This window comes from Hoplias malabaricus, chromosome 6 (assembly GCF_029633855.1).
Source record: "Hoplias malabaricus isolate fHopMal1 chromosome 6, fHopMal1.hap1, whole genome shotgun sequence".
In the NCBI taxonomy this organism is placed as follows: domain Eukaryota; kingdom Metazoa; phylum Chordata; class Actinopteri; order Characiformes; family Erythrinidae; genus Hoplias; species Hoplias malabaricus.
In genome coordinates this window covers 46,591,668-46,735,846 of record NC_089805.1, presented here as the reverse complement: position 1 = coordinate 46,735,846, position 144,179 = coordinate 46,591,668, and the positions used below count along the sequence as shown (strand labels likewise).

General features: G+C 42.1%; 5 protein-coding genes across 8 annotated transcripts in view; 2 read left to right on the top strand and 3 right to left on the bottom strand.

The window, feature by feature from the left end:
* LOC136700435 (L-asparaginase 1-like) overlaps positions 1–15,367 on the bottom strand; it is a 17,358-nt gene extending 1,991 nt beyond the window's left edge. For both annotated transcript variants that reach the window (XM_066675792.1, XM_066675791.1), the window contains exons 1-9: positions 15,056–15,367; positions 14,327–14,465; positions 13,742–13,880; positions 13,539–13,664; positions 9,619–9,714; positions 8,961–9,087; positions 8,638–8,768; positions 5,981–6,157; positions 5,676–5,786 (exon numbers count right to left, since the gene is read on the bottom strand). In XM_066675792.1, coding sequence (XP_066531889.1) covers positions 5,676–5,786; positions 5,981–6,157; positions 8,638–8,768; positions 8,961–9,087; positions 9,619–9,714; positions 13,539–13,664; positions 13,742–13,880; positions 14,327–14,465; positions 15,056–15,131 — 1,122 coding nt within the window. In that variant the 5' untranslated portion in view covers positions 15,132–15,367. The remainder of the gene's footprint in view (positions 1–5,675; positions 5,787–5,980; positions 6,158–8,637; positions 8,769–8,960; positions 9,088–9,618; positions 9,715–13,538; positions 13,665–13,741; positions 13,881–14,326; positions 14,466–15,055) is intronic.
* Positions 15,368–18,702: 3,335 nt separating this feature from the next.
* On the bottom strand, positions 18,703–24,421 carry LOC136699835 (L-asparaginase 1-like). The gene is made up of 12 exons (XM_066674850.1): positions 24,381–24,421; positions 23,969–24,067; positions 23,554–23,692; positions 22,961–23,099; positions 22,748–22,873; positions 22,146–22,241; positions 21,634–21,760; positions 21,044–21,174; positions 20,406–20,585; positions 20,136–20,246; positions 19,663–19,710; positions 18,703–19,419 (listed from the first exon to the last, which is right to left on the bottom strand). Exons 2-12 carry the CDS (start codon positions 24,042–24,044, stop codon positions 19,402–19,404), a joined length of 1,191 nt encoding a protein of 396 aa, XP_066530947.1. The 5' UTR covers positions 24,045–24,067; positions 24,381–24,421; the 3' UTR covers positions 18,703–19,401.
* Positions 24,422–66,546: 42,125 nt separating this feature from the next.
* Positions 66,547–81,940, top strand: wipf2b (WAS/WASL interacting protein family, member 2b). Of its 2 annotated transcripts, none has more exons than XM_066674572.1 (8): positions 66,547–66,581; positions 68,838–68,947; positions 69,340–69,472; positions 73,301–73,432; positions 74,376–74,978; positions 75,844–76,044; positions 76,203–76,304; positions 77,155–81,940. In XM_066674572.1, the coding sequence occupies exons 2-8, from the start codon at positions 68,903–68,905 to the stop codon at positions 77,193–77,195; spliced, it is 1,257 nt and encodes a 418-aa protein (XP_066530669.1). In that variant the 5' UTR covers positions 66,547–66,581; positions 68,838–68,902; the 3' UTR covers positions 77,196–81,940. The 2 variants fall into 2 exon arrangements, with proteins under 2 accessions (XP_066530669.1, XP_066530671.1); XM_066674574.1 differs by having other exon boundaries at positions 66,563–66,674.
* Positions 81,941–85,458: 3,518 nt separating this feature from the next.
* Positions 85,459–99,047, top strand: LOC136699728 (asparagine synthetase [glutamine-hydrolyzing]-like). 2 transcript variants are annotated; one of them, XM_066674667.1, is made up of 12 exons: positions 85,459–85,543; positions 88,821–89,073; positions 89,653–89,890; positions 90,441–90,626; positions 92,055–92,156; positions 92,316–92,443; positions 92,525–92,651; positions 94,592–94,698; positions 94,798–94,898; positions 95,249–95,330; positions 95,504–95,659; positions 98,412–99,047. In XM_066674667.1, the coding sequence occupies exons 2-12, from the start codon at positions 88,825–88,827 to the stop codon at positions 98,619–98,621; spliced, it is 1,686 nt and encodes a 561-aa protein (XP_066530764.1). In that variant the 5' UTR covers positions 85,459–85,543; positions 88,821–88,824; the 3' UTR covers positions 98,622–99,047. The 2 variants fall into 2 exon arrangements, with proteins under 2 accessions (XP_066530764.1, XP_066530765.1); XM_066674668.1 differs by lacking the exon at positions 85,459–85,543 and having other exon boundaries at positions 88,778–89,073.
* A 7,231-nt stretch (positions 99,048–106,278) lies between these two features.
* On the bottom strand, positions 106,279–119,235 carry LOC136699919 (asparagine synthetase [glutamine-hydrolyzing]-like). Its single transcript, XM_066674985.1, has 12 exons — positions 119,124–119,235; positions 114,675–114,927; positions 113,320–113,557; positions 112,843–113,028; positions 111,367–111,468; positions 111,101–111,228; positions 110,893–111,019; positions 110,272–110,378; positions 109,027–109,127; positions 108,592–108,673; positions 108,263–108,418; positions 106,279–107,800 (listed from the first exon to the last, which is right to left on the bottom strand). Exons 2-12 carry the CDS (start codon positions 114,921–114,923, stop codon positions 107,501–107,503), a joined length of 1,776 nt encoding a protein of 591 aa, XP_066531082.1. The 5' UTR covers positions 114,924–114,927; positions 119,124–119,235; the 3' UTR covers positions 106,279–107,500.
* Positions 119,236–144,179: the final 24,944 nt, after the last annotated feature.

Here is a 144,179-nt window from a genome sequence, read left to right as displayed (position 1 = left end):
CATACCATCAGTGATGCAGGGTTCTGAACGGAGCGTTGATAACAACTTGGGTTATCCTTGTCCTCTCTGGTCTGGATGACATGGCGTCCCAGTGTTCCATAAAGAACTTCAAATCGTGACTCATCTGACCACAGAACAGTCTTCCATTTTGCCACACTCCATTTTAAAAGACCCCTGGCCCAGTGCAATCGTCTGAGCTTGTGGAGCTTGCTTAGAAATGGCTTCCTCTTTGCACTGTAGAGCTTCAGCTGGCAACAGCGGATGGCACGGTGGATTGTGTTCACTGACAATGCTTTCTGGAAGTATTCCTGAGCCCATTCAGTTATTTCCTTGACAGTGGCATTCCTGTTTGAGGTGCAGTGACGTTTAAGGGCCTGGAGAACACGAGCATCCAGTTGAGTTTTACGGCCTTGACGCACAGCAATTGTTCCAGATTCTCTTCTTCTTCTTCTTTTGATGATGTTATGCACTGCTGATGATGATAACCTAAAAGTCTTTGCTATTTTATGCTGGGTAACACCATTCTGGTATTGCTGCACTCTCTTTCCTTTACCCATTTAGAAGAAGCTGTTTTGATCACTCTGGTTTTCCTGTTACTGGTTTCTACTGTTATTTCTGTACTTATTTCTGTTTTTATAACTTACTAACCATCCATAGTTCTATCTTAGAGATTGTCTCTACAGGAATATTTATTACAGAGGCACTAAAACTGCCACTGGACCCTGGAGTAACGTTTTTGGTGTAAGTTACTAAAATCAACTAAAAGCGGCAAGTACCTGCAATTCCATGGCTACTACTGGCTGTTTTGCCTGCTCAGAGTGAGCATGTTTAGTTTAACCCACTTTTCCACCTCTAGCAACAATGACAGTGGTTGTGTTTGTGCTAAGTGTTAGCTACTTAGCTCTCTGGTGGATAAAGTGGACCAGCTAGAAGTGCGCATCCGGAGCTTATTATTGTCAAGGGATAAACAGCGAGATACAGTGCTAGCAACTCCGGTTGCCTTAGGGAGAGTTAGCACCTCCTCGACTCCGGCATTAGAGCCCTCACAGCGGAGTGAATGGGTGACGTCTCGGCGTCATAGCCGGAAAGCTAAGGCTGATGCTAATGCTGAGGCCAAAGCTAGCCCAGCGGAACACCACGCTCCTCCGATTCGCGTGTCAAACAAGTTTGCCCTGCTCAGCGAAGCACCCGCTAAGGAACCTGTCAAGAGTGCTCTGGTTATAGGAGACTCTATTGTTCGACACGTGAAATTAGCTACTCCTTTAGGGGCGACGGCAGTAACAGTTAGCTGTTTATCGGGAGCCAGAGCGCCGGACATTAGTGGCAACCTTAGACTGTTAGCTAATAGGAGATATTCAAGGATAGTCATTCATGTAGGGGCCAATGATATTCCTCTGCGGCAGTCTGAGGTAACTAAGGGTAATATTAGAGAGGTGATTATACTGGCCCAGACGATGTCCGATGCAGTAATCTGCTCTGGTCCCATACCAATGCGGTGTGGCGCTGAAGCCTACAGCAGACTTTCGGCGTTAAACTGCTGGATGTTCAAGTGGTTTTCCGAAAATCAAGTGGGCTTTATAGACATTTGGTTACATTTCAAGGGCAAGCCTGGTCTTATAGGTAGGGATGGTGTCCACCCCAGGTGCTGCCTTACTTTCTTGCAGCATAGCAAATAGTCTTTTAGTTAGTCAGCAGAGTAGTGTAGACAGCTGCTGACAATCCAGAGCCGGGACCAGGCCGCAGACAGACAGGCTAAACCGACCCTCTGCGAACTGTCTTGAGGCGTCACCTAGGTTCAACTGTATTGAGACTGTGTCATTCCCCCGAACTAAATGTAAAAGTAGAAAAACAAAATCAGCCTGTTTCAGCAACCTAATCAATATTAAATCATACTCAACATAAGAACACTAAACTCAAAAGCAGTCATTGCAAATGATATCATAAGTGATCATAAATTCAATGTTTTCTGTCTCACGGAAACATGGGTTAGACCAAATGAATATTCAGCACTAAATGAAGCCACCCCCCTAGGCTATAATTATGTACATAGCCCAAGAGTATCAGGCAAAGGAGGTGGAGTATGTGTGATTTACCAAAATGATTGTGTTTGCAAACATAAAGTTATAATTTTAGGAGATTTCAATATCCATTTTGAGAAGGAAAGTGACCCACTAAAAAAGGCATTTACCTCAATCTTAGAGTCTATTGGTATTACTCAAAATGTAACTGGGCCTACACACTACTGCAGTCACACTTTAGACTTAGTTCTGACGCTAGGTCTTAACATTGACAAAATTAATATCTTACCGCAATCCTCAGCAATCTCTGACCATTACCTAATTTCATATGAGCTACGTCTTAGCCGTAATATATGTATTCTACAAAGCGTATAATAAAACCATCTACCACCCTACAATTTATAGGAAACCTCTCAGAAATATCAACACCAATTCCCACTCCATCAGACCCAAAGGACCTAGATGTACTAACTTACTACTTAGAAAATACCTGTCGATTTACTTTAGAAAAGGTAGCACCACTTAAACATAAAAGTATGAGACAGAAAAAGCTCGCACCATGGTATAATGATAAAACCCATACTTTAAAACAAACATCACGGAAACTAGAGCGGAAATGGTGATCAACCAAGCTGGAAGTGTTCCATTCTGCCTGGAAGGACAGCCTTATAGAGTATAGAAATGCCCTCACTAAAGCTCGCTCAGCATATCTGGCCTCGCTGATCTCCAATAATAAAAATAATCCTAGAGCACTGTTTAGTGTGTTTTCCAGAACTACAAAAAATCAAGCAGGTTCCGAACAACTAATTCCAGTAACTCTTACCAGTACAGATTTTATGGACTTTTTTAATAATAAAATTGAGAATATTAGACTACAAACTCAAGCCACAGGATTAAATCCAACCTGGCTGCCACCCGATGTGAATGATATAAAACATAATGTAATTGTAAAAGAAAGACTTGAAAAATTTTACCCACTCCCACAGTTAGAACTAGAGAAGATTATCACATCCGCAAACTGTACAGCTTGCACACTTGATGCAATTCCCACAAAATTGCTCAAAGAAGTACTACCAGCTGTTATCAATCCTCTTTTAACTATAGTAAACTCATCCCTTAGCCTGGGCCATGTACCCAAAGCTTTTAATCTAGCAGTTATTAAACCTATGATCAAGAAACCAAATCTTGATGCTAGTACACTGGCTAATTACAGGCCTATTTCAAATCTGCCATTTCTTTCCAAGATCTTAGAAAAAGCTGTGGCCCAACAATTTAGTTCATATCTACATAAGAATCATATATATGAAAAATTCCAATCTGGATTCAGGCCACATCATAGTACAGAGATAGCTCTAGTCAAGATAACAAACGATCTTCTTCTTGCCTCTGATCAAGGCCACATATCCCTGTTGGTGATTCTTGACCTAAGCGCAGCCTTCGATACAATAGACCACAATATTCACCTAGAAAGGTTAGAAAACATGGTTGGAATTACAGGGACAGCCCTATTGTTGTTCAAATCTAACTTAACAGAACGTTATCAATTCGTAAAAGTAAACAATCTAAATTCAAATTATTCTAAAGTAAGATTTGGAATTCCACAAGGCTCTATTTTAGGACCATTATTAATTACATTATACGTGTTATCGCTAGGCACAGTTATAAGAAACCATGACATTAACTTTCACTGTTATGCAGATGACACGCAATTGTATATTTCAGCCAAGCCCGATGACAAACATAGATTAATCAAAACAGAAGACTGTGTAAAAGATGTGAAAGGCTGGATGTTGCGTAACTTCCTCCTCCTAAACATCAACAAAACAGAGGTCCTGCTTTTGGGTCCAAAGGTGGCAAGAAATAAATTATCAGATTTAATTTTAAATCTCACTGACTTTCCAGTTAAACCTGGTTCAGCAGCAAAAAATCTTGGTGTCATAATTGACCCGGATTTATCATTTGATCAACACATAGGCAGTATCACTAGGACAGCTTTTTTACATCTTCGCAATATTGCTAAGATTAGAAATGCCTTATCCCTTCAGGATGCAGAAACATTAGAACATGCCTTTATTACTTCAAGGCTTGACTACTGTAAAGCACTACTGTCAGGATGCACCAGCAGCAATTTAAGAAAACTTCAACTAGTTCAAAATGCTGCAGCCAGGGTCCTCACTAAAACTAGAACATTTGAACATATTAGCCCAGTTCTATCATCACTTCATTGACTGCCTGTTAAATTCCGCATCGACTACAAAATTCTGTTATTAACATATAAAGCTCTACATGGGCTTGCTCCTGAATACCTTCAAGATACAATTTCCTATTATGAGGCTCCACGTTTACTCAGATCACAGAATACTGGATTTTTAATTGTTCCCAGAATTTAGAAGGCCTCAGCTGGGGGAAGAGCCTTTTCTTATAAAGCCCCCAAACTCTGGAATGATCTTCAAGAAAATGTTCGGGACTCAGACACAGTCGCAATCTTCAAATCTAGGCTAAAAACTCATTTGTTTAGTTTATCTTTTGGTAGTTAATGCTCCCCCATAGATAAAGGCGGCAGATCCGGGGGGGTCCATGGACACAGGGAATTATAGTAAACTGAGTCCCGCCGCTTCACGCGATCACTCAGGTTTGTTGATGGTGGAGCGGAGGGATGCCAGTGTTTCAGGATGCTCCCGTGTCTGTGTGTCCTTCTGGTTCTTTCCTTCTAGTTAAAGCTGTCATAGTCAGATATGCTGGAGTCATTAGCCACACTCTGGAAATGTTCACATTTTCTGCTTTACAAACACCAAACAGTTCCAAATTAATTCCATCCCTTTACATTTTTCCGAGTAAACAACTGCCCACCTGTCTGTCTGGACACTGATGGATGACTGTAGAGATCCTCCTCCATGCTTCAGACCAGCTGCCCATGCTCCAGCAACCACCAAGTGCCTTGAAGCTGCCCCTACACTGAAGTTCTCATGGACTACTAACTATTATTACCAGTAGATTGACCAGAGGACGATAGGTCACCCTTTGTGAGCCTTGGTTCCTCCCAAGGTTTCTTCCTCAGCTGAGGGAGTTTTTCCTTGCCACTGTCGGGTTTTTACATTTTTTTTTTACATTTCACGTCAAATCTTTGTCTTACTGGAATTCTGTGAAGCTGCTTTGTGACAACATCAGTTGTAAAAAGCGCTATACAAATAAATTTGATTTGATTTGATTTTCTGCGCAACAATGGTGGAATTGATGATCCTCTTACCATCTTGGCTTCAGAGAGACACTGACACTCTGAGAAGCTCTTTTTATACCCAATCATGTTGTCAATTGACCTAATTAGTGTTAATTGGCCTTCCAGCTGTTCGTTATATGCTCAATTTTCTTTTTCCAGCCACTTATTGCTACTTGTCCCAACTTTTTTGGGATTTGTTGACACTGTGAAATTTTGAATCAACATATTTTTCCTTTAAAATGTTACATTTACTCAGATTAAACATTTGATCTGTCATCTATGTTCTATTACGAATAAAATTTTGACATTTGCCATCTCCACATCATTGCATTCAGTTTTTATTCACAATTTGTTTAGTGTCCCAACTTTTTTGGAATCCGGTTTGTATAACGCTTAAAAAGGAGAAAAGTCTTTGTAATAAAAGCAGTGCTCAGACAAACCTTGCGAATTGTTTCAGTGTTATTATATGATTTCAGTGTCCAGATCATTTTAGTCAGGGCTGCTTCTGGAGTGATGTCATACCCAGAAATAACATTTGCCTTTGTCAAAATCTGGAACAAACATAAAGCAAGATTCCACAGAATTATCAAACTTTACTAAATACAAATACAGACATTTAGGAGACACTACAGAGATGTCACTGAGGAAGAAAACTTTTTTACAAGGATGTAAATAGACATTTGTGAGGACACACAATCAGTGGTTTATTTCAAGTTTTTGACTCTTCACATGCTGTGAATTGTACCTCTGATGCTTGGTAGATGGGTAAAACAGTGCCACGATAAACCTGGGTACAGTTCAACATCAGAACGTTCTTGTCTGCTTTAAGCAGAAGGGTCTTGAGCCACTCAAACTCTGGAACATTCCCATTTCCATAGGTCTCCAGAATCACACCAGCAGCTCCATTCAGAACTCCAGAGACCTGGAGAGCAAAAGAGAGCTGTTTCAGCACTGGGTTTAGTCTCAACTCTCTCTGAGTCCCAGGAAATAATATATATCTGACAGTGCATTAGAGCATATTAAAACAATTTTTGATGATTTTTCTCTGGAAGGACTTTCATAAGAATAACATTTGACCCCCTTTGGCATCTAAAGTGAATCATGATTTTGGAAAGACAGACATTCTTACAGGGTCAGTAATTAGAAAAAAATGTGGTGGTAGCTTTTGCTGTCACTGTGGTGGTACTTTCAAAGGAACACATTCTGTACATGTTTATAAGTGTACCATATTCTTATTGTAGATTTTTATGTTGTGTTGGTTCATATGATACATTTCATCTCCAGGTGTTATAGTTTATAACTTTAGTGAAAATAATGTACCTGTACAGTAGCGTTTATTGTGACAGTGGGATTGGATCTCTGCGCTGAGTGATAGGTGGAACCACTTCAAACCCCTACCCCACCACATCTTATTTGTGACGCCACTTCACCATCAGTTTTAATAATGCCCGCCACTTCCGCATTGTCATTGTCAACTCATCAAATATAGCCATTTGGTCTGGAGCCCCCTGTATCAAGAATCAACGCGGTTGGCCCATGTTATATTTGGACATGCAAGGTGGAGTGCTGACATTGGTAGGTCATACCTTATTTAAATAATCTGCCTCACATGAACATAATTGAGTCAAGTTGATTTCTTTGTACATCAAATACAGTAATTTGCAATGTTTATTTTTTATTTACAATGTCCACATCACAATTGGCATCAGCAAGGCTCACGTGATTTTATTCCAACTTTGGAAACTGGAAATTTGTCTGAGACAATGAAATCACTTTGAAAGTCATTTGGTGTAAGGCCAGTGTTAGTCACATGGCTGGAACAGGAAAAGATGTGAAAATGATTTTAACTGTGCAATGCTTTATTTTGTGTATTTGTTATATTTCTGCTGGAGGTTAAATGCTGACATTGCCATTCCTAAGATCTATTAATATGTAAGAGGTTGTGTTCCTGCAAATATATTATATCCATTTTCCTCAATGCTTATATTATTGTAAAATGAACATTGTAACCCACACAGGAATTGAATGTTTTTTTTTAATGCAAATTAATCATTTATCAAATTTTGCCACAATTTCCTCCCATAATTCATTCTTTTTACAGAGCCTAGTGACATATTAGTGATCCAATTTAGCAATGTAAGCACAGTGTCAATACTGTTTACATTTTAATTATATTTATTAAAATGTATATTAAAAAGCATTAATAACTCACTCTCTCCCTCCCTCCCTCTATCTATCTCTCTGGCTCTAAAGCACACAAACATGCACACACACACACAGACACACAAACACACACATACACATACATATAATACTTTATTTGGGTTTAACATATAAAATACAATATCATATAAAACCCAAATAATGGTTCAGAGTCATTGCACAGTTTATAATTAAATTCACAGTATGCATTTCTCATGGAGACAGATGAAAGCGTCTTCTCCATATAAACAGACTCCCTATAACTGCAGAAACAGAACAATACTTCACTATGTGCTTGGCCTTCTTCTTTCCCAGTCCTACAATCCGTAGGCCACGCACACACGGCCTGTGAACGTGCCCTAAACTTCCAAACACCAAGGCAACTACTTTACAGGAATAGCCACTCGCATTAAGAATCTCCATCAGTGGCTGATATTTTAAAACTTTAGTGGTGTAACACAACTCCATATATCCATCGTAAGAACATCCAACTTCCACAATCATCACAATCCTCCTCCCTTCATTAATCAGAACACACACAAACACACATACACATACACCCACACACACACACACACCCACACATACACAAACTGACAGAGCTCCTGTTTTGTCTCTTTTTTCAGCTGCATTTTGCTTTAATTTTCTATACTTAATCTTCTGTGCCGATGCTAAAATTCCCTGAAATTGAACTCAGCAGATTAAGAGACTCTGATTTAAACATCTTCAAAACTACACCAAAGTTTTTAACTAAAGTAAAAAAAAAGTGTATTTCCTCACACCTTTGTCATTAATATCACACTCCCAAAGTTACAAGGAAATGCTGGCATTAACGTTATTGTTATGATTATATTTGTATTTGAGGAACAGTGCTAATATAAATCAACTTTGTTGATCTTACATTGATTCTTTATTTTACATTTAAATATCCATGATTCAAAGCTTCAGTGTGGTTAATCAGAGTAAATTGTGTGATTAATTAGTTAATTTTTTAGTTGACAGACAGCCCTATTTAATTTATTTGTTTTATTCTGCACTTTTATTTATATCTATTTGTTGTGCTTTTACTGATATGAAGCGCCAAACCAGAGACTGAGAAACAGACAATTCCCTGAAGATATTTCTTTACACTCAACGCTGTGTCTGACCACTACCAGTGTCCTGTTCTGTTTGGACTTTAGAGATATCTGCAGAACTTACATATTCCTCTGTAATTCCAGGGAAAAACCTCAGGATCCTCACTTGTGGATTTTCTTTCTTTGTGAACATTCTCTTCACAGAGAGAGAGTCTTTAGGCTGTGCCTTCTTCAGAGAAATTTTGGCAGAAATCACTGAAAACAGAAAATAATGTTTTTCACTTGAGAAATTTGGTTAATTATTTTTTTGTACATATGATAAAATGTGCATTGCACAATTAGTGAATTTATTAACAGTTCTCATATCCATATTGAGTACTTGTAGAAACATTTCATTGTTAAATTTTAACTCAAACTGGGAAAAGCCTAAAACAACTGGATACTTGCGTTTGATTGTGGTTTCGAGACTGGCCAAAGGATACACATCAGGGCTATCAAACACACTGAAGGAATCACAGTCACACTTTACCACTCGGTTCCCCATGTACAACTTGTTCAAGTCATAAAGCATAACCTAGAAAAAGATGTTCTTCTTTATAATGATGTCTGCATTAGTTAAAATAGGAAAATTATCTTAACATCTGCAGGATTTTGTCATTTTTTCATTTTTGGACAATTTTTGGGCTTTTTATCTTCATGTGTTTAATACAGTGATAAGAAAACTAATGTGAAAGCACCTAACAACGAAAAAGAAATTGAGAAATTTATAACAATGATATAAACACAGTATTGAATTTATGACTTTGTGTAATCTGAGGAGAATTAATAATATAACAATAACAGGTAAGGACCTTAGACATCAGTAATTCTCTCTCTCTCTCTCTCTCTCTCTCTCTCTCTCTCTCTCTCTCTCTCTCTCTCTCTGTGTGTGTGTGTGTGTGTGTAAGAGAGAGTATAGGGTAACTTTGAAAAATAAGCAAAATAATTTTTTTTAAAAATCTCACAAATAGAACCTCACTGAATATTACCTCAAAAAGAAAGTAATCTAATATAATAAAAATAATATAAGGAAGAAATGGACCAATGGTACTGTTCTGTAGCGAACCTGTTGCATCTCCTCTCTGTTAGAGAAGTACCCAGCCATGAGCATAGATCCAACAAAGTTATCTATTCCATCAGTGCGTGGATGGAATATGGGCATCTGCAGAAAAACAACCCACAGAATGAAATTACAAAGTTATTATCTTACTATTAAAGTTATAATCTTACTTTACTGACATTTATGTGGGAAACAGCCACATTATGGACAATATCCCAACAAATAAAAATTGTTTTAGGACATTGGCAATTTACTGAGCTGCTCATAATAGTAACTATTATTATTATTATTATTATTATTATTATTATTATTACTATTATTATTATTATTATTATTATTTATTTGTTTTTTAATATGATGAAATAATACTTGTTTATTTAAAATACACACAATGAAGAATTATTTAAACTGTTTAGTTTTTATTTGGTGATCTAATCCAATATTATTTGTGGAACCTCCTACAAAAACTTTGAAACACTACAAATAAATAATAGGAGTAAACATAAGAACTCCATGTTTCTGCTGAATATATATATATATATATATATATATATATATATATATATATATATATATATATATATATTAGATGACGAGAAAGCTCTTTAAGATATAGAAGACCAAGAAGGCACCCTGCAATTTGCCTACACGTCAAACAGGTCAGTTGTTGATGCCGTCAACTTGGGACTCCCCTACAGCCGACATCACCTTTACTGCTAGGAACATACGCAAGGATGTTAAACACTGCCATCCCAGAAAACCTATCCTCCTTTCTCTCCCAGATCATTATTTTTTCCACAAACTGTCGCAGGGACCTGGAGAGTGTGGGTTCGATTCCCACTCCGGGTGACTGTCTGTGAGGAGTTGATGTGTTCTCTCTGTGTCCGCGTGGGTTTCCTCCAGGTGCTCCGGTTTCCTCCCACAGTCCAAAAACACACGTTGGTAGGTGGATTGGCGACTCAAAAAAAAGTGTCCGTAGGTGTGAGTGAATGTGTGTCTGTGTTGCCCTGTGAAGGACTGGCGCCCCCTCCAGTGTGTATTCCCGCCTTGCGCCCAATGATTCCAGGTAGGCTCTGGACCCACCGCAACCCTGAACTGGATAAGCGGTTACAGATAATGAATGAATGAATGTCTGTAAATTATATGTAAAATGTACATTACTCGAATACTTTAGTGGCCAACAAACTCTGATGCATTCTAAGTGCATATTTCTGGAGGCAGTGAGGTCCATGTTAGATTTTAAAAACTCACTGCTGATGCTAAGTGGAGTGTAAAATTGTCTATGGCAAAAAGTGCTGGGTCAAGGGGCTGGACTTTGTGAGCATATGAATCTGAACCATGCAGAGAAGCGAAAACAAAATGATGATGAGCATTAAAGAGCACTGTTTCCAATATTATGGCTGATGCTTACAGTAAGCCTACAATTAGCAGATGAACCAAGGCGATGCTCACAGTGAGCCCGGAATGAGCGAGAGGGCCCATGGAAAGGTTGCTCACAGTGAACTGGGTATTAGCACCAAGGCTAATAAGGCCATATATTTGGTGGATAATGCTAACATGGAACTGATGCCTACTTGCTAATTTTCAAGCAGTAAGTGAATTATGGCCACAGATTGGTGCTCAGAAAAATAAATTTGGGGAGTGTTTGCAGAATTATATGGGAATTTTTGCAGCCACTGGAAAATACTGTACTGGAACCGATTTTACATATCACAGACTAGATATAGGGAAATCCGTGCTGATACTATTTCATCCTATGGTAAAGCAACACTCCACAAAACAAAAAGTGAGGGAAATAATGGCCCCAGGGGTCTGTGTGGTTTCTAGTAGGCCCTGTGTGGCTCTGGTAGTCCTGACGAGAACGAAAGTCACTATCTGAAAGTTTGGTGTTGATTACCTTTGACTCAGGTCTATCACCAAGGAAAGTCGAGTTTAGAGACTATTACAGTAATCAATTATGCTAGAGATAAAAGCATGGATAAGTTTCTCCAGTTCTGATTTAGTCAAATCTTTCATCATATTGATGTTCTTGATGAAGGTGATAAAATGCTGATCTAGTACCTGCTTTAACATGGCTAATAAAACACATCTGAGACCATTGTATGTTAAGGTTTTCCCCTAGTTTTTTCAAATTTACAATTATAGCGAACATTTCATACACAAAGGTAGTTCAAAGTGCTTTACAGAATCAGAGGAAACAGGAAAAAGCAGCAGGGCTCTCAAATCCAAATACGCAGCTGTCTTCCTTCCTGGTTGCACTTGCCATAACAGCAGCCAATGTGTGTTTCTAACGGCTTTTGCCCAATAAATTAATCTCTGTTTTATCCTTATTCAGCTATAGAACCTTGACTAGAATTTGTCTAGGCAGCTGTTTAGGGAGAAAAGTGTAGTTATTTGTTTGAAACCTCAATACATCTCTCAGTTGATATCCATATAGGGGCTATTTGTGTGGGTGAGTTTGTAAGTTTGTCGACCCAAACTTTTTTTGTTGTTGTTGTTAATGCTATTGTTGATGATGTTGGAGAAATTGGATTGTCAGGTTTTGCACATTAATGTGTTCAAACAGCCTATCTTTGACATCTCATTGTAAATATGAGGTTTGGTTTAATGTCATCTGCATTCTGCTTTGTGACATTCTCTCTTTTGGATTTGAACACCAGGAGCCTTCACATTTTGCTCATGAAAACGGTAACTCTGCAGCCTTTATTATAGTTTCTCTTGAAACCAACACATCTGCCCTTGATGTCTAGTGAGGTCCACATATCAATGAACACACAGTAGTGATCTGACAAAGCCACATCCTTCACAGAGGCTGATATGTTGAGACTCTTTAAAATAACTACATCCAGAGTGTGACCAAGACAGCGTGTCCTCCCTGTAACATGCTGTTAAAGGCCAAAAGAGTCCAATAAAGTTTGTAGTTTCTTGACAAAACAGTCCTTGGTGTTGGCAACATGTTAAAATCACCAATAATAACAAAATGGTCAGAATCAGTAGAAATAAAAGACAACATCTCTGTAAATTCATCATTAAAATCAGAGTTGTACTTCAGAGGTCTGTAGACAGTTACTAGTTATATGTGTGGTGTCCCTTTCAGAACTGCACAGAGAAATTCGAATGATGTGAAGTTAACTAAAGGATAGCGGCCTACATTTTAAAGAACCATGGATCAGAGCAGCTAGACCTCCACCTATTTTGCTGCACAGGATACATTTAAAAAATTAACGTTTGCATTCATTTAGCCGGGTTTTAGTTAAAAGAATAAAATCAAGCCCACGTGCAGTAAAAAATCATTAATTAAATAAGACTTGTTTGTATTAAATCTAATAATTAGAGCTAACTTATTTGTGCACTTTGTAGTAGAATTTCTGTCTCACATTTTACATGTTGCAGATTGGCTACATTCACAGTATCTGATCTGTACTCCCTTTTATGTTTCTGGTAAGTACTGGAATGGGAGAGTTTAGAGCCACACTGGGTCCGAGCTTGTTTATTAAAAATGTTACTGCTGATATCACTCTAGGAGCTTGGCCCAGAAAAATATCAATACTCCTCTATACTTAGATGAATCAGTAGACAAATTTGGGTGGAACTTGCTGATGATGGGGTTGTGAGCAAAGCTGCCTCAGTGTCTATTTTACTGATAGAGATTTTGTTATACTGATACAGTTTAGAAAGGAGTGTTGGTTAAAAAGATTTTGTATGTGAAGAGATTTCAGTGCAAAAATTACTCTAGGCCAAACACTGAAAGGTTGGAATTAACAATGGCCTAATAAATAAATACATATGCCAGTACCTAATTACAATAATATACAATAATATTGCAAAATTAAGTATATGCTTAATTTTGTTCATCATGCTCATTGATTTTAATGTTTGATGTGATCAGACAGTTATTGGACCATTAAATGTGTAAGAAGTCTGACCTGAGATCCAGTAACAATCACAGTCTTTTTAATATCCCATAAAATGAAGGACAGAGCAGAGGAGGTGAAGGCCATTGTGTCCGTGCCGTGGATAATAACAAATCCATCAAAATCATGCTTGTTATCCTGTAAATGAAATGGAGATAGAGAGGGAGTAAGAATGAGATAGAACCTTGAATAATTTGTTATTCTTTAAGATTTACTTTAATTTTCTCAGCCATTTGTCTCCAGTGTTCAGGAGTAATGCTTGAGGAATCAATTGGAGGTTCCAGGGCTTCCATTTTGTACAAAATTTTATGAAGTTTTCCCTTGGTTTCAGGATCATCATCCGCCAGCTGGTGACTGAGGAAAAAACAAGAGATCACAAAGTGACTGTACACATCTCAGAAAGGTGTAATTTTAAATTTGGTAACCCTCTGCAGCTTTGTCTGGATCTTATACTGGAATCAGGTGCTATGATCAGATGCATAAAAAGTGGCAAAACAAAGCTGATCCCACTGTAAGTATGGAGTAGTATATGGGGAATTTTTAGGGGAACCTTGTTAGGACGTTGTGTCCATGAAGAGCCAGAAAGTTTTGTATAAAAAATTTGAAGTACCTCATTTTGTATCGTATTTTGAAGAAAGTACTAAAGCTGGGAGGTGCTCATCATTACTTAATCACTGAAAAACTCATGTTCAAACATTTTGGGCTTGATCTAGTATATTTTACAATGTTGTGTAATATCTTCTTAGATAAGGTTTATTTCTTTTCATTTTTAGCAGACGGTGCTGTAAGATGTAACTCACTACAGTGTGATGAAGCCATCCTTTGTTACGATGCGTTTCCTGACAAAGTCCTCAGATTCTCCTGGATTTCTAACATAGAGGATTGTGTGGTTGATAATGAAATCCTTGAGAGTTTCCAGATCCTGTGGAATGAGTCTTCCTGAAATGAAATTTATATAAATGATCACATGTATACACTGGTCTTATCAGTAAATCATTCATCATGTTCAAAGTACACAACTCCTGTACTTCAGTAAATAAACAGATGACTCTCAAACTTTAACAAAACAAATTATTTATAATTATGCTTGAGTTAAAGGGCATCACTTATCAAATGTAAATATACAAAGAAGTTCAAGCTGTTAAAGTACAATATACAATATTAGAGACAGAACAGAAATTATTTAAGTCTAAAAGAATAAGGAACAGAGTGGGATTTGAAAATGTGATTAATTTGGTACAAACTCTGAAAGTTGTGATTGAACAATTGATAATAGATTGTTCTTGTTTGTTTGTTTGTTTGTTTGGTTTTTGCAGAAAGGTGCTATTATTTACTTGTCTGAATTTGAATTTTAAATATTTTTCCAAGTAGGACATGGTTTTACAGGAGACATTGACATAAAATAGATTAAGTACAAGGATTTAATAACAAATGCTGTTTAGGCACATTCACTTCATGATTTCATGGACATAGAAACTAAGGTTTATTGCACAGTGGCAATTATGTAACTTTGAAAATGATTAACTTACCATCTTTATTTTTTTTCATTCCAAAAGTTCCTCCAGTGTAGAGCACATACACTTTTCTTATTATTGGATCAGCCATGGTTCAAAATCTTTACAAGCACTCTACAAAGGTTTATTAATGCAATTATCCCACAAACATATCTAATATATATATATATATATATATATTGAAACACAATCAGTGTTTTTACATCATTTGTTCTCTGTTTAAATAATGAGTTTAGGATAAAGAGTTTAGTTCTCTCATCAAAGTGACCTGGCTTTTAAATTTTAAAATAGCTTTCTTTATATATAGAGAAGAAACATGGAGACTGAAACATGAAGAAACAAGGAGAAAGAGACATTACTCAGTAAAACAGAAATATGAAATAAATGTCTGAATATAAAACTTCTCACCAAGTACCTGTGTCCTGGTTCTCACTGGAAATGAAACAGGTTTAAATAGTAGTGTGGCTCCACCTACTCATAAGAACAATGTTATAGGGCAATGAAAGTACACAAGGGGGGTGTCATCAGCAAGATTCAGAAGAGTCGAGATTACAGATATTACACATCCATCAGCAGTCTCTGAACAGCATCAGTGATTTTGCAGAAGAAGCCTTACCTATTTTTCTAGCCTTTGTCTCCTCAGAAATTCCTCCACTACATCATCACATGGTTCCTGGGCCAGCTCTGACACTGTGGAGACTCATTGGAGATTATGAATGGCTTTGAAGGTCATAAAGGAGTCATTTGTAGTGATTTCAAGTCTAATTGAAGACTCTGCTTGTTTTGTCCTCAGAAAGTCCTCCACAATTTCATCACAGTCCATTCATTTTCTGAAGTCGCTCTGTCTCTGTGTCCAGTTGGTGCAGAATGTTGGGTGTCCTCTGCTTTGTTTTAGTTCTGAGCTGGTGTTTAATCCGACTCCTTAGTGAAAGCACGTTCTCACAGTTGGAGTCAGTAAAGACAAAGAATGAGGGACACATTTGGAAATGTTTACTGCAGGCTGTTTTTCACCGAGATGTGCTGCCCTTTATTAAGTTTAACACAGACTTGTCTCATTAATAAATAATCTGAAATGAAGCAGTTCATTGGTTAAGCTTTGGTCCAGATCAGAGGGAAAGTCAGAGGAGGGAGAACTGAGTGTTGGTCAATTATTAACATCACTAGTGGAGTGTGAATCAGACAGAAATTAAACAGCAAAAAGGTCATTCAGCTGTTCAGACATTTTTTTCATTATTGTTCCAGACACTTTGCTACACATTAAATAGTAACACTAAAAGTCTCCATCTAAATTCTACACCTTCTGTAAAGTGAAGCATCCGTCCAACAGTGATCAGAGAATGTTTCTTATTCAGTTTATTGCTTCTGATGATGTGGTTAGAGCAGCTTTCTGTGAAACTCAAAGTGCTCAAGGTGTTGTCTCTGTCACACATAGATTATAAGAACTGAACTGCTTTTGAGTTACAGTAGGTATGCAACTGAACAGAACTGAGCCCAGACCACAACTGAAAGACAAGACAGCACACAGACTGGTAACAGAAAGACAAAAACCTGAAGTGAACTTATTAAAGATATTTCAGTCACTTCATTACCTTTCTCAGTTATTTCACGGTTACGACACAGTGAATAGACAGGCTTCCAAGGTAAAACAAACACTGTTTATGAACAGAGCTGATATTAGAAACTGAAAACAGCCAACAATCAGTCATCACTTCACTGTAAAACTGGGTTAAAGTCAACAGCAGCGGAGAAGACAGAGGGAATGAAACATTGCCTCCAGCTGAATGTGTTTTGTTTATTTTAATTCCAAAATTTTTGGCAGAATAAAGTGATGATCACTCTGATTAAATCATCACATCACGATATGAAAGAGGAACAACACAGATTCACAATCTGTCAAAGCAATCTTCTGTTTTCTCTTTCCATCATTTCTGTAAGTGCTTCATCTTGTTCAGGGTCGTGGTGTGTCCAGAGACTACCCAGAATTACTGAGAGCAAGGCAGGACCACGACTTGTACAGAGCAGTATTTTATCCCAGGGCACACTCATCCAGTCATGACATCCTTCATTCCGATGCTCATAGCACTCTAGAAAATTCAGCCCCATTATCCCTGTCATCAGTGTTTTCTTTTTAGCTCCATCCTATTGTCCTTTTCCAAAACTTGTGACTACATCACAAATAAATGTATTGTTAATTCCTATTACACTCACAGGAGAGTTTAATACTCTAAATAAAAGAAATAAAATAATAATATTGAATATTTCCACCTTTATTCAGCTGCGGTTTCATAAAAACAACAGGGGTGCAGCAGGACACATCATACATTGACTTATTACATTATCTCATAGGATGATGTTTTATCTTTACCAGTGGATTTGTGGATTTTTCTAACAAATATAAACATGGGTCTTAATGATTTTTCATGCATTATGTATTAAGCATAATACTGCTGATTCTTCATTATGAATGTAGAATGTATGTGCCCAATAAAATACTGTGATGAACCATTTTATTACTGATTAAATATTAAATATTGAGTTGTAAGAGTTAATCGTTACCAATAAAATGGACACTATATTTCCCTCACAGGGAAGGCAAGGTAGGGCAAGTATATGCATAAGTTTTTCACTTATGGTCAGTGATACTAACAGAAGAACACATCACAAGAAGTGCCAAGAAAAACAGAATATGTTTTTCTTATTCATTTCTAAAGAACTTAAAGTGCATGTAAACCTTCATCCAGCAATTTCTCAACATATGATGGGGAAAAATGCAATTTTAAATAAGTGAGATTAAGTTTTACAAATGTCTAGTGTAATGGCAATTGTCTAAGTGCCACCAGGAAAGAAGACGAGTTCCAAAGTTATTCTCAGGCCTGAGGAGAAATCAGAGGAATAATGACACAGAGTCAAGTATTCACTCCAATCTCTAGTTTATTTAGACATTCACAGCAGTATTTATAGGGCGTTTGTCATGTACACTATTCCTGTTACCATTGCATCATGTCTCGGTTTACCTCAATTCCCAGACATTATGGACTATTAGGCCACACATCTTTCTATTACCATCTAGACTCTCACTTCTCCATAGTCAGCATTATGTCTTACAGAGAGTCAGGTCAAGTCGCTCTGTCCCAAACAGGATGCACATTTACATTTCGGTTAGACTTCCCTAAATCTAACTAAAGAAATTTACTGCAAAGCACTTTTCCCTTCTCAGAACGCAAACAAGGGTCATGCTTCAAGCACAGCATGCTCTGTACTATAAAAATCACCACATATAGATACAGTGTATCATAATCATTTCAGATTAACCACATTGTTAGTTTACATTTACTCATTACATTGTTAGTTTGCATTTTTCCATCACATCCAGAAGTGTCAAATCTTCCTCTCTCTTCAGTGTTACACTTGCAGTGTGGCTATTTTTTTCACAAATTGTCCTACACTCTTCAGCAAAAATTTTTACTAGGCCTTTTCATTTGAACGTTGCCTAAAGGACTGAGTAAACTACATGGTTAGCTTTGGCTAATTCCTAGTTGTACAATTGCTAGATTGTACATGTATACATACAAACTTTTAAGAGGTAGAGAATGACTAAGGAAATAGTTTCATTTGAAGTGTTTGTAAAATTAAGTATTTTGAGGATCAGCAAAAAATGGATCAGCAACAAATCTGTGTTTTGCCAGGTTTATTCAGAGAAAGTTCCAGTCAAAACATATGTGATATTAGATGAGAAAATTTAAATGGTAAAATAAAGAAAAACTGAATTAAAAAATAAAACAGATATAAGTAAAAAAAGTAACCAGCATAGTAGATCCTTGAACATTGACCATTAAATATCAAACTGGTCACATCCCAGTTACACAGTTGTTTATTCGACATGTCACTCTCCTGAAGACACAGACTATAATCATATCTCTCAGAGCTGGGCTGAGGATGGCGCCACCTGTGTGTGCCCTTACAGTGGCAAAACAATCAGTGGCTGAGATACACACACAAAGAACACAGTTACTAGAGGAAAGAAATCATTCTTTACTATGGATTCTACTGATTAGAGCTCTTAATATATGTGTGTGTATGTGTAATTTCACGCTAAGATTAACCATTTCTCAATTCAACAGGAAAGTACTTGGAGATGAAAGAAGAAATTTCAAAGATACAAAGGAAAGAGAGAAAACAGTAAGTTTCTTCTGAAATAAGAGTAAAATAAAAAGAACTGGTGACATTCTTTCATGCTGCACTGAAAGAATCAGAATGGAATTTTTTTTTAATTTCCCACCATTAATTTCATGTTTTTTTAATAACCAATAATTTGAATATGTTGATTTGATGCAGTCGTCTGTCTTCGTTGTGCCTTTGGATCAATACTCCATGATCAGCTGTAAATCATTTGAAAGAGTGTGTTATTAGAATCATTTGCAGATAAACACATGATGCCCTGAACTCACCGCCATAGACCGTCAGACACTCCACACACACACACACACACACACACACACACACACACACACACACACACACACAGACACACATACACACACACACACACACACGCACACACATACACGCAGTTCACACAGTTCACACGGTTTCAGAAAAGACAGAAGATGCCCTGAACTTACCGACATCGCTGGAGCACATGACTCTCCATGCACACTGTGCTCCAGTATCTGAAACAACACACACACACACACACACAACACATGTATCAAAATTGTTAAAAATATATTCTGATTTGATGGGACATTTTGACAAGTAGGTCTGAGATTTATTATTTTTTTTATTAAATTTAGTAAAATATTATGTACCTCAATTTTACAGTAAATTAAGTGTAAACATGGACCGGAAAATACTGCTATTCACTGTTTAATTTTACTGATGTAATCTGCCGGACATTCTAGCTGCTAGACATTTCACTGTTACGTGTGTGTGTGTGTGTGTGTGCATGTGGTGATTTTAAGAAGTCATTCACCTAAGTAAGTATGTAGGTACTAATTACCTCAACTGCTGTTTATAAGAAACATTAAACCTGAATAATCATATAATGCTTAAAAAGGAGAAAAGTCTTTGTAATAAAAGCAGTGCTCAGACAAACCTTGCGAATTTTTTCAAGGTTATTATATGATTTCAGTGTCCAGATCATTTTGGTCAGGGCTGCTTCTGGAGTGATGTCATACCCAGAAATAACATTTGCTCTTGTCAAAATCTGGAACAAACATAAAGCAAGATTCCACAGAATTATCAAACTTTACTAAATACAAATACAGACATTTAGGAGACACTACAGAGATATCACTGAGGAATAAAACTTATTTATAAGGATCTACAGAGATGTAAATAGACTGTGAATTGCTGTGAATTGTACCTCTGACGCTTGGTAGATGGGTAAAACAGTGCCACGATAAACCTGGGTACAGTTCAACATCAGAACGTTCTCCTTGTCTGCTTTGAGCAGAAGGGTCTTGAGCCACTCAAACTCTGGAACATTCCCATTTCCATAGGTCTCCAGAATCACACCGTCAGCTCCATTCAGAACTCCAGACACCTGAAGAGCAGAAGAGAGCTGTTTCAGCACTGGGTTCAGTCTCAACTCTCTCTGAGTCCCAGGAAATTATACATAAGTTAAATTTAGATAAAAACAATTATATCTCATACATTTAGATAAACACAAACTTTGATGATCCCTCTCAGGCAAAAGTCTGGAAAATGTACAAACGTAAATATGAATATAACTGTGCTTGGGTTTACATTGTGTTTCTTGTATATTTTATGGATTATACACCACTCTGTTGGAGGTTACATGATGACATTGCTGTCCCTAAGATGCAGGTTGTGTTTCTGAAGATGTTTTATTTTCCTCTTTTCTTATTTTATTTGCTTTAACCTCTAGACTTTATTTAACACTGGTGAATTTGCTGTGTATTACTTCACTGAAGTGTTCAACACTGTCTGACCACTACCAGTGTCCTGTTGTGTGTTTAGAGATATCTGCAGTGAACTTACATATTCTTCTGTAATTCCAGGGAAAAACCTCAGGATCCTCACTTGTGGATTTTCTTTCTTTGTGAACATTCTCTTCACAGAGAGAGAGTCTTTAGGTTGTGCCTTCTTCAGAGAAATTTTGGAAGAAATCACTGAAAACAGAAAATAATGTTTTCCACTTGAGAAATAACAATCTTTTTGTACATTGCCCATTCATACATTTCCATCATGAACATATATCATCACTGTATGAACTATACCTAAAACTTTTTAAACAAGATATTTTAACAAGATATCAGGACAGTTATTACTTAACAAATATGTAGGCCATGTCTCTTAAAGACCAATGCTTATTAAATTTTCACACAATGTAATGCATATGGTTTCTTATGATATTTATTTGTTCGTTGTCTAAAAAAATTCCATATGCCATTTCTCTGCCATGAGCAGACACTAGTCCTAGTAAACACATTAAACACATTAAACCGACTGGAGAGCAGCAAACAGTGAGGAAACATTTTACAGTTTTACAGTTTTTTGATTGAAATCATGTACATAGCCTTTAAATTGTAATGCAGTTCAGGCAAATCCTAAAATCACTGAATACTTGCGTTTGATTGTGGTTTCAAGACTGGCCAGAGGATACACATCAGGGCTGTCAAACACACTGAAGGAATCACAGTCACGCTTCACCACTCGGTTCCCCATGTACAACTTGTTCATGAAATAAAGCATCACCTGAAAACAGATTTTCTTCGTTATGATGATGTCTTCGTTAATTAAAAATGTTTAAACTGAAGCTATGCTCAAATGGGGACATTTAGATCAGCCTCAGGAAAATCTTGTATCTGCAAAATTTTCAGGAGAAGGGAAAAATCTCAACATATGCAGAATAATATTTTTTTCATATCTTGAACGTTTTGTGGTCTTTTTATCGCAAAACAATTAACACAGTTTAAAGCAAAAAAAAAAAAAAAAGAGCAAAAGTAGCTAAAAATGAGAAAGAATCACAGCAATGGGTTTATATGTATTCTGAGGATAACTGCATCACTAAATTAAACAACAGGTAAGAACCAAGAACCTTAGCCATGAGTGTGTGTGTGTGTGTGTGTGTGTAGCCAACCTGCTGCATCTCCTCTCTGTCAGAGAAGTACCCGGCCATGAGCATAGATCCAATAAAGTTATCTATTCCATCAGTCCGTGGATGGAATATGGGCATCTGCAGAAAAACAACCCACAGAATGAAATGACACTATTACACAGTTATTACTGATTCTTACTGATTATTGTGCTGGAAATAGAGAAACTAAACCAGCGAATACTAGGCCTTGGAAATACAGACAGCTTACAGGGCAAAACTTTACTAAACCATTGTACTGACTTGAATATTAAAACCATAAAAATATAGAAACCATTAAGTTTAATGGCTGCATGGTGTGTGTGTGTGTGTGTGTGTGTGTTTCCAAAAGAAATGGGATGTTGTGCAAAATGTATAAAAAACAGACTACAGTATTTGCAAATCATTAAACCATATATTTAAGTAAAAATAGTATAAATTTGTTATTATTATCATAATCATTTTTAATTATTGTTATTTTTAAAGATGTCCCCATTTTGAACTTGATACCAGCAACATGGTACAGAAAAAACCACTGTGTTGCTGTTCAACAATTAATGTCTGTTATAGTGTTATAACAGAGTCCCTAAAAATATAGGGAATCTGACCTGAGATCCAGTAACGATCACAGTCTTTTTAATATCCCCCAAAATGAAGGACAAAGCAGAGGAGGTGAAGGCCATTGTGTCCGTGCCGTGGATAATAACAAATCCATCAAAAGCATCCTTATTATCCTGTAAATGAAACGGAGAGGGACAGAGTGTAAGAGTGATTACATTTAAATCAGATCCATGAATAATTCATTATTTCCTGTGTTTTACTTTAATTTTCTCAGCCATTCTTCTCCAGTCCTCAGGAGTCATGCTTGAGGAATCAATTGGAGGTTCAACAGCTTCCATTTTGTATAAAATGGTATAATGTTTTCCCTTGGTTCTGGGATCATCATCCGCCAGCTGGGGACTAAGGAGATGAAAAAGAGCACAAAGTGATTGTACATATCTCAGAGGTAACAACCTGCAGCTTTGTCTGGATCTTAAACTGGAATCAGTGTTATGACCAGATGACAAATATGGTATGTATATAGGTATGTATTTAGCACAAAAAACCCTATCCCCACTGTTAAGAATAGTGGAGTATATGGGTTTTTCAGGGAACCTTGTTGGGACACATGACACATGGAGCCCATGAAGATCTATATGCTTTTAAATAAAGTGCAGGTTTTGAAGAAGTAGCTAAAGCTGGAACATGTTCATTATTCATTAATCATCAAAAATCTTATGTTTGAATGTTTTGGGCTTGGTCCAGTTTTTTTTGACAACGGTGTGTAATTGATTTTTTGTTTGTTTGTTTTGTCTTTAGACAAGATTTATTTGTTATAAATTTTGAGGAGAGAGTGCTGTAAGAAGTAACTCACTACAGTGTGATGAAGTCATCTTTTGTGTTGATGCGTTTCCTGACACTGTCCTTTGATTCTCCAGGACTCCTGTCATATAGGATGGTGTGGTTGATGAGAAAATCCTTGATCGTTTCCAGAGCCTGTGGAACGAGTCTCCCTGAAATTAAATAATCAATATGATAAGTAATTCTTAACATAAATTCATCCATCATGGACAAAATACACAACTCCTGTACTTGCAATGTAAATGTAAAGTTATGCTCAATATTACAAACTGTATATATATATACATATATATATACATTTCAGGTACAAGAAATGCTAGGCATATGTAAATAAAGAAGGACTTTATAACTGTTCACCACTGCAGTATAAACAAGTTTATTGCAGTGACACACCTGCAATTGTGTGAGTTTAAAAATAAATAACTTACCCTCTTTATTTTTTTTCATTCCAAATGTTCCTCCAGTGTAGAGCACATACACTTTTCTTGTTGTTACTTCAGCCATGGTTCAAGACCTTTAAAAGAGCTCTACAAAGAATTAATAATGCAAGAATCCACAAACACCACTCAAGAAATGTATTTTATTATAAAATTATAGCAGATCAATCAATAAGCATATTCACTTTATTCATTCTCTGTTTAAAAAAGGAGCTTATGATACACATGTTTAAACCTGTCACTCATCAAACTGATCTGGCTTTTAACTTTAAAAACAAATTATATTAAAGAATACATTTCCGTGTCCTTGCTCATTAAAAAGTGATGAAGAAGAAAGAGACATCAGTGCACAGCCAGTAAAACAGGAATATGAAATAAATCTAAAAAAAAAAAAAGAACAAACCTTTTCGCTAAGTCCCTGTGTCCTGGGTCCCACTTGAAAAGAAGCAGGGTTTAAATAGGAGATTTTTGCTCCACCTACTCACTAAAATAAAATCAAAAACTGTACACAAGCGGGCAATATCAACAACACTAGCAGTATTCAGAACCATGCAACAGAACAGTGCAAATTACCCAAAACAAAACACAGAGTATAGGTTACAGATATTACACATCCATCATCAGAATCTGAAAAGCATCAGTGAGTGAGACTTATCTTTTTTCTAGTATGTTTTTCTTCAGTGAATCCTCCACAATGTTGTAGCAGTCAAGTTCCTGAAGAAGCTCTGACCGTGTGTCCAGTCGTTGGAGACTGTTGAGCATCCTTTGCTTAGTTTTAGACCTGAGGTCATTTTAAATCTAACTTCTTAGTGAAAGAGCATGTTCTCACATGTCGAATAATACAAAGATGGAGAATAAAGGCCAATTTATGCTTCTGTGTCAAATCAATGCTGGCCCAGTCTATGCCCTGTCCTGTGTGACTAACCTACATCACTGTGAGCGCTTATACTTGTGCTTTGCATCACACTGAAGTTTTTTTCTGAAGTGGTCTTTTATATCCCTACAGTTTTCATACAGTCCCTGATGTCCAGTTTCATGTTTGAGGAAATTTCTTGCCTCGAATTTGCTGCTATTTGCAAGTTTTTGTAATTTGGCAAATAGGAGTAATACAAATGTTCATACAGTTGGACATTCTCAACTTGATCCAGGTTTGTCCAAGTGCAGAGCAATCACAGTGGTTGGGGTCTGTGTCAAAACAAGGTGTAGTTACATTTCTGGGGAGGTGCACACCAGGCTACAGCATAGGGTGTGTTTAGGGCACACAGCTATGTATGGCATAGATTGGAAACAGCAGCATAAATTGGCTGGGAATGCTGACTTACAAACAATGAATGAATGAATGAATGAATGAAGTTTTTTTATGAATGAATAAACCCTTTTTTTAACTGAAAAAGTACATAAGGAAATAAGGAATAAGTCCAGTCTTTAAACTGAACAAATACATTTTATTTAAAAATAAAAATGTAGTATTTGATTTTGGGATGTGGAGAAAAAGAGGCAGGCATATATGAGGAATAATGTCTTATATAAGTTCTAGGTGAAAGTCAAATAGCAAAGACAAACTTAACTGAAGGGCAAGTCTATGAGAAAAGTCAAAAACATGCACAAAGATCCAGAAGACTGAAAAAACACTACAGGACATAAATTGTTTAATAGGACATGTGGAGAACACAAGGAAATACTTTACAATGAGCTGTTGAAAGGATGCCATAGTAATAGTCCTATATGGCTGACATCAATTAGATGGAAAATGGGAGTGTGCAAGCCCTTTTCTGACTGACCCATGTGCTCATGTCTGAGTTCTTATGCAAAACCAGAGAATTCTGGGAGTTTGGAGTTCATGTGCAGTGTGGGAACAGAAAGGAATGCATTACATTACCCCACCACAAAAGAGTCAGAGAGAACTAAGACTGAGAGGCACCACTATGACTACCCTTTTCCCCTGCAGTCCTATCTGGACCATGAGGCTGTACAGGACAGATAATTCCAGTAGCCTGTGCAGACTCCAGCAAACCGCAGGATGCTCCAAAGACGAGGAGCTGGCTTGTCAGGATATCATGCATGTAAGTCATCTCTCAGCCCTGAAACCAAGATATCTTTCGCAGGGACCCAACTCCTCTCCCCAGGGCCATACACCTTCGAGACGACAAGATAATGGATGTCACTAGAATTTCTCTGGAAATCCCTGACAGCATACATTAGATCTTCCTGGTACTCGGTCAGAGGTGGTGGCAGTTCGTCAACTGATGTCTCACTTGAAGGGCCTGGACCAACAGGTTTGGAGTGTGATACATGAAATGACTTGGAAATATAATACTGTGGAGGTAGATTAAGATGGTAATTAACATCATTAATTTGCTTTAAGATACCAAGGTCTTAGGACCAGGTTCTTAATGCTTTATGTCCCCCCTCAAATCTAAAGTCCCAGGTTGATGCCATACTCAATCCACTGGACCATGGGTGGCACCCCTGCAACCCTCTGCAAAGTCCATGTTGTGCTAAAGTTTCCTCTCAATGTGTTGATGGGTCAATTCCCACAACTCCTCATACCGCCTCATCCAGTCATGGCAAGGATCTGAGTGGATGCCGCTGTCCTTGGTTCTAGAGGAGCATATACTTAAATATAAACATATACTGAAAAGGAGTTATGCCTTTCTTAGAAATGAAATAATTTTGAGCTATTTTCCCCAAATGAAATATCTATATAAATTGTTAGGGTTATGGTGATAGTAAACACAAAATGTTCCCCCAACTCCTGGTTTACTCATTCACATTGGCCATTACATCATAGCCCCTAGTGCACTTGTAAGTGTGTTCACTGCCAAAGATGGGTTAAATGCAGAAGACAAAGACAAATAATTGCACATTAGCACATTATCGATTACCTGATGTGAAACTGACATGGATCCCAAAATGCTTGCAATAAGCTGACTATACATGAGATGTGAACTGCAAATCCCTTTTTCAAGAGTATATCCTCTGGAACTCCACAGAAAACTGGATTAGTGCCTTTTAAAAACTAGACAGTGACAAACCAAAATGTATACATCTAACCCCTCGTGGAAACCTTTTGGTGACATTTAATATGGTGGTGTAGCCCTGAGACTGTGTTGGTTCTGAAAACCCTGTGTCCATTCAGCTGCACCCTGCTGTTCTGGATGTTGTTGTTCAGCCATGTCTATTTAAGGGTCATATTATTACAGTCCAAAATCCACATCTGTTATGTTATCCATTTTGTTCACCAAGGACAAAATGTTGGTGAGAAATATGCTGAGTAGTGGTAGTTAACGTGCTTTCAGCCTTAGCTTAGCACAAAGTCCACCCCAATCCTCTGCCTTTTTTAAGAGTCTCAGCACCAGCACCAGGTCTGCACAGCAGGGTGAGCCATGTCTGTAGTCCTGAGTGTCCTGGAGATCTCTTGAGACAGTTATGTGTGACTGAGTAAACTGTTTTTCCTGCGAATTGCTGTGCTCTCCTGGCAGTTTTGAGTGAATAAGCTGATTAACCAAATAATAACTACTATATTGTGCCAATGGATGCTTAGTCCAGTGTTATAACAGACCAACCAGTGCCTCTACTCCTCAAGTGCTAGTTTAATAGCTAAAATTCTGTTTCACTAAAACCATAGTTTTGTTCGGCATGACTAAGCATATGCAAGTGTAATATATACCTTAGCGTGTCCTTTATTAATGTCATAAAAACAGAGGGAGTGCTAAAGAGCACAAATGCCATTATCAGATTCTCATAGATTAGATTAGATTTTAGAATTACAGCTGCCCAGTCCAGTGGTATTAAAAAAAATAATATATATATATATATATATATATATATATATATATATATATATATATATATATATATATATATATATGCACCTCATACAACCACATAACAAAGACATACATCATCACACAGAACAAGTGAGACTTAGGAAATCATTGATTAATCATTAGGAAATCAAAGTATTAAGTATTTCACTATGGTTGTTGACCAATAAAGGTAGAGGGAGTCTTGTTTGTTTGTTGAGAGACTTTAGGGAAAAACTGTATAACAATAGTGGCCTCTAGTGGTGATGAATACAGTTTTCTATTCTCCTCCCTCCCTCACCTGTACCAAGTTATTAGTGCTATGCAAGTCTGATTTGGTGAATAATTGAGCATCCCAAAATATACATGAGGAATCTTTGCCTCCAAATCCCCATCTGGGCTTTCTATAGTAGCTCATAATCCGACCTGTGCCAACTTTAAACACTTCTGGTAACAATATTGGAGCTATCACAATGCCACCTGGTTGAACCATGAAATTACGAGGTTATGTACCTCTAACTAGCGAAGGCCCAAAACAGCAGCAAACTTGGAGGAGTTTAACAAAATAAAAAAGAAATAAATTCACTGTGCAATTAATTAGTGTCCATTGGATGAGTCATTTTATTTATGATTCTGAGTCGTAAAGGATCACAATCAGCTGTAGAAATGTGAAGTTGTGCAGGAAGGGTGGTTTCAGGAATATTAACAGAATTCACAAAGATTTGGACAACATTTTTTTTCACGGTATTCACTGAATTTGAGCGAAGACTTTCCCTGTCCAGCAGCGTTAAAACCCCTAGGTCACCTCTGGCAGTCTCTCAACAGGTTCAAGTATTCAAGTGTTCCACTGACATTTTATTGTCATTTAAACAACATACAGAGTGCACAGTACACAGTGAAATAAAAAATGTTTCTCTAGGACTAAGGTGCTACATAAAACAATTCACAAAGGAATAAAGTGCAGGAGTGCAACAACAATATCCGACATGTGCATCAATGCAAGAAAGGAACAATGAAACAAGACAATAACAATAGACCTCCCTTTTTTACAATTAGTATTTGAAGCCGTAACCTGTAGACAGGCTCCCTCTGTCAACATTAACAGCATTTCGAAGCAGTGTTAGCAGTCACTATCTTGAGACAGGCTCCAAGTTACAACTTCATCATCAGCCAGCAGTAGTGATACCAGGCTGCTAGCCACTGACAGATACAAAAGGCTTGATCCAGAAGCTTATGGAAGGGCAAGAGACTGAGCACGGGTTTATTCTGATGATTGGCAGAGCTTTGATTAAAAGCAATGGAGTCATCATTTTCACATGGCATTGGGTGCACCTCAGGATCATTGTTTTGCAATGATTCTTTTTACTGTAGCCCTTACATTCCAGTAGATGATGTTAAAGAGGTCTTCAGAGAGCTGATTTCACAAGCTCTGGAAATTCTCCCAGTTATTTCATGGGTATTGAAGATATATTGCACAGGTTTCCAAGGTAAAAACAATATGTTTATACTGTTTAACTGTATTTATACGGGAAAATGAAACATCATCAATATAATTAAAGGTAAACATTTTGCAGGACATGTGGGTTAAAGTCAGAAGCAGAGAGGACAGAGGAAAAAAAATACTGCATGCAGCTGAATCTGTGTTTTATAGTATTTATTACTTTTTAAATGTGTTAGAGAATAAAGTGATAATCTCACTTAGATTACAGCATCACATCACGTTTTAAAACATGCAGGCTTCCCCTCACTACAATAGCGTATTGGTGCTGTTTTCTGGTTTGGCTGTATTCTGTTATCACTGCTGATTTCCTATTCCATAGTTTGTGTTGCTGTGTTTTTGTTTGTGTTTTAGTGTTTTTTGTTCTCTGTACTCTCTGTATTGTAAAACGACCTTTGTTTTTTTTAGAAGGCGCCATAAAAATTATGCATATTATAGTTTTACTTTCAGCACTGCTTTCAAACTAACTGGTAACAATAATTTAACCAAATCCATTATCACTCCAGATTTTATTAGCAAGGATTTTATGACTGGTTAGTAATAAAACTGAAAGCATTCAATTGAAAAATCAGCCGAAAACCACATCTGCTCTTATAGATAAGTTCCTCACTAGTCCTCAAGTTCACATGGAGTATTTTATCCAAGTAAATAAAAATGACTTGCATATTTATTTCATCAAAGTCATCTTCATTATACAGGATCATGAAACAACATAGTTATTTAAACCAGTTTTGCCTAAAGTCATTGAATCATTGCTTGCAATAGTAAAATCACCCCATAGCATTGGATACATTCCTAATCATTGAAATAAACAGTCATTAAACAATTCACGAAAAAAATTCAAATTTGACCAATATCAACTCTCAAGTTACAGGCCAATATCTAATCTCCATTTTGTCACCAAGATCTTAGAAAAGTTAGTGTCAGAGCAGCTGTGCTACTACCTCCAAAGCAACAGCATTCATGAAGTTTTTCAGTCTGGATTTTGGCCCAATCACAACACCAAAACAGATTTAACAAAGGTAACCAACAACCTACAACGATCTGCTCTCTTTTGGTTTCGATCAAATTAGACTGACTCTTCTATCATGCTTTGGACAAATCTGGTGTTCCACAAGGGTCAGTGCTTGGTCAATTAACATCACAGTTCATATGCTTCTGTTGGGTAGTGTTACCCATGAGCATAGTACTGATTTCCACTTCTACACTGACAACACCCAGGTTTACATCTCAGCAAAACCAAATCAAGATGCCTGGCTAAATAAATGAACTGTGTCTAATAGAAATTACTATAGAAAAATAACTTTCTTTTGCTCAGTACAGAGAACTGATGTCTTTCTACTAGGTCCCTGATTCTTATTGGGACACTCTCTGTCTTCAAATCTAGATTGAAAACCTACTTCTTTTTTCTTTAACCATACAGCCTACTGTTACCCAGTATCATTGTTTGTATTGTTTGAGACAAATCTACATTCACTACAGTTTTGTATTACTCCATTCTAGTCTGTTTCAACTACTTGCTTGAATGCATCCACCAGATTCTCTTTAACCATACACTTTTTACCCTCTCTTCTTTTTTTCTCTTCTTTCTCTCTCTCATGTCCTGAGCTAATCAGTGCTATTGCCCTGATCCTGCTTGTTGCTGCTGTTCTCCTCAAGTGCTGGTCTGACCCAAATGTCCCCCTTGCAGTGTATGGAACTATTTTGCCTAAATGGACCGTACACTAGTTTAATCCTCTCCTGCAGTGACACTGCGCATATTTCCTGCACTTAACAACTCATATAATGCCTTCACATTACACATTAAAATGTGTAAATTATATAAATATTTAAATATCCAGGGTGTGTCATCAAATATTATAGACATCATAATATCTGACAGCAGTACAACAGGCAGGTTATTCTTCTTGAAGTGTCCATTCTGGAGCAGAACTCCAGAACTGCCTGTGTTTTGGCCTGTGATTCCATCCCCTGCTCAATCCCAAGTACAATTTCTATACCCCAGGTTGCCACGTATGAATCACAATGACAGACACAACCACAGGGTTCTGCTGGCATGGAAGGGAGCATCTCAAACAGAGATAACATTAGATTCTACTGGATCTAAAAGGCCTCAGAGACCTTCGAAAAATCTCCTGAGATAGAGTCAAATGAGACTAAATACTTGTGATTTATTGGAAATATGGGAATAGCTCAGAGCCAAGCAATGTAGACATGTATATGTGTGAAAAAAGGCTCTCTTTCAGAGTTTTCTCCTGCATGACAAATTGCCTTCTCTCTATCTCGCCATTCCTGCAGTACTGACCCTTTTTGGGCTTCTTATTTGGCCTTATCTGTCATCCCTCTAGATCACCCTTCCATTCTCAATTCCCTCTATGCCATTGGAAAGACACCACTAGGGCACACCTGCCACCGAAGGATATCTCACTTTATTAATGCTGCCCCTCTGTAGTACTTTACTTCAAGGCTGCTACCAATCCACTTTCCACCTGTTGTTGCCAGCCTCAGACCCCTCACCATTACCCAACCACCATCAATTACACTGGACTTAGCAACACTCTGTCCAATGCATCCAGTCTGATGCACTATCATACTGGCCCCAGATTAATGTCATTATTATTGTTACACTGTAGCTTAATGACATTTAGCTGGTGTTACTTTAAAACTCTATTTGAAGCTGATCAATCTGATTTCTGCCGATGCGATGATCTTGGCCATTTTAAGACCAACTCTGACTCTACCGCATTTTGCAATCATTTCCCCTTTACCACTGCAGCATTTGAATACTCAAATTACCAGTCACGCTAGAATTTCTGTCATCATAATCAATAAAGGACATTAAACTTACTCAACCTAATGCTATTTCTCTACTGTCTCACATGACACTCAGTCATGCACCAGTTTATTAAAAGTAGTTCATTCATAGACTCACTAACCCCCTTTCATTGACCTACACACAATCCAGGACACCAATCAAACCCTTGACCAGAGTACCTGAACCTGTCCATCCTGTAGCACTTAATGACCAGCATTCCTGTAAATTTTTGGGGGTCTGGCTTCATACGCATTCATAAGCCACCCTGAACTCTCCCCTAAAGACTTCTGAATTCACCTCCTCATTTCAGCCTCTATGGGCGTGGTCCGTACTAGCAAAATGTTATATATCTAAAGCCTACTAAAATGACATTAGGGTGGAAGGAAAAAGTCATTAAGGATAATCATTTCAGCTTATAAGACATATAAGGTGGAAACGGAAAGTCAAATATGAGGCTCTTAAATGCAGAAAAAAATTGAGGTGGCTCATTCACTTTTTGCCTTTCATTAATGTAGGTAAATATTTTAGTGAAATGAGGTCCACTTTTCTATGTAAATAGTGTGATCATGTCACACGAGTGTCCAAAGATCTTGAACATGTCTTGCACTTGTTTAGGAAGATCACTTTTCCTCAACCTGGCAATGTGTGTGTGTTTTGTGTCTGGCGAAGAGTGGGAATGGGACAGAACCAATGTTTTGAATTTGGACTGAGCTCTCAAGTCTCGACCAGATGAGGATGGATTCCACTTCTGAGTCCTGGTTCCTCTCAAGATTATTCCCTGTGTGCTGAGAGAGGTTCTTCTTGCCAGGGTCATCCTTGGCAAACGAGGACCCAGAGCTCTATAAAGTGGCTTTGTGACCATATTCATTGTAAAAAGGCATCTATAACACAATTGAATAATTCTCTTACATCCTCTAAAGACATTTCCTTCACCAACTTTTGACTGAGCTCTTTGTGAACAGTTCAGTCTGACTACTCATCAGATTCATCCACATAAGACCACAAGAAACTGCATATTTTAAAAGTACTCTTCCACATCCTCAGTGCAACTACAGATCTCACCAGAGACATCTCTAAATGCCTAGACTCCCAAAACATAAGGATTGTGGCTTTACTGGATCAGTGTCAATTTATTGACATGTTTGTCTGGAAGATTACTGAGAGGCCTAAATTGGCCATCCCATGAAGCACGGGGAATGAATATGAAGCAGGCAATTGCTGTAAACACAAAAGAGTACTAGATACTTCCCTAAGTTAATGATTTTTATAATTTATAAAACTAGTAATTTGTGAAATTCAGATGTCAGCTATAGTGTGCTGTACCGTTTTTTAATACCTGGTAGAATCTGCACAAACAAGCATTGTTTTCCAAAGATTCATTTCACTTTAGCACACTTCTCAGTACATACTATTTATGTGAGCTTTAGCGATCTGATTTCACAAGCTCTGGAATTTCTCCCAGTTATTTCATGGATATTAAAGTTACATTGCAAAGGTTCCCAAGGTAAAATCAAATATGTTTAAAAACAAAGTTGATGTGGGAAACTGAATCAATATCATATCACACTCATCAATATAATTAATGGTAAACACTTCATAAGACAGGTGGGTTCAAGTCAGCAACAGTGCAGAAGACAGAGGAAATAAAACACTGCAAGCAGCTGAATATTTTTTAATTTATATTTAATGATTTTTTATATTTAATGCCATTGGAAAATAATCAGAGGATCACACTTAGAATATAGCATCACATCACAATATCCAAGAGGCTGCCCTTAAATTGCTCCATGCTCCCTATGTAGTGCAGAAGGCCATGAAAACCCCTCAAACAGTGCAGGAAAATTTCTGACAGATAGGCCATCAGTGCAGGAAACAGTGAGTGCAGTTCTGGGTTGAGAAAAGGTACGTTCACAATCTGTCAAAATATTCTTCTGTATGTTCTTTCTATCATCTTCTGTGAATGCTTAATCGTGTTCAATGTGGTCAGTCTCACACACACACACACACACACACACTATTGGTTTACACACTCACACAGTCACTCACACCTCACACCTGTGGACAGTCTCACACACTTCCCCAGTCACTCACACCTGTGGACAGCCTCAACCCCAGAACCCTGCAGCTGTGTGACAGTGACACTGCATGTTGCACCAACAGGTCACACCCTGTGCCAAATTATGATGATTGTAAAATAAGTTGCCAGGTGTAATTTTCCACAGTGCACAGGAGAAACATGCACTGTGACAGGTACAAGGTCCACTAATGCTTTGTTAGAAACTGCTTCCAAAAGACGCCTACTCTGAGATATGGACTCTCACTGCTCAGTAGTGTACAGTTCCAGGGAACAGATAAAGATAAAAACACTAAGTACAAAGTTTGAACTGGACCTAAAGGTTTTTCAAGACCTGTTTACTTAATTTACTTAATACTAATTTATTTAAATTACTAACCAGTTTGTGATAGTTTTTCTCTTTAGTTAACTGTTTACACACATCTTTATCTTGATGCTAGGCAGTCATATATACAAATCCTGGGCACCATGCATAGCATTCATTCATTAATTGTCTGTAACCCTTATGTACTTCGGGGTCATGGTGGGTCTGGAGATGTTGAGTGAAAACACTATTAGTCTATGATCTGAAAAACTAAATGAGTCTAAAATCTGATTAACATGTACACATGCATATTGAAACCTCCCAATAATAGAATTCTATCCAACATTGCAACAAACAACCCAAGAAGCTCAGCAAATTCATTAAGAAAATCTTTGTTTGATGTAGGAGGTCTGTACACTACCACACAAATTAACGGACAGATAGAAATTATGGGATCTCCCTCAGCACACTGGCAATAGCTGAGAGTTAAGCAAAAGACATCATCCACTCCTGGAGAAGCAAGGTATGTTAGCATGCTCCCTAAAACTACAGTGATATTACTGAAAATATCACCTAAATACCCTCTGATCATCACATTAACAGATCTGGAGTCTGGATCCTACCCGACAACCTCTAATTCTCCCTCCCACATCCACTATTGCCACAAGCAGAAAGAGACAGCTTCAGACAGGAATCTGCTCAGCTCTGCTGAGTCTATCAGTATGACCTTCAGCCCTATGGCACTCCTCCAGTTTGTGAGAAGTGAGAGAGCCCTCACTCCCACCTTCCAACAAAAGTTCCAATTCACCTCAGTCACTGCTCATCTATTTCTCTCCACCCAACCATTTTCACCCACATCAGTTCTAATGGCCTTCTCAAGTTCAAGTTTATTTTAATGTCATACCAACCATGTTGTTCACAATAAAACGAAACAAAATTCCTCCAGGACCAAGGTGTTTAGTAAAGCACATAAAGTGCATGAAGGCAATTGTGTTCAAACAGTATCAATGAACAATATATTAGGGCAGGGAGACAGTGCACCTTTGACCAATCACAGTTCACACTGCACATATTGTAAGCGATATAAAATGCTGTCTACTATAATGATATAATGATGTTGGAGGGAACAAAATTGTAAACACTGTCCATTAATCATGCTTTTCTATTTCAAGTGCCTGTGACTGAACTGTATAATTCTCACTCCTTTTATTGCACTCTTCCATGTAATTTTTTTTAATTGGGTTTTGTTTTCTTTTTCTTTTTCTTGTTTTTGCCTTAACTGCTTTTTAATCTGAATTTAATTATTTATGTTTTTTGTAACTTCTGTAATTTCATTTTTGTATGTGGCTTTTAAAATTTTTTATTAATTTATAACTGCTTTATTACATTTATCCCCTCAGGACTTTTAGACAAGTAGTGGGGTAAGACTGTGTGGGGTAAGTGGGGTTACTGTAAGACCAGTAATTTATAACTTCTGTTTATAACTTACTGTTATCTCCACAAAAGATGGAAGCTTGATTATTTTTTTTTGTTGTTGTTTTACCGCTTTATTATTGCCGTATCTTCCATGTATAGTTTCTGTGAAGCACCTTGAATTGCCATTGTGTATAAAAGGTGCTCTATATATAAACTTTCCTTACCTTGCATTCTGTTCCTATCCAGTTGATTGTGCCCACTTCTCTCCCTGTCCTGGCAGTTCAATCTATTGCTGTTTCTGTCACAGTTATCTGGTCTGTTTGTACCTATGCTGCCCAGGACATGGCAGCAGCAGCCATTGAAAAACCTTAAGAGAAAAAACTTCTCTCTCTCTCTCTCTCTCTCTCTCTCTCTCTCTCTCTCTCTCTCTTTCTCTCTCTCTCGCTTGCTCTCTCTCTTTCTTTCTCTTTCTGGGTACCTGCCTGACCTGGAACTGAACTAGTGTGGACCAGCAGCACATGTAGTGTAGGTTTCACACATCTCACAAAGGGCTCACTCATTCAGCATTCTGTTTCTGTGAGAAAAGCTCTCATTAAATCAGTTTCTGTTTCATAAAGATCAGGTTTTCTCAAGACAGAGAGATAAATAGAGGAAAAGAAACTCAAAAGCCAATAAATTACATCTTCAATTACATTTTATTTTCCATAACGGGATATGTATCAAAGTTTGTTGAAACCAGTTTAAGCTTGATGCACTGTATGGTGTAGTGGAAATAGCATGCACACATTGCTGTGGCATGAGCACTACATAGCGTAGTCAATTATAATTAATTATTATTTTATTAATAATTAATTATTTAATTCATTTTGATAAGCTCCATGTTTGGGAGTTATTAAATAATATGTAGTGTCTTTACCTGTCCAATTTTAGCTTGGAAAATAGGCCATCTTCACACATTATACAGCAGAATTAGCTTGAATTTATTATTATTTATGAATTATGCTCATTGACCCACTGTGGGTTCTTGACTCTGATATTGAATCTGAACTAGAAGCAATAATTCCGTACAAGAAATGTGCACACTCAAATAACCAAGGATGGGTTTTATCACACAACTGGTTTATTAATAATAATATCAAATAATGAATATTGATTATACATTCATATAATGAAATGGATTACAGCGATACATGAGGGAACAGGGAGATTAATATATGAGAGAACTTCTCTATGATAATTACCCTAAATTCTAGAAAGGCTATTGTTTATCCTAGCAAGCATTCAGCACCAACCCTGAGCAATGAAAGAAATGAGACCATGTGACCTTGTCAGGATCACGGAGCGGACTGACTGAGGGCGGACGCACTCGCTAAAACACAGTAAATGTTTATTAACTGAAAATAACAAAACAGAGACTTTAAACATAAGGAAAACAGACTAAACTAGACACTAAGAAATAAACAGGGTAAACGGGGACAGACGGACAACAAAGCGAAACGACGACAGAGGAAACTTCGGAGACAGACAGAAAACATGACCGACAGGACTGAAAACAACGGAGAAATGAGAAAGGTGAAAGGTGAAAATGTACGACAAACAGGATGTGAAACAAGAGGGCTTAAATACAGACACAAACGAGACACCTGGACAGATAACGAGGACGGGTTAACACATGACACGGACGAGGAGGCGGGACGAGGGCGGAGACAAGGATATAAACAAAACATAGCCATGTGCTAAAATCACATGGCCGGAAACAACAGACATGACGAGACGAAGGCGTGACAGATGCCCCCCCCCAAGAACGCGCAACTCCCGGGCGCGTACTCCTAAAACCCCCAGGAGCTGGCAGAGGAGAGGGCAAGGAAAACAAGACAGGACAACAAACCAACGGGTGACAGGACTCAGGACGATACAGGAACAGACACTGGAGCTGGGGACACAACAGAACCGAATATACGAGACGGGACATGGGACATGACAGGTGACTGACAAAGGGAGGTAACAAAAGACTGGAACGGACTGGACATGAAGGGAGTGGACACATGAGACTTGACAGGGTTTTTGACATTGGACATGACACTGGATGGGAACAGGGACTGGACAGAAGACGGGACAGGTGACAGGACTTGGTGCTGGGACTGGACGGGAGCAGAGACTGGTGACAAGACACTGGACAGGATAGGAACGTTAGACTGGACAGGGGTACGTGAATGGACAGAAGACAGGACAGGTGACTGGACATTGGACGGATACGGGAACTGGACGTGAGACAAGACAGAGGGTTGAACGGGAGACTGGACTGGAGACAAGACAGGGGACTGAACGCTGGACGGATACGGGGACTGGACATGAGACGGGACTTGAGACAAAACAGAAGGTTGAAACGGGGACTGGACAGGACTAACAGGGGACTGGACATGAGACAGGACAGAGGGTTGAAACGGGGACTGGACAGGAGACAAGACGGGTGACTGGACATTGGACGGATACGGAGACTGGACATGACTAACAGGGGACTGAACATGAGACAAGACAGGGGGTTGAAACAGGGACTGAACAGGGGTTTGAAACGGAGACTGGACAGGGCTGACAGGGGACTGGACAGGACTTGACAGGGGAACAGGGACCAAGACATTCACAGGGACTGACACAAACACAGTGACCGGGACAGGGACAGAGACAAAGGCTGACACGGGCACAGGGACAAGGACAGAGACAGGAACCAAGACAGGGATAGACAGGGGAACCAATATAACAGGGGGGTGCCCAGGACTGGCCAATGTTTGTGGGGCAGTCTGAGGAACCAGCCTGGGCACAGTTCTGGGGATCGGCCCTGAAGTTCTTCGGGCCGACCTACGGACATGGACAGGAGCGGCCGTAGCCACAGTCACGGGGACAGGAGCGGCCGTAGCCACAGTCACCGGGACAGGAGCGGCCGTAGCCACAGTCAAGGGGACAGGAGCGGCGGGTGACGCCATCACGGAGACTGGAGCGGCGGGTGCCGCCATCACGGAGACTGGAGCGGCGGGTGCCGCCATCACGGAGACAGAAGCGGCGGGTGCCGCCATCACGGAGACAGGAGGCCCTGCAGCGACGTCCACGGAGGCAGGGGAACCTGCGACGACGTCCACGGAGGCAGGGGAACCTGCGACGTCGTTCACGGAGGCAGGGGACCCTACGACGTTGTCCACGGAGGCAGGGGAACCTGCGACGTCGTCCTCGGAGGCAGGGGAACCTGCGACGTCGTCCACGGAGGCAGGGGAACCTGCGACGTCGTCCACGGAGGCAGGGGAACCTGCGACGTCGTCCACGGAGGCAGGGGAACCTGCGACGTCGTCCACAGAGACTGGAGAAAGTGCGACGACGTCCACGGAGGCAGAGGAATCTGCGACGTCGTCCACAGAGACAGGAGAAACTGTGACGACGTCCACGGAGGCAGAGGAATCTGCGACGTCGTCCACGGAGACAGGAGAAACTGTGACGACGTCCACAGAGGCAGAGGAATCTGCGACGACGTCCAAGGAGACAGGGGGACCTGCGACGTCATCCACGGAGGCAGGGGGACCTGCGACATCGTCCACGGAGACAGGGGGACCTGCGACGACGTCCAAGGAGACAGGGGAACCTGCGACGACGTCCAAGGAGACAGGGGGGCCTGCAGTGACGTCCACGGAGACAGGGGAGCTTGCAGTGACGTCCACTGAGGCAGGGAGAACTGCGACGACGTCCACGGAGGCAGATGAATCTGCGACGTCGTCCACGGAGACTGGAGAACGTGCGACGACGTCCACGGAGGCAGAGGAATCTGCGACGTCGTCCACGAAGACATGAGAAACTGCGACGACGTCCACGGAGGCAGAGGAATCTGCGACGTCGTCCACGGAGACTGGAGAAAGCGCGACGACGTCCACGGAAGCAGAGGAATCTGCGACGTCGTCCACGGAGACATGAGAGGCGGGCGTCGCGCTCACAAAGACAGGAGAGGCGCGCGCCGCGCTCACGAAGACAGGCGCGGCAGGAGGCGCCGCGTTCACAAGGACAGAAGCGGCTGGAGGCGCCGCGTTCACGAGGACAGGAGCGGCTGTTGGCGCCGCGTTCACGAAGATAGGCGCGGCTGGAGGCGCCACGCTCTCGAGGACAGGCGCGGCTGGAGACGCCGCGTTCACGAAGACAGGCGCGGCTGGAGGTCCCTACGTTGTCCACGACGTTGAATCTGCAACGTCGTCCACGGAGACTGGAGAATGTGCGACGACGTCCACGGAGGCAGATGAATCTGCGACGTCGTCCACGGAGACTGGAGAACGTGCGACGACGTCCACGGAGGCAGAGGAATCTGCGACGTCGTCCACGAAGACATGAGAAACTGCGACGACGTCCACGGAGGCAGAGGAATCTGCGACGTCGTCCACGGAGACTGGAGAAAGCGCGACGACGTCCACGGAGGCAGAGGAATCTGCGACGTCGTCCACGGAGACATGAGAGGCGGGCGTCGCGCTCACAAAGACAGGAGAGGCGCGCGCCGCGCTCACGAAGACAGGCGCGGCAGGAGGCGCCGCGTTCACAAGGACAGAAGCGGCTGGAGGCGCCGCGTTCACGAGGACAGGAGCGGCTGTTGGCGCCGCGTTCACGAAGATAGGCGCGGCTGGAGGCGCCACGCTCTCGAGGACAGGCGCTGCTGGAGACGCCGCGTTCACGAAGACAGGCGCGGCTGGAGGTGCCGCGCTCTCGAGGACAGGAGCTTGTGCTGCTCGCCGGGCTCGCGCTGGAGCTGTAAAGGGTTTAGGGGGTTTCACAGGCGCACCCATTAGATCCCCTTGAGGTGCGCCCCTGTTAGCCTCACCTCCGTAGCTCTGAGGTTGGAGGCTAACAGCCCCTACCCTTAACGCCCCCCCAAAAATTTCCCCGGAACTGAGGGGGTAATCCCCCACCGAGGGGGGGACTCCAGCACGCTTTTTCCGCCGACTCCTACGACTCGCGCTGGCGTAATCACTCGATTCACGAGCTGCCTCCTCCTGTAGGCGTTGATTAACGCTGGCGTGTATCTGCCGGAGCCGGCTACTCCATATCGCAGCCCTGTGGAACATACTTTCTGTGCTAGCTGCGTCCATAGTTTGGTCGTACATTCTGTCAGGTTCACGGAGCGGACTGACTGAGGGCGGACGCACTCGCTAAAACACAGTAAATGTTTATTAACTGAAAATAACAAAACAGAGACTTTAAACATAAGGAAAACAGACTAAACTAGACACTAAGAAATAAACAGGGTAAACGGGGACAGACGGACAACAAAGCGAAACAACGACAGAGGAAACTTCGGAGACAGACAGAAAACATGACCGACAGGACTGAAAACAACGGAGAAATGTTCAGTCCCCTGTTAGTCATGTCCAGTCTCCGTATCCGTCTAGTGTCATGTCACCTGTCGTACATTCTCAACATGTTGTTGAGCTAATAGAGTGAACAGAGGAAGACTGGTCCAGAATTAATTTTAGTGATGAGGGCAATTTAACATAGTCTGGTGGCAAACAGTGTAAAGACTGGTCCCCAATATGTGTGAATCAGTGGAGAAAGCAGCATGGTTTTGGGGGTATTTTCTTCAGCTGAAGTGGGGGTTCCTTTATGGCTACATGGCAAGGCGATCTTAAATGTTTTTCGGGAATTCCTTCGGCAAAATCCAGGTACCTCCTTGTGGCCATCTCCCAATCAGCCAACAATCTTTATGCAAGACAATGTCTATAGTCACACTGCAAATAGGTAAGCACATCTATGAACCTGAGAAACCTTAGATAATCAAATGGCCAGCCCAGAGTCCTGATATGAATACAAATGAGGATCTTGGGAAAATCATTGGTGACAAAGTTGTGGCTAAGAAACCCACACCAGTGAGCAAACTATGGAGGATACTTGAAGAAGCATAGAACAGAATCAGTTCAGAACAGAATGAGAAATTGGTGTTGTGCTGCAGGGCAGGTGTGCTGATGTCTCTGAGAGTGAGGAACTGTCTCTTTCCTTCTCAGTCTGTAGTTGTCTACAAATTTCTACTTGTATAAATTATGTTATCCTGTAGAATTTGGCCCAAAGGAAGCTTTAAAGAGAACTGAAGTGGACTGAGAATGGACCCCAGGAGGATGCCACATATAATGGCCATACTTTCAGATTCATACCTGATCCACAAAATGTGACAAAGTAATTTTGACTTTCTAGATAGAATCTAAACTAGAGTCCCTTTTTCAAATGTATGTTAACCTAGAATTTTCCTGGATTGTACCCAGATGAGCTGTATGTGTGAAGGCAAACACCCATAACATTTGTCCTGGACTCTACCAGGACTTTAACCCACTAGTGTCCTAGTACAGACTCCAGGTAAAATCAGAGTGAGCATGTTTGTGAATAAAGCCAATAATGATTGTGTGAATCATACTGTATCTCCAGCTTATTCTGCACAGGTGCTGCCCCATGCCTAAAGCATGCAGAAATTTTCCGTCTGACACAGAAAATCTCCCACAGTGCACTGCATGTGTGAAAGGACCACTCTGGAAAATGTTGGGGTCTGCTGGCTAAAGAGCTGATGGTAAGTAAAGCTCATTTGTAGAGATAGTAGGAGCTACCGGGGCAGTCTGAGGTTGCCATGCCACAGATAACAGATTAGACTCTCTCTATTCAGTTCAATCTCTATTATGGCAGGGATTAAACACATCTGCTGTGCCTTTTCCCTGTCCCCTGCTTTATTCAGTTCACATCATGTGTTTGTCTCTCTTACAGTCATGTGTGCTGTGATTCTGTGTATACATGTGCTTGTGTTCTTTAGCCACACCTCCAGAGCTATGAGCTTCTCTTGTCATGTGACTGAAGCTCACAGGCATACCTTGTTAGCTGGTTGGTTTCTAAGCCATCTTCTCTAGTCTAGTTTTGTTGGTCATTACATGACTGACTGAATACATTGTGACTGTGTATGTGTGCTCTCGTGCCTTACCATGTTTTCTTAGCATTCTCTAGTGGTGTAGTTTCCTGTTCTATGGTTCTTTAGAGTCCTTTATTTCTAATTACATTCTTGGGTTAATAAAACCATCTCTCCAGGTGCATCCACACTCCCTGTGACTTTACAACATTATAAAATGTTATCGGTGTTTTGCACTCTACTGTTGCTATCAGTCTGTAATTGTGGCAGCTGTTGAAGAATCCTGACAAATCTGGGGATCACCAATTTATTTTTTATGAGACCAGGGAGCTGATAGTTATGTGTAGGAGAGTCTAATTTCAATGCACACTATGTACACCATCTTTTCTGATGGAGGTGAGTGAAAGTGGTGGAAGGAAGGATAAGTGAGCAGTGGCTTTGGTGAATCACATCTTTTATCTGAGTTGTGTCTGGCTGCTCACAGTCTGGAGGTGTGTCATGGGGCTGAAGGTTGATTTAAAATAATAAAGTATTTATTGACCTCAGTAAAACTAGGTGTCAGGAACGAGAGGCGGACTGACGGAGCGGACGCATTCGCTAAAGCACAGTATATTTAATAAAGAAGAATAATAACAAAACAAAGAGACTTTAACATAACGAAAACAAACAGGGAGCCAAACAGGTTAAACGGGACACGAGGAGCAAATCAGGGCAAACGGGACAGACAGACTAAAGAACGAGACGACAGGAAATGAAACGACAACGTGGAAACTTACAGAGACAGACCGGATAACACGACTGACATGACAAAGAACGAGAGAACATGAGAACAATAGAACAATGACCAACAAACAGGAAGTGTAGGAAGGGGACTTAAATACAAGACACTGACGAGACGCACCTGAGACAGATAACGAGAAGGACGGGTTAACAGATGACAGACGAGGAGGCGGGACAAAGGCGGAGACTAGAACATAAACAAAACAGAGCCATGTGCAAATAAAGCACATGGCGGGGACAACAGACTGACAGGACGAAGGCGTGACAGATGCCCCCCCCAAGAACGCGCAACTCCCGGGCGCGTACTCCTAAACCCCCCAGGAGCTGGCACAGGAGAGGGCACGGAAAACAAGACAGACTAAGACAAGACAAGGAACCAAGTGAGACAGGACTCAGGACAGGACGGGAACAGACACAGGAGCTGGGGACACGACAGGACCGAATATACGAGACGGGACATGGGACATGACAGGAGACTGACAAAGGGGGGCAACAAGAGACGAGAACGGACTGGACAGGACAGGAGTGGACACATGGGAATTGACGGGAGATTGGACTGGAGACAAGACAGGGGACTGAACGTGGGACGGATACGGAGACTGGACACGTTTGGGGACAGAAGACTGGACATGGACAGGTGAGCGAACAGGGGACTGGAATGGAGACGGGACTGATGACAGGACTGGGTGCTGGGAATGGACGGGAGCAGAGACTGGTGACGAGACAGGGGACAAGACACTGGACAGGATAGGAACATTAGACTGGACAGGGGTATGTGACTGGACAGAAGACAGGACAGGTGACATGACACTAGACGGATACGGAGACTGGACATGACTAACAGGGGACTGAACATGAAACCGGACAGAGGGTTGGAACGGGGACTGGACAGGAGACGGGATTTGAGACAGTACAGAGGGTTGAAAGGGAGACTGGACAGGACTAACAGGGGACTGGACATGAGACAGGACAGAGGGTTGAAACGGTGACTGGACAGAAGACAGGACAGGTGACATGACTTGGTGCTGGGACTGGACAGGAGCAGAGACTGGTGACAAGACACTGGACAGGATAGGAACGTTAGACTGGACAGGGGTACGTGACTGGACAGAAGACAGGACAGGTGACATGACACTAGACTGGAACGGAGACGGGACTGCAGACTGGACAGGGGATTGGAAGGGAAACTGGACCGGAGACAAGACAGGTGACTGGACATTGGACGGATACAGGAACTGGACGTGAGACAAGACAGAGGGTTGAAACGGGGACTGGACAGGACTAACAGGGGACTGGACAGGAGACAAGACAGAGGGTTGAAAAGGGGACTGGACAGGACTAACAGGGGACTGGACAGGAGACAAGACAGAGGGTTGAAAAGGGGACTGGACAGGACTAACAGGGGACTGGACAGGAGACAAGACAGAGGGTTGAAACAGAGACTGGACCGGAGACGGGACTTGAGACTGGACAGGGATTTGAAACGGAGATTGGATTGGAGAGAAGACAGGGGACTGAACGCTGGACGGATATGGAGACTGGACGTGACTAACAGGGGACTGAACATGAGACAAGATAGGGGGTTGAAACATAGACTGGACAGGGCTGACAGGGGACTGGACAGGACTCACAGGAGACTGGACTGGACTTGGTAGGGGAACAGGGACCAAGACGTTTACGGGGACAGACATGAATACAGTAACAGGTACAGGGACAGAGACAAAGGCTGACACGGGTACTGGGACAAGGACAGAGACGGGAACCATGACAGGGACAGACAAGGGAACCAAAATAGCAGGGGGGTGCCCAGGACTGGCTAATGTCTGTGGGGCAGTCTGAGGAACCAGCCTGGGCACAGTTCTGGGGATCGGCCCTGAAGTCCTTCGGGCCGACCTACGGACATGGACAGGGGAGGCCGTAGCCACAGTCACGGGGACAGGAGAGGCCGTAGCCACAGTCACGGGGACAGGAGCGGCGGGTGCCGCCGTAGTCACGGGGACAGGAGCGGCGGGTGCCGCCGTAGTCACGGGGACAGGAGCGGCGGGTGCCGCCGTAGTCACGGGGACAGGAGCGGCGGGTGCCGCCGTAGTCACGGGGACAGGAGCGGCGGGCGCCGCCGTAGTCACGGGGACAGGAGCGGCGGGCGCCGCCATCACGGGGACTGGAGCGGCGGGTGCCGCCATCACGGGGACTGGAGCGGCGGGTGCCGCCATCACGGGGACTGGAGCGGCGGGTGCCGCCATCACCGACACAGGAAGCCCCGCAGCAACGTCCACGGGGGCAGGGGAACCTGCGACGTCGTCCACGGGGGCAGGGGAACCTGCGACGACGTCCAAGGAGGCAGGAGACAGTGCGACGACGTCCACGGAGGCAGAGGAATCTGCGACTTCGTCCCTGAAGACAGGAGAGGCGCGCGTCGCGCTCACGAAGACAGGAGAGGCGCGCGCCGCGCTCTCGAGGACAGGGGTTTGTGCTGCTCGCCGGGCTCGCGCTGGAGCTGTAAAGGGTTTAGGGGGTTTCAAAGGCGCACCCATTAAATCCCTCAGAGGTGCGCCTCTGTTAGCCCCAACTCCGTCGTCACGACGTTGGAGGCTAACAGCCCCTATCCTTAACGCCCCCCCAAAAATTTCCCCGGACCTAAGGGGGTAATCCACCGTCGAGGGGGGAACTCCAGCAGGCTTCTTCCGCCGGCTCCTTCGACTCCCGCTGGCGCAACTACTCGATTCACGAGTCGACTCCTCAGGTTTAGGAATCGGAATAGCGCCAGGCAGGAGCTGGAGCCGGCAACTCCCGCTGTAGCAGTCCTTCTGTCCATAATTCGGCTCCTCTGAAGTCCTAGAGGCTACCATTGCACGAATTATGGACGCTTGGACTTCTCCTAGTCTCCGAAAGTAACTGTCTGTGCTAGCTGCGTCCTGGCGGTTGGTCATTCTGTCAGGAACGAGAGGCGGACTGACGGAGCGGACGCATTCGCTAAAGCACAGTATATTTAATAAAGAAGAATAATAACAAAACAAAGAGACTTTAACATAACGAAAACAAACAGGGAGCCAAACAGGTTAAACGGGACACGAGGAGCAAATCAGGGCAAACGGGACAGACAGACTAAAGAACGAGACGACAGGAAATGAAACGACAACGTGGAAACTTACAGAGACAGACCGGATAACACGACTGACATGACAAAGAACGAGAGAACATGAGAACAATAGAACAATGACCAACAAACAGGAAGTGTAGGAAGGGGACTTAAATACAAGACACTGACGAGACGCACCTGAGACAGATAACGAGAAGGACGGGTTAACAGATGACAGACGAGGAGGCGGGACAAAGGCGGAGACTAGAACATAAACAAAACAGAGCCATGTGCAAATAAAGCACATGGCGGGGACAACAGACTGACAGGACGAAGGCGTGACACTAGGTATTGGATGATAACCCCATATAATACTGGACTGCCATGAGGACAGATGTGGAAAAGGTTAAACCAACACATTCACAGTGTATCACTACTTACTGTATTAAAGTTATTACTTTTTACTCTAGTTTCTTTTTCCATGTGTGAAAAACACCAACAAAGTCCTTCTTTAAAAGATTTGATTGTCCTTTTTGTATTTAATTTGATCAACCTGCACTATAAGTTCAGTTACATAATTTTTCTAACAATCATATTGTACTTGTGTGATATTTTCAGTAATATTTGATGTTTTCAGCCAGCGGTTTGTGTAGCAGTGCACTGCTCTTTGCTCCAAGATGTATGTGCCTGAATTTGCTGTCTTGATCTATTGTATGCCCTGCAACTTGGAGCTGCTGGATGCTGTGCTGGGATATGTCATCGATAGTTGCTGTGAGCAGTGCTTCTTCATTAAGGAACGATAGAAATATATAGCAATAGAAAAATAAAAATGTATGCAAATACACTAACAGAGAAGAAGCATAAATGACATGACACTATAACAGAATAAATTTACAAATTGAGACAACAAGACCAAGTACAAACTACAACCAGCAGTAAAAATAGAAAGGGATACCACAGCTGATATTGGCTAAAGGATCACCTGTGAGCTTCAGTCACACAACACATGAACACATGTTTAGACAAAAAAAATAAACATGACAACTATACACAGACATGATGACCAATAGTAGGAACAGAACAAGACAGAAAAAGTCAGGGACAGAAAGCACAGGACAGAGACAAAATGACAATACCCCAACTAAGGTGTGAAAACAAAACATTAAATAAAATTGGAGAGGGGAGGCCAGTAATGGACACTAGAATAACAAGACAAGAAAACAAAGAGCACAGCACCACAGGTAACTAACTCTAATAACAGGAACATGAACAAGTGGCGGCACAGGACAGGAGACCAGATAAAAACAGAACACAAGATGAAAACTAGATGCAAAAGACAGAAGTCAAATAAAACTAGAAGATACAAATTTTACAAAAAGCTAAACAGAACTACAAACATTCAAAAAGGAACAGGAATACGAAGGTATGTTAGAGTCAAAATAAAAAAATTAAAATGTAAAATGCTAAATAGCAATGCAATCCTAAGTTCGAATTTATATTACTGTCCTTCACATCAATAAAGGACCATTTTGGACCAATAAAAATGCTCCAGAAATGCGGGGCAGATGCACTTGCTATAACACAGTGATTTTATTTACTTATTTTATTTACTTATTTTATTATTTATTAAACAAAAGATAACAAAACAGAGACTAGCATAACAGACAGAATACTTAAAGAAAGACTGACACAGAGAGACTTGGACAGGATGACCTGGACAGAGGGGCTTAGACAGATAGAGAGGGAACTTGGCAGACAAACCTAGACAGAGAGAACTGAACAGAGATCTAAACAGAGAGAGCTTAAACAGACTGAAACTAGACATAGAAAGACAAACCTAGACAGAGAGAACTGAACAGAGATCTAAACAGAGAAAGTTAAACAGACTGAAACTAGACAGAGAAAGACATACCTAGACAGACAGAACTGAACAGAGATCTAAACAGAGAAAGTTAAACAGACTGAAACTAGACAGAGAAAGACATACCTAGACAGAGAGAACTGAACAGAGATCTAAACAGAGAAAGCTCAACAGACTGAAACTAGACACAGAACCAAACATGGAAGAGCTAAAGCTGACTAAACTTGAACACAGAAATAAACAGAGTAAACGGACAGACGGATGGACGGATGGACGGAACCTAGAACTTTCCTCCCATGATCCAAAAACACACATTGGTAGGTGGATTGGCAACTCAAGAGTGTCCATAAGTGTTAAGGTGTGAGTGTGTGTCACCCTGTGAAGGACTGGCACCCACTCCAGGGTGTGTTCCTGCCATGCGCCCAGTGATTCCAGGTAGACTCCGGACCCACTGCCGCCCTGAACTGGATAAGGGTTACAGACAAAGAAGGAATAAATAAATAAACATGCATTGTCTTCGGAACCCCTGGTATACAAGGGTATACAATGTCATAAAGTCATGGTTCATGATGTAACTAAACATGTATTAATCATTGAATTAAGGGAAGCTGTCAGTAATTCCAAGAAGGCTTTATGTTTGTTATGCTGTAACCTTTGGAAAGCCCCCAATATACTACTGAATTAACATACACTTTTATATATTTGTTTTGACGCATTTTTAACTTTCAGTGGAATCAATGTAAAAAGATTTGATTCCAAGATTTGTCCATTTTGGAGCTGTCACGCCCTTGTCCTGTCTGTTTTCCCCGCCATGTGCTCACTTAGCACATGGCTCTGTTTGTTGTTGTTCGTGTCTCCGCCCTAGTCCCGCCTTTGTTCCTCCTCCTCGTTGTCTCATATGTAATCCTGCCTCCTTGTTGTCTGTTACAGGTGTCCCTTGTCTGTGTTGTGTATTTAAGTTCCATGCAATAAAATTGCAATAAAACGCAATAAAAACTAAGAAAATAAACTGTCATGTTTTAAATCATCCATCCATCCATCCATTATCTGTAACCGAACTTTTATTTACAAAAATAAATAAAAGTACAAAGGAAACATTTTCAGTGACAAAACTGAATTTTTCAAATATTAAACACCATAGAACGTAACACCTTCAACACACTCCAAATAAGTTGGGACAGAGACAATAGAAGAGTGGAAGGCATTACAAATGAAATCTAATTTAAGCTTCTGCATTTACTCAATGCAGAGCCTACACAAGTGCCCTACGCTGTTGTGAGCATTTATCTCTGATATATTCCTCTGCATTATGTAGTACACAATGTAGTGGTGTAATAGTATTAGTTTTGTAATCTGTGAAGTGCACTATGTAGGGAGTAGGGTGCTAAATAGAACAGAGTCTGGCTTACATACAGATCCCAAGAAAGAATCTTATAGAAAGCTGGCACATTTTTCATAGGTGTCCATATTTTTCCCTTGTTTCAACGAGAGTGTGCTGCTTTTTGCAGTCTCTGTAATGTGGAGAACTGCTGTCTCCGATTGGAAATGTATATTGAGCGGCTCAAGCTTTATATACAGCAAGAAAAGGTGAAAATTCCACTTATTAGTTACAGTTGTGTTCATTCCAATTGGTTTAATTCTACAATTAGTATCTTCAGTTCCCAAACAATTAAAAAGTATAATTATAAGAAAATGGAATGGGAGTGTGTTAATGCATTCATTTCTAAATGTGTTAATATTTAACAAATAGAATTCATTTTGTCAGTGAAAAAACTGAAAACCATTCCTTTTCATTTCATCTGTTAAATTAAGTTTCAAATAAATTAAAAGTCAATTTGTTTCATTCAACTTTATTTAAGCTTGGGGTACACTGAGGGTGCAGATTTCAGTTTTTATTGCATATATAGAAAATGTGCCCCAGCTAATGTCTGGCTAAAGTCTAGTGATGCTTAAAGTCTGTGTATAAGGACACTGGTGATTTATATCATGATGCATTATAACATGGTCCTGGTATACCAAGCTTATTGGAATAGCTGATATAACATGATATAAAAGCTGACTGTATGATATGCTTTTGTTTCATAAATGTTTATTGTTGTAATTAAACATCACGTTTGTCCCGGGTGATAAAAAGCATTGTGTTTGCAATATAAATTTTATGATCACAGAGTTTGTGGGAAATGCTCCTAGTTCAGTGCCTTTGGCAGATTATCCATATTTTCTAGATGTAGGGAGAGTTAAGAATCTTGCTGTAGGGACTTAATAGTTCATTGTGGTATTCCTGCCTGTACTGGGAAACACACCCTTCTCAGGGCGACACACATTCACATATTCACTCACACACTCACACCTATGGACACTTTTGAGTCGCCAATCCACCTACCAACGTGTTTTTTGGAGCGTGGAAGGAAACTGGAGCACCCAGAGGAAACCCACGCAGACACAGGGAGAACACACCAAACTCCTCACAGACAGTCACCCGGAGGAAACCCAAACAGACACAGGGAGAACACACCACACTCCTCACAGACAGTCACCCGGAGGAAACCCAGGCAGACACAGGGAGAACACACCACACTCCTCACAGACAGTCACCCGGAAGAAACCCACACAGACACATGGAGAACACACCAAACTCCTCACAGACAGTCACCCGGAGGAAACCCACGCAGACACATGGAGAACACACCAAAAACCTCACAGACAGTCACCCAGAGGAAACCCACGCAGACACAGGGAGAACACACCTAACTCCTCACAGACAGTCACCCGGAGGAAACCCACGCAGACACAGGGAGAACACACCACACTCCTCACAGACAGTCACCCGGAAGAAACCCACGCAGACACATGGAGAACACACCACACTCCTCACAGACAGTCACCCGGAGGAAACCCACGCAGACACAGGGAGAACACACCACACTCCTCACAGACAGTCACCCGGAAGAAACCCACGCAGACACATGGAGAACACACCAAACTCCTCACAGACAGTCACCCGGAGGAAACCCACGCAGACACAGGGAGAACACACCACACTCCTCACAGACAGTCACCCGGAGGAAACTCACACAGACACAGGGAGAACACACCAAACTCCACACAGACAGTCACCCGGAGGAAACCATGCAGACACAGGGAGAATACACCAAACTCCACACATACAGTCAACCGGAGCGAGATTCAAACTCTGGAGTGAGAAACTCTGTGTCAGAGCAACACTACATGTTGCTTCCACTGTGCCGCCCTTCAAATCGGTCAATCAAGTTTTATTGATATGTTGCTTTTCACAACAAAGAAAATCATCATAAAGCATCTTTACAGAGATCCAGGTCCAAGCCTTCTATGAGCAAGCCACAGGTAACAGTCACAGGCAAAGAAAACAAGGAAGAAACCTAGAGAGGAACAAAGACTTGTAAGGGGAATTAATCCTCCTCTGGTTGACACCGGTGAGCACAACATAAAACAACGCAGCATTAAAAATGATCTGATAGAAATAGTGCTGTTATAGGTAATGTGAAAGTAAAATATAAGTTATGAAGACGTATGTGTAAGCCAGACAGATGGTCAGATCTAAAGCCCAGTTGGGCTAGAACAGTCTTTTACATGGCCTTGCAGGATGTTGTAGGAGGGACAAGGCGAATATCTCAAGTAGGATGCATAGTGACAGGGGATGGATCAGGGACAAGAGAATTGGGGTTATATGTTCAAATTTTCTAGCTCTAGTGAGCACTCTGGCTGCTTGCATTAACTAACTGAAGCTTGTGTAACGCTTTGCAGCTCTCTGCCAGGAGTGCATTGCAGTAATCTAGCCTTGAAGTTACAAATGTTTGCACTAGCTTCTCCACATGCTAGCACTTAGCAATCTTATGTGTTTTGTGTTTTGAATAGCTGGGTGTCCTAGTAACATTTTGTTATTGTTTATATTTGCTATTTGAAATGTTTGCTTAAATGATGTGTAACGCAATTTTCTGTGGATAGTCCAGAAAACCTATGTAGACATAATCTTCACAACAGGATTAGCAGAACAAGCTACACCTGGGCTGCTGGCTAGTATTCACAGAGAGTGGTATGACCATAAGGTGGAAGACTGAAGTAAGGGCGGCCCAGGGGAATCCAAAGGAGACTATGGCAGCAGAGATTTCAGTCAGTGCTAATAGATATTATCTCATCTATCTTACATTCTTTTACTAATAAAATGGATGAGATAAAAGCCCAAACAAGGCATTTATTTCAGTTTCATGAAATGTTTTTTATGTTTACTGTAACATGTCTGAATGCCACAGCCCTAGACTCACTCTATGATATAAATGGATTTTCACTTGTAAAGGCACATAGGGATGATAACTCATGGAAAACCTGAAATCCGTATTTACATAAATGAGCATTGGTGTGGCCAAAACAAAGTCAGGGATATCATTTGTAACAGTGACTTCTGCTAATGGGGTTAAAACAATCCTATTATCTCCCCTGAGAATTTGGCTGCTTTCTGTTATTTGTGCTTTATGTTCCAGCTTGTGGCATGTTACACCATGCAGCAGTTCCATAAACCAAAACAGCTTTGCCCTGATGCCCCTGCCATTGTTCTGGGAGAACTGAACAACTGTAAACTCAAGAAAGCTTTGCCAAAATTTCAACAGGTTGTAACATGAGGAATAAGAAAGTATAGTGCCGGATTCCTTAACCCCTCCAACTCGAACTCCGCAGTCTGGGGGGTAAAAACACAACTTATATAATCAGCTTTGTAAGTCTTGAAAGCGCAGATCCTACCGTTTCTAAAAATAACGCTCTCATCGCGGTGCTGTGAAGCCTCTGGGAGTAATTCAGTGTGAAAAACCACCTAAAAATCAAGGCGCTCCTTCAAAATCTGTGTGTTATGTTCTTGTCATGAAAGATTCAAATGATATTCACTATAATCATAAATGAAGACGCTGCAAAGGGACAAGAAAGACGGTGTTTACTTTCGGTTTCGTTTTGACTCACATAACGTCAACCCACGCTGTCTCTGGGCGGAAAAATATGAGTCATCAGCAAAAACATATTCCTATTATTGATTTATATTTTTTCAAGGTTTTTGTAGGTTTCACATCAAATAATATTGCATTAGATCAACAAATATAAACTAAAAACTTAAATAGTTCTTTATTGTGTGTATTTTAAATAAACAAGTATAATTTCATCATATTTTTAAAAGATTATAATAATTATAATAATTGTAATTTTTATCAGCAGCTGAGAAAACTGCAAAAGTACCAAAATATTTTTTATTTGTTGAGATATTGTCCATATTTGCCCTGAACTAAATTCCTGAAAGTCTGGGCCTGCTGTGACTGTCAGAACTTTATCAATCATACATCCCAGAGCTTAGAATATCAAGAAAAATAAGTCCGTCTGATGCTACAAAGTTATTTTGTCACAGAAATATGTCATGTAATAAATTAGCATCAAAAAATGCTTATGTTTTCAACTAAAAGACACCTCACACTAACAATCTGTGTCAAGATATCTGATGTGGGAGAATGATTTCAAGTCTATACATTGAGAAATATGAAAAAAAAAAAAAAAAAGCAGGCGCTTGGTAAAATTTTGGTCAAAACATGACAAATTTATGGTCAGCATGAAAACCTCAGTCTGTGTAGCCCTGTGAAGGACTGGCGCCCCCTCCAGGGTGTATTCCCGCCTTGCGCCCAATAATTCCAGGTAGGCTCTGGACCCCCGCGACCCTGAACTGGATAAGGGTTACAGATAATGAATGAATGAATGAATGAAAACCTCAAGTGATTGTATATTTGAGTAGCCAAGGGTCTTCAGAAAATAAAACAACACATTGAATATGGCTGTGTCACATAATTACTGTTTAAATGCAACTGAAAGAGGCACTGAAAAAAAAGCGGAATGACAAAATAGCTATATACATAGGGTCCATAGGGTGTTTCTCCTGGATTTAACAGCACTTTAACAAGAATATCATCTATTGGTATTTCTGGCCTTGTCCTTCAGTGGTTTCATTCATACCTCGCTGAGAGATATCAGTATGTATCGGTTCACAAAGATCTTATTTGGCCCAGATAAATTGTCGTGTTCCTCAGGGATCAGTCCTTGGACCTTTGCTTATTTCTCCTCTTGGTCAGATCATCCACAATCATGGTTTAAAATTCCACTGCTATGCTGACGATATTCAAATCTACATCAGCGTTTCTTCCCTCGCTGCCTCTGCCCAGGCTTTGAGTACATGCATTACGGAGTTAAACATCTGGTTACAGAACAACTTCCTCAAACTGAATGGAGACAACACTGATGTTTTATTAGTTGAAACGAAGACATCACTTTCTCGTGTATCAGATTTCTCTGTTCATATTGATGGTGTTGGTATTAAACCAGCCCATTGCATTAAGAACCTTGGCTGCCTCCTAGATTTGAGTCTCACCCTTGACTCTCAAGTTAATCTAGTCACTAAAACTGCATTTTATCATCTGCTGAATATTGTATGCTTATGTCCCATGCTTAGTGACAGTGATGCTAAAATGTTGGTGAATGCTTTGATTTTTTTCAGATATTGATTATACAGGGGAGGCATGGTGGCGCAGCTGGTAGTGTCGCAGTCACACAGCTCCAGGGACCTGGAGGTTGTGGGTTTGATTCCCGCTCCGGGTGACTGTCTGTGAAGAGTGTGTGTGACCCACTGTGATAAGCAGTTACAGATAATGGATGGATGGATTGTTCTACAGACTTCAAGGTAAACTTATAAACTGTCTTCAATACACCCAGAATTCAACATCTATGGTTCTTACTTCCACCAAGCGTACAGCACATATTACACCTGTTCTCTAGCAGCTGCACTGACTTCCTGTTGAGCTCAGGATTAAATACAAAATTCTTTTTCTCATCTTCAAGGCTCTACATGGTCTGGCTCCTTGATATCATTCTTTGCATTATCCTTTCCGCTGTCTCTGCTCCTCCAACTCTGGTCTCTTTACTGTCCTCTCAACTAAATTTTTTACCCTCTGTGACAGATCCTTCAGGGCTGCTGCCCATAAACTTTGGAACTCTCTTCCTCCTCTTCTTTGCAGCTGCTCAAATTTATCTTCTTTCAAATCACTGCTAAAAACATACTTTCTCATTTTACTCCCAGTAACTTAATCCTCAATTTTATTTTTTTATTTTTTCTATATGTAAATCATTCTTGTGTTTGAGAAAAGCACTATTTAAGTTAAACTTATTATTATTTTTATTATTATTACAAAGTCTAGGCAGCACGTTGGCACAGCAGGTAGTGTCTCTGTCACAGCTCCAGGGTCCTGGAGGTTGTGGGTTCGAGTCCCGCTCCGGGTGACTGTCTGTGAGGAGTGTGGTGTGTTCCCTTCGTGTGTGTGGGTTTCCTCCCATGGTCCAAAAACACACGTTGGTAGGTGGAATGGAGACTCAAAAGTGTCCATAGGTGTGAGTGTGTGAGTGAAGGATTTCCCTGTGAAGCACTGGCGCCCCCTCCAGTGTGTATTCCTGCCTTGCGCCCAATGATTCCAGGTAGGCTCTGGATCCACCGCGAACCTGAACTGGATAAGGGTTACAGACAATGAATGAATGAATGAATGAATTACAATATCTCTTATATAGAGCAACTTACAAAACTGCTTTGTGTTCATTCAAGTTTGTATTCCAATTGAGTACAAAGGGGTTTAGAGTCCTAAATACCCTTGAGCTCAGACAGAGCAAGGCCAGTGCTGACACCAAGAAAGAAAAATTAGAGAATTAACCCAGCATGGTGGAATAACAAATAATCCCTGTGTTCTCACTTAGAAAAAGGCTGAAATGTAACACTCCTGGAGGAGTCATGTATGGTGACAACAGATTATTTTAGGTTTTGTGCGAAGACTCTCATTCATATCAAAACAGTTAAAATGTATCCCAGTATTAAAATCTATATAACCAGGACATTAAGCAATGAAACTGGCATTTTAATACAAGGAAAAAGTTGAGCAGCCCAGAAGGGACAAGGATTTGTGTGGGAAGTAACACGGGCAAAGGAAATACATCAGAAAGACCTGGAAGAGGTATTCAAGGCTGGCAACCCCCAAAAATGTGAGAGACTGAAGTATATTAAAAGTAAAATTAGTATTGGAAAAAAGTAGAAAATTTAAATCTCCATATGTTGGCTTTTATTGGGAGAAAAAAGAGATCATGGGTCTAAGTTCCTTCCACTCATTGAGACCTCGAGATCTAATGCTTGCATGTGGTGACCCTGCATGACAATTGCATAAGGCCTAGGTTTCACTCTTAAACGAAAATAAATAAATAAATAAATAAATAAATAAATAAATAAATAAATAAAAGAAAAAAAGAGAGAGATGGCAGGACTTTAATTTGTGACGTATTGATAAAAGCCACATTAATTTGATTTACATAAGGAGTATAAGACAATGAGTTAAATATTGGGGCAGATTAAAAAAATGTGCATAGAGGTACTCCTAGGTGTGGTATTTAAGAACATAAGAGAACATTCACCTGAGCTTGTTTGGGTCTAAGCTGAAAATTGAAAAAGACACAAAAAGGGATATAAGTAAAAATATATAATGTGCAGTGCTGTGCAAAAGTTTGGGCACTAAGAAGATTGAAAGGTTGCCTCTCCGTGGGTACGGAGCTTGTGTAGAATTGTATGTGAGCTCAGTAGAGATTAAAGTATAATAATCTAAGGGAAAATCTGGGTACAGAGAGTGCGTTTTTGGAATGGTGTTGTTTGGTTGAATTTACTGTAGATTTTCTTGGGTGTGTATTTGGGTCTAGCAGATTAACACTTATTGCTCAGATAAAAGAGTTAAATCTTGTAGTCTCTGGTGTCTGGATCTTTTTGCAGTACTGTTCATTTATAATTATTAGCCAACTAACGAGTAAAAAAATACTATTAATATTTGAATATTGAAAATTAAATTCTGAAAGTTTGACAGTAGAAATTTCTAAGATTTAAAACATACCACTCGAATGGTTGTTCATAAATTAAAGTATAAATTGCAGGTACTAGAATAATACTAATATATTAAGATTTTTATGAACCTAAGGGATGCAGTTATGTGACAATGTCACTCAAGATGTGTCAAGAAGTGTGGAGTCAGCTGATCATATAGTTGGTTTCTAGGTGTTTCAGTGGATAGTAATTTGAGACTAAAATATAACCAGATGGAAAGGGCTGATTTGTTGAGGATGCTTTCCTTCTGTTTTCTTTGCTATCAGTCACTCTCTGGTCCCTTACTCATCTCATTTAGTCCTTCCTGTTTAGAAAAAGAGGGTTATCCTGGTCCTGAGTCAACAAAGATACTTGCCGAAGCTTGTTTTATATGGAAAAAATAATTTTACAATAGGGAATTGAAAGACAAAATGTTATGAATGGACTAAAGTGTTGAATGTTTAATTACCAATAGGTAAGCTCAATGTGTTAAATTCCTATCTGCCTGTTTCCCTTATGTTGTGGGATGTATGAGAGAGAAAAAGGTGGGTGAAGACAGCAGCAACTGACCACAACCCAGCTGCAGAAGCGGGTACTGAAGTCACTGCAAGCAGCTGGATCCTGTCTGAGCAAGGCCTGTATATGTTTATCCACAGATTCTTTCACAAATACCTGCATTTAATAATATATGTAAATATACTCATATAGTCATTATTGCTGATACTCATTTAGACTGAGTTTACTTATAGACTACCGTAAGAAATTTTTCAATTTAGGCTTAATTTTCATTTGTGTGTGGGCATATAGGAGACTAGATGACATTTATGAAAAGAAAAGCTTGGCAACAGGTTGACTCATGCAGTTCATTTATTAAGACAATATACTTCTTAGGTTTATAATTCCATTAAGGGTTGTAAAAGGTGTTTAGTATTTGACCAAAGGTTTGTTCTGATTAAGCAAGTTAATTGAAAGTTTAGTATAGTGATTTTTGCTCTTTTCAGGTGATCGGATGCTTTAATTTATATATTTTAATTTATTTATTATAAATTAATAAAGGGTATGCAGTAGTGTGAATTTGCATTGCATATTAGGGTTTGATTTCTCTGAAGTTGGCAAATTATAATCAGGGGTAATTTCTGCTGATACGGTGGCCTATAAATATATGAAAGGAAGGGAGAAAAAATGTATTAAGTGTAAGCTGGTTAAAAATTAATAATTAGTATTACTTTATAATCAGGGGATATATTAAGCCAGTATTATGCCAAAAATGGGCACTAATGTTTCAAAAGGGGTTACTCCTGTTGAGAAAGTCAAGAAAAATAATCCTTTAATAAAAGGCATTGCAGAAATATCTGGTAACCCAACCCAGATATAATTAAAACTATGGAGGTACTTGTGGCCACATACAAATCAGGGCACAAAAAAGGGAAACAGGGAGAAAAGCGTAGGGAAAAAAGACAAATAGAGCTTGGCATTCTCCAGTTGTTTGAACAAGAGAGTCAGAAACTGATAAAGGCTGCAAAAGAAAAGAGGGAGAAAGGTGCAGAAGCAATAGGTCAGCATACTAAGGTAATAGAAAAACAAATGGCAGAAGTAAATGTACCTTTTTCACATGTGAGCTCAGTTAAGACACCCCCACCTTATAAGAAGGAAGCAAAAACTGAGGAAATCTATCCTCAGCTGCCAGGAATCAGTCAAGGAGGAAACTATCACATCCGTGATGAGGATGACTAGGTAATAGAAGCAGGACAAGCAGAGACAACCATAAAACTGTATCCGAGTTCCAAAAGCAAAAAGAGAACTCTATGTCTGCAGACTAAAAGAGACCTGAGAATGAGAAGGAGGACCGCTGGAGATAATGATGATCTGAGTGACCAGGAGGAGATCATGGGTGGATACAACCCAGCAATTAGACAAATACTGGCTAAAGCAGAAAAAAGAGGAGATGCAAGTAGAAGGAAAGTGGACTCAGAAGATGAAAGTTCTGAAACAGAAAATGAAGACAGAGATGATGGTTGGAAAAGTAAGGGACCTTTCTCTTCAAGAGGATTCCGTCCTGCAGCATCCAGTAAAAAAATAGAAGAAGACAAACAGAGAACTTTAAGAGAAATAGAAAGAGAAATAAATCAACGCCTATCATACTTAGATAATGCTCTTAGCTTAGAAAGTCAAAAAGCACTGGAGACACAACTGAAAGAATTGCTGGTATATAAGGAAGAATTGAGAAATGAAGACATTAAACAATCTGAAAGACCATATACATTAAGCCCAAGAAAAGGGAAGACATTTGAAAAGCTGTGTCCAGTGATCGTCCATGGACAGAATTTGGAATATAAGCCTTGGCAGAATATTGATATGTCAGATATCATGGAAAAGTTGCCTACTCTGCAAGATGGAGCACATCTGTGGATTTCAAAATTGGAAGAGCTTCTGGTGGGAACGTAGCTTGCAATAGAAGACATAAAGGGACTTTTAGCAAATCTCCTGGGGGTTCCAGCCATGGAAGAAATTCTACAGAAAGCGGGTCTAAATCAATATATAGGAACTGCTGTTAATGATCCAGAGCAGTTTTCTGCAAATAGAAGTCGAACATGGAAAGCATTGAAAGATACATTTCCAACAAATGTTCATCCTGATAATATCCTGAGCCTATGTGTCAAGAGCCCATCAGGTATGGAGAAATGTGACAGGAAATGACCCAGATTTAAATCAAATGGAGCAGTCAATTTTGCAAGCAAAATTACAGAAGGGACTGCCCTTACCAGTGAGAAGTAAACTGGCAGAAGTAGTGGGTCTTAGAAAAATCGGATGATGTTATTTATGTCTGACATTTTTACAAAAGATACTAGTTGTTGTTTCTTTCTTCCAGAATGAAAGGGGGGGAGAACACTGTAAGGGTGAATGGTTGTTCGAGGTTCCGATGTACTACTGGGATCCAAAAATTCAAAAGAGGACAATAAAACTAAAGGACTTTGAAACAGAACTGTGGAAACTTGATCAGATTCAACGTCTTCAACATTAAGACATCATCTTAATCCCACCAGCATGTCTTCCACAGAGGAAGAAGAGTTTGGGGATCCCAGGGAGGGCTCTTCTATCACTGGGGCTGAGGTGGCTGAGGTAATAGGAAAACTTCCAGTAGGGCCCCGGGAGTGGATGAGGTCTGCCCCAGGTTCCTCACGGCACTGGATGTTGTGGGGCTGTCCTGGCTGACACGTCTTTGCAACATCACGTGGACATCGGGGGCAGTGCCTCTGGACTGGCCAACTGGGGTGGTGGTTCCCCTTTTTAAGAAGGGGGATCTGAGGATGTGTTCCAACTATAGGGGGATCACACTCCTCAGCCTCCCCGGAAAGATCTATGTGGGGGTACTGGAGAAGAGAGTCAGACTGATTTGAACCTTAGATCCAAGAGGAACAATGTGGATTCCGCCCTGGTCGTGGAACACAGGACCAGCTCTATACCCTCACTAGGATCCTGGAGGGTGCATGGGAGTTTGCACAACCAGTCTACATGTGTTTTGTGGATCTGGAGAAGGCATTTGACCATGTCCCTCAGGATATTCTGTGGTAGATGCTCTGGGATTATGGGGTACTGGGCTTTTTGTTATGAGCTATCTAGTCCCTATATAAACTGAGCAAGAGTCTGGTTCATATGGCTGGCAGTAAGTGCGACTGGTTTCCAGTCAGAGTTGGACTCCATCAGGGCTGCCCATTGTCAATGGTTCTGTTCATAACCTTTATGGATTAGGTCTCAGGATTCCATGTCTGCTTTTTGAGGATGATGTGGTCTTGTTGGCTTCATCGAGCCGGGACCTCCAGCTCTTGCTGGACCAGTTTGCAGCCGACTATGAATCAGTAGGGATGAGGATAAGCACCTCCAAATCTGAGTCTATGGTACTCAGTCGGAAAAGGATGGAGTGCTCTCTCCAGGTTGGAAGTGAGATCCTGCCTCAAGTGGAGGAGTTTAAATACTTCAGGGTCTTGTTCACGAGTGAAGGAAAGATGGAGCAGGAGACTGACAGGCAGATCGGTGCAGCGTCAGCAGTAATGCGGGCTCTGTACTGGTCCATTGTGGTGAAGAGAGAGTTGAGCAGAAAAACAAAGCTCTCGAATTACCGTTCAATCTACGTCCCAACCCTCACCTATGGTCACGAGCTTTGGGTAATGACCGAAAGAATGAGATTGCGAGTACAAGCGGCTGAAATGAGTTTTCTCCGCAGGGTGTCTGGACTCTCCCTTAGTGGCAGGGCTTGGAGAGACTCGGAGTGGAGCCGCTGCTCCTCCATTTTGAGAGGAGCCAGTTAAGGCAACACAGATCACAGGTGTAGGTGAGATGTTGATGCTTGATGCTCCGCCTGAGGGGAGCAGGAAAAAAGTTTATGTGCTTCGTGAGTGCAGTCCTTCATGATCCAGATGGCCCTCTTCCTGCATCTGGAGGTGTAGATGGCCGTGGTGGTGGGGAGGTTGACTCAATCCTCGGTGCAGCCTTCACCACCCTGTGCAGACCTTTCTCTCTGGTTGCGGAGCATCAAGTGTAAAACGACTTGACTAAGAAACAGAAGCTTTCCAGAAGCTGTAAGACTCTTAAACTCTTAGACACACATCACTGCAATGTCAATTCATTGACACATGACACTTTATCTGTGCTTGGTCACTTTATCCATGTTGCTGCTACCCATAACCACTATACACCTTGTGCTAAATAGTGCTGCTGTTACTATTTTAATCTATTTTTATCTATTATCTTTTATTTATAGATCTCAGTGGGTCATTTGACAAGGGTCTTTGGGCAACTCAAAATGCATAAATCCACTGGCCCTGACAAGATCAGCGCATTTATTTTAAACAGAAACTGAGATTAGGTAGCCCCTATGTGGCAGAATTTGCAGAATTCACTGGATACACATAGTCCTTCCAGCCTGAAAAATATCACAAATCATTATAGTTCTCAAAAAAATTGTGCTCTAAGTGGTACAGTGATTTACTAACAGTGGCTCTTATCTTGGTTTTTATGAACTCTTTGGACACAATAAGTTCTAATATGCACAGAAGACACTATCACTCTTCCGATGTACCTGGTTTTAAAGCATCTGGACTCACACACACACAAAAAGAAAAAAACAGTAAGGGTACTGTTCATAGATTTCTCTTAAGCATTCAGTACATTACAGCCTGATATTCTGCTCTCCAAAATGCAAAAGTTACACATTTATATATAATTTAGCCTCTGGTATTATAATTTCTTACTAAAAAGAAACAGTTGTTAAAGGTTAATGGCACTTACCCTCTCCAGTTCACTAGCTGTGGCACCCCATATGCTTCTATTAGTTCTCCAAATCTATTTTGCCTGTACACCACTGATTGTGATGTGAATAACTACAAACCGGATTCAAAAAAAGTTGGGACACTAAACAAATTGTGAATAAAAACTGAATGCAATGATGTGGAGATGGAAAATGTCAATATTTTATTCAGAATAGAACACAAATCACAGATCAAAAGTTTAAACTGAGAGAATGTATCATTTTAAGGGAAAAATATGTTGTTTCAAAATTTCATGGCGTCAACAAATCCCAAAAAAGTTGGGACAAGGCCATTTTTTACCACTGTGTGGCATCCCCCCCTTCTTCTTACAACACTCAACACACGTCTGGGGACAGAGGACACCAGCTTCTCAAGTTTAGAAATAGGAATGCTCTCCCATTCATGTCTAATACAGGCCTCTAACTGTTCAATCATCTTGGGCCTTTTTTGTCACACCTTCCTCTTTATGATGTGCCAAATGTTCTCTACAGGTGAAAGATCTGGACTGCAGGCTGCCATTTCAGTACCCGGACCCTTCTCCTACGTAGCCATGATGTTGTGATTGCTGCAGAATGTGGTCTGGCATTATCTTGTTGAAAAACGCAGGGTCTTCCCTGAAAGAGATGATGTCTAGATGGGAGCATATGATGTTCTAGCACCTGAACATAGTTCTCTGAATTAATGGTGCCTTTCCAGACATGCAAGCTGCCCATGCCACAAGCACTCATGCAACCCCATACCATCAGTGACGCAGGCTTCTGAACGGAGCGTTGATAACAACTTGGGTTATCCTTGTCCTCTCTGGTCCAGATGACATGGCGTCCCAGTGTTCCATAAAGAACTTCAAATCGTGACTCATCCGACACCAGAACAGTCTTCCGTTTTGCCACACTCCATTTTAAAAGACCCCTGGCCCAGAGTTTGTGGAGCTTGCTTAGAAATGGCTTCCTCTTTGCACTGTAGAGTTTCAGCTGGCAACGGCGGATGGCACGGTGGATTGTGTTCACTGACAATGCTTTCTGGAAGTATTCCTGAGCCCGTTCTGTTATTTCCTTGACAGTGGCATTCCTGTTTGAGGTGCAGTGACGTTTAAGGGCCCGGAGATCACAAGCATCCAGTAGAGTTTTACAGCCTTGACCCTTACACACAGCAATTGTTCCAGATTCTCTGAATCTTTTGATGATGTTATGCACGGTTGATGATGATAACTTAAAAGTCTTTGCTATTTTACACTGGGTGACACCATTCTGGTATTGCTGCACTATCTTTCTTCGCAACAATGGTGGAATTGGTGATCCTCTTACCATCTTGGCTTCAAAGAGACACTGACGCTCTGAGAAGCTCTTTTTATACCCAATCATGTTGTCAATTGACCTAATTAGTGTTAATTAGTCTTCCAGCTGTTCGTTATATGTTCAATTTCCTTTTTCCAGCCACTTATTGCTACTTGTCCCAACTTTTTTGGGATTTGTTGACACTGTGAAATTTTGAATCAACATATTTTTCCTTTAAAATGTTACATTTACTCAGATTAAACATTTGATCTGCCATCTATGTTCTGTTACAAATAAAATATTGACATTTGCCATCTCCACATCATTGCATTCAGTTTTTATTCACAATTTGTTTAGTGTCCCAACTTTTTTGGAATCCGGTTTGTACATCATCAAATTCTGGATTACACTGTACTAGTGGCATTGCTTAGGGAGGAGCAGGAGAATGACACATACCTGAACAGTGTCACCACGTTTGTTTACTAGTGTGAATCGAATGGTCTCATGCTTAATACCATAACAGCAACGCTCATCTTTGGCACTTATCGTCCCATCATATCTCTCTTATTTCTGTACATAATCAAATTATAAAACAAAGTCTCACCCCTGGGGAAAAAACAGTGTACTTATGTTATATTGGTTCTATTAAATGATACATTATATATACAGTGAGTGTTGTAGTCATACTTTATTTTCACCACTTTTCTAATATGATTTACACATATTTATATGCTTAGTTTAGCGTGTCCTATACTTCTAATGTACAAGTATTGTAATTTGTAATACTTTATATTGTCATATTTTGTGTTAATGCTTCATTTAATTTTTCGACATGGTCTATTTGTTCATTTGTATTAGTGATTTATTTTTATTTTTATACTTTATTAAAAATGTAAGCACAGTTTTACTGTGTTTTTAGAATTCAGCTAGGTGCTCAGAGAAATATACGACGGCTGCATTAAAAGAGTGGTGATATGTGATATATGTGAATAACACATGACTATAATCTATGACACATAACTATACTTAGTATATTTTAAGTGTAACTTACATAAATTAGTGGTTCCACAGTAATATAATTTAAGTACATTTCTTTCTTGGACTTGTCATGTGGACTACATTTGTAATACGGGATGCTTATTTCTTAAGGAGACTTGACCTTTGGAGGTGGGTTCATAGCTTACCCAGAATCACTGGGTGCAAGGCGGGAACACACCCTGGGCGACACACACTCACTCACACCTATGGACACATTTGAGTTGCCAATCCACCTACCAACGTGTGTTTTTGGGCCGTGGGAGAAAACAGGGGCACTCGGAGGAAACCCATACACAGTCACACAGACACAGGGAGAACACACCTAACTCCTCACAGACAGTCACCCGGAGGAAACCCACACAGACACAGGGAGAACACACCAAACTCCACACAGACAGTCACCCGGAGGAAACCCAGGCAGACACAGGGAGAACACACCACACTCCTCACAGACAGTCACACGGAGGAAACCCAAACAGACATGGGGAGAACACACCAAATTCCTCACCGACAGTCAACCAGAGGAAACCCACGCAGACACGGGGAGAACACACCACACTCCTCACAGACAGTCACCCGGAGCAGGTCTGAATCCCACAACCTCCAGGTCACTGGAGCTGTGACAGAGACACTACCTGCTGCACCACCGAGCCACCCTGAACGGAGTACCAAACTGCAGAGTTCTATCACTCCACATTCTATATTCTATAATAATTAATTGTGTGTTCTTCCTCTAAAGTACTTTTTTGTTTGTAAAATTGCGAGACTGTAAAATTAAGACATGTTGTGAGGGTGTTGTCATCCCTCTCTTGTGTATACTTTTTGGTCTGTTATATATTGCATTTAGGTCTGGACTCAGACTAGAGATTTTAGATCGCTCATTTGTTCACTTTCTTCCACCATGAGTGGCAGCATACACAGGTTATAGGGAGTGTTTTCACACTCTGTTGTTCAAACAACAGTCTTCCCCCAAGCATCAAGGTTATAGACCTGTAATAAAATGACAGAAAAGAGAAAAACAGCTCTGAAATACCCTAAAACAAAGCAACAATAATAAGAGAATAAGTATAAAATGTTATGAAATTAACGGCTTTTCAACAATTTAAAAGTACAGACAAATTTCCAAAGGACTGTTTGTAGTATAAAACACATTATTATTTATCCCATATAAACTTTTGTAAAATAAATTTCTGACATAAGAAAAACGTTGTCTTGTACGGTTTTAATTTTTTTTTAAATAATGATTATTAGAAATAAAATAAATGAAACCAAAGAAAGGTTTAAGCTTCTATTTAGCTACTTTATTAATGTTTAAAATGTTATGAAAATGGTTTTGAATACATGTAATTATTTAGGCCATTTAACGGTCTTTATTTGTTATTGTTTTATAATCTATAGTTGTGGTGAATGTCTGTGGGCATTTATGTATGGCACTTTAAGGTGGGCCGGGTTTTCTCTGTGTAATTGCAGTGATTTCTCACGGGAGGCAGAGACGGGGATAACGCTGAACTGTGAGGCTATTTTTCACATTTCATTATTTACTGTTTATTAAACCTACAGAGTGTTTACAGATCGCTGTGAATGTTTAGTGATTACAAAAGACGGTAATATAATTATTGTTATTCAGACCATCCATATATTGAAGATATGTAGTCATTTTCTTACGTTTTCTTTCACAAATTCTACGTTCCACCTTAAATTCTGCAGCAATTGCGTGCTTGCGACGTAATGTAGCTAGCTAACTGCTGCAGCATTTAAGGTGGAACGTATAATTTCAAAACCACTTAAGACAATATGTTAAATTAAAGTGTTTTTGCACTTAAACTCGGTACTGACAAACTCGTTTAAACTTTAATATGCGTTAATACGCTTCAAAATGTTTAATAATACTGAATCCATGCCATGGGCCTGCTAAATTATCTTAGCCACTATGCTAACTTAACGGTAAAATGTCCTAAATTATATGTTATAGAAACACTATAAACACCGTAAAATGCTTCATTTAAAATGAATTATTTTGTACAACATTATCAGGCACCAGAATCGGTTTGTGAAGTTAAATCAACCCTTAACCTAGTGAGGTAGATAACTCTGTTAGGCCGAGATTGTGTGGATACATTTTTCCTTTTATATAATTCATAGAAAGAAATTTCGATAATGTATGACTTAGTGTTTTTTACTGAAGGTTTTTAAAAATATTACTGTTAGTAAATGTAATGTATTAGTGTATATATTATTAATTTCAAATACTAGACATACAAACTACATTATGAATGGTTTTCAAATTTTATGGTGCGATTTGTATTTTAAATATATTTAATAACATTTGCTCTTTAACACCTATTAATTGCTGATATATTTAGATTTGATTGATTTGTCAGAATCAGAAGTATGGCAAGTGACATTGTAAATGCAGTAGGATATATGTGTATATGCGCTAAAATATATATAAAGAGTAACATACAGAGGACTGTGGTCTGTAATTGTAGAAAAAAAGTGGAGCTTATTATAAAATTGACACAGATTGTAAAAACAAGGTGGCGTCTTTAATGATATGGCTGACTATGCTGATACAGTTAACATCCCTTTTAGCTCAAGCTTTGCATGATTATTTTTGTCTCATGTTCACCTGCATTCTACACTTTTCTGAATGGGAATGTGGTGGTGTGAAGTGGTTGATTACAGAGATACTGGTCTCTCCATTTAATTCACAAGTGATGAATGGAACCAGGTGTATTAATATGCAACATTAAATTACCTCTCCACCTCATCTGAATAGTGTTAGGATGATGATGATGATGTTCGACAAATATTTATTTATCACATAGCGTCCTGTGCGTCCCTCTTCACCAAGAATGGGCTTTAAAAATACAGCCTTCTCCAAACTATAGTCAGACTAGGGCTGGGCAATTTAATCTAAAATTAATCGAAATTGAAATTCAGAATTTCTAATCATGTAATCTATGGCCAGACAATTAATCAAAAATTTGCTGTCGACATTCACTATTTCTAATCAATGTAATATTACCTGTATTGATTATTTCTGTTTTTATTTTAATTATCTTCATCCTTTTTTATTAATTATGATAGCATGCCTTACCATGTGTTGCCACATGATTCTGCCACATGGAAGCAACATGGAGGAGAACATAAATACCAAGTGACTCGAGCAGCTCATACAAAAGAAAAATGCTACAGCTGTCATTTGGACACATTTTGACTTTAATAAGATGACACTGAACATAAAGAAGTCAAATGTAAACAATGACAAAGAAAAAAACTAAAGCAACTAAAGTTAATCCCCCAGTCCGTTTAACACGATATGAATATGAACAGTGCATGGCTCAGAGAAAGAGACATACCAGCAACATTAAGAAAACAAAATATCCCAGCTTTAATCCTGGGTTATATTTACAGTACAAGCCTCATCAGTAAACTGTGAGGGAAACAACACTGAAAACACAAAATAATTGTTCATTAATCATATTCCAGGTAAAACTCAGATAATCGTGTAATTGATTTGTAATTATATCATCTAGCACTTGGTCAGACATTAGCCATGTTTCAACTTCCATTTACTGTCATCACTCTTTTGAGTAGCTTTTAGAAGAGGAGAATGTGTGGTTCCGTTTATTTCCACTTGACTATTTTGACTCTGGAGTTTTCTCTAGAACCAGAAGACGCTCCATCACTGTGTTGATTTCTCAAATTTTTTTTTCCCAGTGATGAAGATCGTACCCTGATGTACGTTTTTGTCTGTGTTACAGGTGTTTATCTCCATGAATTGGTGACTGTTTCAGTGCTCTTCTCCACACACTGAAGGCAGTTCAGGATGCCCATCCCTCCCCCTCCCCCTCCACCCCCAACCTTCAGCCAGGTGAGTAATACGCCAGTACATCACGTCACGTCACAGGAGCATTACAGAGCACGAAAGGAAATGTGAATAGAGCATTACCTCGAGCATTATCACTGTCAGGTTCAAAGGGTTCGAGAGATTCTATGGGTTTTATACATTCTCAGGTCACACAACTTTATTATATAATTACTTTAATTACACTCTTGGTGCCCAGCTTTGTGTTCGATCAGCAGCAACGATCCACACTCTTTCTTGCTTCATTCATCTAGACAGTACAGTTTGATATTGTATTAGTACAGAAACTTGAATGCATCTAAGCCACACTGTGTTTCAAATCATTAAGAAGTACAAGTGCAGAAAAAGATGAACTTGCGTTTTTTTAATGTATATTAACTGTATTTATTTGTTTGTAGGCGAACACCACTCCTCCGAAACTGTCTCGAGATGAAGCCAAGGGCAGAGGTGCCTTACTCACTGATATCTGTAAAGGAACAAAGCTGAAGAAGGTCACTGAGGTTAATGACAGGAGTGCTCCCATAATCGAGAGTAAGAGTCAAAACTCGCTGCATTTCACACAGCTCTTTATTTACACCAGCTCTCAGTTTTCATATTTCATACACGCTCCACAAACAGAGGCCTGGGAGCAAAATAACGGAGAGTGTTAATCAGGAGTGTATTACTCTGTGCTTCAGTGACAGACTCTGCTCTCCTGAGAAGACACTACATACTGGAATACTGCTGTATGGATTTAATGGCTTTCAGTGTTGTTGGGTGATTAGTTCTGATGAGTTCTAGTTCTTCAAGTTGACCCAAATGTTTTGGATGAAGCTTCATCTCTCCAAAGAATGCAGTCCTTCTGCTCCACAGCCCAGTAAAGGAAGGTGTTCTGGAGCTTGTTTATGGCAAGGAGTTAAGAAGAACTGCTACCGTTACAGTATATTGCCAAAAGTATTCGCTCGTCTCCCATCTCTCTCACAAACACACACACACACACACACACACACATGAACTTGAGTGATGCCCTATTCTTAATTCATAGGGTTTAATGTGATGTCTGCCCACCCTTTGCAGCTATAATAGTTTCACCTCTGCTGGGAAGGCCTTCTAAAAGGTTTAGGAGTGTGTTTAAGGCAATTTTTGAACATTCTTCCATTAGTGCATTAGTGAAGACAGACACGGATGTTGGACGAGGTCTGCCTCACAATCTCTACTCTAATTCATCCCAAAGGTTTTCTATCGGGTCAGGACTCAAGTTCTTCCACACCAGACTCACTCATCAATGTATTTACAGATCTTGCTTTGTGCACTGGTGCACACTCATGTTGGAGCAGGACAGGGCCATCCCCAAACAGTTCCCACAAATTTGGGAGCATGAAATTGTTCAAAATCTCTTGGCATGCTGAAGCATTAAGTGTTCCTTTCACTGGAAATAAGGGGCAGAGCCCAACTCCTGAAAAACAAACCCCATACCATAATCCACCTACCTCCAAATTTTACATTTGGCACAATGCAGTCAGGCAAGTACCGTTCTCCTGGCAACTGCCAAACCCAGACTTATCCATCGGCTTGCCAGAGGAGAAGTGTGGTTTGCCACTCCAGAGAACATGTCTTGAGTGCTCTAGAGTCCTATGGAATATTTAGTAGTGAGGAAATTTTCACGACTGGATTTGTTGCACAGGTGTCATCCTATCACAGTACCACGCTGGAATTCACTGAGTGCCTGAGAGTGACCCACTTTTGCAAATGTTTGTAGAAGCATTCTCAATGCCTAGGTGCTTTGTTTTGTACACCTGTGGCCATGGAAGTGACTGGAACATCTGAATTCAATTGTTTTGGACCAGTGAGTCAATATTTTTGGCAATAGAGTGCACAGTTATCTTATGCCGCATATTGCTAGCTTGGGTTAAGTTGCTTTGACTTACCAGCTCATTAGGGAACTCGATATCAGTAATGCCACAAGCTAGAAGCTAACACTACTCGGAATTACTGGCCTATTAAAGAGCTCCATATCAGTAATGCTACATTCTACATAATAAAGCTCAATTTCTGCTTCTTCGTCAGACCTACGCTGTAAGCAGTGCATAGGTACCATGTGTCTACATATATTACTCTGTTGCCCGAAGTTTATTTCCCAGAAATGTGAGTGCGCGGCATGTCGACGCAGACCACAGCGACTGTAATTAGTTCGCCGTTGGACGATAATAGATCAAGTTCAGGAGAAATAATGAGGAAAAAATTAACTCCTCAATAATACAGAGCAAGATATTTTTCTAATATCAGTTTAGGCGTCATGGAATGAAGAGGTGGAAGAACTTAAGGGATAAAACATTCCCTCCACAAAAACACTGGCTACCAGGAGTGAGGACCCCAGTGGAAAACATATGCAAGAGTTGTTTTTTCATTATTTTCTGGCAAAGCATGTTCAATATGTCCCATATAGATGTACTCTCTACATAATGCACTTCACAGGTTATAAAACTAATAATACTACAACCAGACAATGCATTAAATGTTAGACAGGGAGAGCTGAAGCATAAGCACATTTTCTTTCATTCATTCATTCATTATCTGTAACCGCTTATCCAGTTCAGGGTCGCGGTGGGTCCAGAGCCTACCTGGAATCATGGGGCACAAGGCAGGAATACACCCTGGAGGGGGCGCCAGTCCTTCACAGGGCAACACGCACTCACACATTCACTCACACACTCACACCTACGGACACTTTTGAGTTGACAATCCACCTACCAACGTGTGCTTTTGGACTGTGGGAGGAAACCGGAGCACCTGGAGGAAACCCACGCAGACACAGAGAGAACACACCACACTCCTCACAGACAGTGACCTGGAGGAAACCCACGTGGACACAGGGAGAACACACCACACTCCTCACAGTCACACGGAGCAGGAATCAAACCCACAACCTCCAGGTCCCTATAGCTGTGTGACGGCGACACCTACCTGCTGTGCCACCGTGTTGCCATAAGCACATTTTTAAATGTTTAAATGATGTGAAACACAATGCATATCTGAGTGCAGAAACTGTTATCTTGTACCTGCATTGTGCACAAGATTTGGAGGAGTAATTATGCATTGTTGTTAATGGCATTTGAGATTCAGCCATAGTGTTTTTTGCAGCGTAATTGCAACAGGGATGTCATAAAAATCTTCACTCAGATGTGTATTGTGTATCAGATAATTTAAATATTTATACTGGGCTTATGCTTCAGTATTAGTCAGTAGTCAGGAGAGGATGTGCTTCACCTATTCTGAATTAAAATAAATGTAAAGAGATATGACCTTTTTTTTACAACAAATCTCTGATCTGTTATAAATTTAATTTCTCTTTGATTCTGATCATTTTTTTAATGGTCAGAATCTGATTTGTGGAGTTGGGCTGTACACAAGTTCGGATTGTGGAGTTAGTTCCAGGCAAAATGGAGTGAAGTGTGGCGGTCTGCCTCACCTTGGACTGGACAATTCCATTAAAACTGAACTGAACAAAGAAAATAAGTGTGTGCCTGTGACTATTTGTGTGATTATCACCAATATGCTGTTTGTAGACCGCAAATAGACAACAACTTCCCTAGTGTAGGTAGTTTATGTAAAAGATATGTAGGTGTGATGCTGTTCATAAAACTGCAGTGAAAAAAGTAAAAAAAAAAAAAGTAGGCAGCCATTACCTCTTCCTCAGTAACAAAGAGAGAGCCCAAGCACTGACATTGCTCCCCGTTTACAACAAAGTAACACACAACTTTCTCCAGAATGAGAGATGTATGAATTTCATTAAATTAAAAGGTAAGATCATGTGATGTATATTTTCATTTGTGGTATAGGGAATATCTTATTGGCAGCAATTAAGAGGCATCGTTGGCACAGATGTGAGTCGCTCAAATAGGCTACTATTAAAAATGTGTGTTAAAAATGTAATATTAATCAAGAAAAATACCACTGAATAATCAAACCCAATTAGTGAGAATTAAATAATTTAAACTCTTTGGGGTTGATAAATGTGTAAACCAGGTACTGTCTGTCCAGGGCCTCAGCTGTCCTTGACACGACCTTGTCACTGAATTTCAGAGCAACACAAAATTTTTAAACGCTCACAATGACATAGACACAGCGTGGAATCCATGTGGAGTCTTTGCTGTAACCTGTGTCTTTTGGAACCATATTGTTTCCCCCAGGGCACGATGGCAGAGCTTTTCCACAACATTTCTGTCACAGAGAAATCCAGCCACACCCACAACTCCTTATATGGGTATCACAAATGGAACTCCTTATATGGACAAGATACCCACTACAGAATGTCCACACTGCCCACAGCTCCTTCTAATAATGGATATAACCAGTGAATGTTCTTATGTTTTGCCATAGAACCCAAAGGAGGAAATGGGGCTGGAGCCAATAACGTGGGCAGTGTCAATACTGGAGGTGGAGCAAACACTGGAGCTCAGCCAATGGGAGGTTTGTTCCAAGGGGGCGTGCCTAAACTGAGGCCTGTAGGAGGTACATATGCTAAAGAATGATTATTACAGTTACTGTCGTCATATTAATAACAATTAAAATCTGCATTTACGTATTACTTGTGGATATTACATTATTACTGATGGAGTTGTGTCAGTACAGTGCGCTTGTAGAGTTTCGCCCAGCAGCGAGGGTAGCCCAGCCCTTCCCAACCACTACTAATCAACATATATTTGCATATTGTTCAGCCGTTTTTCGTTTTCCATTTTCTATTTGTCAGTGAAAACTTTTTTCAAACTTTGTCCTATCTGTTGTATACTGCAGTTGAAAATGAAAAGCTAAATACATATATTCGTTTTCATTTGGACACTTATTATGCAGTTCATGAAGAAAAAGCAATGCCAAAGTGTGTTTGAATTTTCTTTTTCTCATTAGCCTTTTTATTTTAGACCTGACCATGAAATACCAGCATAGTTTTGAAAGTGAAATCACAAAAAGTAATAATTTAAATTTTGTCAGTGCTGACCCATGTTTGAGTGACAAAAGAAATTGCAAATTAAGCAATTTCATTTCATTTCATTTTATAATTCTGTCAATATATTTGCAGCCTTTTACATTTCATTTTCATTTACCTCCATACTCCATGAGAGTGAAAACACATTCACACTCTAGTGCGTTAATGTACAAGGTGTGGTAACCAAATACACACACACTGACGATGGGAAGCCATCCCAGCATCTTTGGAGCCCTCAGTAATGGCTCTTGAGGGAGGGAAAAGTGCCGTTCTTTCACTTCAGCCATCCTCCTTTGTCCTGCCAGTTTACACTGGTGACTTTTGGTGACTGAAGCCCATTTCTCTAACCTTTTGGCCACAGCTGCTACGGCTCACTCATTAGGGTTTTCTCTTAGCTAAAAATGCTGGTAAAGTTGTGTGTTGTACACAATATATTATTGTGTCAGTGTGTGTTTGTGTGTATTATTCCAGACAGTTCAGCAGCCCGATCAGTGGTGCCTCCCTCCTCCAGCCGCTCTGTAGCCCCTCGTGGCCCAGGTCGTGTTGCTGATGAAGCTGAAGCCCAGCAGGTGTCGCCAGAGAGCACTCGTTCTCAGCGTCCATCTCTGCCGGACCTGTCCCGCAGTCCCAACAGCCCTTCACCGAACATGAAGCACAGCACCTCGGCCCCACCTCCTCCTCCGGCCCCACCACCTGCGGGTCGCCGTGGGAACGCTCCTCCTGCCCCTCCCCGTGAGAAGCCCCTTCCTCCGACCCCAGTTCAGAGGGGGTCATCCCCTGCCCCAGCCCCGCCTGCTCCCCCTCCCGTCAAACCTCCTCCATCACCTGTGGGCGGGCGATCTTCGTCCAGCTCCGCTCCCTCCTCATCCTTAGCCCCGCCCCCTCCTCCGCCCTATCGCCAGCAGCTGTCTGTCACCAATGGCCCCTCCAGCCCCGTCAGTGAGGCTGCTCCCGAACTGCCGCAGAGACACAACTCTCTCAGCAAAAGACACGCCCCCAGAGCCCAGGCTCCACTCCCTCCTCCTTCCCCCACCCCCCACTCTGGCAGGCCGCCGCCCCCCACCCGTGCTGCAGGTCAGTACTTGTTAATGGTGTTAAGATTGCCATTAGTCATTAAAAACAAACAGTCTTTGTGAGTTGGATATTTATTTACATTTAAATTATATTATAATTTTAATAGTGAAATTCAATGTGTAATTATTCATTTTTGCTGCCAAAAAATATTTTTCAAATTTTTTAATTGTTTTGGACTTTTTCTATTTAGTGTGATGCATATGAGATGAAAAATTAAACAGCTTTGAAGCATTTAAATTAACCAGTTAATGCTCACTAACAGGTCACTCAAATTATTCACATGGGTTTACTACAAAATCTATTTAATCTTCTAATATCACTGCGTAATAAGAGAAATCATAATAAAAAAAATAAGATCAGCATTTGCAGGTAAAGTGGATCCATGTAAAACAGCAGCAGGAAGTTTGGCACATCTTCTGTGATATTATTGACTGTTACAAAGCAGAAATCAGATTATTGGAGGACTCCTGTAAACTCAGTTTTCCCATTATCTGACTTCCCATGTGCATGTAAACATGATTACTCACAAAATCTGATTTTGTGGAGTTATTGGGTTATAAAGTGCATGTAACTCATTGCTGCCACCCATGTGAGTGACCTGTCATAAACATGGCTGCTTCAATGTGAGCAACCCACTCTATGGAGCATTAACTGGTTTATTCAGGTACTTCAAGTCTTTTTTTTTATTGCATTGTATTTGATAGAAAAATTTGAAAATATATAAAGTTTCTTAATTTTTGGCTGAAAAAAATCACTGAATGCACCTTTAATTTCACTATTAACTGAATCATAGTATACTTCAGTTTGGCTTTGTCTGAGTGTTAAACAGAGATTTGGTTTTAGTATTGTTTTGTTCTTCTTGTAGCTCCTCCGGTGCCTGGACAGACATCCCGTAACTATCGAGATGCCCCGCCGCCGCCGCCGCCGTACCGGACACACGCTTCCTCAGATCCACCCAGTAGAGGCAAGCCCCCTCCACCCCCTCCCTCCCGCACCCCGGCTGGACCTCCTCCCCCTCCCCCACACCTGCGCAATGGACATGCCTCCAGCCCCCGCAGCTGCGCAGGTGAGTCCTCCACACACACACCTGTACCTGTCCTCTCCTCTCCTTTATCTGTCCTCTGTATGTCCAGATCTGTCTTATACATTTTCACCTGTTCCATTTCTTTGGTCCTTATACTGTCAGTTTCAACCTCTCATTCTCTTCTGTTTTCTTTAATCCAGAGGACTTTGAATCCAAGTATTCTTTCCATCCGCTGGATGACTTTCCCCCTCCAGACGAGTACAGACACTTCACTAAAATATACCCCAGTAAAGCCAACAGAGGTAAGACTCACAAGTGTTCAGTTACACACTCCAATACATACTCACTGTATAGACACACACACACACACACACACACACACACACACACACACACAAACACAGATATTGGGCAGAATTGGATCTTCATACAAAACAGTGAACTGAAACATGGAGCCAAATTTGTCAAGAAATTGTTAACAGAAAATATAAAAATGTTGGAGATGCCCTGCCAGAGTCCAGACCAATGTGAAGGCAAGAAAGCCTTCCAACCCTATAACGTAGCCACATACAGACACTTACTTAAAGTAACACATAAAAAGTACATAAAGTAACTAGTCCCTAATGACTCCTGACTCGATTCATCAGTGAAAAATAAGCTTCTTTCCATCATCATCCAGGCGTGTGATCTCTCTCTGTCTCTCTGTCTCAGTGGGAGTGAGGTTAAAATCCTGGTGTATAACAGAAGAATGTGCAACAAATGTGGGAAACAAATTAAATATATTGACCACATCAAACTTTCTAAGGTGTCAGAAAACACACCTGGGTATATCTGTTTAATTCACACAAGGCGCTTAACTTAACTTTTTTTAATCGATTATAGAATAGAGCTTTTCCATCCCCTTACTCTCAGCTTACTCTTGCTTGACACCGTTACTAAACACTTGACTTATAACTTACATATAACTATACAGACCAAAGTGATATTGCTTCTAGCTTGATCTTTTTTATAGTTTTTAGAGTTTTACACATTTTATTTTTATCAGCTGGAAAAATAACACCACCACAAAAAATGTTCCCTAATGTGAATATTGATATTGATGTATATCCGGTTGTTTTTATTTGGTTTTGTTTGTGTCTGTTTTACCTACAGTGGTGAGAGGGGCTCCTCCTTTGCCGCCGGTGGGAAGGTGAACACTGTGACGCTCATGAGGCAAGATTTACCCAATGTACACACTCACACAAAGACAATCTGACACTAAACTACACACGCCTGCACCTTATTAACACACACCACACACACACACACACACACACAGTCTCCTACTCACTGGAAAACATTACATTAAACCTGGACAAACTCCATCATCTTGAGGAAACACTCCTCAAAGACAAGAGAATGACAGCAGCAGGACGTCCACCTTCAGTGTTTCATTCCTCTATCGGATGGATCAGCCATCGCTTTTTCTCTAATTACTCAACTCCGTTATATACACAGAGCTGTGCAAAAGACAGAAGCCACCCTTTATTTACTTTTGTTAAGCCGTATCAGCCATTAAAGACAAGGCCATCCACCTTTGAGGTCTTTAGAACAATCAAGGGAGGTTTATTTTTACAACACATTTCAGACACCAAGGCTTCTCAATGTGTGCAGCGTTAATAAAAGTAAGAACAACATTTAAGGTGTTGAAGTAAATACAAATAAAGCAACGTTATACTCTGAAATCATCAGCAAAAATATTAATGAATCGGTGGGTTAACGGTGTTGGGATTTAACCTCTAGGAGAGTAATTTAGTCCTAGGTCATTAAAAAAAAGCAGAAATCAAAAACAAAACAACGTGATTTATTTTCACAGTTATATTTGTCATCTACATTTAACATTTAATCTGTGACAGTGAAAACACACACATTAGTGATTAGTGGTAATGAACACACACACACTTGGGGCAGCAGCAGTCACGTCTCTGCCAAAAGAGCAACTTGGCCCCATTTTTCCTTCTGGTCCAGGGGATCAAACACATTTCAGTCTCAGGTCCACTTCTCTTACCCTTAGGCAACAGCTGCTCCCTAATTTACACGTGTCTTTCAAATCGCAATGTTACAGAAGAATATATGTTTAAATTATGTATCTTATTAGTATATAATTATAAATGAATATAATTCATCAGGTTTTGGAAAGCCTTGTCTCCCCTATCATCATTATTCATTACCTGACATAGAAAGACTATCTGCAGAAAAACCAACACCTCGTGCTTAATGTTGGTTGTGACTTAAAATGAAGTAAATAAAAGGTGGTTACTGAGCACAGAACGGGCCGTTTGGCCTCTGTCTGATCTTAAGACTGAACATGGGTCCACACACTTCCTGAAGTAACAAGAAATGCTGTTATTAATGTTAGTATCCTTTATGTTTAACACTAGTTCCCTGAACCCTGTTGGAGCTTGATGCACTGTGAAAAAGACAATGACTGAACGTGGAGGAGTTCTCATTCCTTTCTTTAGATGTTTTATGTGTTTTATTTTGGTTTTGGACATTCCCAGCTTCTCTCAGGATTCAGGCACTTTCCCTCGCAAAGAAAGAGCTGCTTTTAGGACAAAGTTCTGTCCAGAAAGTGTCAAGAGGAACAGGTGAAAGGCAAATGGTTCTGTGTCTGTGAGGATGATACTGTTTGATCAGAAATGGAGGAAAAATTCCCATGTTGCTGTGTATTCTAGTGCTGTGTTTGTACCGTTTTTTGATTTCTGGAGTTTAAGACTGAAAATGTGTTTTAACAAATGGCATCACTCAGCATTACATACGTGTCCCAGTCACTTCAAAGGGTTCTCAATCCTTCGATTAATTCTTTTTACTATTTCAATAATGATCTGTCATTTTCTCTGTATTTTCTTCACTTTATGAAACAGCGGTTATACTGACACCTATTGGCCTGAATGTGTCAGAGATTCTGTGCTAAATTTGTTTTAAACATGGCCATCCCCATTCACCTCAGAGGGATACTCAGATGGGAGTGGTACAGTTCTAAAATGATGGAAACTGAGCATAACCAGTGTGGCTTGTCGGCCCGCTTCATATGAACCTGACACATGGGACGTTAGTGGGTGACTTCGTTATGATTCAGCGTTAACTAACACCATGTTCAAGCACAACATTGCTCACAAATGTGTTTGGTACCACAGCAACTCGGGCTGGAAAAAATGCCAAACAGATGACATAGAAATGGATAATGTGGGGGAGAGGACTCTGTCCAGACTGAGATCCCCCAACTCTCACCTCCTGAGAGAATTATTTTTAGTTTTGGGGAAGGGATATGTCCCCTGAGATATCCTTGGGGAGGTGGATCTGCAATGAAGAAGCTACATATAAACAGCATCCAGACATGCAGCCTGAGCTCATTTAACTGCTTTTAATAAAAAAAAAAATATATATATATATATATATTTTTTTTTTTTTTCTTGTAAGTATTTTTCCTCACCATGTGCAGAACTCAAATCGGTTTTGCGCTGGAAATTGGTCTGAAGAGTTTACGAAACCCTAGTGTCTGTAAATGGCTAATATAACCAAGTGGCTCGGTCTGGTATGCTAGGCTTTCTCTCCCTCTCATTTTCAAGGTTTATAGACAACAAAGAGACCTCCAACCTTTGGTTACAACCTTTGGTTACAAAGTGTGAACCAAGATGTGGATATTGCTCTATTCTGCTCCGTAAGTGGGTAATATTGCTTTATTTTTGCTGTAGATGGAACTGATACTAAATTCAGGAGAGCACTAACTGCTTGAAAGTAAACACACAAAACTGAACAGCTGGATTTCTGTGGAAGTTCAAACAGTGAATAAAAACGTACAGACAAGTTAAACTTGAGCCGCTTACAAACAACAGTTGTTTTTTGTCCTCGAACACACTGTTCCACCTTGATGCTGGGCTTCTGAACATATGCCACATTGTTTCCCCACAATTGTAGATGTTGCCTTTAAAATCATGGATGCTGCGAAGTCAGGGCTGAACAGTAGAGGGACCATTCGACTTGATAGACGTGCTCAGCTCAAAAGCCAGATTCTGTGATGGTGTGAGGGGCATTGGTGCACATGGCGTGGGGGACTTGCACATCTGTGAGCTTATATTCAACAAATAATATATAAATGGTGTCATTAATATATTATTAAGTGATGTCATCTGTTGAAAATGGAAAACACAGCACTAAGGAAATACATCAATAGTCTTATTAATAATGTTTTTTATTCCATTCCTGATGTATGTAGACCACTACACAAGGAGCTTGTCTCAGACCCGTCTTGGGTTTCAGTTAATATTTTTACTTTGCCGAATTGTTTTGAAGAATGCTTTTACTGTGCTTCTCTCCAGTGGAAGAATTCTGAACATCTTCCACATGGTGTGTCACCACAGTGTGGCAAATCTGTTGTTTACTGTTTGTGCTGTTTTATTTTATTATAGAAATGACTCCACACTAAAGATCAGAGAATCAAGGCCTTTACACACTGAACATAGCAGGAGAAAGCTACACAAAAACAGAATATCTGGAAGCATCAAATATAAACACGTTGAGTGGGATGTGTCTCTTGATATATTTGTGTAAATTCACTTGAGGGGGACTTGGATATTGGAGATCTCCATTAAAAATGAGCAACAATAGAAATGATGCAGAGCCTGTGGGTGTGGACAACTTGTGTTAACCAGTTATATTACTATTTAGAGGTGCTTGTCTTTACCCCATCCACTTACAGCACAGTGGATAAAATAATTTCCTGCACGCATTACTCCTGCCCAGATGTTCTGTTAATTATGGCCTGTTAAGGAAGTCATCTCCTTTGTTTCATGTTGATTTTAAGGGAAACAAACACACAACGAGGAAAGAAGTAGATTGCCCTGATTAATGTTGATCTGAATCTGTAATCTCCGTAGAGACCCTGGAACATGAATTATATTTAACTTTGACATTGCTGTTGGAGTAGCCTGCTGACGTTTAACCAGGTCACACACAGCTGGTGAACTTTCTGTTCAGACCAACCCTTTATTGTCTAACGGTTTAGAACAGTCAATTACAGCCATGATTAACGGGTGTCTTTATTCTGTTATTTCTCTGTGTCAAGGCCTTTCCTCTTCTGCAGACACCTTCATTAATGTTACATTGATTTAAAGCTGGAGAGAACAGCCTCAACCTTGGCTCCTGTTAAACGCAGAGAAACAAGCTTAAAAACTGGAGCCAGACCCTGTTTTAGAGTTTGTGTTTTTGTTTGTTAGTCTTTGGGTTGGAGGGTTGGGGGAAGGACAGAAAAACCACACGTGATGTTGAAGAATGCTAATCTTTTCGTCATGTTCTTAACAACATCTCAAACCTGCTTTCGGACCCCTACTACATGAATTATGTGATTAAGGGGGAAGACGACATGTGTCAGGGCCTTCGTTTATAATAATATCATTTCATGGTGCAGAGTTACTGATGCATTCCATCCAACCATTAATAAACAGTTCATAACAGCACATTACTACTGCTACTATTTATCCTCTGTATGCATGTTATAACCCTCCCATTCTCTGCCTTATGCCTCATTGGTACTACATTTTGTATAAAAAATAAATAAATAAAAATTTAACTGCGTAGAGAAAAGACATTAAACTGCATAGAGAAATGTAACAGAAGTCATATAGTGATAGATCTGAGTCTATTTTGTAAAAAGCTTGTAAAATAGAGAAAGCTCTGGAGCAAATGTGAATAAAACTAACTGCTGTGCATCCAAATACTAACGGTGGCTGAGGGAGGGGTCATTTTTCTCTGTGTTTTCCCCTCTTGGCCACCAGGGGGCAGTGTGGCGTTTACAGGAGCTGCACTTCACTCACATTGAGAGAGGCTCCTCCTGCAGTCCACTGCTTTCTGTTCTCTGTGGATCAGACAGTGAATACTCTAATAAAATAATAAAGAGAAAACCTGAGACATGTCTGTCTTTTTTTTTTTGGTCTGGGTAAGGGTAAAATTCAGTTAAACATCTTGTTTTTGTGGTCAACGCGTCATTTACAAATGAGAAATAAATACAAAAATATGAGCTGTTTTGTTTTAGAGGAAAATGTTTTATTGTTCTAGGCTTAATAAACCCTTCCCTGTGTCAGATAAAGGGCAATACAATGTCTTCTGAATTGCTCTTTTTCCCTTCAGTGTAAAATTAGTCAGTGTTTTTACATAAAAATTCCAAATTCAAACTCATTGTGGTGCTCTGCTGAGCTGTGAATAGATGATGGAGCCTCTGTCTGAGCTCAGTGTTGCAGACACTGCACCTTCTCTCTCTCACTCTTCACTCCTCTCTCCCTGTCACTCTCTCTCTCACTCCTCACTCTTCTCCTTGTCACTCTCACCCTTTTTTTTTTCTCCTCACTCCTCTCTCTCCTTGTCTCTCCTCACCCTTTTACTCCGCTCCTTTCTCTCCTTGTCACTCCTCACTCCTCTCTCTCCCTGTCACTCCTCACCCTTCTTTTAGACCTCACTGCTCTCTCTCCTTGTCACTCCTCACTCCTCCCTGTCCTTGTCACTCCTCACTCCTCTCTCCTTGTCACTCCATTCACTTCTATTTACTCCGCATTCTTCACTCTCCTCACTTCCTGTCACTCCTCACACTTCTTTCCCTCCTCACACATCTCTCTTCCTCCCTCTCTTCACTCTTACCTCATTCTCCTTCCCTCTAACTCCTCACTCTTCTCTTACTCCTCTCTCTTGTTTTTCTCTCTCATGCTTCTCTCTCCCTTCTCACTCTCTGAGCAGTTTGGTGTGTTCTCCCTGTGTCTGCATGGGTTTCCTTCAGGTGCTACGGTTTCCTCTCACTGTCCAGGTTGGTAGGTGGATTGGTGACTAGAAAGTGTCCGTATGTGTGAGTGAGTTTGGCCCTGTGAAGGACTGGCGCCCAGTGATTCTGGGTAGGCTCCTGACCCACCTCAACCCTGAACTGGATAAGGGTTACAGACGGTTACAGTAAGTTCGGACAGTGCCTCAGCTATGCCAGCCATGTTAGAATCTCTGATACTCTGTCAACTCTTTTTTTGATGTTTGTCTTGCATCGACAAATAAAAATATCATAGTGTTTCCGTTGTTAAGGGTTTTCAAACGAAACAAACCTGGAACCTTCAACCTAAACTGCCATCTTGTCAAGTGATTTTCAAACCCATTATTTAAAAAGATAATATAGAAGACTTCAGCAGCTCAACAGTCTGTGGTCACATTGGCTTGATTCTGCTGTTCAAACCGTATTCCAAAAAAGTTGGGACACTAAACAAATTGTGAATAAAAACTGAATGCAATGATGTGGAGATGGCAAATGTCAATATTTTATTCGTAATAGAACATGGATGACAGATCAAAAGTTTAATCTGAGTAAATGTAACATTTTAAAGGAAAAATATGTTGATTCAAAATTTCACAGTGTCAACAAATCCCAAAAAAGTTGGGACAAGTAGCAATAAGTGACTGGAAAAAGGAAATTGAGCATATAATGAACAGCTGGAAGACCAATTAACATTAATTAGGTCAATTGACAACATGATTGAGTATAAAAAGAGCTTCTCAGAGTGTCAGTGTCTCTCTGAAGCCAAGATGGTAAGAGGATCACCAATTCTACCATTGTTGAGCAGAAAGATAGTGCAGCGAAACCAGAATGGTGTTACCCAGCGTAAAATAGCAAAGACTTTTAAGTTATCATCATCAACTGTGCATAACATCATCAAAAGATTCAGAGAATCTGGAACAATTGCTGTGCGTAAGGGTCAAGGCCGTAAAACTCTACTGGATGCTTGTGATCTCCAGGCCCTAAAACGTCACTGCACCTCAAACAGGAATGCCACTGTCAAGGAAATAACAGAATGGGCTCAGGAATACTTCCAGAAAGCATTGTCAGTGAACACAATCCACCGTGCCATCCGCCGTTGCCAGCTGAAACTCTACAGTGCAAAGAGGAAGCCATTTCTAAGCAAGCTCCACAAGCTCAGACGTTTGCACTGGGCCAGGGGTCTTTTAAAATGGAGTGTGGCAAAATGGAAGACTGTTCTGTGGTCAGATGAGTCACGATTTGAAGTTCTTTATGGAACACTGGGACGCCATGTCATCCGGACCAGAGAGGACAAGGATAACCCAAGTTGTTATCAACGCTCCGTTCAGAAACCTGCATCACTGACGGTGTGGGGTTGCATGAGTGCTTGTGGCATGGGCAGCTTGCATGTCTGGAAAGGCACCATTAATGCAGAGAACTATGTTCAGGTTCTAGAACAACATATGCTCCCATCTAGACGTCATCTCCTTCAGGGAAGACCCTCCATTTTTCAACAAGATAATGCCAGACCATATTCTGCAGCAATCACGACATCATGGCTACGTAGGAGAAGGATCCGGGGACTGAAATGGCAGCCTGCCGTCCAGATCTTTCACCTATAGAGAACATTTGGCGCATCATAAAGAGGAAGGTGCGACAAAGAAGACCCAAGACGATTGAACAGTTAGAGGCCTGTATTAGACATGAATGGGAGAGCATTCCTATTTCTAAACTTGAGAAACTGGTCTCCTCTTTCCCCAGACGTCTGTTGAGTATTGTAAGAAGAAGGGAGGATGCCACACAGTGGTAAAAAATGGCCTTGTCCCAACTTTTTGGGGATTTGTTGACGCCATGAAATTTTGAAACAACATATTTTTCCCTTAAAATGATACATTCTCTCAGTTTAAACTTTTGATCTGTGATTTGTGTTCTATTCTGAATAAAATATTAGATGTTGGCACCTCCACATCATTGCATCCAGTTTTTATTCACAGTTTGTTTAGTGTCCCAACTTTTTTGGAACCCGGTTTTTACATCAAAGGAGACAGATCTGGATGGCAGGCATGTCAGTCAAACGCATGCGCTCTGAGTCTATATTGTTGTAGTACATACAGAATGAGGACTAGCATTCACTGTCTTGCTGAAATAACCATGGACTTTCTATGATAAAATAACATGTTAATGGCAGCAAATGCCTCTGTACAAACTGGAACCTTTTCACGTGCAGGTCACTCATGCCACAGTCACTCATTCACTCCCCGTATGATGAGAGATACTGGCTTTTGCAACTACCGCTGATAACACTCAAAGTGGTTCTTTTGGTCATTAGCATGGAAAACCTGCCTCTGACCCCTGCTGATGTTTCTCCTGTCTTTGATTTTCTTCTTTCATAATAGTTTCTCAGGTTGCGTATACATAACTTATACAGTAAACAAAATGGTTGTTAGGCAACAATGCCAGGTCAGAATTTTTTTTTTTTTTTTTTTGGTTTTAAATTTATATATAAGTTTATATAAGTGTGTGTGTGTTATTTATATATATATATATATATATATATATATATATATAATGTTACATTTTTAAATCTAAATCTGTATATATCAGACTTTTATTTTGGTGTGCAGACTATTTCATAAGCTTTCATTCAACTTGTAGAGGCCAGATTGAATTTCTACACCTCACTGTGATCTCCACTCAGCAGTGATTCCACTCCAAATCTGTTTTCCTCCGCAACTGAAGGTAAAAGTTTTGACTTTTAAAAGTTTTAGTCTTTCCTTTTCTATTGTGGTGTGTCACTGCCTCACTCCTGTAGGTCTCTGTATATTTATATCACACATAATTCTCTGTTCTTTAGCGTGATGTGTTCTTGCTGGTACTGAGACACATGGTTCTATATTTAGAGCTTAATTCTTTTCTGCTTTTATTTCTCATTTAATTTACCTCTCATAACCTCAAAGTACAAATCCTTTTGCCTTGGATAATGACACAGATCTGCCTTTTAAAATTTATTTTTAGCTTCAGGGAAGATTTATTCCTAAACTAAATTTGTGACTTCATTCTTCATCAGTCCAGATGGTGGTTTGGCCACATGTACCTCACTGAACCAGATGTCACATATGTCTTTGAGTACTCATTTTATGAAATACTTACTGCAATATTTAGTTTTTCAAAAAAAAAAGGGTTTTGTATTAAACTACAGGAAAGTAATACATTCCAGTGATTTATTGTTGGTATTTAAGAGTCTATGCTTAGTGCCTCTTTTTAGTGTTTGTTACATGTTTATAAATGTGTTTGCTGTCCACTGTGTACCAGATGTGTGTATGTTTTGTTCTTTCCTTGTATCATTAACAGCAGGAGTGGGAAAAGGCTCTTTACTACAAATCATCGACAGACTCAAACAGAAAACGACCTCGTGGTTGCAATTAACTCTTGGCCCAGCATGCACACTACAGGGTATATATGGTAGTGACAGCTGGTTAATATTAGTGCAGTGCAAAATATATTGTAGCATGTGCAGAGATAGATATAGAGACATCGTAACACTGCCTTTTAAATTCTCAGCATATGAGCATCTCTCATCCTATTTTTTTCCATCATGGCAGCCTCTGTGTATGCAAAATTTCACACTATTCTAAAATTACTGTATATATATATAATAGTGTGGTCAGAATTATTATGCAGCTGTCAAGCTGTGATAAACAGAAAAGTTACTGTCAGTCAAAAGAACCCTTTTATGTTTTTTTTTAAATGATGCCTTATTCTCTTATGTTCATTGACAAAACTCAGGGTCAACAGAAAAATCACTGTTATCATGTCAAATATATGTAGAAATTTAACCTGATTTGCACTTATATATGCCAATTACATAGAAATAAGGCCTTACAAACAACATGAAATTAAATCCAATATATGTAATATATATTATAGAATATATAGAACATTTATATAGGAAATTATAGAAAAAAATATATAGATATATAGAATATAAATTTCAGCCTATTTGCTGGGATCATTTCCTTTCAATAACAGTCATTGGAGTATTTTATTGAGTCTTTGCTGATGCTGTTTACAACATTGGTGATTGCAAACCGGACTGGTACTGGCATCCACCTGAATAAACTTTCTGCTTCAGAATTGCCCAGAAGTGTGGGGTTTAATAAGGTTTTTGTCATGTGAGTAAGCAGGCCACTGCATAATCTGGTCATTAGCACACCTCTTTTACTTTAGCTATTCACGGATATAGTGGGAAGCTGGAGATGGAGCATTATGAATGAACATGATTGTTTTCCTTATTTTTGCACCACGACCTTTCCACCAGGGCAAGAACTGCTGATCCAAGTAGGTGCAGTATACCTGTGAGTTCATATTTACTCCATCTTGCACACAAAATGGGTCAGTAAGTTCACCATCAATGATTCTGGCCCAGAACATGATACCACTACCACCTTGTTGACGCCGGAGTCGCATTGGTGCAGAATGGCCTTTCACAATCCAGCCACTTGCCCATCCATCTGGTCCATCTAATGTTGCACAGCAGACATAAGTGAAGATAACTTTAGAGAAGTTGGTCTTTGTACGTCATGTATTTTTTAGCCCATTGTAGTTTCATTTCTTTGATTTTTGTGCATTGTTTTCATTTTGGACTTTTTTTGCTAAAAACTTTACAGCGAGTCATTTTTTTTTTATTTGTCCCAATTCACAGGCTTCTAATAATTTCCTGCTGGGTGACGTAGGTGTTTTTGCAGATTGCCTTTTGATTTTTCTGAGATCCCGAGCTTTAAGATTATGAAACTTGCATTCTACGCGTTTCTTTCTACCACCTTGACTATTCTGCAGAAGCCTCTTTACTGTGCGATGATCACGCTGAATTAACCTGAATATTTTCAGTGTTGAGGTATTTTCTGATACAGCTTTCACTATCTTTTTGCACTTGATTTTTTGATTATGTTTTTGCCCATTTCTTAGCTGTGCTTAATAATTATGAACCACACAACCTTCAACAAACAAAAAAGACTTTTTTACTGACTAAAACAGCAAAGTGAAGTTAGGGAACATAACCTAATTAGGGTCCAATTAGGGATTGATTTAGAGCTGTGCTAATTAAAAAAATGATCTATTGACATGTAGCCAAAAATACATAGTTGCATACTAATTCTGAACACACTACGTGTGTGTATATTATAATATAGTACTCTGCATAGATGTGACAGCCAAACACACACACACCATGATTTTTCGGTGAAATGCCGACCTTTCTGGGATTAGCCTTGTATTAGAGACACATTGTAAAATGTTTTCTTACATAGCCGATCTGTTACAATGCCTCACAGAGAAGTGGACTGAGGAGGCCTGTTTTGGTCTATCCCAAGACGGACTAAAGTGTGTAAATGTCCAGTCGAGTGTCTGGCATAGCAAGTGCTTTTTGTCAGAAGGGACAGCCTCCATCTCCATGATGGACTTTTACATTGCATATATGAAAAAAAACAAAACAAAACAAAACAGTGCTCTGGCAAGGTATTTGGCAGTTTCTGCTACCTGGATAGGGGCTTGATTTTCATTATAAATCTGTGGCAATGGGAGCGAAAGAAACACTTGAATGCAATGATTAGGAGTTGTGTCCCAAGGAAAGTTTCAGCCCAAACAAGTGTGTCTGGCAAGAGTGCTCTTTGAATTAAGCACAGTAGCAGCCAATCAGGACAGGGATAATCTGAAAATGTCATTTTTAAACTAAATCAGGCTGTTTAAAACAAGGCTAGAAAATGACCTTGTAAACATGAATTTTGTATATAATTCATTCTTTGTGTGGAAAGGGCCTGGATAAGAATTCCAGCCAGACTGTCCCTCAGGACACATACTACGCCTTTGTCTGAGACTGCTGTTTTTACACTGGTGTTGCTGAGCATAATGAACTTACTACACTTTCACCTATGTTACAAATGTCTGTATCTGGTTAGCAACACTGTATATCACTAATCTACAGTTTTAGAGACTAACCCCTGTCTTCTCTCTCCTGTAGCACAATGTGTGGTATCTGGGCTTTATTTGGGAGCGACGAGTGCCTGTCTATACAGTGCACTAGTGCAATGAAGATCGCTCATCGGGGTCCGGACGCTTTCCGCTTTGAGAACGTTAATGGTTTCACCAACTGCTGCTTCGGGTTCCACCGCCTGGCCATCGTGGACCAGCTGTACGGCATGCAGCCGCTGAGAGTCAAGAAGTTCCCCTACCTTTGGCTCTGCTACAACGGAGAGATCTACAACCACAAACGCGTACGAGCTAATGTTCTCACCACATTCAGTCCACAGTCACTGATTTCTAGGAGATTGGTTCTCTGTACTATTTATATACACCCACTCAAAAATTACTTCTGAAATGGCAGGTAATCAACAGTGATTTGTTCTTTCTTTGCTGCAGTACAAGCCTCTGACATTCTGAGGCAGCCTCAGAAGATCAGTGGAGGCTATGTAGTGTCTGTTCAACATGCTGTGAGGGCCTGTAAGGAGGGAACGTTTAATTAAGAGTCAGATTTCCTGTTCAACATTAAATTAAATCTGATGAAGCGCATTGAATTAAGGCATAATTCAATTCGGTTTCACTGTGTAACTGTTGTACTGGGTCAGGGGCTTTAAATAGAGGCTTTATACCCCTGTAGCTTACAGCTGGCAGTTCTCATGGTGAAGTCAGGCTCATGTGCAACTGCTCCAGAGCATCTCGTTCTGTTCTATGGAGATTATACAAGCTGTGTGTCACAGTAGCAGAAATCACTAATTACAAAAATTGTCTACAAACATTTGGTCTTGGGGCTGATGGCTGTGTTTAATTCTAATAAAATCTCTTTCTCCCTAAAGCTGAAAGATCACTTTGAGTTTGACTACCAGACAAAAATGGACGGAGAGATCCTCCTGCATCTGTACGACCGTTTCGGCATAGAGAAGATGGCCTCTCTGCTGGACGGTGTGTTTGCCTTTATCCTGCTGGACACGGCCAACAGGAAAGTTTTCTTGGGGAGGGATACCTACGGAGTGAGACCCATGTTCAGGCTGCTGACGGACGACGGCTTCCTCGCTGTCAGCTCTGAAGCCAAAGGTAAGGCTTCAGAATCTGGGATCTCTTTGAAGGGGGATTGACCTACAACAGTGAAGCCCCTGTTAGGGTTCACTACATGGTTAATGTTTATAGACACAGTGTCTAAGAGACTCTTCTATTCCGGGAAGTCTTTACACTAGTTATTGGACCATTGTTGAGAGGATTTGATGGCCTTAGTGAGGTCAGGTACTGATGAAGGGTGATTAATTCTGGATCACAAACACCACTCCAACTCATCTCAAAGCTTTTGGATGGAGCTCCATCTCTCCAGAAAACACCGGAATAGAACAGAATATTGTTACTGACACTGCACAAGAAGACTGAGTTTGTAGCTTCCTAAAAATAATGAATGAGAAATGCAAAAAGAAGTTCAGTGAATATACCCATAATATATTGACCACCTCCTTATTTGTTCTCCATTTGTAGTTGTTATAGACTTGTAAAGAAACACTGTACTGAATAACCCCTGAGAAATGTGACAGATTGCCTTATAATTCTGTTCTATTTTATACTGTCTGGGAAACTGCCCAACCTTTCTCTGTGTCCTCAGGTCTAACACAGATTACACACTCCATGACTGACCCAGTGAAAATCACACCTTTCCTGCCTGGTCACTTTGAGGTATTTGACCTGAAGATGAATGGAAAAGTTGAGTCTTTCCTGCTGGACCGTTTTCACTGCTGCACAGAGGAACCCAAACACGCCATTTACGACACCGCGGAGGGTGTTGGCCAAGGTAGAAATTCACAGATAATGTATGCAATAAAGATTACTTAATAGCTAATGAAGCAGGTAGTTTGGTAGCAGGTAGCAGGTGTTCTCCCTGTGTCTGTGTGGGTTTTCTCTGGGTGTTCCAAAGTCCAGCACATTGGTAAGTGGATTGGCTACTCAGAATTGTCCATAGCTGTGAGTGAATGAAGGAGTGTGTGATGCCCTGTGAAGTACTGGTATCCAATACAGAGTGTGAATAATAGGTAACTAAGGTGTTTTTTTTTTATTATTATTTTTAAACATGGCCCTTGTTTCTATGAGCATTAAATTCAAATAGTCATTATTCAAGGTGCCATAAAGTATTCTTTGAATGATGCTGTTGAAGAAACTCTTTAATTCCCCTCCCATAAACCTGTTAAAATATCTTCATACTCACATCTCACTTACAACATGGCTTACTGATAAATCATCAATAGAAATGGTCTTTAGGGAAACAAAAGTCATTCTTCAATGGCATTTTTTAGAGTAACTTCTCAGGCAGGTTTTTATTTTTACTAATATCTGTAATTGTGAAACTAAATAAAGCTGTTAGTTAACAAAGATACCTGGGTTCTTGATGAAATGTCTGTGACCTACTTCAGACAAAAAGCCTGTTCTTTTAAATGATAATGAGCCGCTCACTGTTCATCCCAATCCCGAGCGCACAGCAGCGAGGAGTGAGGAGCAGAAGCTCGGGTTTTTAGCTGTTTTCACTCGGTTCGGATTTACTCAGGTTTTTCTCAATGCTTTTTTTCTCTTCGTGTGTGTTTTGTAGCATTTAACCTTGTCTTTGCGCTCTCTCATAAACATGGGTCCAGTGCTGTGATTGGAAAGATTCAGACGAGGGGGTGGGGCAATTTTAAAGTCTGTGCATTTGATGTCAGAAGTCGAAAAACGATCAGAATGGCTAATTTTTTCCCATGTATTCTGACTTAGGCAGCGCACAGAAAATGGACTGGGTGGGTATTGTTTCACAGTGTGCGGGTGGGTGGGCTCCAGGATCCACACATTAATGTGAAAATGTAGCTACAGAATAATTGATTATTTTTATAATGTGTCCCCATTAAATCAGTCTGAGATATTGGTCAGAACCCAAACAAAGTCTGAAAAAAATTCTGCTTGAAATCAAACGACCCCACAGTCGGCATCATATGGCATGGTTGTGTTTCAGACCTCAAAGTGAGTGCCTCAAACCTGACAGACCATAAACATTTAAGATTATTAAAGTGTAGAGAAAGCAGAAGGGAAGAAAAAAATTATTTTAAAAGAAATGTAAAGGCAGTGAGACACCTGAATATCAAACAAACCTCAACGCAGTCTGACACCAGAAAAATGTCTGAGCTGAACAACGACCAGTTTTACTATTAATCACAATCCCGACCTCTAAACTGTGCTTGTGCACCTGCTTGTGTAGGATTTGCTCCTGAGACAGTGAGAACCAACATCAGGATCCTGTTTGAAAATGCTGTGAAGAAACGGCTGATGGCCCACAGGAGAATCGGGTGCCTTCTCTCAGGTACTGCCCTCCGTTTAGATTCAGATGTGATTGTATTGACATGTTCACATTAATAAACTCATATTCAGATTAATATTGCTTTTCTAATGCATGTCAGTAGTTGTTTTACTGAAGCACTCAATACAAATCAAACAAATTAACCCCTCTCCTCCTCTGCAGGAGGGCTGGACTCTAGTCTGGTGGCTGCCACCCTTGTCAAACTGGCCAAAGAGAAGCAGCTGCCGTACCCCATCCAGACATTTGCCATCGGGGCAGAAGATAGTCCAGATGTTGCAGCTGCACGCAAGGTCAGTGGACTTTAATCAGCTAAAGGATTATTATCTTTTCTGTTTTGAGTTGCTGATCTGAATGTTGTTGTTGTGCTGCAGGTAGCGGATCACATTGGCAGCGATCACCATGTCGTGAGTTTCACCCCTGAGGAGGGTATTAAGGCTGTGGAGGAGGTCATTATCCACCTGGAGAGTTATGACATCACCACAGTGCGAGCATCTGTTGGTGAGAACAGGACTCTGTTACTTAGGATTTTTTTCAGTGAATAAGGGAATAAGAATAATTTCATAACTATTCAGTTACAAACTGGAGTTAAAAGCTTCTCTTGAATAGCTTTTGGCCCAAAGCTGGTTTGACAACAAAACGGAAAGGGATCAGATGTGGATGTTTGGTCTCATTCATTAAGGCAGTACTGGAACTTATACAGTCAGTAATATTTACTTTCTGGTCAAATATTCTCTCAGAATTCAGCTACTGTCTCTTGATCATGTTCTTGTCAGATTTCTTCAGTTTTTACTTCAGAATATCTTTTTATGGGCGGCACGGTGGCGCAGCAGGTAGTGTCGCAGTCACACAGCTCCAGGGACCTGGAGGTTGTGGGTTAGATTCCCGCTCCGGGTGTCTGTGAGGAGTTGGTGTGTTCTCCCCATGTCCGCATGGGTTTCCTCCGGGTGACTGTCTGTGAGGAGTGTGGTGTGTTCTCCCTGTGTCCGAGTGGGTTTCCTCCGGGTGCTCCGGTTTCCTCCCACAGTCCAAAAACACACGTTTGCAGGTGGATTGGCGACTCAAAAGTGTCCGTAGGTGTGAGTGTGTGAGTGAATGTGTGTGTGTGTCTGTGTTGCCCTGTGAAGGACTGGCGCCCCCTCCAGGGTGTATTCCCACCTTGCGCCCAATGATTGCAGGTAGGCTCTGGACCCACCGCGACCCTGAATTGGATAAGGGTTACAGATAATGGATGGATGGATGCAATATCTTTTTATAGTTCTTCATGTTTCCCTAAATTAACACAATTTTAACAACACTACAGTAAGATGAAAGCTGGAGATATTAAAGTAAAAATAGCCTCAATCGCTGTCCCCCTGTTTTCTCCAAGGTAAACATCATAAAAGTGTTTTTTTTTTTGTGTCGTTGCAAACAGTATACAGAAATTGCACTGCCATTCCATTTGTGGCAGTGAACACACACACACACAAACACACACACACACACACACACAGACATGATACATATGGAAATGATGCAGAGTTCTGAGCCATCCTGCTGAGTTTGTAAACAGTGGACAAAAGTAGACAACGCTCCTCAAGACACACTGACCATAGACCCAGAAAACACACATATGTATTTTCCTGATTTGTTTTTATTAATATTTCTTTATATAACACTCTGTAAATGACACATCCAGCTTCACTGTGCCATAACTATTTATTTAAGACTCTGAGCTCTTTCTGAAACTTCTTTATCTCGAATCAGCCTTGGACACCACCACAGTTCACACTAAAGAACTAATTATTATTTGGTTCCAGTGGGGAAAAATTTTTCTGGAACCAAATTATGTTGGTGGAAACAAATTAGTGTTCCAAATTAGTTTTGCAACTGGGATCCAAACTGGTTGCATGCACGTTAGTGGAAGAGAGCTGAGTGTGGACTGAGTTTACTCAGTGCTAACAAAGTGTGAAACCATAGCAATGGATACTAATGTATGTTTTTGTCCCTTGTGTGTCAACGTCACCATTTTCTCATCTGCACTGATCGTATCCACACTAGTCTGACAACGCCCCACTCCCCTCCCAATCAGCAAAGCTAGAATGGCCTACATTGTGTGGAAGAATGCAATTGTCTTTCAGGTTGTTTTGTACTGTCAGCAGCAAGAGCAGTTAGAGCTGGAGTCACCAGTATTATGTCTATATGTCCCATGTGGCTGCTGGATTTAATTCCAACTGAGTAGGAACACACCCTGTACAACTAACACGTTGTTTAAAGACTGAGGCTAGAGGCTGCTTAAGAAAATAAAATCAGGTGTGTATCTGCTGCATTGGAATGAAAACCTGCAGCCACACCGGCCCTTTGTGGATAAGATTGGTGACTGCTGAGTTAAAGACTTTAAAACATGCACACACAGCTAAATAAACTCTACTGCTAACTTCATGTTTTGCATGTGTTTCCAGGCATGTATCTATTATCGAAGTACATTTCTGAGAAGACGGACAGTGTGGTGATTTTCTCCGGTGAGGGATCTGATGAACTCACTCAGGGCTACATCTACTTCCACGAGGTGTGAGAGTGTGAGGATCAATGTGAATACCATGATTAGGAAGACTGAATAATACACTGAATGACCATGTATTATTGTAATGGTCCACCCCTCCTCCAGGCTCCATCTGCGAAGGCTGGTGCAGAGGAAAGTGTGCGTTTGCTGAAGGAACTGTATCTGTTTGACGTGCTGAGAGCAGACAGAACTACAGCTGCACACGGGTGAGGAACTAAACTCTGCTGCTCTGTGTAAAGGGGGTCCCATCCAGTGTAAATCAGCATGTAATGGGTTAATTCCACTGTCAAGTTCCTGATTATTTTGTGTTTAGTGTAGTCTGTATAGTCTCCTGAATTCCCAGGGATGTCTAGAAAATAGGGTCCTGTGGTCATGACCTGAGTAATAATGAATGGGGACTGATACATTAAGTGCTGGAGCCTGTAATCGTACCTCTGTAGTGACAAGTATAGAACGTCCTGTACAGTAGATCATTTACAAAGTGGACAGGGAGTGCAAGTATAAGGTGTTTAAAAATGGTTGAGTAGCTCCTTTTTCCCCCACTTCTTCTAATCAGACTGGAGCTGCGAGTGCCTTTCCTGGACCACAGGTTCACCGCCTACTACCTCTCTCTGCCTGAGGAGATGAGAGCGCCCAAGGTGGGAATGGTTTTCTCTTTCTGAATATGTTCAACTCAGATGAGAAATTGTTTAACCCAGAGTATTAATGTTTTATGAGAGTTAGAGAATTAACTAAGGGTTAATATGGGTCAGTGATGTGGTCATTGTAGAGCTCCGTATCTAACTTGGTCCCCTGTGATTAATGTAAACAGGACGGAGTGGAGAAGTATCTTCTGAGGGACTCGTTTAGTGGAGAGAATTTGATTCCTGACGAGATCCTGTGGAGACGCAAAGAGGCTTTCAGCGATGGAATGACATCCATGAAGAAATCCTGGTACACCTTTCTGCAGGAGCACATCGAGTCTGAGGTACTCACAAAAATGAAGCAGAAAATATGATGCAAATGTTACATTACAGTTTTACATTTGATCAGTTTTTGGAGCTTCTCCACAAGGGGGCGCTCTTCATTTCTTCCCATCAAAGACATTTGAGCTGTTCACTTAACTTTGCACAGTTCCACTGACCCCACGGAAGTGCTTAGCACCTACGTCACACGTAGCCACTCACAGTTCGAGGGGAAGAGGTTGGCAAGGAGAAGCTGGTTTTACTATCGGAGCACACTCGCTTCAGTAACAAACACAAACGTGTCCAGTTGAACTGAATTTCTATTGCAATTTGCACATAACGTTTGCTACATACTCTATACAAATACATATCTACAAAAGGGTGAAGATTTCTGTGAGTGCTCACAAGAGCTGAACAGTGAGTGTGTATTTTTTCAACATTTATAATGTAAACATAGTATAAAATATATACTTCGTAACTTTGTACTATCGTACATCTTTCTGTCTCTCGATTCTTCTTCACCCTCTGATTCTCCTGTGAACAACAGTAGCCCAATTTCCGCTGGCACCCTGTCAGTAAACAATCCCAGTGGTGGACATTGTTAACCCAGTCCCTGGCCAATCCGATATGAAACTCTTGTTTGTGATCCGCATTATTGATTTGGCATAGTTTTTACACCTAGGTTAGGCTAGGTTTCAGGCTTGGTTGATACATACAATTATGTTTTATTTGCGTTGCAGTGAATGTTCATGTCATGTCTACCTAACGGTAATAATAAATAATAATGGTCCTGAAATAGAGCCTTGCAGAATTCCAAATCTTACATTTTAGTAACTGGAAGATAAGTCATTTACATGTACAAAATTATACTGTTCTGTTAAATAAGATTTGAACCTTGATAGGGCTGTCCACGTGATTCCAACCATGTTTTCAAACGTTTCTACGAGAATATTGTGGTCTGTTGTATTGAAAGCTACGCTGAGGTCAAGTAGTACCAACAGAGATACGTGGCCTTGATCAGAGGCAAGAAGAAGATTGTTTGTAATCTTGACTAGAGCTGTCTCAGTGCTATGATGTGGCCTGAATCCAGATTGGAATTTTTCATATATATGATTCTTATGTAGATATGAACTAAGTTGTTGGTCCACAGCTTTTTCTAAGATCTTGGATAGAAATGATAGATTAGAAATAGGCCAGTAATTAGACAGTGTACTAGCATCAAGATTTGGTTTCTTGATCATAGGTTTAATAACTGCTAGTTTAAAAGCTTTGGGTACATGGCCCAGGCTAAGGAATGAGTTTACTATAGTTAAAAGAGGATTGATAATAGCTGGTTCTACTTCTTTAAGTAATTTTGTGGGAATTGCATCAAGTGTGCAGGTTGTACAATTTGTGGAAATGATAATCTTCTCTAGTTCTAACTGTTAAAACTGGATAAAAAGTTTCCAGTCTTTCTTCTACAATTACGTTATGTTTTATATCAGTCACATCAGGTGACAGAGAGGATTTAACACTGTGGGTTGAGTTTGTTGTCTAATATATTTTATTTTATTATTAAAAAAGTCTATAAAAACTTAACTGGTGAGAGTTGCCAGAATTAGTGGTTCAGTACCTGCCTGATTTTTGTAATTCTGGAAAACACACTAAACAGTACTCTAGGATAATTTTTATTATTGGAGATCAGCAAGGCCAGGTATGCTCTAGGAATGCTCTCACTAACTCTCGCTCAGGCAGAGTGGAACACTTCCAGCTTGGTTGATCGCCATTTTCACTCTATTTTCCGTGCTGTTCCTTTTAAGGTACAGGTTTTATCATTGTACCATGGGGCAAGCTTTTTCTGTCTTTCATTCATTTGTTCATTATCTGTAACCGCTTATCCAGTTCAGGGTCGCGGTGTGTCCAGAGCCTACCTGGAATCATTGGGTGCAAGGTGGGAATACACCCTGGAGGAGGTGGTTTTTCTATCTTATAATTTTTAATTCGAGTGGCACCACATTATCTAAGGTAGATCGAAAGGTATTTTGTAAATAGTCGGTTAGTATACATCTAGCTCCATTGGGACTGATGGAGTGGAAACTGGGGTTGATAAATCAGGGAGGGTTTTCAGTAAATTGTTAAAAAGTTAAAAATTTAAATGCAGGGTTGATTTTCCTGTTATTTTTGTTACTTTTTTCAAATATATGAAACTGCAATATGTTAGAAAGTGTATTCTAGATCGCAAATAAATGCCATATGTAAGCTTGTTCAGTGTTAGTTAACTGAACAGACGTACAAGGAGAATATCATCGCTGTCCAGTGAAAAACATCTTCATTTTTGTTGATTTTTATTTTACTACAACATTTGAACACAGCATCTGTCCTTCACACTGTGTGAAAATTTCATGATGAATGGATCAATAGAAATGCTCCAAAATCTCACCAGTGTGTGTGGATTGAGTGTTGAGTGTTGATTGTAAAAGTTTCCAAAAATGCACTATTTAAGTGTAACAATAAATTTCGATGTTGTAGGGCTTCAGGTAGAGTAGCTGACACAGCTCCAGGGTCCTGGGTTTTATCCTCCCCTTGGGTCTTAGTTGTCCCTGTGTCTGCATGGGTTTGTACTGCTTCACTTTCCTCCTACAGTCAAAAGCATATGTTGGTAGGAGGCTATTTATAATGAGTTTGTGAGTGAATGGGTGAGTGTGTGAAACTGTCAACAGTTGTGAGTAAGTGACTGGATGAGTATGATGCGCTGCTCTCTGTTTAGTGTGTGAATCCCATTTCTTATTTTCCCAGATTAATGACACTCAGCTGGAGAAAGCTGCGAAGCTGTACCCGTATAACACCCCCACCACCAAAGAAGGGCTCTACTTCCGGCAGACTTTTGAGAAATATTATCCTGGCCGCTCTGAGTGGACCCCTCATTACTGGATGCCCCGCTGGATCAAAGCAACTGACCCCTCTGCTCGCACCCTCTCCATCTACAAACCAGATAAAGACCAGTGACCTGCAGAAATGGTCAACTGAGCTGGACGACAGATTAGGGTTTGGATGTTCATTACCATATAATTTTTATGATTTGTGGAGGGAAAAAATGATAAATGATAACATCTAAAAGCATGGATAGAGTTTTTATCCTGTTTACTACAGCCACTGTGCAGCTGAGATGGAATAGAAAGAATGGCAAAGCACTCTCTGCTGTGAGGTACCCATTCTGTTGGTTTTACACAAGAGCCATTGGACCATTAACTGACTGACCAAGCAAACCAATCCTACTACCCCCCCATACTACCCCCACACCCCTTAACATATAGACACAGTGGAAATACATAAATAAATAAATGTAGAAATGTGGAAATACAGAAATCAGTTTCAGACATTAAATTAGTTATGTACTTTTCAGACCAAAAATGTACATATACTTTTATTTATATATGCTATTTATTTGTGTATTTATTTATTTATGCATTAATTTATTCATTTTTCTGTCCTCCATAACTGTTATGTCCCCCTTGTTCAGTTTTAACATGTCCAGAATTGCTCAGAATAAATCACTGCGTTCCATTAAAAGTGAATAATTATTTTTTTTTCTGCTCTTGCCATTTTAGATCCAAGGTTTGGATCTGATAGCAACATTGCATTCTCTTATTGTCCACAGCAGAACTCAAACCATTTTCAGTAATATTTGCTTCTACACTAATTCTCCTGAGTCATTAGAAATCTGAAGTCCAATGTTTAACTTTGCTGGTGGTCTTTGCATTTGGAGTGTGCAGATTAGCACCAGCAAAGCTAATCGGTTTTGATAATTTTAATGGAACACTGTTTATTCATTCATTCATTCATCTCCTGTAATCACTGTTCAACCTCCAGGCTTGTGCTGGGTCTAGAGCCTACCCACAGCCACTAGGTGCAAGGCAGGAGCCCCAGTCCATCACATTTAAATTACATGTTAAATTTAGGGCATTTAGCTGCTGTTTTTTAAGTGACTTACAAAAGTGCTTCGTCATCTTTTCCAGGGAATATATCCTCACCAGCACCAATAGGATTACAATCCAAATAATACTAAGACCTCAGGAGATACAGGAGTCAATGCTGAACACTAAAGAATAAAAAAATAAATGAATTGATGGATAGATGCATGAAAGAACAAATTAATACCATTACATCCTAAGGCTTATTGTTCCATAATTACATTGGAAAGATACTAAGTTTCAAATAGTTTTGATGATGATTTGAAAGGTATATTGGCTGGTTTGAAGGGATAAGCAGAGAAAAAATTTAATAGTTTAGGTAAAGTTATTTATGAATACGGAATGGCAAGGTTTGGTAGGTTGCAGAAAAAGCAAATGGCACAAGATATAGTGAAGTCAAGACTGCAAGTAGAAATAGATGAACTAATACAGGGGTTAAGGTCTCTTAGAAAGCAGTGGAGGTGAGTTGCTTACATAAAGCAAAGCAGTGTGCTGTGTCGGGTGTACAAGTATGCCTAAGGTCTTGAAGTTTTTGTGGAGGTTGACAGTCATAGTTTGGAAGAAAGGGATCATTCCAAAAGAGTGGAGAAGAGCAGGTTGTATGTTTATCACTAAGGAGAAAAATGCTGTGAGTATAGAACACTTTCGGCCTATAAGTCTTCTTAATGTGGAGGGCAAAATTTTCTTTAGTGTGATAGCACAGAGACTTACTGCTTATTTGAAAGCAAAAAAATTAATTGATACATCAGCACAAAAGTCAGGGATTTCTGTCTTTGCAGGATATTTGGAACATAGCAGCATTATCTGGCATCAGATTCAGACAGCAAAAGAAGAAGGTAGGGATTTACATGCCATTTTCCTAGATTTAGAGAATGCATTTGGCTCAGTGCCACATGAACATATGTGGAAAGCTTTTGAATTTTTCCAGGTGCTAGATAAGGTAACTAGGCTTGTTAAAGCATATTTTGAAGATATTCAGTTTTGTTCTTGTACAGGGGAATTTGTTACATCATGGCAGTGGTTAGAAACAGGTATAATGGCTGGATGTACGATTTCAATATTAGCATTTACGATGGCAATAGAGGTAGCAATAAGGGCCTTTGAGTGGGTTGTAAGCAGGGAGAGGTTGCATGATGGTACTCGACTTTCCCCAATCAGGGCTTACATGGATGACATGATGACGCTAACGACTACTGTGCCTTGCACACTGTGGTTGCTGGAGAAGTTAAATGATAATCTAAGGTTGGCTAGGCTGAAAGTTAAACTGAGCAAGTCTAGAAGTCTGTCGATTGTCAAAGGAAAACTTGTATAGGAAAATTTTTGGATGGAGGGAGAAATGTCTCCACAGTACTGGAGAGACAAGTGAAGACTTTAGTTAGATGGTGCAATGCTAAATGATACCTAACAAGTTGTGGGAATAAATGCTGAATTGGTTGAGGCTATTAGCATTGATAGATTGTGTTTGCCAGGGAAGTTGAAATTGTGGTGTCTGCAGTTTGGCTTACTGCCTCGTATTATATGGCCATTGACAGTTTATAACCTTTCGATCACAGAAGTAGAGACGGTGGCAAGGGTTATGAGGAAGAGGCTAGGGATGCCACAGTGTTTAAGTAGTGTGGCATGGTATGGGAGAGGGGTACTGGAGCTACCACTCACAAGTTTAGTTGAGGAATTTAAATGTGCAAAGGTGAGTCGCAAGATGATTTTGTCAGGATTGAAGGATGCAGTGGTTAAAGCAGTAGCACCAGTCACAAAAGCAGGAAGAAAGAGGAACTCATGAGTGGCAGTGCAGGTGACCAGGAGCTCATTAGAGCTAAGAGATGTAATTGGCCAAGTACAATGCGGAAGAGCAGACCTTGGGTCAGGTGATTTGTGGAAATTTTTAGTAAGGCCACATCACCAGAGAGAAGACAAGTGATGACTGTGATGGGAAAATGCAGATTAACACTAATGAGTAATGGTTAATGATAACTAATGATTTATATTAATGATTTATTAATCTTGATTAATTCTTACTAAATTATGTAGGCCTTAGTGTGTTTGTGAGCTTGACCTGAAGGAACTTATTGCATCTGTGACCTGTGGGAGGAAGGCGCTGAACAGATTAGAAGGAAGGCAGTCAAGAACTAAAGGACATCTCTCACCATTTTTCCTGACAGTAATAAAATAGGAGATAATGAGGCACCAATAAGGGAATGATTTGGGTTGATGGAACGAGACATAGTGTAATAACGCCCAAATGGCACACATGATGGTGTACGTGACTGGGGTCCTATATATTGCTTGACTCTGTTTAATAAAGATGAGAGATAAAAGAGAATTCTTGACTACGTATCTTTATTCCTCTGGTCACCCCAAAGAATTCTTTGAGCATTGATCTTCCTTCCTGGTGATATTAGAGATTAATTTTAGATTTGCCATAACAATGACTAGATTATTTGTGATCATGGCAAAACAAGGCCAGTGGCTTTGCTGGGAAAATCTAGAGAAGCAGAATATTACTTGGCAAGAGTTGTGGAAATATTATTACATTTTTGCTTGGAGCAACTTATGATGTCCTTCCAACTCTGCAAATCTTGGAAAGTGGGTAGGTGAAGACCCTAGTTGTGGATTATGTACAGGGGTTGGCACGCTGAAACATATTCTATCAGCTTGTAAGGTTAGTTTGTCATAGGGGAGGCATACATGGAGACATAATCACGTGCTAATGGTTTTAGCATGTTTTTTGGACAGCAAACTCTTAGAGGTAAATTCATTGACGAGTGGTTATAGTAATAAAGTGATTAGGTTTGTGCATGAGGGGAACATATTCTAGAGCATGCACAGGTGATAAGTATTGGTAGATGGGGTGAAGCATAAGATTGGAAATTGCTGGTGGACATAAGTAAAAAACTGCAGGTCCCAGAGTGTATTGTGTTAACTACACCGAGGCCAGATATGGTGCTGTACTCTGAAAGTAAACAGATAGTTTATTTCATAGAGTTAACAGTTCCATTTGAGGATGCAGTTGATGAAAGGAAGAAGCTGAAGTACACAGACTTGGCAGCTGAGGTGAGAGACCGCGAGTGGCAGGGACATGTAAGACCGGTGGAGATAGGTGTTAGGGGATTTGTAGCCAAATCTGTCACATCCCTGTTTGTGCAGTTCAGCATCTGGGGCAGGAAACTAAGGGCAGCCGTGAAGGAATTATCAGAAACAGCTGAAAGGTCTAGACAGTGGTTGTGGATAAGGAGAACACAAACCAGTTGGGGAAATGTACTGTAGATCTGCTGTTGTGGTGGTTGGTGATGTAGCACATAAAGATCACATGGAACTGGTGGCACTGAGCATGTGATAACAGTGCCAGTGAGGCTAGGTACAGCCCTAGTCAGCAGGGAGGCCAGTGTGGATTTACGGTTGTTGATGCTTAAGGGTAAGGTAGGACTATAAAGCTGGCTTGGAGTGGGGTGGGTCTGGGACGCCAGACTTCACTGTTGAGCCTACTGGAGGTGTTGTGGGCTTAATTCAGTGAAACATTGATTAAGGGAGGTGCCTAACTGATGACCCCTGTTAAGTGCCAGAGATACAGTGGGTGGTTGGGTACTCATTTGATGGGCTCAATGAGTAACCGTAGTTGTTAAGGGTAGCTGGTTGCTGATCTGATCATAAATGGCGACAGCAACCTTGGGGTGTAGCTATAGGATTGGAACAATAGAAATTGTGTGGGGTGGGCCCTATGTAAAGCTCTAATGGATTGGCATAGGATATTTTATATCTTATCTTGTGTATGATTATAATAATTAGATATACTGGTCTTAGTCTGTCTGATTATAGTTCTTCTCAGTCTCACATGCCTCAGCTCATGATGACATTAATAAGGAGCACATTGTTGAATTAGATGTTAAAGTAGATTAGCTTCACACCAATCTGTCCATCTGTCCACATCAGTTAAACTTTGCTTAAAAAGTTCTTAGAGAGAGAGAGAGAGAGAGAGAGAGAGAGAGGAGAAAATCAATTTTGCTTCCCTCATAACACATCCACAGCTGTTTGTGTCCATCCTTCTGTCCCCTGTAAGAAAGAAGAGTCCAACACTGTGGATCTAAAGGTATTTAGTATGTTCAGAACTTCATGAGAAAAGGAAATAACACAAGATTTGCAAATTTTTCTTTATTGTGTCTATGTTAGTTTCTTTCTTGGTTTGTTTTGTTTGATTTGTGGCTGGCTGTGAGTATATCTGTGTGTGCCTGGTTTGCTTCCTCTGTCTGCTGTAGTGTGAGATGAATGTGGTTTAATTTTACTCAAAAAAGATTTGAATTTTGGGACTTTGACCTTAAGAAATATCACCAGGACCCTTATAGTGTACATAAGCCTCAATTTCAGTACCCCTTGAGATGCCTAAAGGTCTGGATAAGGGGTCATAAAAACTACACTCCAGGCTCTGTTTATGGCACAAGCTCTCCAGGGTGCAAGAATGGAATCTAGCAGAGAATGTTTGAAATGGCTTATTAAAGACTTTTAATCAAAAAAGTCAAATCTTCCTTAACCCTCTGAAGTCAGCCCTCCTGCTGGCGGGACAAATCAGAACTTGCACCAAAACACTTATGCAACTCAGCAAATTATTTTTCTACAAACACAATAAACATACCCCAAAAACTTTCAAATATATGGAAATTGCTCATAGGCATGAGAGCATTAGTGATGTCAGGTACAGATTTGGATGATTGGTTCTGGATCACAATCCATCACAATTTTTTTTTGGATGGAGCTCCATTACTTCAAAGATCACTGCACTACTACTTAACCTGGGGTCAGAAAGCAGTCTGATCTTTCAATCCTAACTGCCTCAATAGCTATGTCTAGTTGTAATTGTAATACTGTAGGAATACTGTTATTAATCAAAATGTTACACAATCACTTTGCCTTAAATAATCTCTTTTAACTAATTTGCATAGAAGTCTATATTGTATTTGTATGTATGAGTCCTGTGTGACTAATGTTATTGGTGTTTGTTATGTGTTGTTGGACACTGTAAATGGAATAGAGTGTAGGTAAAGTGGTGATGGTGCATAGCTGTATTAAAGCTGTATTAAAGACCAGCAAATGTGGCTACACTCTAGACCAGGGGTGTCAAACTAGATCCACGGAGGGCTGTGTGGGTGCAGGTTTTCTTTCCAACCACGCAGAAACCACACCTCATTCCACCTGTTTTTAATCATTGGATCTAATCAGTAGATCTTGACTTTCAGTAGTGTGGGGCTTTTGCGTGGTTGGAAAGAAAACCTGCACCCACACGGCCCTCCGTGGATCTAGTTTGACACCTGTGCTCTAGACCAGGGGTGGGCAATCTTATCCGCAAAGGGCCGGTGTGGCTGCTGGATTTAAGTCCATTCAGGCTCAAGCACACCTGATTTCACTCCTTTAATTAGTTGGCTTGAGTAAAACAAATGATCATGTGACCTCCTGGTTGGTTGGAACAAAAACCAGCAGCCACACCGGCCCTTTGCGGATAAGATTGCCCACCCCTGCTCTAGACCAAGGTTCACAAATAAGCGCTGTCCTATCCGGACCTAGACCTGTAACTGATAAATGTAGTCGTTACGGTTCAGGTTTAGCGCTTCAGGAAACTCACAGACTAATCACAGGTGTTTCTGCATATCACACGTGAGGCTACTTAGCCAATCAGATCCGTGCATAATGATGAGCACTTTTAACGCCAATGAGTGACACAGGGCAGGGCTCCAGACACTGCTGTCCTGGGGCCTGTAAAAATAGCTCAAGGGACATGATAAAAGCTCTTTTGGGACACTTTCAGGACAACAGTTTGTGTGAGTTTAAACCAGAAACTTTAATAAGAAAGAAACAATTACCAGTTGAAATTTTCATAACACTGAACATGGATTCTGTTTACAGATAAAGTCCCACCCTCCAGCAATAAGTGCCAATCAGCTTGCTGGTTATGGAAAAGGAGTAAAGTCAACTGCAACTAAAAAATTATTAGGGACTTATATATATATATATATATTTAACCAAAATCATTGTTTTATTTTAAAATTTTACTTGAAATGACATTTTATTTAGACTATATTTTATTTATAATGATTAATAAATCTTGAAATATGTTGAACATGTAACTACATGAAATGATGCTATAACTACAAGGATAATTTAATTTACAGGATATGGCACTGATCATAATGCAAGTTTTACATTATGGTCTGGACTTTGGCTTGGGAAACCTTAATTATCCCTGTTCTAGACAATACAAGAACAGTGCCCAGACCTATACACAGCTAGACTAGGGTCTGACTACTACAGAAATCCAGCGTGAACCTCTGAAAGGAATATTTGCTGATGTTATCCATATAAAAATGACCAGGATGCCACATGAAACACCAACTGTTTCCAAGGCAATCTGATATCATTAGAAAAAGGCAAGCGTAAACCTGTTTCCTCCACCTGCCTGTGTCCGCGCATCCACTTCTCTACTTGTTGGTGTCCCTCATTTCAGAATCCTTTGCAAGAAGAGTTGTAATGTAATTTTTTGATGTTCCACAGAGCATGTTTTCTTTGAAATATCTGACAATAATCTAATGAAGATTGGCACAAAGTGATAAGTAACTATTTTTGCTTCCAAAGACAGCCTTGGGTAAAAGTGTGCTGTAGTCAATAAATTTAAAATTCATTCATATTTACAAAACACCAAGTTCTGCAGTGAAAAGGGATCTTTATTTGGGCTTTGATTTATTAAATTAAAGTTTTAAGAGAATTAAAACAGTCACAAATTCTTGTATTTATTTTCTTTTTACAGAATTCTCCCACATTTCTGGAAATGAGTTTGTAAATGTTTCTTGTGGGCAGCATGGTGATGCTGCAGGTAGTGTTGCTGTCACACAGCTCCAGGGACCTCTGCTAGGTTGGTCACAGGGCTGAGTCCCATTCGGTGTGTTCTTCCCGTGGGTTTCCTCCCACAGTCCAAAAACACATGTTGGTAGGTGGATTGGCGAATCAAAAGTGTCCATAGGTGTGAATGAATGTGTGAGCTTGTGTTGCCCTGTGAAAGACTGGCACCCCTCCAGGGTGTCTCACTGCCTTGAGCCCAGTGATTCCAGGTAGGGTCTGGACCCACCGTGACCGTGAACTAGATAAGCGCTTACCGAGCACAACTGAATATTTCTTGTCCAAATATTTTCACTGTGCTAAATTTCAAACTGTACAAAATTGACCTGTTGCACACTGTCCTCCAAAATGGAAATACGTTCATATGTAGGTCCACTCCCCATTCTTGCTTTGTTTAGAGTGTAAGCACACTGAAAGTAAAAAAAACCTCAAAGTCTCACCTCAGAGTCTCTCAAAACCTAAATATACACTTCTTTGCATATTCGCAACTACAGATCAATGATTTAAAGGCCAAACTGCACAGTATAATCTTAGAGGCAAAACATGTTCTTAAGTTCAAGTTCTCAATGCTTTGGTATTGCATTTGCAAGCCCCTTTGAAAAATAGCACCTGCTAAGTGCCCTAAATGTAATTCAAAAACTTAGCCAGTTGGTATCAGCATGAATGCCAAGGATAGAAATGCAGCTAGAATGTTTAGATGCTGAAATATAAAAGTCCAGGTAGAGACAGATACCCACTGCCCATATACTACACACTTACCACAAAGTCAAATAAATTAAAACATGGATACAAACATAAGCCTTTATAAGTGGAAGATAAGTGCTGATTAGATCCTCTTAAGAGACATTCTTTGATCTGGGTTTGAAAGCAGAGTGTGACTCTCCCATTTTGACCCAGAGGGGAAGTTCAAGGTACAATGCTACCATGAGAGCACAGCCTTGTATCTCCAAAATGGCAAATTAACATGAGAAAAAAAAAAATATTTACTTTTAATGGAAATCAATGGGCAGGGATTTATTCTGAGGCGGTCTGGATCATTTATATTGATCCATTCTCGATTACATTTTGACGCAGTTTTGAGGGGACATGGTTATAACAATAAAGAGTTTGGCCATTTTTGCGGGTCACTTTATCGTTTTCGTCTGGTTTGTAGATGGAGAGGGTGCGAGCAGAGGGGTCAGTTGCTTTGATCCAGCGGGGCATCCAGTAATGAGGGGTCCACTCGGAGCGGCCAGGATAATGTTTCTCAAAAATCTGTCTGAAGTAGAGCCCTTCTTTGGTGGTGGGGGTGTTATATGGGTACAACGTCACTGCTTTCTCCAGCTGAGTGTCATTAATCTGCAGAAACAGAGAGATAGGTGACTTTCCAGTAAAGTGTTTATTTTTATTTATTTATTTTTGCAGGAATCTGTTTTCTGCTGATGACTGAAATGTAAACAAATATCCAGATACCAAAGGATCAGTCAAAATTGTTTATCTTGCACCTTCACACCACAGAAGAGTGTAAATCAAACAAAAATTTTAATCAGAGCTGCTACATCACACACTGAAATCAACTAACAGAGAGCAAGTTTATGCCTTTTGGCTGCTAAATAAAATCTAGAGCACACTGTCTAACATACTGTAGATTCATAAAAAAAAGATATATACACACATACACCAAATCTTTCATGTGAAGCACAGAATAGCACCCCTTGTGGAGAAGCCTCTAAACCTGAGTGGTGCCAGCTTGCCAGTTCAATGAAGTATTGAGCATCTAAAATTGTAATGTAACTTTTGCATCATATTTTCTGCGAGTACCTCAGACTCAATGTGCTCCTGCAGAAAGGTGTACCAGGATTTCTTCATGGATGTCATTCCATCGCTGAAAGCCTCTTTGCGTCTCCACAGGATCTCGTCAGGAATCAAATTCTCTCCACTGAACGAGTCCCTCAGAAGATACTTCTCCACTCCGTCCTGTTTCCATTAAACACAGGGGACCAAGTTAGATACGGAGCTCTACAATGACCCCATCACTGACCCATATTAACCCTTAGTTAATTCTCTAACTCTTATAAAACATTAATACTCTGGGTTAAACAATTTCTCGTCTGAGTTGAACATATTCAGAAAGAGAAAACCATTCCCACCTTGGGCGCTCTCATCTCCTCAGGCAGAGAGAGGTAGTAGGCGGTGAACCTGTGGTCCAGGAAAGGCACTCGCAGCTCCAGTCTGATTAGAAGAAGTGGGGGAAAAAGGAGCTACTCAACCATTTTTAAACACCTTAAACTTGCACTCCCTGTCCACTTTGTAAATGATCTACTGTACAGGACGTTCTTTACTGGTCACTACAGAGGTACGATTACAGGCTCCAGCACTTAAGAATGTATCAGTCCCCATTCATTATTACTCAGGTCATGACCACAGGACCCTATTTTCTAGACATCCCTGGGAATTCAGGAGACTATACAGACTACACTAAACACAAAATAATCAGGAACTTGACAGTGTAATTAACCCATTACATGCTGATTTACACTGGACGGGACCCTCTTTACACAGAGCAGCAGAGTTTAGTTCCTCACCCATGTGCAGCTGTAGTTCTGTCTGCTCTCAGCACGTCAAACAGATACAGTTCCTTCAGCAAACGCACACTTTCCTCTGCACCAGCCTTCGCAGATGGAGCCTGGATCAGGGAAGGACCATTAAAACAATACAATGAATGACCATGTATTGTGTGTTCCTAATCATGGTATTCACATTTATCATTTCTGCTTAAGCTTGAGTAGGTTCTGAGATATGTATTCATACATTCTGTAAGTTCAGGGGCACTGTGGGTCCGAAGCCTACATGGAATCACTTGGCACAAGGCAGGAAACTGCACGGCCATGCATACGCACACACATGCCTGAATAGCCAATCTATCAGTGTTTGTTTGGACTGGGGGAGGAAACCCACACAGACAGAGGGCGAACACACCACACTCCTCACAGACAGTCACCCTGAGGAAACCCACACAGACAGAGGGCGAACACACCACACTCCTCACAGACAGTCACCCGGAGGAAACCCACACAGACAGAGGGCGAACACACCACACTCCTCACAGACAGTCACCCGGAGGAAACCCACACAGACAGAGGGCGAACACACCACACTCCTCACAGACAGTCACCCTGAGGAAACCCACACAGACAGAGGGCGAACACACCACACTCCTCACAGACAGTCACCCGGAGGAAACCCACACAGACAAAGGGCGAACACACCACACTCCTCACAGACAGTCACCCGGAGGAAACCCACACAGACAGAGGGAGAACACACCACACTCCTCACAGACAGTCACCCTGAGGAAACCCACACAGACAGAGGGCAAACACACCACACTCCTCACAGACAGTCACCCGGAGGAAACCCACACAGACACAGGGAGAACACACCACACTCCTCACAGACAGTCACCCGGAGGAAACCCACACAGACACGGGGAGAACACACCACACTCCTCACAGACAGTCACCCGGAGGAAACCCACACAGACACGGGGAGAACACACCACATAGACAGTCACCCGGAGGAAACCCACGCAGACACAGGGAGAACACACCACACTCCTCACACGGTCACCCGGAGGAAACCCATGCAGACACAGGGAGGACACACCACACTCCTCACAGACGGAGACCTGAGGCGGGGTTTTAACCCCCAACCCCAGGACCTTGGAGCAGTCTGACTGTTGACTATATTCTAAAGCTCTAGTTTAAAATAAGAACAGCTAAAGATCACTAATGAAAATGTAACTAATTCAATATGTAACTCAGGATTACCTTGTGGAAGTACATGTAGCCCTGTGTGAGTTCATCAGATCCTTCACCGGAGAAAATCACCACACTGTCTGTCTTCTCACAAATGTACTTCGATATCAGATACATGCCTGGAAACACACACACACGCACGCACACCTTTAACTCCTGAACTGGCACTTTCTACATGGAGCAGTAGCTCTCTCTGCAGACAGAAAAGGACCAACACAATCAATACAAAAGGGTCAATACAATGAAAGTATCCAATATTATTTCTTGATTATCTGATTAAAATATCTGGTTCAGTTGCATTGGGGTAGTTGGTGGAGTGTGGTTTAATCTCAGTGGTGGTATTTAAACACTGCTCTGTGAAACAAAGTTGTGGCCTAACGTTTAGGGAAGCGGGTTTGGGACTGGAAAGTTGGGTGGGGGTGGGATGAAGGAACTGCGCTGTGTTTCCCAGGCTTTAATCACATATCCACTGATATGGCGTCACACTTTGTTAACACTGAGTAAAGAACGGCCTATTAATGGAACAAAATTTTCAAATTGATGTTCAAAAGCAAATCAACTAGTTTCTAAAGGAAAAGTTACAAAATGATTCTTGATAATTCACAGAAACCTAAGTAAGAGTCCTGTTCTCACCGACAGATGCGCGCACTGTGGTGATGTCGAAACTCTCCAGGTGGATGATGACCTCCTCCACAGCCTTAATACCCTCCTCAGGGGTGAAACTCACGACATGGTGATCGCTGCCAATGTGATCCGCTACCTGCAGCACAACAACAACATTCAAATCAGCAACTCAAAACAGAAAAGATAATAATCCTTTAGCTGATTAAAGTCCACTGACCTTGCGTGCAGCTGCAACATCTGGACTATCTTCTGCCCCGATGGCAAATGTCTGGATGGGGTACTTCAGCTGCTCCTCTTTGGCCAGTTTGACAAGGGTGGCAGCCACCAGACTAGAGTCCAGCCCTCCTGCAGAGGAGGAGAGGGGTTATTTTGTTTAATTTGTATTGAGTGCTTCAGTAAAACAACTACTGACATGCATTAGAAAAGTTTATTAATGTGAACATATCAATACAATCGCATCTGAATCTAAACGGAGGGCAGTACCTGAGAGGAGGCACCCGATTCTCCTGTGGGACATCAGCCGTTTCTTCACAGCGTTTTCAAACAGGATCCTGATGTTGGTCCTCACTGTCTCAGGAGCAAATCCTACACAAGCAGGTGCACAAGCACAGTTTAGAGGTCGGGATTGTGATTAATAGTAAAACTGGGCGTTGTTCAGCTCAGACATTATTTTTCTGGTGTCAGACTGCGTTGAGGTTTGTTTGATATTCAGGTGTCTCACTGCCTTTACATTTCTTTCAGAAGAACTTCTTTCTTCTTCTTTCTGCTTTCTCTACACTTTAATAATCTTAAATGTTTATGGTCTGTCAGGTTTGAGGCACTCACTTTGAGGTCTGAAACACAACCACGCCATATGATGCCGACTGTGGGGTCGTTTGATTTCAAGCAGAATTTTTTTCAGACTTCTTTTGGGTTCTGACCAATATCTCAGACTGATTTAATGGGGACACATTATAAAAATAATCAATTATTCTGTAGCTACATTTTCACATTAATGTGTGGATCCTGGAGCCCACCAACCCGCACACTGTGAAACAATACCCACCCAGTCAGAACCCAGTTTTCTGTGCACTGCCTAAGTCAGAATACATGGGAAAAAATTAGCCATTCTTTGGATCCTTTTCCACTTCTGACATCAAAAGTCAGAATACATGGGATAAAACGAGCAGTTCTGATTCTGCTCCACTTCTGATGTCAATCAAGGGCAGAGACTTAAGAATTGCCCCGCCCCCTCATCTGAGTCTGTCCTATCACAGCGCTGGACCAATGTTTCCATAAGAGCGAGGTGAAATGCAGCAAAATAGACACAACAAGCACAGAAAAATACGAGCACTGAGTAAAAACAGAGAAAACGAGCACAAAGAAAGACATCCAAGCAAAAACGGCTAAAAACCCGAGCTTCTGCTCCTCACTGCTGTGTGCTCGGGGTCGGGGTGAACAGTGAGCAGCTCATTATCACTTAAAGGAACAGGTGCTGAAAGTGGCTGTTCTGAACAAGGCTGATTAGACAGGGGGAGAATGCTGCTGTGTTGTTTGATTCTTGTAGAGTTTTGACTGAAGCAGGTCACAGTTTCATCAAGAACACTGGTTAATTAACTGCTTTATTTTTACAGACATTAGTAAAAATAAAAAGATGCCTGAGAAGTTACTCTGAACTATGTCATAGAAGATTGACTTTTGTTTCCCTAAAGAACCTTTCTGCTGATGGTAAATCAGTAAGCCATTTTTGTAAGTGAGATGTCTGAGTATGAAGAGGTTCTTTAACGTTTTTCGGGAATTAAAGGTCCTTCTACAGCATCGTTTAATGAATGGTTTATGGGATCTTTCATGTAGAATAACTAATTTTCATGTGTATAGAGTCAAAGACCTGTTTCAACTACCTGCGGTGCATTAGTTACCTATTATGTAATCATGTTTTGCTTGTATTGTTGAAAACCTGAGACCTGTCTGAGTTTCTACCTTGGCCGAGATCCTCCGCGGTGTCGTAAATGGCATGTTTGGGTTCCTCTGTGCAGCAGTGAAAACGGTCCAGCCGGACAGAATCAACTTTTCCATTCAGCTTCAGGTTAAACTCCTCGAAGTGACCAGGCAGGAAGGGTGTGATCTTCACTGGGTCAGTCATGGAGTGTGTGATCTGTGTTAGACCTGAGGACACAGAGAAAGGGTGGACAGGAATTACATAGCAGTCTGATGACCCCGGCCCTGCTGACATCACAATATTCTGTTCTATTCCTGTGTTTTCTGGAGAGATGGAGCTCCATCCAATAGCCTTGAGATGAGTTGGAGTTGTGTTTGTGATCCAGAATTAATACTTCCCGGAATAAAAGAAACTCTTAGACACTGTGTCTATAAACATTAACCATGTAGAGAACCCTAACAGGGGCTTCACTGTTATAAGTCAATCCCCCTTTAAAGAGATCCCAGTTTCTGACTTACCTTTGGCTTCAGAGCTGACAGCGAGGAAGCCGTCGTCCGTCAGCAGCCTGAACATGGGTCTCACTCCGTAGGTGTCCCTCCCCAAGAAAACTTTCCTGTTGGCCGTGTCCAGCAGGATAAAGGCAAAAACACCGTCCAGCAGAGAGGCCATCTTCTCTATGCCGAAACGGTCGTACAGATGCAGGAGAATCTCTCCATCCACTTTGGTCTGGTAGTCAAACTCAAACTCATCTTTCAGCTTTAGGGAGAAAGAGATTTTATTAGAATTAAACATAGCCATCAGCCCCAAGACCAAATGTTTGTAGACAACTTTTTGTAATTAGTGATTTCTGCTACTGTGACACACAGCTTGTATAATCTCCATAGAACAGAACAGGATGCTCTGGAGCAGTTGCACATGAGCCTGCCAGCTGTAAGCTACAGGGGTATAAAGCCTCTATTTAAAGCCCCTGACCCAGTACAACAGTTACACAGTGAAACTGAATTGAATTATGCCTTAATTCAATGTGCTCCATCAGATTTAACTTAATGTTGAACAGGAAATCTGATTCTTAATTAAACGTTCCCTCCTTACAGGCCCTCACAGCATGTTGAACAGACACTACATAGCCTCCACTGATCTTCTGAGGTTGCCTCAGTTGAACTTGGAGGGTTAGGATAATCTACCAGTTTCCAAGGTCTCAAGGTTGGAAGTTATGAACAGAAACACAAAAGCATCAGTGGCCAACTTTCACAGCTCATCCCTCTTCTGCAGCGAGAGCTCAATAAGGAGTTGCACAAGATGTCTAAATGTTTGTAGCCACTTCTATCCCCTTTAATTCCTGAATTCAGCTAATTTAAGGTGCACTTATTATGGGCACTGATGATCATTTCTGAACGCACAGTTTGTATTATAACCATAGATAAGCATGGAGCCACTCTGGAGCATCTACTGGAGAAACCACTCTGGACCATCTACACATGACCTTAAGGTTACCATGTTCAGTGCCATGTGTGGAACAGATTTATAGAAGGCCCCCCATCTCTGGTCTGTGCCGTTGTGGAACTGAGTTTTCTTCTGTGTCTGAGCATCACCTCATACATTTTGCATGATCTAATCAGAACTACTTATCCACCACCATTAGGTCCTGACTGCACTAATGATCATGTGGCTTAACCCCATCAAACTCTCAGAGCAAGTTTTAAAAATCTCATGTAAAGCCTTACCAAGAAACAGAGGCTGTTACTGAAGCAAAAACAGAACAAACTCACTACTGATTACAATCAGTTTCAGAAGAACTATGTGAGCGGGTGTCTACAAACGGGGCACTGGAAGTCTGACTGTGGCTGAATGTGGTGAGAACATTAGCTCGTACGCGTTCGTGGTTGTAGATCTCTCCGTTGTAGCAGAGCCAGAGGTAGGGGAACTTCTTGACTCTCAGCGGCTGCATGCCGTACAGCTGGTCCACGATGGCCAGGCGGTGGAACCCGAAGCAGCAGTTGGTGAAACCATTAACGTTCTCAAAGCGGAAAGCGTCCGGACCCCGATGAGCAATCTTCATTGCATTGGTGCACTGTACTGACAGGCACTCATCGCTCCCAAATAACGCCCAGATACCACACATTGTGCTAAAGGGGGGGGGGGGGAGAGAGAGAGAGAGAGAGAGAACAGGGGTTAGTCTCTATAAAGTAGATCAATGATATACAGTGCTGCTAAATCTAATTCAGTCTTCTGAAACACGTGAAAGCGTATTAAATTAATTATGTTAAATTCAACATCAAACAATGTGGCATTCGTTTCTAATCAGGCTTTTTCTTGCAGACTTCAGCAGGTCTCCATCTTGTCTTTATAAATTTTTGAGTTCATGCTCAGTGCAAGGAGCACAAGCTCTGCAACATCACTGGAAAACACAGTTTCAGACTATGGCTTGAATTCTTCTCCAGGACCTCTCCACACTAAGAGGAGTCCACCACCTTCTGAGATGTGGGAGTTTTTCAGGTTTGAGAGTACAGACACACAACAACAGAAGGTATTGTTCAAGTCTTGTCGCCGAACAGTCTCCAATGCCACAAAATTACATTAGCACATTAAACAATACACCACAAGCTCTGGGCGACAAAGTGCACACCCAAAATGTTGCAGCTCTGTCCAGTTCAGTCAACAAACTACAGATTGAGAGTCTTTTGCGAGTGTTGATCTGTATGAAAAGGGCTCAGGGCACTCTGAGTTAACAAACATCAAAATATATACTACCCCTCTGAAGGAAAAAAAAAAGATTTCTATTAAAACAGAAGCAAACCCGACCTCACTCTCTTATCATTTTAGTGTTTTAGATATTAGAGTTTAAATACAAACAGGGATGTGTGATTATTTTTATTACATAATTATATTAAACTTGTAGTAAAGTCATGTTGGTGTTTATAGAAGTTCATACTCTTGCATTAGAATGTAGGAGTATTCATTCTTAATTCTTCTTAAATGATCATTCAGGGCTTACGTTAATGATGACATTGGGCGCAAGATATTTATTCAACTCCAGGCTTTTGTTTACATGGTTTAAGTTAAATTTGAGAACCTCAAAAAACTTTTTAAGGGAGATCCTCTGAAGTGTTCTGGAGTTACACATTATCTTCTAAATGTAGGAAATATGTACCCAAAAAAAGTTTAAAAGATTCTCAAAACAAACCAAAGTCCAGTGAGTGAGTGATCTCGGCACATCGGCTCTTTGTCTTCCTCCGAGTCCCTGCTATTGGTTTACAGAGGTGTCAATCAGGTCCCGCCCCCTAGCGCTGTGAGCGAATCCCTGTGCAGAGCGGCGGGCTCCGGGTAATAGGACACCGCTCACAACCCGCAGCCGCTCATTGGTCCACAGCTACACTGGCTGTGTCTGAAAGGAGCTGCTGGCGGCTAAGGCGGTACTCTGGGGGAGGGGGGCGAAGACGTGTCTGAAATGAATTCTTGTATAAACGTGGCCTGTTTTCTGCTCCAATATCTTCAAAGTTTAATCATACTGACGAGCGATGTGGGTGTCCTGGTGTCGTGTTGAAATATTGCTGCTTTTAATGTCTGTCTCTAATGCAACTCAGTTACAAACACCTTAATAAAAAATACTGCTTTCTAAGTCGCTGACTTGTGAGACAAGGCAGCAAGGCCTCGCGTTTGCGGCCTTGTTTCAGACGCAGCCACAATCTAAGAAGGAACGACCTCGGTTTGGAATTCACGAAAGCTTTACGTAATAAACGCATTGCCAGACGATATACGTCCCGGAATATCGCGTTACCGTTCCGCAGGAAATAAACGTGTTTTTACAGTGGCGCGGTTAGCGAGCAAATGCGGAGCTTTGCCGATGTTTTAGAAGTTTTTACCGGTGCAGCGCCTTTCTGAGACTGTGAGTGATTTTCAAAGATAGAATTTGAAGTGATCCTACGTGTTTCTTATTGTTTTCAAGGGCGTCCTGCCCCAGTTGGTGTTGTTTGCTGTGTGATAAGAACATTTTAGGCCATCTACAGCAGCGGCAGTAATTAAGCGTTTCTGTTGAATAATGGGAACAGATGTTAAATTTGCCAAATCTAGTGAGAAATATAATAATAATAAACTGTCCATAAGCAGGAGAAGAGAGGTTTTGCTGTAGGAATTATATAATTAAAGTGAAACAATTCTACTTTAAATACATTTGAGAACTACACACTTTAACGCTATACAGAGGACGTGGTGGTTATTTCTACGTTGCTATTTAATTGTGTAGGAGGTTTCGTAGAATCTAAACAAGTTGAACCTAACAGGGCTGTTCTCTTCTTAACAGGATGGAATGTTGAAACTGAACCAGTCTGTCTTGTTATAAATCAGTATAACACATAAAATCAACTCAGTCTAGCTTCCTCTGTTATTTCCCCCTTTATTTAATTCATCCTCTTACTTTCTGTCCATTTATTCCCTCTAAATTGTTCCCTCAATTGCCTCGTTCCATCCCTTTCCTGACTACTCCCCTTCCTCCTTTAGTTCTTTCCTGTTTAAACTTCTTTCTTCAATCTTTCCTCTGACTTCAAAAATGCTTTTCAAATGTTTCTTTGGCTTTTAGTTTTCATGTTTAAGGTCTCTCTCCATTCAAGGAGATACCAAAGTGGCCCTCATTAAAAAAACTGAATATTGTTCCTCAAACTCAATGGATTTTTGAATGGTTAAAAGGCATCTGTTTTTTTTTTAAGCTGCATTTCATTGTAAAAGATCCCTAGGCAGTTTCCTTGTATTCTGTACACGCATGTCAGGTGATATCAGTAAAGGGAACTTCACCTGGTCTCTTCACATTCATCACATACAAAGGCGTTGGAATGTCAGAAATCTTTGACCACACCTTTGCTTTCTAAAGTAACCAGGAAATTAATGAGACTGTGTCATAGTATGTAGTACAGGATTAAAATGTGGTTCTGTGGACATAAAATGGTCTGTGTCGTGTTGACAATAAAACACCATGACATGATGGGTACACTCCACTATCAACTTCCTGTGTGAATCATCACTGACGGCTGCCTACGCAGTTTGAATTTCCCTTTGAACTGAATCACATCTTGTTGCTAAAAAAAGATTAACAATATATTAACAGGATTCCATTGTTAGCCCTAGTAGAACTAAGTGCTTCTAAATACTTTTTAAATGTGTTTTTTTTTCCTCATTCTTTAAAATTTATGATGCGTTCCAGTCACCCCAGTAATTCCCTGTGAAGTGGACTATACAGGGTATTTGTCCACATTAAGTGACTGTACAAGCCATAGAGAGTGAACACATTATTTGACTATACCTTTCATCTCATTTCCCCGGCAATAGTGCGCTATGAAGGGCACTCAGTATCTATCTAGGAAAAATACCACATTTCCACCACTAATTATCTCTTTCTTAAGCTTTATTTTTTTTAAATATATATATATATATATATTTGTTCCTGATATGAGTACAGTATATAGGGGCTAAGATACATGTATTTTGTGTTTATTGTGGAAATTTTTATAAGTAATGTTTTAAAAAAATGCTAATGCTAATTAGCCTTCTTTAGCTAAAGGTTTTTGTCAACTTCATTACTGAACCATAAACTAGTACGTAATGCAATTTTCAATCTATTATCTTTCATCATATTAGTCACTTAGTATCACTCCCTAGACTTAAGTGCACTAGAGGTCAGTTTGGGATGTGCTCATGCTTTACCATGATGCAATATTAACTGAACATTTCAACTGAAGGAAAAGGCCATAAAGAATTACACACCTCCTGTTACACATTAATACAAGTAACAAACTCAAACATTTTAAGACAACATTAAATCTTTCAAACACATTCTTAATCTAGAGATTAACATTAAAGTACTGAAATGCACTGGAATGTATTCATTTTTACTGTAGTTTAGTACAAAACAGCTTTAGAAAATATAAACCTTACAGTAAGTGTTTAAAACAGTGAGTATTTGAAGTGGTATTTGAAACTTGTGTCAATGAGAGACACGTGGACAAACAGCCATCTGGACAGATGAAGCATGAAGTCATGAATATTAAGAATTAAACCCTCCTTAAAGATGTAGAGAAATCATAAAGAATGGATCTGTGTCATTATTCGAGTTTTGAAAGACTAATAAAAGAAGAAGTAAGTTTAGGGGAAAAAATTGAGCTCTAGGCCTTAATATAGCACCACGTGTCCCGGCATCCTCAGAACACATTACAAAAGAACAAAAAAGTATGTGAAATATAAATATACAGAGATGTACAGAAGTCAGACAGTGACACACACACACAACAGAACAGTAAAGACTTAAATCTAATGAGGTCCAGTTTTGTTTTACCTTCAGACTCGGAGGAGAGCTGAGTTAGAGCTGAATTACTGCTGAGAGGAGATCAGTGTGTGGTGTAAGAACTCAACCGGTATCTCAACTTCTGTGAGCTGATGAAACATGCTTTCCATATTAAATCAGAAACGCCCACATATCAAAATAAAAGTCCTGAATTCAATGTCTGTGTATGCACACAGATAAAGAGAGAGAGAAAGCTAAAATATGTTCAGAAACACATTGTTGTTGTTGTTTTTTTTAATTATCATGTATATGCTTAAAATGAAATTTTAATTTCTGTAAGTTTTCATCCTTCTAAAAGCAGTATCAAAATTCACCCCCAAAAGAAAAAAAATACATATATAATGCATTTTGAAATGAATCCAAATGATGAAACCGTACCTAGCACACACATTTATAACTGATAATGCTGATACTGAACCGTTGTGTTCAATAGTGAACATTGGTGTTTGCAACAGGATAAAAGAAAGTAAAATTGCATGTGTACAGTGCAAAATGCCATCTCAGTGCTCACATTCCCCAAAAATCACACTACAACATGACTACATGTATGCGCTTCTTGCACACATGCGTAGGAACACCAGCTTTTCTGGACCAATCTTTCACCTCTGCCTCTTACCCTGTCCCCTGACGTACTCCTGTAGCTGAGTGGTGACTGTGACTTATTTTAATTTTATAAGTAATATGCATTTGGAGGTATGGCATACATATGCCTACATCCGCCTCTTCATGAGTGCCATCACAAGCTCTTTAGCCAGATCCTGGATAAAGAGCTGCCGTGTGTTGTAATCAAGGTGGTGAGCAGTGAAGACGGTGAAAGCACTGAGGATGGCAACACCTAGTTTATTCTACTAGAGAACCATGGGCCATCTCTGGTTTACATGAGTAGGTGCAAGTCATCTGATCCTATTTGTCCACGCCCCCATTTGTTTTGTTGTAGTACTGGATCACTTCAGGTTTCTTTACTTAGCTCAGCATAGTCATGTTACCACTGAGCCCAAATTCCAAGGCCGATTTTTACATAGTCTGTTGGACTGGGTCTGAGTTTCCTCTTCAGAGAGTTCACTAGAAGAATCTTCTGTGTTGTCAAGGTAAGATGGGTACATAGTCTAAGTCATCAGCATCAGCCACACTAGACTCAGAATTGGGACCAAAAATGTTCTCCTCGTGTTCCTCAAGCAGCACCTTTGATCATTTTAGCAGTAAATGTGAAATAATCAGTACCAGCCGTGCTAAAACATGAATAAAGAATCTAACACACAAACATGTTTTTAAAGGCACATCAATCAATTGACAGTAATTAAATATTCATTCATTCATTTTCTGTAACCCTTATCCAGGTCAGGGTCGCGGTAGGTCTGAAGCCTACCCAGAATCACTGGGCGCAAGGCGGGAACACCCCCTAAAGGGGGAGCCTGTCCTTCACAGGGCGACACATTCACTCACACACTCACACCTACAGACACTTTTGAGTCGCCAATCCACCTACCAACGTGTGTTTTTGGACCGTGGGAGGAAACCGAAGCACCTGGAGGAAACCCACGCAGACACAGGGAGAACACACCACACTCCTCACAGACAGTCACCCGGAGGAAACCCACGCAGATACAGGGAGAACACACCACCACACTCCTCACAGACAGTCACCCGGAGGAAACCCACACGGACACGGAGAACACACTACACTCCTCACAGACAGTCACCCAGAGGAAACCCACGTGGACACGGGGAGAACACACCACACTCCTCACAGACAGTCACCCAGAGGAAACCCACGCAGACACAGGGAGAACACACCACACTCCTCACAGACAGAGACTCGGAGGAAACCCACCCAGACACAAGGAGAACACACCACACTCTTCACAGACAGTCATCCGGAGGAAACCCACACGGACACAGGGAGAACACACTACACTCCTCACAGACAGTCACCCGGAGGAAACCCACACGGACACAAGGAGAACACACTACACTCCTCACAGACAGTCACCCGGAGCGGGACTCGAACCCAAAACCACTAGGACCCTGGAGCTGTGACAGGTTCTATATATATATATATATATATATATATATATATATATTCATTCATTATCTGTAATCGCTTATCCAATTCAGGGTCACGGTGGGTCCAGAGCCTACCTGGAATCATGGAATCATTGGGCGCAAGGTGGGAATACACCTGGGGGGGGTGCCAGTCCTTCAGAGGGCAACACACACACACAGTCACTCACACCTACGGACACTTTTGAGTTGCCAATCCACCTACCAACGTGTGTTTTTGGACTGTGGGAGGAAACCGGAGCACCCGGAGGAAACCCACGCGGGAGAACACACCAACTCCTCACAGACAGTCACCCGGAGGAAACCCACGCGGACACGGGGAGAACACTCCACACTCCTCACAGACAGTCACCCGGAGGAAACCCACGCAGACACAGGGAGAACACACCACACTCCTCACAGACAGTCACCCAGAGCAGGAATCTAACCCACAACCTCCAGGTCCCTGGAGCTGTGTGACTACGACACTACCTGCTGCGCCACCGTGCCGTCCTATATATGTACATGTACCAGGTTTTCCTAAGTGAAGTTTCACTTTCACAAGCTAAGTATCAGTGAACCACATCTACCTAGAAGCTCATACAGCCTGTGTTCAGCACAGATTGAATTACATGATCACTTCCTTCTGTTCTGTGGATGGACACATCTGTCTAACCCTGACAACTATCACATTTAACACATCATCCACTATTCACACGTGTGGAAAGAAACAGCTCCAGGCAGGAATCTGCTCAGCTTTGCTCAGACTATCAGAATGACCTTGGCACCACTCCTCCAGAATATGAGAAGGGAGACACAGCTCAGCCCTCATTCCCACCCTCAAATAAAAGCTGTGAATCACAAGGGCCCCTACCCACCTCTCCCTCTACCCTACCACTTTCATCCACGTCACCTTATGTGGCCTTCTCAGAAAATAGAAGCAGACGCTTTCACACCACAACTGTCAGCGTATTGGTCTCAGCAAAAAATCAGCACGCACTTCTACCACCAGCTCACCCCCCTCCACATTTGTCAGGACATTTTGACCGCTGCCACAACGGCAGAACCCGTCGTTATCTTCAACTGTAAACAGCACAGCCTGTTCTGGAAAGAACAGATGTGACACAGTGAACTGCTGCTGATACAGTATAAGCTCCAGTCAAATTTGTAACTTCTAATGAACAATCCACAAACAAGTTTGAACTCAAATGGTGGCTGAAATTGTCCTTATTTATTTCTGTTCTGACTGCAGATAGACCAAATAGAGCCCATCTTAGTCACTCCATACATCAGTCTCTTCTGACAGAGTCGTCTGTTATGAAAGTGTCCCTTTTCATTAGGTCACTTACAATTAAATCATTTTATAATTATCAGCTTTATTGCTTCGCATGAATTAAATTTTTATTTTTGTATTATTTTTATAAAACTGAAACCTGGCTAGAAAACAGCACCGAAGCTTAGAATCCATACCCCCAGTCTACAGTTTTAAAAGTGTTTGTAACAGTTCATTTGCTGGAAGAATGGCTCTCTTTAAAACTATATTTCAATGCAAACATGCAGCATTAGATGACTTTATTTTGAATATATAAGTAGTATTTTAAAAGTTGCAATTCAAATTTGAATACTTAACAATATATATACCACAACAAATTCTCTATAGAGTTTGGGGCAGCCTTGGCCTAATGGTTAGAGGCCAGGCTTGGTACCGGAGGGGCGCCGGTTCAATACCCTGGACCAGCGGGAAACTAAACGCTCGCTGGGTGCCAGAGATGGCTGCCCCCTGCTCTGGGTGTGTGTTCACAGCCCCTAGTGCACTTGTGTGTGGGTGTGTGTGTGTGTGTGTGTGAATGCATGTGGAAATACATTTTATATTATACAATGACAAATAACTGCACAATAATTTATGAGGAGTTTACTGAAATGCTAACAATCATTGGAACTGACTTAGATCACTTTAGTATCCACAGAGATCATCTCTTTTACAAAACCTTGAAAGACCTTTTTGCGTTATTTGACACATTTAGCCCGTCCCAATTTGTGAAAGGGCTGACCCACAACCACAGGCACACACTGGACTTGGTCATTAGCAAATGGCTGAACCATGTCTGTGTGTTCTGGTAATATTAAAATACCTCTAAATATTCAAATGTGGTCTTACTGAACAAAATGTGAATTAGTTCAAAGAATAGTATTTGTGCCAGAAGGTTGAGCATAAATGGACCATAAAACAAAAGCACCAGGTGAGAAAGCAAGAGGTGAAAATCATTCATTCATTCATTCATTCATTGTCTTTAACCTTTATCCAGTTCAGGGTGGAGGTGGGTCCGTAGCTGACCCAGAACACACTCTCAAGAGGGCGCCAGTCCTTCCCAGGGTGACACACACACACATACACACACACACAAAAGTTGTAAAATAAGCAAATTAACATGGTTCTACACTGTTTAGCTGGTGCTAATAGTCACTTGATTTAACACACCACAGCAGAGAGAATGAAGCCTCATTAAAGTCGATTAAAGTGTCTTCTGAGTATTTTGTCTGTTTTCATCCTTCCTCCTCTCTTAACCCAAGCACACACACACACACAATTAAGTGTACATCCTGTGGAGGAGTGGATCTCCTATCCTGCTTCCAGCTCTGGCATAAAAACTTTAATGTGAAGCTCTGAGGAGTGTGTAAAAAATATTTCAAACTGTCTATTATTCAGTAGCAGAATAAAAGAGTAAATATCCACAGTATCGACCCATGGCTCCAAAGCAGCTGAGCTCCTACTTCACTTTTATTTGAGGGTTCTCCGTCCCCCACAACACTCTTCCTAACACAGTAGTATTTACTATAACTTTTTAAGGAGCAAGTAAGCATTCAAATTTTTACAATTTGTTTAAAAGTATGTAACAATCAGGCTGCAAGGCACTGAACATGTTAAACACATGGACACAGCTTGGTTAAGGCCAGTTTTCCCTTTTTCACCCATAATGTATTTAAGCTGAGCTTTTAGAACTAAGCTGTTTGGCCCACAGTTACACGAATTATGTGATTAAAGGCGACATTCACAGTGGTAATCAAAAAACACTTCGTATAAAGTTCAGGGGACGTTTCCTCACCATGTGCTGAACACTGTTTGCGTGCTTGAAACCGGTCTTGAAACAGTGTCTGTAAATTAGTGAAAGACCAAAGGGCCTCTGTCCAGTGCTAGGCTCTTTCTCTCTCAGATCACGGCAGTGAAAAGACATCTGGAGCTTTTTAGAGAACAGAGAGACTCCAAACATTTCAAAGCATGAACAGTAAACAAACCAGAGAGAACTGCAGTTCCTCACAATCATAGACGTTAACTTTAGCCTGTTAGCCTCTAGCTATTTTTCAGAATGTCTGTCAGAAATTTAGTTCTGAAAAATAGTTCGGTTTTGTGTAAAAGGACACATTAAAGTAGAAAAATATATTGTTTTTGACCCTAAGAAAGTTTACATATGCTTCCAGGTGACTCCTAAATGCCAAAAAATGTAGACACTCACAGTTTTGGGGATTTTTTTACACTATAAATGACTTTAGAGAAATCAACAGTGATCCACAGATGTGGATTTATATGTAGAGCTTTACCAGTAAAGGTTTTGAGTGTTCCAGATATATTAATTTTGATATTTATTCAAGTTTAAATAGAGGATCACATGTGGTGTCTCATAGTGTTTGGACATTGAAATCTATTTTTGAATTTTGTTTTTGAATTACTACAAAAATATATATTGCATGGGTTATGTTTTGTGCCGTGAAAAGCCACAGTGGACAATGTTAGGTCCTAAAAAGCGATAATGGACTCACTAGGAGTGTAACTATTAGTCCTTTTTGAAAAAGTGGGGTAATAAATAAATGTCGAAAATTGTGTCAAACAGTGCTCCATTACCTTGAATAAGGCGTTAAATGAATGGTTAGGGCCCTCTTGTGGCCGTTAAATGATATTGCATGATAAAGTGCAATTTCCCTTATAGAGAAGTTAAAAAAATTATATATTAAATATTTTTTAAATAAGGATATTTTTAAATAAGAATTCCATTTGCTTGAAGCAGATTCCTCATTATTTCTCTTTATATTTAGGTAAATTACACCACTCCAATGGAAAGAAGATAGTTAAAGCGTTCCAACCCAAAAGTTTGCCGAAAGGTTCATTACCCGAAGCCTCATTAAATCGTTCTCACTACTGACACCTGCTGTACAGAGGGATGTATGACACAAAATTCATCCTGAGCCAGAGTATCTGGGAATGTCTGTGTATAGAATTAACTATTTTTGCCACTCTTTCTCAACTAATATAAAAGTGTGTGTGTGCGCATGGAAATAATAGTTGAGTGTTGTGATGGTGAACACTCAAAATAAATACATCAATCATGTACAATGACACTGAATGTGAGAGCGCTTATGGAACTGGGAGTGTGAGAGCGCTTATGGAACTGGGAGTGAGAGAGCGCTTATGGAACTGGGAGTGAGAGAGCGCTTATTGAACTGGGAGTGTGAGAGCGCTTATTGAACTGGGAGTGTGAGAGCGCTTATTGAACTGGGAGTGTGAGAGCGCTTATTGAACTGGGAGTGTGAGAGCGCTTATGGAACTGAGAGTGTGAGAGCGCTTATTGAACTGGGAGTGTGAGAGCGCTTATGGAACTGGGAGTGAGAGAGCGCTTATGGAACTGGGAGTGAGAGAGCGCTTATTGAACTGGGAGTGTGAGAGCGCTTATTGAACTGGGAGTGTGAGAGCGCTTATTGAACTGGGAGTGTGAGAGCGCTTATGGAACTGGGAGTGAGAGAGCGCTTATGGAACTGGGAGTGAGAGAGCGCTTATTGAACTGGGAATGTGAAAGCGCTTATGGAACTGAGAGTGAGAGAGCGCTTAGGGAACTGGGAGTGAGAGAGCGCTTATTGAACTGGGAGTGAGAGAGCGCTTATTGAACTGGGAGTGAGAGAGCGCTTATTGAACTGGGAGTGTGAGAGCGCTTATGGAACTGGGAGTGAGAGAGCGCTTATTGAACTGGGAGTGTGAGAGCGCTTATGGAACTGGGAGTGAGAGAGCGCTTATTGAACTGGGAGTGTGAGAGCGCTTATGGAACTGGGAGTGAGAGAGCGCTTATTGAACTGGGAGTGTGAGAGCGCTTATGGAACTGGGAGTGAGAGAGCGCTTATTGAACTGGGAGTGTGAGAGCGCTTATGGAACTGGGAGTGAGAGAGCGCTTATTGAACTGGGAGTGTGAGAGCGCTTATGGAACTGGGAGTGAGAGAGCGCTTATGGAACTGGGAGTGAGAGAGCGCTTATTGAACTGGGAGTGTGAGAGCGCTTATGGAACTGGGAGTGAGAGAGCGCTTATTGAACTGGGAGTGTGAGAGCGCTTATGGAACTGAGAGTGAGAGAGCGCTTAGGGAACTGGGAGTGAGAGAGCGCTTATTGAACTGGGAGTGAGAGAGCGCTTATTGAACTGGGAGTGAGAGAGCGCTTATTGAACTGGGAGTGTGAGAGCGCTTATGGAACTGGGAGTGAGAGAGCGCTTATTGAACTGGGAGTGTGAGAGCGCTTATGGAACTGGGAGTGAGAGAGCGCTTATTGAACTGGGAGTGTGAGAGCGCTTATGGAACTGAGAGTGAGAGAGCGCTTATGGAACTGGGAGTGAGAGAGCGCTTATTGAACTGGGAGTGTGAGAGCGCTTATGGAACTGGGAGTGAGAGAGCGCTTATGGAACTGGGAGTGAGAGAGCGCTTAGGGAACTGGGAGTGTGAGAGCGCTTATGGAACTGGGAGTGAGAGAGCGCTTATGGAACTGAGAGTGAGAGAGCGCTTATGGAACTGAGAGTGAGAGAGCGCTTATGGAACTGGGAGTGAGAGAGCGCTTATGGAACTGGGAGTGAGAGAGCGCTTATTGAACTGGGAGTGTGAGAGCGCTTATGGAACTGGGAGTGAGAGAGCGCTTATGGAACTGGGAGTGAGAGAGCGCTTAGGGAACTGGGAGTGTGAGAGCGCTTATGGAACTGGGAGTGTGAGAGCGCTTATGGAACTGGGAGTGAGAGAGCGCTTATTGAACTGGGAGTGTGAGAGCGCTTATGGAACTGAGAGTGAGAGAGCGCTTAGGGAACTGGGAGTGTGAGAGCGCTTATGGAACTGGGAGTGAGAGAGCGCTTAGGGAACTGGGAGTGTGAGAGCGCTTATGGAACTGGGAGTGTGAGAGCGCTTATGGAACTGGGAGTGAGAGAGCGCTTATGGAACTGGGAGTGAGAGAGCGCTTAGGGAACTGGGAGTGTGAGAGCGCTTATGGAACTGGGAGTGAGAGAGCGCTTATGGAACTGGGAGTGAGAGAGCACTTATTGAACTGGGAGTGTGAGAGCGCTTAGGGAACTGGGAGTCTGAGAGCGCTTATGGAACTGGGAGTGAGAGAGCGCTTATGGAACTGGGAGTGTGAGAGCGCTTAGGGAACTGGGAGTGTGAGAGCGCTTATTGAACTGGGAGTGTGAGAGCGCTTATTGAACTGGGAGTGAGAGAGCGCTTATGGAACTGGTAGTGAGAGAGCGCTTATGGAACTGGGAGTGTGAGAGCGCTTAGGGAACTGGGAGTGTGAGAGCGCTTAGGGAACTGGGAGTGTGAGAGCGCTTAGGGAACTGGGAGTGTGAGAGCGCTTATTGAACTGGGAGTGTGAGAGCGCTTATTGAACTGGGAGTGTGAGAGCGCTTATTGAACTGGGAGTGTGAGAGCACTTATGGAACTGGGAGTGAGAGAGCGTTTATGGAACTGAGAGTGTGAGAGCGCATATGGAACTGAGAGTGAGAGAGCGCTTATGGAACTGGGAGTGTGAGAGCACTTATGGAACTGGGAGTGTGAGAGCACTTATGGAACTGGGAGTGTGAGAGCGCTTAGGGAACTGGGAGTGTGAGAGCACTTATGGAACTGGGAGTGTGAGAGCGTTTATGGAACTGAGAGTGTGAGAGCGCATATGGAACTGGGAGTGTGAGAGCACTTATGGAACTGGGAGTGAGAGAGTGTTTATGGAACTGAGAGTGTGAGAGCGCATATGGAACTGGGAGTGTGAGAGCACTTATGGAACTGGGAGTGAGAGAGTGTTTATGGAACTGGGAGTGTGAGAACTCTAATGGAACTGAGAGTGAGAGAGCGCTTATGGAACTGGGAGTGTGAGAGCGCTTATTGAACTGAGAGTGTGAGAGCGCTTATTGAACTGGGAGTGTGAGAGCGCTTAGGGAACTGGGAGTGTGAGAGCGCTTATGGAACTGGGAGTGAGAGAGCGCTTATGGAACTGGGAGTGTGAGAGCGCTTATTGAACTGGGAGTGAGAGAGCGCTTATTGAACTGGGAGTGTGAGAGCGCTTATGGAACTGAGAGTGAGAGAGCGCTTAGGGAACTGGGAGTGTGAGAGCGCTTATGGAACTGAGAGTGTGAGAGCACTTAGGGAACTGGGAGTGTGAGGGCGCTTATTGAACTGGGAGTGAGAGAGCGCTTATTGAACTGGGAGTGTGAGAGCGCTTATGGAACTGAGAGTGAGAGAGCGCTTAGGGAACTGGGAGTGTGAGAGCGCTTATGGAACTGAGAGTGAGAGAGCGCTTAGGGAACTGGGAGTGTGAGAGCGCTTATGGAACTGGGAGTGTGAGAGTGCTTATGGAACTGGGAGTGAGAAAGCACTTATGGAACTGGGAGTGTGAGAGCACTTATGGAACTGGGAGTGAGAGAGCGTTTATGGAACTGGGAGTGAGAGAGCGTTTATGGAACTGGGAGTGTGAGAGCGCTTATTGAACTGGGAATGTGAGAGCGCTTATTGAAATGGGAGTGTGAGAGCGCTTAGGGAACTGGGAGTCTGAGAGCGCTTATGGAACTGGGAGTGAGAGAGCGCTTATGGAACTGGGAGTGTGAGAGTGCTTATGGAACTGAGAGTGAGAGAGCGCTTATGGAACTGGGAGTGTGAGAGCGCTTATGGAACTGGGAGTGTGAGAGCGCTTATTGAACTGGGAATGTGAGAGCGCTTATTGAACTGGGAGTGTGAGAGCGCTTAGGGAACTGGGAGTCTGAGAGCGCTTATGGAACTGGGAGTGAGAGAGCGCTTATGGAACTGGGAGTGTGAGAGTGCTTATGGAACTGAGAGTGAGAGAGCGCTTATGGAACTGGGAGTGTGAGAGCGCTTATTGAACTGGGAATGTGAGAGCGCTTATTGAACTGGGAGTGTGAGAGCGCTTAGGGAACTGGGAGTCTGAGAGCGCTTATGGAACTGGGAGTGAGAGAGCGCTTATGGAACTGGGAGTGTGAGAGTGCTTATGGAACTGAGAGTGAGAGAGCGCTTATGGAACTGGGAGTGTGAGAGCGCTTATGGAACTGGTAGTGAGAGAGCGCTTATGGAACTGGGAGTGTGAGAGCGCTTAGGGAACTGGGAGTGTGAGAGCGCTTATTGAACTGGGAGTGTGAGAGCGCTTATTGAACTGGGAGTGAGAGAGCGCTTATTGAACTGGGAGTGTGAGAGCACTTATTGAACTGAGAGTGAGAGAGCGCTTAGGGAACTGGGAGTGTGAGAGCGCTTATGGAACTGGGAGTGAGAGAGCGCTTAGGGAACTGGGAGTGTGAGAGCACTTATGGAACTGGAAGTGTGAGAGCGCTTATGGAACTGGGAGTGTGAGAGCACTTATGGAACTGGGAGTGTGAGAGCGCTTATGGAACTGAGAGTGAGAGAGCGCTTAGGGAACTGGGAGTGTGAGAGCGCTTATGGAACTGGGAGTGAGAGAGCGTTTATGGAACTGGGAGTGTGAGAGCACTTATGGAACTGGGAGTGAGAGAGCGCTTATTGAACTGGGAGTGTGAGAGCGCTTATGGAACTGAGAGTGAGAGAGCGCTTAGGGAACTGGGAGTGTGAGAGCGCTTATGGAACTGGGAGTGAGAGAGCGCTTAGGGAACTGGGAGTGTGAGAGCGCTTATGGAACTGGGAGTGTGAGAGCGCTTATGGAACTGGGAGTGTGAGAGCGCTTATGGAACTGGGAGTGAGAGAGCACTTATGGAACTGGGAGTGTGAGAGCGCTCATTGAACTGGGAGTGTGAGGGCGCTTATTGAACTGGGAGTGTGAGAGCGCTTATTGAACTGGGAGTGAGAGAGCGCTTATTGAACTGGGAGTGTGAGAGCGCTTATGGAACTGAGAGTGAGAGAGCGCTTAGGGAACTGGGAGTGTGAGAGCGCTTATTGAACTGGGAGTGAGAGAGCGCTTAGGGAACTGGGAGTGTGAGAGCGCTTATGGAACTGAGAGTGAGAGAGCGCTTATGGAACTGAGAGTGAGAGAGCGCTTAGGGAACTGGGAGTGTGAGAGCGCTCATTGAACTGGGAGTGTGAGGGCGCTTATTGAACTGGGAGTGTGAGAGCGCTTATTGAACTGGGAGTGAGAGAGCGCTTATTGAACTGGGAGTGTGAGAGCGCTTATGGAACTGAGAGTGAGAGAGCGCTTAGGGAACTGGGAGTGTGAGAGCGCTTATTGAACTGGGAGTGAGAGAGCGCTTAGGGAACTGGGAGTGTGAGAGCGCTTATGGAACTGAGAGTGAGAGAGCGCTTAGGGAACTGGGAGTGTGAGAGCGCTTATTGAACTGAGAGTGAGAGAGCGCTTAGGGAACTGGGAGTGAGAGAGCGCTTATTGAACTGGGAGTGTGAGAGCGCTTATGGAACTGGGAGTGTGAGAGCGCTTATGGAACTGGGAGTGAGAGAGCGCTTATGGAAGTGGGAGTGAGAGAGCACTTATGGAACTGGGAGTGTGAGAGCGCTTAGGGAACTGGGAGTGTGAGAGCGCTTATGGAACTGGGAGTGTGAGAGTGCTTATGGAACTGGGAGTGAGAAAGCACTTATGGAACTGGGAGTGTGAGAGCACTTATGGAACTGGGAGTGAGAGAGCGTTTATGGAACTGGGAGTGAGAGAGCGTTTATGGAACTGGGAGTGTGAGAGCGCTTATTGAACTGGGAATGTGAGAGCGCTTATTGAAATGGGAGTGTGAGAGCGCTTAGGGAACTGGGAGTCTGAGAGCGCTTATGGAACTGGGAGTGAGAGAGCGCTTATGGAACTGGGAGTGTGAGAGTGCTTATGGAACTGAGAGTGAGAGAGCGCTTATGGAACTGGGAGTGTGAGAGCGCTTATGGAACTGGGAGTGTGAGAGCGCTTATTGAACTGGGAATGTGAGAGCGCTTATTGAACTGGGAGTGTGAGAGCGCTTAGGGAACTGGGAGTCTGAGAGCGCTTATGGAACTGGGAGTGAGAGAGCGCTTATGGAACTGGGAGTGTGAGAGTGCTTATGGAACTGAGAGTGAGAGAGCGCTTATGGAACTGGGAGTGTGAGAGCGCTTATTGAACTGGGAATGTGAGAGCGCTTATTGAACTGGGAGTGTGAGAGCGCTTAGGGAACTGGGAGTCTGAGAGCGCTTATGGAACTGGGAGTGAGAGAGCGCTTATGGAACTGGGAGTGTGAGAGTGCTTATGGAACTGAGAGTGAGAGAGCGCTTATGGAACTGGGAGTGTGAGAGCGCTTATGGAACTGGTAGTGAGAGAGCGCTTATGGAACTGGGAGTGTGAGAGCGCTTAGGGAACTGGGAGTGTGAGAGCGCTTATTGAACTGGCAGTGTGAGAGCGCTTATTGAACTGGGAGTGAGAGAGCGCTTATTGAACTGGGAGTGTGAGAGCACTTATTGAACTGAGAGTGAGAGAGCGCTTAGGGAACTGGGAGTGTGAGAGCGCTTATGGAACTGGGAGTGAGAGAGCGCTTAGGGAACTGGGAGTGTGAGAGCACTTATGGAACTGGAAGTGTGAGAGCGCTTATGGAACTGGGAGTGTGAGAGCCCTTATGGAACTGGGAGTGAGAGAGCGTTTATGGAACTGGGAGTGTGAGAGCACTTATGGAACTGGGAGTGAGAGAGCGCTTATTGAACTGGGAGTGTGAGAGCGCTTATGGAACTGAGAGTGAGAGAGCGCTTAGGGAACTGGGAGTGTGAGAGCGCTTATGGAACTGGGAGTGAGAGAGCGCTTAGGGAACTGGGAGTGTGAGAGCGCTTATGGAACTGGGAGTGTGAGAGCGCTTATGGAACTGGGAGTGTGAGAGCGCTTATGGAACTGGGAGTGAGAGAGCGCTTATGGAACTGGGAGTGTGAGAGCGCTCATTGAACTGGGAGTGTGAGGGCGCTTATTGAACTGGGAGTGTGAGAGCGCTTATTGAACTGGGAGTGAGAGAGCGCTTATTGAACTGGGAGTGTGAGAGCGCTTATGGAACTGAGAGTGAGAGAGCGCTTAGGGAACTGGGAGTGTGAGAGCGCTTATTGAACTGGGAGTGAGAGAGCGCTTAGGGAACTGGGAGTGTGAGAGCGCTTATGGAACTGAGAGTGAGAGAGCGCTTATGGAACTGAGAGTGAGAGAGCGCTTAGGGAACTGGGAGTGTGAGAGCGCTCATTGAACTGGGAGTGTGAGGGCGCTTATTGAACTGGGAGTGTGAGAGCGCTTATTGAACTGGGAGTGAGAGAGCGCTTATTGAACTGGGAGTGTGAGAGCGCTTATGGAACTGAGAGTGAGAGAGCGCTTAGGGAACTGGGAGTGTGAGAGCGCTTATTGAACTGGGAGTGAGAGAGCGCTTAGGGAACTGGGAGTGTGAGAGCGCTTATGGAACTGAGAGTGAGAGAGCGCTTAGGGAACTGGGAGTGTGAGAGCGCTTATTGAACTGAGAGTGAGAGAGCGCTTAGGGAACTGGGAGTGAGAGAGCGCTTATTGAACTGGGAGTGTGAGAGCGCTTATGGAACTGGGAGTGTGAGAGCGCTTATGGAACTGGGAGTGAGAGAGCGCTTATGGAAGTGGGAGTGAGAGAGCACTTATGGAACTGGGAGTGTGAGAGCGCTTATTGAACTGAGAGTGTGAGAGCGCTTATGGAACTGGGAGTGTGAGAGCACTTATGGAACTGGGAGTGAGAGAGCGTTTATGGAACTGGGAGTGTGAGAGCGCTTATGGAACTGGGAGTGTGAGAGCGCTTATGGAACTGGGAGTGTGAGAGCGCTTATTGAACTGGGAATGTGAGAGCGCTTATTGAACTGGGAGTGTGAGAGCGCTTAGGGAACTGGGAGTCTGAGAGCGCTTATGGAACTGGGAGTGAGAGAGCGCTTATGGAACTGGGAGTGTGAGAGTGCTTATGGAACTGAGAGTGAGAGAGCGCTTATGGAACTGGGAGTGTGAGAGCGCTTATTGAACTGGGAATGTGAGAGCGCTTATTGAACTGGGAGTGTGAGAGCGCTTAGGGAACTGGGAGTCTGAGAGCGCTTATGGAACTGGGAGTGAGAGAGCGCTTATGGAACTGGGAGTGTGAGAGTGCTTATGGAACTGAGAGTGAGAGAGCGCTTATGGAACTGGGAGTGTGAGAGCGCTTATGGAACTGGTAGTGAGAGAGCGCTTATGGAACTGGGAGTGTGAGAGCGCTTAGGGAACTGGGAGTGTGAGAGCGCTTATTGAACTGGGAGTGTGAGAGCGCTTATTGAACTGGGAGTGAGAGAGCGCTTATTGAACTGGGAGTGTGAGAGCACTTATTGAACTGAGAGTGAGAGAGCGCTTAGGGAACTGGGAGTGTGAGAGCGCTTATGGAACTGGGAGTGAGAGAGCGCTTAGGGAACTGGGAGTGTGAGAGCACTTATGGAACTGGAAGTGTGAGAGCGCTTATGGAACTGGGAGTGTGAGAGCACTTATGGAACTGGGAGTGAGAGAGCGTTTATGGAACTGGGAGTGTGAGAGCACTTATGGAACTGGGAGTGAGAGAGCGCTTATTGAACTGGGAGTGTGAGAGCGCTTATGGAACTGAGAGTGAGAGAGCGCTTAGGGAACTGGGAGTGTGAGAGCGCTTATGGAACTGGGAGTGAGAGAGCGCTTAGGGAACTGGGAGTGTGAGAGCGCTTATGGAACTGGGAGTGTGAGAGCGCTTATGGAACTGGGAGTGTGAGAGCGCTTATGGAACTGGGAGTGAGAGAGCACTTATGGAACTGGGAGTGTGAGAGCGCTCATTGAACTGGGAGTGTGAGGGCGCTTATTGAACTGGGAGTGTGAGAGCGCTTATTGAACTGGGAGTGAGAGAGCGCTTATTGAACTGGGAGTGTGAGAGCGCTTATGGAACTGAGAGTGAGAGAGCGCTTAGGGAACTGGGAGTGTGAGAGCGCTTATTGAACTGGGAGTGAGAGAGCGCTTAGGGAACTGGGAGTGTGAGAGCGCTTATGGAACTGAGAGTGAGAGAGCGCTTATGGAACTGAGAGTGAGAGAGCGCTTAGGGAACTGGGAGTGTGAGAGCGCTCATTGAACTGGGAGTGTGAGGGCGCTTATTGAACTGGGAGTGTGAGAGCGCTTATTGAACTGGGAGTGAGAGAGCGCTTATTGAACTGGGAGTGTGAGAGCGCTTATGGAACTGAGAGTGAGAGAGCGCTTAGGGAACTGGGAGTGTGAGAGCGCTTATTGAACTGGGAGTGAGAGAGCGCTTAGGGAACTGGGAGTGTGAGAGCGCTCATGGAACTGAGAGTGAGAGAGCGCTTAGGGAACTGGGAGTGTGAGAGCGCTTATTGAACTGAGAGTGAGAGAGCGCTTAGGGAACTGGGAGTGAGAGAGCGCTTATTGAACTGGGAGTGTGAGAGCGCTTATGGAACTGGGAGTGTGAGAGCGCTTATGGAACTGGGAGTGAGAGAGCGCTTATGGAAGTGGGAGTGAGAGAGCACTTATGGAACTGGGAGTGTGAGAGCGCTTAGGGAACTGGGAGTGTGAGAGCGCTTATGGAACTGGGAGTGTGAGAGTGCTTATGGAACTGGGAGTGAGAAAGCACTTATGGAACTGGGAGTGTGAGAGCACTTATGGAACTGGGAGTGAGAGAGCGTTTATGGAACTGGGAGTGAGAGAGCGTTTATGGAACTGGGAGTGTGAGAGCGCTTATTGAACTGGGAATGTGAGAGCGCTTATTGAAATGGGAGTGTGAGAGCGCTTAGGGAACTGGGAGTCTGAGAGCGCTTATGGAACTGGGAGTGAGAGAGCGCTTATGGAACTGGGAGTGTGAGAGTGCTTATGGAACTGAGAGTGAGAGAGCGCTTATGGAACTGGGAGTGTGAGAGCGCTTATGGAACTGGGAGTGTGAGAGCGCTTATTGAACTGGGAATGTGAGAGCGCTTATTGAACTGGGAGTGTGAGAGCGCTTAGGGAACTGGGAGTCTGAGAGCGCTTATGGAACTGGGAGTGAGAGAGCGCTTATGGAACTGGGAGTGTGAGAGTGCTTATGGAACTGAGAGTGAGAGAGCGCTTATGGAACTGGGAGTGTGAGAGCGCTTATTGAACTGGGAATGTGAGAGCGCTTATTGAACTGGGAGTGTGAGAGCGCTTAGGGAACTGGGAGTCTGAGAGCGCTTATGGAACTGGGAGTGAGAGAGCGCTTATGGAACTGGGAGTGTGAGAGTGCTTATGGAACTGAGAGTGAGAGAGCGCTTATGGAACTGGGAGTGTGAGAGCGCTTATGGAACTGGTAGTGAGAGAGCGCTTATGGAACTGGGAGTGTGAGAGCGCTTAGGGAACTGGGAGTGTGAGAGCGCTTATTGAACTGGGAGTGTGAGAGCGCTTATTGAACTGGGAGTGAGAGAGCGCTTATTGAACTGGGAGTGTGAGAGCACTTATTGAACTGAGAGTGAGAGAGCGCTTAGGGAACTGGGAGTGTGAGAGCGCTTATGGAACTGGGAGTGAGAGAGCGCTTAGGGAACTGGGAGTGTGAGAGCACTTATGGAACTGGAAGTGTGAGAGCGCTTATGGAACTGGGAGTGTGAGAGCACTTATGGAACTGGGAGTGAGAGAGCGTTTATGGAACTGGGAGTGTGAGAGCACTTATGGAACTGGGAGTGAGAGAGCGCTTATTGAACTGGGAGTGTGAGAGCGCTTATGGAACTGAGAGTGAGAGAGCGCTTAGGGAACTGGGAGTGTGAGAGCGCTTATGGAACTGGGAGTGAGAGAGCGCTTAGGGAACTGGGAGTGTGAGAGCGCTTATGGAACTGGGAGTGTGAGAGCGCTTATGGAACTGGGAGTGTGAGAGCGCTTATGGAACTGGGAATGAGAGAGCACTTATGGAACTGGGAGTGTGAGAGCGCTCATTGAACTGGGAGTGTGAGGGCGCTTATTGAACTGGGAGTGTGAGAGCGCTTATTGAACTGGGAGTGAGAGAGCGCTTATTGAACTGGGAGTGTGAGAGCGCTTATGGAACTGAGAGTGAGAGAGCGCTTAGGGAACTGGGAGTGTGAGAGCGCTTATTGAACTGGGAGTGAGAGAGCGCTTAGGGAACTGGGAGTGTGAGAGCGCTTATGGAACTGAGAGTGAGAGAGCGCTTATGGAACTGAGAGTGAGAGAGCGCTTAGGGAACTGGGAGTGTGAGAGCGCTCATTGAACTGGGAGTGTGAGGGCGCTTATTGAACTGGGAGTGTGAGAGCGCTTATTGAACTGGGAGTGAGAGAGCGCTTATTGAACTGGGAGTGTGAGAGCGCTTATGGAACTGAGAGTGAGAGAGCGCTTAGGGAACTGGGAGTGTGAGAGCGCTTATTGAACTGGGAGTGAGAGAGCGCTTAGGGAACTGGGAGTGTGAGAGCGCTTATGGAACTGAGAGTGAGAGAGCGCTTAGGGAACTGGGAGTGTGAGAGCGCTTATTGAACTGAGAGTGAGAGAGCGCCTAGGGAACTGGGAGTGAGAGAGCGCTTATTGAACTGGGAGTGTGAGAGCGCTTATGGAACTGGGAGTGTGAGAGCGCTTATGGAACTGGGAGTGAGAGAGCGCTTATGGAAGTGGGAGTGAGAGAGCACTTATGGAACTGGGAGTGTGAGAGCGCTTATTGAACTGAGAGTGTGAGAGCGCTTATGGAACTGGGAGTGTGAGAGCACTTATGGAACTGGGAGTGAGAGAGCGTTTATGGAACTGGGAGTGTGAGAGCGCTTATGGAACTGGGAGTGTGAGAGCGCTTATGGAACTGGGAGTGTGAGAGCGCTTATGGAACTGAGAGTGTGAGAGCACTTAGGGAACTGGGAGTGTGAGGGCGCTTATTGAACTGGGAGTGAGAGAGCGCTTATTGAACTGGGAGTGTGAGAGCACTTAGGGAACTGGGAGTGAGAGAGCGCTTATTGAACTGGGAGTGAGAGAGCACTTAGGGAACTGGGAGTGAGAGAGCGCTTATTGAACTGGGAGTGAGAGAGCGCTTATTGAACTGGGAGTGAGAGAGCGCTTATTGAACTGGGAGTGAGAGAGCGCTTAGGGAACTGGGAGTGTGAGAGCGCTTATTGAACTGGGAGTGAGAGAGCGCTTATTGAACTGGGAGTGTGAGAGCGCTTATGGAACTGAGAGTGAGAGAGCGCTTAGGGAACTGGGAGTGTGAGAGCGCTTATGGAACTGAGAGTGAGAGAGCACTTAGGGAACTGGGAGTGTGAGAGCGCTTATTGAACTGGGAGTGAGAGAGCGCTTATTGAACTGGGAGTGTGAGAGCGCTTATGGAACTGAGAGTGAGAGAGCGCTTAGGGAACTGGGAGTGTGAGAGCGCTTATGGAACTGAGAGTGAGAGAGCGCTTAGGGAACTGGGAGTGTGAGAGCGCTTATGGAACTGGGAGTGTGAGAGTGCTTATGGAACTGGGAGTGAGAAAGCACTTATGGAACTGGGAGTGTGAGAGCACTTATGGAACTGGGAGTGAGAGAGCGTTTATGGAACTGGGAGTGAGAGAGCGTTTATGGAACTGGGAGTGTGAGAGCGCTTATTGAACTGGGAATGTGAGAGCGCTTATTGAAATGGGAGTGTGAGAGCGCTTAGGGAACTGGGAGTCTGAGAGCGCTTATGGAACTGGGAGTGAGAGAGCGCTTATGGAACTGGGAGTGTGAGAGTGCTTATGGAACTGAGAGTGAGAGAGCGCTTATGGAACTGGGAGTGTGAGAGCGCTTATGGAACTGGGAGTGTGAGAGCGCTTATTGAACTGGGAATGTGAGAGCGCTTATTGAACTGGGAGTGTGAGAGCGCTTATGGAACTGGGAGTGTGAGAGCGCTTATTGAACTGGGAATGTGAGAGCGCTTATTGAACTGGGAGTGTGAGAGCGCTTAGGGAACTGGGAGTCTGAGAGCGCTTATGGAACTGGGAGTGAGAGAGCGCTTATGGAACTGGGAGTGTGAGAGTGCTTATGGAACTGAGAGTGAGAGAGCGCTTATGGAACTGGGAGTGTGAGAGCGCTTATGGAACTGGTAGTGAGAGAGCGCTTATGGAACTGGGAGTGTGAGAGCGCTTAGGGAACTGGGAGTGTGAGAGCGCTTATTGAACTGGGAGTGTGAGAGCGCTTATTGAACTGGGAGTGAGAGAGCGCTTATTGAACTGGGAGTGTGAGAGCACTTATTGAACTGAGAGTGAGAGAGCGCTTAGGGAACTGGGAGTGTGAGAGCGCTTATGGAACTGGGAGTGAGAGAGCGCTTAGGGAACTGGGAGTGTGAGAGCACTTATGGAACTGGAAGTGTGAGAGCGCTTATGGAACTGGGAGTGTGAGAGCACTTATGGAACTGGGAGTGAGAGAGCGTTTATGGAACTGGGAGTGTGAGAGTGCTTATGGAACTGAGAGTGAGAGAGCGCATATGGAACTGAGAGTGAGAGAGCGCTTATGGAACTGGGAGTGTGAGAGCACTTATGGAACTGGGAGTGTGAGAGCACTTATGGAACTGGGAGTGTGAGAGCGCTTATGGAACTGGGAGTGTGAGAGCACTTATGGAACTGGGAGTGTGAGAGCGTTTATGGAACTGAGAGTGTGAGAGCGCATATGGAACTGGGAGTGTGAGAGCACTTATGGAACTGGGAGTGAGAGAGTGTTTATGGAACTGAGAGTGTGAGAGCGCATATGGAACTGGGAGTGTGAGAGCACTTATGGAACTGGGAGTGAGAGAGTGTTTATGGAACTGGGAGTGTGAGAACTCTAATGGAACTGAGAGTGAGAGAGCGCTTATGGAACTGGGAGTGTGAGAGCGCTTATTGAACTGAGAGTGTGAGAGCGCTTATTGAACTGGGAGTGAGAGAGCGCTTATGGAACTGGGAGTGTGAGAGCGCTTATTGAACTGGGAGTGTGAGAGCGCTTATGGAACTGAGAGTGAGAGAGTGCTTATGGAACTGGGAGTGTGAGAGCGCTTATTGAACTGGGAGTGTGAGAGCGCTTATGGAACTGGGAGTGTGAGAGCGCTTATGGAACTGGGAGTGTGAGAGCGCTTATTGAACTGGGAGTGTGAGAGCGCTTATTGAACTGGGAGTGTGAGAGCGCTCATTGAACTGGGAGTGTGAGAGCACTTATGGAATTGGGAGTGAGAGAGCGCTCATGGAACTGGGAGTGTGAGAGCGCTTAGGGTACTGGGAGTGTGAGAGCGCTTATGGAACTGGGAATGTGAGAGCGCTTATTGAACTGAGAGTGTGAGAGCGCTTATTGAACTGGGAGTGAGAGAGCGCATATGGAACTGGGCGTGTGAGAGTGCTTATGGAACTGGGAGTGAGAGAGCGCTTATGGAACTGGGAGTGTGAGAGCGCTTATTGAACTGAGAGTGTGAGAGCGCTTAGGGAACTGGGAGTGTGAGAGCGTTTATGGAACTGGGAGTGAGAGAGCGCTTATGGAACTGGGAGTGTGAGAGCGCTTATGGAACTGGGAGTGAGAGAGCGCTTATGGAACTGGGAGTGTGAGAGCGCTTATGGAACTGGGAGTGTGAGAGCGTTTATGGAACTGGGAGTGGAGGGGCAATTATGGAACTGGGAGTGTGAGAGCGCTTATTGAACTGGGAGTGTGAGAACGCTTATGGAACTGGGAGTGAGAGAGCACTTAGGGAACTGGGAGTGTGAGAGCGCTTATGGAACTGGGAGTGTGAGAGCACTTATGGAACTGGGAGTGAGAGAGCGTTTATGGAACTGGGAGTGTGAGAGCACTTAGGGAACTGAGAGTGTGAGAGCACTTAGGGAACTGGGAGTGTGAGGGCGCTTATTGAACTGGGAGTGAGAGAGCGCTTATTGAACTGGGAGTGTGAGAGCGCTTATTGAACTGGGAGTGTGAGAGCGCTTATGGAACTGGGAGTGTGAGAGCGCTTATGGAACTGGGAGTGTGAGAGCGCTTATTGAACTGGGAGTGTGAGAGCGCTTATTGAACTGGGAGTGTGAGAGCGCTCATTGAACTGGGAGTGTGAGAGCACTTATGGAATTGGGAGTGAGAGAGCGCTCATGGAACTGGGAGTGTGAGAGCGCTTAGGGTACTGGGAGTGTGAGAGCGCTTATGGAACTGGGAATGTGAGAGCGCTTATTGAACTGAGAGTGTGAGAGCGCTTATTGAACTGGGAGTGAGAGAGCGCATATGGAACTGGGCGTGTGAGAGTGCTTATGGAACTGGGAGTGAGAGAGCGCTTATGGAACTGGGAGTGTGAGAGCGCTTATTGAACTGAGAGTGTGAGAGCGCTTAGGGAACTGGGAGTGTGAGAGCGTTTATGGAACTGGGAGTGAGAGAGCGCTTATGGAACTGGGAGTGTGAGAGCGCTTATGGAACTGGGAGTGTGAGAGCGTTTATGGAACTGGGAGTGGAGGGGCAATTATGGAACTGGGAGTGTGAGAGCGCTTATTGAACTGGGAGTGTGAGAACGCTTATGGAACTGGGAGTGAGAGAGCACTTAGGGAACTGGGAGTGTGAGAGCGCTTATGGAACTGGGAGTGTGAGAGCACTTATGGAACTGGGAGTGAGAGAGCGTTTATGGAACTGGGAGTGTGAGAGCACTTAGGGAACTGAGAGTGTGAGAGCACTTAGGGAACTGGGAGTGTGAGGGCGCTTATTGAACTGGGAGTGAGAGAGCGCTTATTGAACTGGGAGTGTGAGAGCACTTAGGGAACTGGGAGTGTGAGAGCACTTAGGGAACTGGGAGTGAGAGAGCGCTTATTGAACTGGGAGTGAGAGAGCGCTTATTGAACTGGGAGTGAGAGAGCGCTTATTGAACTGGGAGTGAGAGAGCGCTTAGGGAACTGGGAGTGTGAGAGCGCTTATGGAACTGAGAGTGTGAGAGCACTTAGGGAACTGGGAGTGTGAGAGCGCTTATTGAACTGGGAGTGAGAGAGCGCTTATTGAACTGGGAGTGTGAGAGCGCTTATGGAACTGAGAGTGAGAGAGCGCTTAGGGAACTGGGAGTGTGAGAGCGCTTATGGAACTGAGAGTGAGAGAGCGCTTAGGGAACTGGGAGTGTGAGAGCGCTTATGGAACTGGGAGTGTGAGAGCGCTTAAGGAACTGGGAGTGAGAAAGCACTTATGGAACTGGGAGTGTGAGAGCGCTTATTGAACTGAGAGTGTGAGAGCACTCATGGAACTGGGAGTGAGAGAGCGTTTATGGAACTGGGAGTGAGAGAGCGTTTATGGAACTGGGAGTGTGAGAGTGCTTATGGAACTGGGAGTGAGAAAGCGCTTATGGAACTGGGAGTGTGAGAGCGCTTATTGAACTGAGAGTGTGAGAGCACTTATGGAACTGGGAGTGAGAAAGCGTTTATGGAACTGGGAGTGAGAAAGCGTTTATGGAACTGGGAGTGTGAGAGTGCTTATGGAACTGAGAGTGAGAGAGCGCTTATGGAACTGGGAGTGTGAGAGCGCTTATTGAACTGAGAGTGTGAGAGCGCTTATTGAACTGGGAGTGTGAGAGCGCTTAGGGAACTGGGAGTCTGAGAGCGCTTATGGAACTGGGAGTGAGAGAGCGCTTATGGAACTGGGAGTGTGAGAGTGCTCATGGAACTGAGAGTGAGAGAGCGCTTATGGAACTGGGAGTGTGAGAGCGCTTAGGGAACTGGGAGTGTGAGAGCGCTTATTGAACTGGGAGTGTGAGAGCGCTTATTGAACTGGGAGTGTGAGAGCGCTTATTGAACTGGGAGTGAGAGAGCGCTTATTGAACTGGGAGTGTGAGAGCGCTTATTGAACTGAGAGTGAGAGAGCGCTTAGGGAACTGGGAGTGTGAGAGCGCTTATGGAACTGGGAGTAAGAGAGCGCTTAGGGAACTGGGAGTGTGAGAGCACTTATGGAACTGGGAGTGTGAGAGCGCTTATGGAACTGGGAGTGTGAGAGCACTTATGGAACTGGGAGTGAGAGAGCGTTTATGGAACTGAGAGTGTGAGAGCGCATATGGAACTGAGAGTGAGAGAGCGCTTATGGAACTGGGAGTGTGAGAGCACTTATGGAACTGGGAGTGTGAGAGCACTTATGGAACTGGGAGTGTGAGAGCGCTTAGGGAACTGGGAGTGTGAGAGCACTTATGGAACTGGGAGTGTGAGAGCGTTTATGGAACTGAGAGTGTGAGAGCGCATATGGAACTGGGAGTGTGAGAGCACTTATGGAACTGGGAGTGAGAGAGTGTTTATGGAACTGAGAGTGTGAGAGCGCATATGGAACTGGGAGTGTGAGAGCACTTATGGAACTGGGAGTGAGAGAGTGTTTATGGAACTGGGAGTGTGAGAACTCTAATGGAACTGAGAGTGAGAGAGCGCTTATGGAACTGGGAGTGTGAGAGCGCTTATTGAACTGAGAGTGTGAGAGCGCTTATTGAACTGGGAGTGTGAGAGCGCTTAGGGAACTGGGAGTGTGAGAGCGCTTATGGAACTGGGAGTGAGAGAGCGCTTATGGAACTGGGAGTGTGAGAGCGCTTATTGAACTGGGAGTGTGAGAGCGCTTATGGAACTGAGAGTGTGAGAGCGCTTATTGAACTGAGAGTGTGAGAACGCTTATGGAACTGGGAGTGAGAGAGCACTTAGGGAACTGGGAGTGTGAGAGCGCTTATGGAACTGGGAGTGTGAGAGCACTTATGGAACTGGGAGTGTGAGAGCGTTTATGGAACTGGGAGTGTGAGAGCACTTAGGGAACTGGGAGTGTGAGAGCACTTAGGGAACTGGGAGTGTGAGGGCGCTTATTGAACTGGGAGTGAGAGAGCGCTTATTGAACTGGGAGTGTGAGAGCACTTAGGGAACTGGGAGTGTGAGAGCACTTAGGGAACTGGGAGTGAGAGAGCGCTTATTGAACTGGGAGTGAGAGAGCGCTTATTGAACTGGGAGTGAGAGAGCGCTTATTGAACTGGGAGTGAGAGAGCGCTTAGGGAACTGGGAGTGTGAGAGCGCTTATGGAACTGAGAGTGTGAGAGCACTTAGGGAACTGGGAGTGTGAGAGCGCTTATTGAACTGGGAGTGAGAGAGCGCTTATTGAACTGGGAGTGTGAGAGCGCTTATGGAACTGAGAGTGAGAGAGCGCTTAGGGAACTGGGAGTGTGAGAGCGCTTATGGAACTGAGAGTGAGAGAGCGCTTAGGGAACTGGGAGTGTGAGAGCGCTTATGGAACTGGGAGTGTGAGAGCGCTTAAGGAACTGGGAGTGAGAAAGCACTTATGGAACTGGGAGTGTGAGAGCGCTTATTGAACTGAGAGTGTGAGAGCACTCATGGAACTGGGAGTGAGAGAGCGTTTATGGAACTGGGAGTGAGAGAGCGTTTATGGAACTGGGAGTGTGAGAGTGCTTATGGAACTGAGAGTGAGAGAGCGCTTATGGAACTGGGAGTGTGAGAGCGCTTATTGAACTGAGAGTGTGAGAGCGCTTATTGAACTGGGAGTGTGAGAGCGCTTAGGGAACTGGGAGTCTGAGAGCGCTTATGGAACTGGGAGTGAGAGAGCGTTTATGGAACTGGGAGTGTGAGAGTGCTTATGGAACTGGGAGTGAGAAAGCGCTTATGGAACTGGGAGTGTGAGAGCACTTATGGAACTGGGAGTGAGAAAGCGTTTATGGAACTGGGAGTGAGAAAGCGTTTATGGAACTGGGAGTGTGAGAGTGCTTATGGAACTGAGAGTGAGAGAGCGCTTATGGAACTGGGAGTGTGAGAGCGCTTATTGAACTGAGAGTGTGAGAGCGCTTATTGAACTGGGAGTGTGAGAGCGCTTAGGGAACTGGGAGTCTGAGAGCGCTTATGGAACTGGGAGTGAGAGAGCGCTTATGGAAC

Bases quoted from the DNA above. Each gene is read 5' to 3' on its own strand.
- LOC136699835 (XM_066674850.1), bottom strand. From the start codon at position 24,044: ATGGCTGAAGTAACAACAAGAAAAGTGTATGTGCTCTACACTGGAGGA. The intron at 22,242-22,747 runs GTCAGATTCCCT...GTTTTTCTGCAG, and splicing joins TGATCGTTACTGGATCTCAG to ATGCCCATATTCCATCCACG. The intron at 20,586-21,043 runs GTAAGTTCACTG...TCTGCTCTTCAG, and splicing joins CTGGAATTACAGAAGAATAT to GTGTCTGGAGTTCTGAATGG.
- wipf2b (XM_066674572.1), top strand. From the start codon at position 68,903: ATGCCCATCCCTCCCCCTCCCCCTCCACCCCCAACCTTCAGCCAG. The intron at 68,948-69,339 runs GTGAGTAATACG...ATTTGTTTGTAG, and splicing joins CACCCCCAACCTTCAGCCAG to GCGAACACCACTCCTCCGAA. The intron at 76,305-77,154 runs GTAAGACTCACA...TTTTACCTACAG, and splicing joins CCCCAGTAAAGCCAACAGAG to TGGTGAGAGGGGCTCCTCCT.
- LOC136699728 (XM_066674667.1), top strand. From the start codon at position 88,825: ATGTGTGGTATCTGGGCTTTATTTGGGAGCGACGAGTGCCTGTCTATA. The intron at 90,627-92,054 runs GTAGAAATTCAC...CTGCTTGTGTAG, and splicing joins CGCGGAGGGTGTTGGCCAAG to GATTTGCTCCTGAGACAGTG. The intron at 92,652-94,591 runs GTGAGAACAGGA...ATGTGTTTCCAG, and splicing joins CACAGTGCGAGCATCTGTTG to GCATGTATCTATTATCGAAG.
- LOC136699919 (XM_066674985.1), bottom strand. From the start codon at position 114,923: ATGTGTGGTATCTGGGCGTTATTTGGGAGCGATGAGTGCCTGTCAGTA. The intron at 111,469-112,842 runs GTAGAAACTCAG...CTGCTTGTGTAG, and splicing joins CGCGGAGGATCTCGGCCAAG to GATTTGCTCCTGAGACAGTG. The intron at 110,379-110,892 runs GTGAGAACAGGA...GTGTGTTTCCAG, and splicing joins CACAGTGCGCGCATCTGTCG to GCATGTATCTGATATCGAAG.